Below are 144,179 nucleotides of genomic sequence, written 5' to 3' on the forward strand. Positions count from 1 at the left end.
CTAAAATGTAAATTATGAACCTGTTTAGAAAAGTAGTATCGTCTGTGTTTACATACATGAGAATTTCCGTAAAAAGCTAAGGCAGCTTTCCAGATAACTTAGACTTAAATACTTTTGTTTAAAATATTCATTGAAGTTACAGGAAAGGAGATTTTTAGCTCGAAATAACTAAACTGGTGTCTTAATCCTTTACCTCATTATGCATGTGCTGTTATCCCTTGTTTGCTCTGAGGTTTTTTAAAAACTCAGATTTGAATTTCAAGTTAATTTTATTTATGTGGTTGAGTCATTTCAATTAGCTTTCTTTTATCTTAAAGTTTAGAATATAAATCAGGAAAAAGATTTACTTTGTCAAGTATTTTACACACTAAACAAGAGTTTAGTTCTTATTAACATAATAAACATGGTTTATCATGTCTTTTCAACTAAATGCTTCATATATAACAGGAATAATTAATAATCAGGATGTTTAATAAACACTTCCCTAGTACTGTATGAGGTACTGCCACAAATTAAGCTTTTAAAATTTTCAAATCAGGGGAAAAAAATGCTTTGAACACTCTGTGGGTTCTAATACTCTGCAGCCTTGGAACACTGGAACCTATATCAGCCAGTGTCAAGGATGCATTTATCTAACACCTTTGCTTAAGCAGCTCCCAGGGTGCTCTCCTAGCTAGAAGCATGAAGTCTCGCTGGGATGACTCTTTATGTAACAATCCAAAGCGAAGAAAAAGGTAATGGAATGCATTTCTCCTGTGGGAGCACAGTCTATCTCGCACACTAATTAAACCCTACGGGATAAACAAGAAGCAGTGCACTCAACAGCTCAGCACTACCAGACACTGGCCCCCATATCAGAGAAGAGCCCCAGATTCTAGAATCACTCAGCTGATTTGTCTCTACATACACAATCAATCCTAAGACATGATCCAGATTTCCAAACTTGATTTTTGTGGATACTACTGACCATAATTATTGTTGAAACCACCCTGGAATATTCTCTCTCTACCTGGATACTATTCCACACACACGCCTGAATTGCATTTCTTTTGGCTTCCAACCCCTGGCTCTGGGGGCAGTACCCTAATTACTTCCTCTGGCTAATAACTGGGGTTTGCAGTTGATGATTCTAATGCTGGGACCTCCGCCTTTCTGAAGAGGTTCTGATTTGGTGCTTCTCCTTGCTCTCAATAGCCTCGGTTGTCTCTAGTTTAAAAGGAAAACAAAATGAAATATACATCTGATCCTCTACTATAAGACCTACCTCAGTCTTTGCCAGCTTCAAGAACTAAAAATGACCTCTAAAAGGTTTATTCAGTTTGATTGTAATTAAGCAAGAAAAGAAACACATTATTAGGCAAAGACAAGGAACCAAGTAAACATCTGCTAATGCTTTACTGGAGAAACTGATAATTCAACAAACATTTATTGAGCATCTTCTGTGTTTTCTGAACCATGCTAGGAATTAAGGAGCAGGAGGTAATATATAAAATTATGTGGGACAATCTCAGTAGTCAAGCAATTTGCGTATCTTTAGGGGGATAGGACTTCCACAGGTTAAGTCAGTTTGAAAAATACATGGTACAATACAATCAACATTCAAAACATAATAGAGAATAATGAAAGTAAGGGTCAAAGAAGGTTTGAGCACCAGGAAATCATTATAGGTCTAAATAGTTCATCTTAAGGAGGAATTGGGGTCCGGGTTGGGGCTTAGTAGAGAGAAGGTGATCAAGTCACTTCAAGTCATAGAGATGAATGTGAGATTGGCAGGTTCAAGTTCAGGACACTATTTTTAAAGCCACAGAAAATTTGTTTCAGGTTATCAAGTTGTTTAAGCCATGTATGGCCATTCGAATGTGACACTGATTGAAACTTGGGAGGAAGAAATCAGGCCAAAGGACTCAAACAGAAAGTCTATGCAAAGCAGTATCAAAGTTATAAGCGCATTGCTAGAGGGCATGGAAGTAATAAAGGTAAGAACTTTAAGAGAATTCTGAAAATGGAAACAAGACATTCTGAGCTGGGGAAAGGAGATTTCATAACGCATCCCAGTTGAATGGGAGGAAACCTGGATGGAATGACTTTTCGAGGTGCCATTGCACAAGGCACTGGATGGCCACTGTCACAGGTCACCAGGAAGAATGGATGAACAAGATAGCATCACACAAAGACTTTATGCTAGCTGGTAAAAGAAGGGGAGAAAGGAACTTGGATTGAAAATGCTGTTTTTACTGGGGAAGTGTTGAACCATATGCTTATGTAGAGTTATGTAGGGTTAGGGAAAAACTCAAACAAAATAAGATCAATGGGAATAATGAGAGGGAAAAAAAGGGGAAAATAATTAAAATGTCTGGTTCTGGGTTTATAAAAAATGTGCAATGTAATGAAGCATTTCTAAAATGGTGTGTTTTTCTGTGTTTTGTCTGATAGTGGGAATTCACTTTGTGATTATATTTGGTATATACAAGCATCTTTTGTAATTAGAAGGACATCCATTTAATGTAGACATTTTATCCCTGAAGATCTTTCAGAAGCAATCAGATGATCAACTTGCAAAACGGAAGACAGGATGATGGCTGGGATGAACTTTCAGAGTCCTTGATTTTATTCTCTGGAAAGCATTGGTCCTAATTTTGGACACATCTATTTTCTGAGGTTGAAGCAGATCACAATGAAGCCAAGGAATTCATTTCAGTCTTTTGGAGAATCAACAGCAGTCCTCACAGCCACATAAAATGTGTGATAATTACAGCAGGCGCTGAAATAGTTGTACTAGTTTGTATTTTTATATTATGCTCATGACAAAAGAATATCATCAGAAACAGAATCTCCTTATTAATTTCATAGGACTGACCTTTGCTCCCTTCTAATTTGCTAAGGGAAAGTAAAAAAGGTCATTTCGTTCAATTATCTAAAAAAATGACAAGTTAAAAGTAATCAAAATTCTAAGGAACATAAGCATATATAATTGTTTACTTAGCTTTGTGGACATAGTTTAGGATTAAATAAAGGCAAGTTTTTAATGTTCTATTTTTTTTTTCCTGGCCAGACAAATAGAACTAAAATTTTGTTTAAAAAACAAGATTTATTTTGGAAAATAAAGATAAACAGCCTTGCTCTCCCACCGTATAAATCTACAAGTTAGTCTTTGCTAATGTGCTCTATAACTTTCAAAATATTAGTATATCTGGTTGAACAAGGAACAGATAAGAAAAAACAAATCTCTTAGGGCAAATATCTACTTTCTCACATATCTTCAGAAAATGGAAAGCAGTTATCCCAAAGCATGGCATCTAGACAGGAGACGGAATCACGGTACTGTTCAAGTCACTTGTTGCTTCAGAACCTTTCCACCCCGGTCTTTGAGGAATGGGGTGGGGGTCATTTTTCACACGGGTAGTGATGTTCTGCCCTCTGTATTCTGGAATGTCACCGTCAGCATCTCCAGGGTCTCAGGAACCCCAGCCTCCTCAGAGCCCAGCAGGAAAGCTACTCTCACACTTTCAATGACTTAAAGAAGGAAATAGTAGTTTCTCCTCATTCGTGTCAAAACTCTGACTTAATGCATCAGAAAATTAAAGAGCAAATTTAATTAAGTGCTTCTTGTATGGTTTTAAGATATTAAGCAAAGGACAGTTGGGCCCTGACATTCCTAATCAGGTGTGTACACACACACACACACACACACACACATACAAGCACATGCACAAAAACACAAAACAAATAACATTACTTTGCACTCCTAAATAAAATTTAAGTCCAGATGTAGAGATACACATATCTGCTCAAATATTATTTATTTGAATTCTCTATAAATAAATTTCTGTTACTGGTCTTTATTCAGTGTAAATTGAAAATAGAATCATAGAATTTTATATTTGGAAGTAAAATTGGAAAGCACCCTAGAATTTTATAGATGACTAGATTAAGTCCCAGGAGACTGAATGTTGTCACATATTTGGAGACTAGCTGATGACAGAGAGAATGCAGAACTGTCTCCTGATTCACAGAGACTCCTCCCCTTTCACCATGATCTGGCCCAACCTTATGAGTATAAAGCTTAGATGTGTTTTATTTATTTATTTTTAATTTTTTGAAAATCAAGGGTGTTTATTTGTAATTCCGACATGCACAGACTTAATCAAAATTACATGCTGTCTAAGCTAGAGATTTTTTTTAACATCTTTATTAGAGTATAATTGCTTTACAATGTTGTGTTAGTTTCTGCTGTATAACAAAGTGAATCAGACGTATACATATATCCCCATATCCCCTCCCTCCTGCGTCTCCCTCCCACTCTCCCTATCCCACCCCTCTAGATGGTCACAAAGCACTGAGCTATCTCCCTGTGCTATGCGGCTGCTTCCCACTAGCTATCTATTTTACATTTGGTAGCGTATATATGTCCATGCCACTCTCTCACTTCATCCCAGCTTACCCTTCCCCCTCCCCGTGTCCTCAAGTCCATTCTCTATGTCTGCGTTTTTATTCCTGTCCTGCCCCTAGGTTCTTCAGAACCATTTTTTCTTTTTTTTTTTTAGATTCCATATATGTGTGTTAGCATATGGTATTTGTTTTTCTCTTTTTGACTTACTTCACTCTGTATGACAGCCCCTAGGTCCATCCACCTCACTACAAACAACTCAATTTCATTTCTTTTTATGGTTGAGTAATATTCCATTGTGTATAGGTGCCACATCTTCTTTATCCATTCATCTGTCGATGGACACTTAGGTTGCTTCCTTGTCCTGGCTATTGTAATAGTGCTGCAATGAACACTGTGGTACATGACTCTTTTTGAATTATGGTTTTCTCAGGGTATGTGCCCAGTAGTGGGATTGCTGGGTCGTATGGTAGTTCTGTTTAGTTTTTTAAGGAACCTCCATACTGTTCTCCATAGTGGCTGTATCAATTTACATTCCCACCAACAGTGCAAGAGGGTTCCCTTTTATCCACACCCTCTCCAGCATTTACTGTTTGTAGATTTTTTGATGATGGCCATTCTGACCAGTGTGAGGTGACACCTCATTGTGGTTTTGATTTGCATTTCTCTAATGATTAGTGATGTTGAGCATCCTTTCATGTGTTTGTTGGCAATCTGTATATTAGAAATGTTTTAAATAAAAACAAGCTATGTAATGAATACATTTATTTATGCACATGATGCATTTATTTTGTCAGTGTTACCTGTTCTGAGACAAATATATTTTATGGTATACTTGTGAATTACATATATCTCCTCTTTGGAAACCTCACTTTACTAAAAGCTTTTAAAAGTTTTCTGGAAGACAGAAAAATATGCTACCTTCAATAACAAGTTACCACTGATTTCCCAGTTTTCGTAGCTTAAGAGTTTGTTTTTCTACTCAAAATAATACAATCTGAGAAATAACTGGGTATAACCCCAATTGAGCAATGTATTTTTATAAGACCATTCAGTGTACAAAACTCTCTCTTGATCTTTCTGAGAACAAAAGTGCTTACTCTAATTTTTTTAAACCAGCATGTATATTCCTTGCAGACTTTTAGACATAAGACATAGAATACCATCAGAACTTAATAATACCTCTTTTCAGTGAGCTACACTACTCCATGTTATGGGTTAAATTATGTCTCCCCAAGAATATATGTCAGAGCCTTAGCCCTCAGAACCTCAGAATATGATTTTATTTGGAGAAAAGGCCTTTCCAGATGTAATACATTTAAAATGAGTCATCAGCTTGGCCTCCAGACCAGTTCAACTGATGTCCTCAAAAAAAGGGAAAATTTGGGCACAGAGATGGAGGGAGATGCCATGTGAAATTTGGGCACAGAGATGGAGGAGATGCCATGTGAAATTTGGGCACAGAGATGGAGGAGATGCCATGTGAAATTTGCAGCTCTGCTACCACAAGCCAGGGGACTGCCAAAAGCCTGGATCCAGCATAGACGCTGCCATAGGGTCCGGAGAAGTAGTCGTCCCAGCTGACACCTTGTTCTTGGACTTTTAGCTTCCAGAATTGTGAGACAATAACTTTTTATTGTTTAAGCCATTCAGTTTTGGTACATTGTTGCGGCAGCCCTAGGAAACTGACTCCTACTGACAGGTCCTTTGAATCATTTTTACTATTAACCTTGTTCCAAAAGTGTATAAGTAATTTTTAATGAGCTACTGAAAATAACTGGGTATAACCCCAGTTGAACAATGTATTTTAAGAGACCACTGAGTATACAAAACTATCTCTTGATCCTTTTGAGAACAAAGTTGCTTATTCTTATCTTTTATACCAGCATGTTTTTCCTTGCAGAGTTTCAGAAATAAGTAAATGAAAGAAGAAATGAGCTACTCATTAACTGTGAGTAGCTAATGTAATGGTCCCAGAAGAGAAAAAGTGTACTAGATTCATTAAATATTCTCTTTGCATACATTGTGATTTTAAAGTTAATGTTATGCTCTAAATTATAATCTAATATGGATGAAAATATTCTGTCAACATTTGAATTTACCATTATAAAAACAATATCATGAATGGAAAATAAGGAACAACTGAAACCTTTAACTCCCTTATTGGTTGCTTACATATTTTGTTGATGAATTAACACAATTTTGGCTAAACATTACCTACTCCATATTCAGACAGCTAAGATAGGTCTGATCTCTTTCTAGAAAAGAGGAAAGGAAGGATATATTCAAAGGATAAATTCGCATTTCTACATTTCAAATGCTGACTAAAAGAATTAATAAAAGCACTCAGATATCCTTGTTTTTAACTCTAGACAATAGACTCTATTCCTCATCAAATCTAGTGACTTTTTTCTACAAACTAGAAAAACACTTTCCAGTAAGAGGCAAATAACAGGTGTACAAAAATTAGAAAGCAATTTACTGAAATCTGAGCATCAAGAAAGACATGTTACTCGGATAACTGGGAAAATGGAAATTATATTCCAGGGGGCATCCTGGCTTCCGTATCAGGCAGGTGTGTTCAACAGGAAATGGCCCATGTGAGAGGGACAAATAGGGGAGACTCTGAGGCACGATACATAAGACATGAGGGCTGACAAAGGGCCAGGCGAAGGCACATGGTCCTAGGGATGGAGTCTTAGCAGAAGAGCAGTAACTATTGGGTCCTGAAATGGCATATCTTTTTGGGAAATGAGAGTAACTATTAACAAGAACCAAAACATTAGTCAGATGATAACAATGGGCCTCAAGTCCTGGGGAAACAGCTAAGGATAGAAAGAGGAGACCAAGGATAATGCAGCGAGAGCCACGGGCAGAAAAAAACAGCTTTAAAAGCAGCCTGAGGATGAAGAGTACACACCAGGGTCTGCATTCTGTTTGTTGCCTTATGTGTGGTTACAGGTCCTTGACAGAGCTAGGAAAAAAAGCATGGGAAGGGTGGTAAATGGCTGAACTCAAGTGGCCTGGCCAGCTGGTGTATTCTGAAATAATGGAACACATATTCCTTGCCTTGAATATAGTCTAGCAGTTAGAGGCCCATCTGAGTCAATACAAGAAGGAAAAGTATGGCAGTCAGAGCTCTTTGAAAATAAAAACAGGCTATTTTTTCATTCTACAGTTTAGGAACAAACTTTACTGATCAAATAGGAGATACACAACCCCTTACTGGGATGATAAAGGAATACACAAAAAATGTTTTTAGAGGCTGAATTCAGTAAATTCTGAAGTACTTTTTAATTGGGGATTCGGTGACATTAGATCTTGTGTTTATCCTTTGTACCTATGATTGTTCCTTGTATAAAGATAGTAACGTTTCGGGCTTCCCTGGTGGCGCAGTGGTTGAGAGTCCACCTGCCGAAGCAGGGGACACGGGTTCGTGCCCCGGTCCGGGAAGATCCCACATGTCGCGGAGCGGCTGGGCCCGTGAGCGATGGCCGCTGAGCCTGCGCGTCCGGAGCCTGTGCTCTGCAACAGGAGAGGCCACAACAGTAAGAGGCCCGCGTACCGCAAAAAAAAAAAAAAAAAGAAAGACATTCAATAAAAAGATTAAAGGGTGTAAAATGTATGAAATACTATAAAATATTTGAAAATGGACTACTGAATAAATTTTAAATACACAGTATTACTGTAACTACTTTTTAAGAAGAATAAATCAAAAACTTTATCAGATGAACATTATATCATTTTTATAGGATGCTCTCTACATTCATGATTTGGTCTTCAAAGTCTGATAAATTAGAGCATTATAGTAATCATTCAAATACTTTCTTATTTTTAACAGTATTAATAATCATGCCCGGACCAGGGCACGAACCCGTGTCCCCTGCATCGGCAGGCGGACTCTCAACCACTGCACCACCAGGGAAGCCCCATCTAGATTTTTTAACTTTCAAAGGCAGTAAGATTTTTAAATAGCATTAATTATTAACAGGAGTTCTATGGTAATACTTAAATAAATGAAATAATGCATGTCGACTTCTTAGCATGTGGCCTGTTGTGGAGGAAGCACTAAGTAAGTGTTAATCATTCATATTTGATGAAGTTTAATAAATGTTTCAACCACAAAAAATGTACTTATACTTAAAAGAATAATGAAGATTAGTTTTTTAAAGAAATAATTGAGTATGTTCCTTCAAACTCTACCTAAGAAAGGAGTATTCAAACACACAGTAAAACGTAATATTTCATACGTAAAGGGAATTATTTCCAGTGGTTGATTAAACTTAAATATGTATGCTAAGTTGAATTACACTCTTTAAAAACTAAGAATTATAAGAAAGTAGCATACACCTTGTACCTATAGTTTATACAATGTAACTTTTCACGATCAGAGGGTTGCAGCAGCTCAGTTCAGTTATTATTAACCTGAATTATTACATTGCAGAAAATACCAATGATGACGACAGTAATTATTTGTTGAACCATCTACTATCTGCCAATTAATGTATCAGGCACTCTACATAGATACGGTACCTAACTTGGCTCTCACCATAAGCTTTCTAGGCAGAATAACTGTCCCATTTAACAGAGAAGGGAACTGAGGTTCTGACAGGTGTATGACTTGCCCAGGTTCCCACATAGAGTCAATGACAGACTTAAGAGTAAATATAACTCTGCCTGACATCAAACACTTTTAAAACAACATGTTAATAGAGAGAACGGACTGATGGAATGGAGAACAACTACGATACTGATGTGTGAGTGCTGATCAGATTCATCATGGTACCCTGGTTATGCCATCCTTGTAGTCCACACCACAAAGCCAGTCAATGGATGTTCTTAAAGCTTTAGTAACAGTGACACCCAGCTCAACGCATTCTATCATAACGTCTTTACTTTCATAGTAATAGGCAAACCAATATATCCATCACAAGCTCCTATACTGTTAGGTCATTTCCTCAAGAATGTGGAACCAAGAGTGTACTAAAACAGGTCAAAAATCTAGAAAATTAATTTTAAAAAGGTGGAAAAAATAAACTATTTTTATGCCAGATTATACATAATTGAACTGAAAAGATAAGTGTTTGGCAAGACATTATCTCCTGAAAATTTTCACAGATGGTAGTCACCCTGGATGTCAAATAATCATAAGAAGTACCTAAATTTTAGAAAACAAACTTAATTCGCTCCCCTAAGAGGTCTGCATACACACACACAGAGAAACCGAACAACTTCATCTAAACTACCAAAAAGAATAAATTGGATTATTTGTGTTGAATATTTACTGATACAATTACTGAGTTGGATGGAATTTAAAAATTATCTTTAGTCCCTGTGGAGTCCACCAAGGAAGAAAGAACACTTGAGTAGAATATTAAGAAGTACTTATTCCCAGACCACACAGTGGACAAATATCTATAATTGGTTTGAAAATAAAATGCAATCTGAACTATAATTCTATTATGAACATTTTACATAATTTAAAATTTGATATCCTTTCCTTCATAGAAGAACAACTACCTAAGAAATTGTTTACTACTGTATAAAACTGCATCAATATAATGAAGCAATAAAAACACAGATCTCTGTTTAGAATTTTAAAATTAACTGGTGATTTTTCATCTGTTGTAAAAGAGTCTGTAATTGCCCAAGGATCATTTTTCTAAAAATAGCTACAATTAGCAAATTAATAAGACATGAAAGAAAGTAATGACCATTTAGTTCATATTAAAATTACCACATGAAATTTCCATTTAAGAACAGAGAGTTCAATGCATCTACAATCATATTGTTCAATGACCTAATTTTTCTTTTAAAGAAAAGGCTAATATATATTTTATTCCTTAAATTAATTTAATATAAAGACAACCATTTGCTGTTATACGGAGTCTATACGAGATGAATACTAGGAAAACATTTAATTACTTCATCTAAGGCCAGCACACAAAGAGTTAAAAAGCATGTGGTTAGATTATACAATGTGTGTGAAGCACAAGATAGATCATGACACATTCTGGGCACTCAAATAATTTAAGTTACAAACACCTAGGAACAGAAAGGAAATCACAGAATAAGGTATACAAGAGGCAAGGTAGATAGGATGAGGAAGGAAGCAACATGAGAATAAAAGTGATGGTGGGGAGATTTCTTTCTCAGTTGTTCTGAGGCTTTCTCTCCCACTGTATATAACTATATACAATTGTAAAGAAATATACAACTGGGGAAATACATTACACGAATGTTTCCAGGCAATGGACAATCAGGCAGCACAGATCCGTGATTTTTTTTTAAAAAGGGAAACAATGAGAAGATTCTTACAATTTTCTGGTTTTCGGCCTCGAGGCAACTTCTGGATTCTGGTATAAAGAATAACAAAACCAGGGCTTCCCTGGTGGCGCAGTGGTTGAGAGTCTGCCTGCCGATGCAGTGGACACGGGTTCGTGCCCCGGTCCAGCAAGATCCCACATGCCGCGGAGCGGCTGGGCCCATGAGCCACGGCCGCTGAGCCTGTGCGTCCGGAGCCTGTGCTCCGAGACGGGAGAGGCCACAGCAGTGAGAGGCCCATGTACTGCAAAAAAAAAAAAAAAGAAGAAGAACAAAACCAGAACCTGGTTGTTTATCTTAACTGAGGAGATACAGATTGAGATGGAGGCAAATGAAGATGGCTGAAATTTGTGAACCAAAGAACCAGAAAGCACCTCAGAGAAAGAGCTCCAGAAATCTGGAGCTAGATGATGAGAGCTAGAAATGGTATATTTATAAGTAATTATAAAAGATATTTCTTGTCTCATTAAAATTTTTTACTTAAAAATTGATTATTTAAAACATTGCATTGTGTTTATTATATACATATTATAAAATGTTTTTGGCAAACACCATACTTAATGTTAAATAAGCAAATAAACAAACCAAATGCTTTCTTCCCTGTGATCAGAAATAAGACCAGATGATTCATAATTCCTAGTCAATATTGTCTTTGTTTTTAGAAAATGGCTCTGATGCTGTTCTGAGTCCTGCTCCTTTTTTTTTTTTTTTTTTTTTTCCCCCCGGTACGCGGGCCTCTCACTGTTGTGGCCTCTCCCGTTGCGCAGCACAGGCTCCGGACGCGCAGGCTCAGCGGCCATGGCCCACGGGCCCAGTCGCTCCGCGGCATGTGGGATCTTCCCGGACCGGGGCACGAACCCGTGTCCTCTGCATCGGCAGGCGGACTCTCAACCACTGTGCTACCAGGGAAGCCCAGCAAAGGCATTTTTAATGTTCTTCCTTAAAAGACTTTATTCTTATCGTAAATACTCTGTCAGTGATGAAATGCTGCTCTATGACAACCTTGTATAATAATCTGCCACCTATTTTTGCATCCCCTTCAAGATCAAACTACCTGTTTACAGACACTAACGATTCACCTTAACACAAAAGATTCAGCCTAATCACAAATGACATGCCTCAGTGTCATCATCTTTTAACTACAATCCAACAACTCTATGGAATGTTTACTGAGTGTCCAGAATGGTATTAGGCACTGTGGGGTGTGCAAGAAAGCATGAGGATATAGCACTGCAGAGGAGTTCAGACTTATAAAACAGGATCTATTTAGCAATTAAGATAATACAGTACCACACATAAATCTGTGTGGATAATAACTGCAACATAATTTTCAGCATGAATGAATCAGTACGGTATAAGAGGTAATTTTTTTTTGGCTGAGAAAATGAGATTGGAGTGTGAATTGAAAATGTTGCGAAGAGAATGTTAGTAGATGGGAGTGAAGGAGATGGTAAGAGAAGACAATTTTGAGTATATGGGAATGCTGTGCTATACTTTATTCTACAAGAAAAAAATGACGCCAGATATATGCACCCCTAAGTTCACTGCAACATCACTTAAATAGTCAAGATATGGAAGCAATGTAAGTGTCCATCAATGCATGAATGGATAAAGATGTGGTGTGTGTGTGTGTGTGTCTATGTATATATTTTTATATATATAATGGAATTTTATATAAACCATATATATGTATAATGGAATTTTACTCAGCCATAAAAAGAATGATATCTTGCCATTTGTAACAACGTGGATGGACCTGTATGAGACTCTCATGGGAAGCTGAAAGGGAATAAATGATGGAATCCACGGTGGAGGATGTAAAATTCTCATATTTTGTAGTCAAGAGCCCCAAGTTAATGTCTAATGTTTCTGGAACAAGAAATAGAAGATTCTGTATGTATTTAACTGGAAATGTTTGCATTTCTAACATGAGGATTAGTGATGAAATAAAAGCATTTAATGATAAAAAGTAAAGTTACAAAGCTATCAATAGAAAATGAATCACAGTAATCTCATTTAAAATATTAGAGTGGGGTGGGTAGAAATGATGGGGGCAGGGGTCGAAAACCAGCTACATTTCCTCTGTCCTGGTGTGAGTCAAAGGCATTGGCAAGAATTAAACTATAAGTAATGGAGATCGACAAATGCAGGCACTGAGAAAAGTAAAAGCAAGGATGGTTTTCAGTGACTGCCTTGGAACAAGGGACTGGAGTGGAATATTGCTCCTTTAGAATGTGTGCTTGCTTTATGTCCATTAAAATTCCAATGTATTTAAGTGTGCTTCCTGAATATGGGTGTATTACACCTAAAAAGTATTCAAATTCAAAGATATTTTATTAAAAGTATATTTCTCAACATCTTATTTACTTTATTTTTACTTTTTTATTGGGGTATAGTTGATTTACAATGTTTTGTTAGTTACAGGTATACAGGAAAGTGATTCAGTTATACATATATAAATCTATCTATCTGTGTGTGTGTGTGTGTGTGTGTGTGTGTATATATATATATATATTCTTTTTCAGATTCCCCTCCTCCTCATTACAAAACATTGAGTACAGTTTTCCTGTGCTATACACTAGGTCCTTGTTGGTTATCTATTTTATATATAGTAGGGTGTATATGTTAATCTCAAACTCCTAATTTATCTCTCCCTGCCTTTCCCCTTCAGTAACCATAAGTTTGTTTTCTATGTCTGTAGGTCTATTGAAGTTCTGTACATAAGTTTATTTGTATCATACTTATATCAGACAAAATATACTTTAAAATAAAGATTGTTATAAGAGACAAAGAAGAACACTACATAATGATCAAGGGATCAATCCAAGAAGGAGATATAACAATTGTAAATATATACGCACCCAACATAGCAGCACCTTAATATATAAGGTAAATCTTATTTACTCAAAAAAAAAAAAACAACTGAAATATGTACAAGGAGGCGCAATGATTCCTGTGTGGCAAATATACTCTGGGCTCAAAAACATGCCTTTTAATCTCACCTTATTTTTGCACTTTTCCTAATGTTCCCTTGTTCATTTTTGCAACCAATTTTAACATATTAAAATGTGACTCACTATTCATCAGCTTCATAAAAAAAAAAGACTTTCAGAAAACATTCAAAATACCAAGTACAATAGAAAATCTTTCTGAAGCTAAAATGCTCAGAATGATTATACAGTGAAATAAGTTTTCACTGCCCAAATTATTAATTCTTTTGGTATGCAGATACTATTAATGTCATAAAAATATTTACCAATACAAAGAAAGAATAATAACAGTACACTTTAGTTGAGTCCTTATTACAACTTTTTTCTTGTGATGAGATAAAAGATCTACTCTCTTAGCAACTGTAGTTTGCAATACAGTATTATTAGCTGTAGTCACTATGCTGTACATTACATCCTGATGACATTTATTTTATTACTGGAAGTTTCCCCTTCACCCATTCTGCCCACCCCTCATCTCTGGCAAGCACCAATCTGTTCTCTGTATCTATGAGCTCGTTTTTTGTTTGTTTGTGTTTGTTTTTCTTTTTACATTTCATATATAAGTGAGATCATACAATATTTGTCTTTCTCTGTCTGACTTACTTCACTTAGCATAATGCCCACAAGGTACATCCACGTTGTTACAAATGGCAAGATTTCATTCTTTTTATGGCTGAGTAAAATTCCATTATACATATATATAGTTTATATAAAATTCCATTTCCATGTAAATAAATCACCAGGGCTGAAAAGAAAAAATACTGGCAGAAATATATTAAATGTTTTTAATAAGAGTACTAAAATCAGACACAGTGGATTCTCTGGTTCTAAGTAAACTTTATATAGATGAAAAAATTAATGGAATTAGATGAAATTAATAGGGTTTTATTACCGAAAAGAGTTGTTAAAAATGATACATGTTTTAGTTTGAATTAATGGTAATGAAGTTCTGGGACCTTAGTTATCTACCTCACCCATGGATAATCTCCCTTAATTACAGTTTCTGAACAATTTGACAGATACCATTAGCTTGTCAATGTTGTGTCTGTAATACAGTTTGAGAGGGGTTCGAGAGACTGAAGAAAGCTTCTGTGAATATCTGTGTTTTCTGGTGTTGCGAAAGCTGGACGGCAGCATGTAAATCACTGAAGTTAGAACACTTCCTCACATCACGTACAAAAATAAAACAAAATGGCTTAACGAGTTAAATATAAGACAAGTCACCATAAAACTCCTAGAAGAGAACACAGGCAAAACATTCTCTGACATAAATTGTACCAATATTTTCTTAGGTCAGTCTCCCAAGTCAATAGAAATAAAAGCAAAAATAAACAAATGGGACCTAATCAAACTTATAAGCTTTTGCACAGCAAAGGAAACCATAAACAAAATGAAAAGATAGCCTACAGACTGGGAGAAAATATTTGCAAATGATGTAACCAACAATTTCCAAAATATACAAACAGCTTCTACAATTCAATAACAAAAAAACAAACAACCCAATCAAAAAATGGGCAGAAGACCTCAGTAGGCATTTCTCCAAAGAAGGCATACAGATGGCCAATAGGCACATGAAAAGATGCTCATCATTGCTAATTATTAGAGAAATGCAAATCAAAGCAACAATGAGGTACCACCTCACACCAGTGAGAATGGCCATCATTAAACAGTCTACAAATAATAAATGCTGGAGAGGGTGTGGGGAAAAGGGAACCCTCCTACACTGCTGATGGGAATGTAAATTGGTGCTTTATGGAAAACAGTATGGAGCTTCTTCAAAAAACTAAAAATAGGGCTTCCCTGGTGGCGCAGTGGTTGAGAGTCCGCCTGCCGACGCAGGGGACACGGGTTTGTGCCCTGGTCCGGGAGGATCCCGCATGCCGCGGAGCGGCTGGGCCCGTGAGCCATGGCCGCTGAGCCTGCGCGTCAGGAGCCTGTGCTCTGCAACGGGAGAGGCCACAACAGTAAGAGGTCCGCGTATTGCAAAAAAAAAAACAAACTAAAAACTAAAAATAGATTTGCCATATGATTCAACAATCCTGCTCTTGGACATATACCCAAACAACTATAATTCAAAAAGATACATGCACCCCTATGTTCATAGCAGCACTATTTACAATGGCTAAGATATGGAAACAATATAAATGTCCAACCACAGAGGAATGGATAAAGAAAATGTGGTATATATGCACAATAAAATATTACTCAGCCATTAAAAAGAATGAAATAATGCCTTTTTGCAGCAACAGCGACTGACCTAGAGATTATCATACTAAGCTAAGTATGTCAGAAAGAGAAAGACAAATACCATATGATATCACTAATATGTGGAACCTAAAATATGGCACAAATGAACATATCTATGAAAGAGAAACAGACTCACAGACATAGAGAACAGACTGTGGTTGCCAAGAGGGTGTGGGGAGGGAAGGATTGGGAGTTTGGGATTAGCAGATGCAAACTATTATACACAGGATGGATAAACAAGGTCCTACTGTATAGCACAGGGAACTATATTCAATATCCAGTGACAAATCATAATGGAAAAGAATATGTATATGGAAAACTGAGTCACTTTGTTGTACAGCAGAAATTACACACAACACTGTAAATCAACTATACTTCAATAAAATTAAAAAACAAATCTGTTTTCTTCTGATTCAGACAGCTAACAAAAGTAACTGTGTGATTTAATTGGAATACAGGGCTTGACTACAATCATAGTTAATGTTAAGAGCTGTGAATATACTACAGAAATGAAAATGTAAAATGATGAGCAATACATGTCAATCACCTTCCAGCTACCCTTCTGGACCCCTTTCCCAGTCCAGCAGGTCTCCTCTCCAGCCTTCCACTGCTGGGCACCACCATATGCTCTCTGGATGTCTAAGTCTCTCTAACCCCTCATATTCATTCCTCACTCTTCCTTCCTGCTCTCCTAACTAGAAAGCTCCCACTTTCCTGTCCAAATTACTCTAAAACCTCATAAATCCTATCATTTTTAACAGACACTAGTTCCGGGCACTAAAGATGAGCCTCATTGATGAACCTATGAATTTCCACCAAAAAAAAATCTATACAAGTTGTGTGTTTTTATACATGATCTTCATACATCAGTCCATAATTTATGTAGAGCAAAAGAAGTGAATTTGTATAAAAAAGGATAATAATGTTTCATTAAAGAAGAACATAAACTTAACCTCCATAGCTTCCCTGATATTGTGATGCATTAAGAACCACAGTGTTTCCTATCTGAATGAAATCTGTCCCATAAAATTGTGAGTGACAAGTACAGACACATTATTAATGTATAATTGTATTATAGAAAAAGAACCTTAAGCATAAACACTTGTGGGAGAGGCAGGGGACTCTGCCATTTCTCCTTCCTTACTTTTCTTCCATGGTCAGTGCAGCACACGTTACATTCTTTCCTCTGTGAATGCATTCTGCAGTGTGTGACGCACAGGGCAAGAAGGCTAGCGGGAGCTAAAATGTAGTCTGTGTTTACTTACCACACTCTGCATTCTGGTACTGGGCTGGACAAAGAAGAGAGATGTCTTTTTATTAGTGCAAAGGACACCTTTCTTCACCAAGCTGGGACTGGCAGGGCTGTGCCTAACTAGAAAAAGTGTGTAGCATTAGGGTCCCAGCAGGAAAAAGATATGGTGTATTCATAGTTTAATTGAAGATAATTTATTGAAGGGAGTATTTACAGAAGTATGTGCAACATGCAGAAAATCTACAAGAGATAGGGACACACACAGGGGGCACAGACAATGGGAATTCATAACAATCCCTAACTATAAAAGGATGAGGTGAATGTCAGTAGATATTGGTAAAAGCAAAAGTGGTGGCAGACGGGCTGCCTGACAGAGGTTAGAACTACAAGTAGGACGATGTCAGAAGGGAGGGAGCTGGAATAATATAAATAGCCAGGCCCATTCTCCTGCCCACCTCCAATCTCTGGCAGGTGTGTCTCACTGCTGAGTCTACCTGCAAGCAGAGGGAAAGAGAGTTGGAATAATGTGGTACATCAAGGTCGGCCTCTCAGGGCACAGAGCAGAGCAAAGAAAGGCAGAGAGCGAGTCTGGAGAGCCAACCAGAATAACCAGCTGAAGATATATCTTTCCAACTCGTCTAATGCCCTAACCATGTTTCTAACTTCTGTAAACTCAATGCTTATCTGTCCTTCATGCATGTACTGGACACACCTTGTTGTAGACAATTCAATAATATGCCTGAGACACTTGCTCTTGGGAACTGTGAGTGATAAACTGTGTTTTCAATAGAATTTATCCCCTGATATGTTGGCCTTACTATACCTCTAGTTTTCTATTACTATAGTATATTTTTTAAACCTAGGTTGATGACCATCTTATTAAAATTTGTACAGGTGCTGGATAAGCTAGAAGTAGTCATGAAAAAAAAAGTGGTCCTTTTTTTCATGTTAGACTTTCTTGACGATTTAATAGTTTCTCTAGCTCTACTCTGAATTCAGGTAGGAGGAGAGACCAACAAAGTATAGAAAATTGCAGGGTAGAATGGTTGTCTTTGGCAAACTCCCATCTCTCTCTTTCCATCTTTCTTATACCCATTGGTCTCAACTTCATCCAGTAACTTCTTCCTGTGTCTAGAGGACTGTTTGCTAATTTATAAGTAGTACATTTATTAATCCCATGACATTGTTTGATGTTTAAAATGATTTGTTATGAGTTGAGATTATGAAATTTTGTATTACCAAATTCATTATCTCCCATTGTATGTTTTCAAGTGATAAATCAATAATTTATATAATTGACTATGAATAAATTAACATAAAATAAAACAATAAAATGTGATTACAGGAGATCTGTAACCTCAAGTAAGATAAAGTAAGATGAAGGAAAACTCATTAATTCAACACATACCTTCAAGTTTATAGTCAATATGGACTTCTAACATATGGAATTTGAGCAGATACATATACACTAGATTAGAGAATAAAATAAGCTATTCACCTCTACTCATTCATTTAGAGAAATGGAAATAGCTCTGTATATTTGCTTCACTTTTAAAATTCAAATACAGTTATGTCTGCTAATTTATCTTTTGTTTTTATTGGAGTAAAATTGCTTTACAATGTTGTGTTAGTTTCTGCTGTACAATGAAGTGAATCAGCTATACGTATACATGTATCCCCTCCCTCTTGGACCTCCCTCCCTCCTTCCCCATCCCACCCATCTAGGTCATCACAGAGCACCGAGCTGAGCTCCCTGTGCTATACAGCAGGTTCCACTCACTATCTGTTTTACACATGGTAGTGTATTTATGTCAAACCTAATCTCCCAATTCGTCCTACCCTCCCCATCCCCCGCCATGTCCACATGTCCATTCTCTCTGTCTCCATCTCTATTCCTGCCCTACAAATAGGTTCATCTGTACCATCTTTCTAGATTGCACATATACGTGTTAGTATATGATATTTGTTTTTCTCTTTCTGGCTCACTTCACTGTGTATGACAGACTCTAGGTCTATCCACATCTCTACAAATGACCCCATTTCATTCCTTTTTATGGAGAACAGTAGGCAGCTTCCTTAAAAAACTAAAAATAGAACTACCATATGACCCAGCAATCCCACTACTGGGCATATATGCAAATTTATCTTTTTAAGATGCTTTGAAAAGCAACAGCAGCCACCGGCTAGGTATATAACTTGACTCTGTGGAACTTCTGGCATCAAAGTAGCAACTTGTACTGATTGGTCACTTGATAACAGTGACCATTTTCTAAGCTAGGGATAATAGAATATAATAGGAAACTCTGAATTGCTTAAGCTAATATCAATCTGAATTATGCTGAAAGACTACCTCGCTAAAATCGTGTGCATATTTTATCAAATATAAACTCACTACTACCTTTCCTGACAGTGTACAATTTTATTAGCTCTCAGATACTAAATTTAATTTAAAATCTCATAGGTATATATAATGACAATGTTAAAAGAATCATAACATAATAAACCTATTACCACATATTATATTATGAAGCCAACCAGCTCCAGCTCTCAGATATCTGTCACACAAGCAGATAGAGAATTTCACGGCAGTACCTAAACATGCAAATCAAATATATCTTATATGGCAAGAAGAGAATCTGGCCATGGGTGCAGCTGTGAAACCTATCCTGGTCACCAGAACCTCCACGCCTTGTAGGTCTCTGTCAGATCCTCCCTCCTTTCCCCACCAGAGCTCTATAAGCTACATTTTGTGTTGTGACTCTTAGCCTTTCTATTGGAAATCATTGTCTTCTACATGCCTTATCTCTTCTTTGAGCCTGGAAGCCATCTGTGGATGGGATGTATGCCCACCTCCTCAAATGATCTGCCACAACTACTAGCATAGGGATGCCTTGGTTGATGTGTCCTTAGCAATTATTTGTGGAGTGGATGAAGACATTAATCACAGAGCCAAATTAGTACCTATCTTATAACAAAGCGCACTGTATTTTAGATTCGAATATTTAAATGTACTTTCTTTTCCATTCTACCAACAGCCTGGAGCTGTGGCTCTCACAGTGTGGTCCCAGCACCACCAGCAGCAGGACCTAGGAGTTTATTATAAATGCCAGCTCTGGTTGGGATATACTGAATCAGAAACTCTGAAGGTGGGACCCAGCAACCAATGTTTTCACAAACCTTCTGGGTTACTCTGATGTAGGCTAAGTTTCGAGAACTATTGGTCTAAAGATTCATGGCAGGCTTATAATCTTTCATTTGCTTTTCTTTGTACCTCCCATAGAACAGTAAGTAAGCTTTTTTGAGTTAAGTTTTTATTGGAGTCTAGTTGATTTACAATGTTGTGTTAGTTTCTGCTGTACAGCTAAGTGAATCAGCTATACATATACACATATCCATGCTCTTCTAGAGTCCATTCTCACATAGGTCATTACAGAGCACCAAATAGAGCCTTAGAATTAAGATGGGAATTGTGTAGGAAAAAAGATGGTCCCATGCCGGGTTTAAATGATCAATCTAGGCTTAGAAAAGGAAAGGCCCCTCCTCACTCCCATGATGCATCATGCCAGCGCTACCATCACTGGTCTCCAGTCGCCGACTCTGCTGCAAGGTGGCACAACCAACCATTCTCACTTTATTTCTCTTAATGAATATTTTCTGAAAGAGTGAAATATGTTCATCATTGTCTTCTACCTTTTGTCCTCAGGACTGTTCATCCTGGCCAGGATCCAAGAATGAGACCCCTCTGTCCCTCCAGACAGAATAAGAATTCAAGTACTACTTAAAATGATTGTTCTATGAGAGGAGAGGTTAGCCTCTGAGGGAATGGATGGCAGATCATGGAATCAGGCCTGGGAACGTGGCTCCTAGCCTTCCTCTTCTCTCCTTCTCAAATCACCCTATATCATCGTTTTTTATTTTATAACATATTTCCCTCCGCTAATCCTAAAATAACTCCCCCAGGGCTGTCTGGAAGTAGATGGGGGATGGAACTGAGGTTCTAATGCTCAGCAGATATAAGAAAAGGTGACCTGTCCAGTAATTCAGGAAAATGGAGATTAAAATAAGGACCGTCTAGGAGTTTGGGGGCTTACAGAACTGATGTGGCTCTGACTACACATATCTAAAATCACAGAAGTGGACATCAAAAGAAAAAGGAGTCAATATTACTGTATGATAACTGAAAACAAAAGTCAAAGCACTCCTAAAAATCTCAAAAAAAAAAACCCTAATTAACCAACTAAAACAAGAAGACAACAAAAAAAGGACCCTTTAAAGAATTTTAAACTTTCTATATGCATACAACTTTGATTAATTAAAAACTGATATCCTCTTGGCAAATTTTAGGGTTATGTTATTCAAGTTTAGTTTAGTTGTTTTTTTTTAATGCAGAAATAATTGTATTACACCGATGAAAGTACTGCAGCTTACTTTAAAAAATAGCAAAAAACCAAAACAAATAAACAAACAAAAAAAAAACCTAAAAACCTCCACCTCCTGATTTTCTTCTCTGTGATTCTTGTCTCAAATAAAAGCAACCCAAGGTAGGTTAACTACAGCAGAGTAAGGTACAGCTTCTTTTACCTTAGACGTGGAGCAAAGTACCTGAAACATGTCGAAAACAAGCAAGGGTATGGGTTTACCCTATTCGCAAGCTAACAAGCCAACCTGCCTCAGTTTCATGGATGCTGGCAGAAAACAAGGCAAAAGGCAGTTAATTACTCATAGCAATTGCACTAGCCAAAATATGATCGTTCTCTTGTACCGGTTCCCTGTGCCCCACTTATCACAGGCTGACACAACAAGAGGGAGGTGACACCTGCATATACAGTGGTTTGCACTACAGGAACGGGACCTCAGGCTTAATCCTAATGTTTTATAACATGCCTTTGCCCCAGAGGGACACATTATCTTTATTACACTGGACAGCCAACACATCTTCCTTCTTTCCCAGAAGAGACACTATTGCTATTTTCCAAGGCTGTTTGATCCACAAATATTCTTGAAAAGATCATCCAGAACAAAAGCTACTTGTGCCTCTGCTCACAAGATGTGCAGAAACACAAAAGACCCATGGGGAATTATCTTCTGACACATAACAGGTGCTCATTTCCAGTCTTCTATTAACTGATGAACATTTGCCCAATTATATTATCATATTATCATATTATCACAGACTAATTATTGGTATATTCTTAAATGGCCAATGTGAATATAATAATTTTCATCTTTCCTACTAAAATAACTCATTAAATGCTTAATGTATCTTTCCCCAGTACGAGAAATTATAGCTTATTGGCAGAAATCACCTCCTTGTCCTGTAATGAGTTTATAATTCAATGTAATAATATTAATAAAACTACAAATATATTGGACCTACTATACATGAATGAACATGAAGAACATTATTTTCAAGACACCACTGCATGTCTATGAATGAGAAGAAAGATGAGGATTAGTGAAAATAACTATAGAAATATGATCATCCAGGGCAGAGTGAAGGAGAACAGCCAGTTATTTCGATGAGAACTCACAGAAAAAGTTTTACGGATGAAGTACTTCCAGATCTGTTTACGAGAAGGGAATATTTTGGTGGAAAATAAGAAAATGCATACTAAACATAGATTAATATTTTTATAAGAAGGTTAGAATATGCTATATTAGACTTGAAACCTCAGGACAAAAATCACTGCCACAAACTTAATTAAATTAAATAAATGCATATTCCTCAAGGAAATTTAACTTTTCATAAATGTTATTAAATATAATGCATATATTTGAAATAAAAATATTGGCTTCAAGGCATATCCAAATATATATTTTTTAAAACACTCGTTTGATGATTCTAATCCCAGTGACATTCATATATATTCAGCCCCAGCCACAGGATGCCCATACAGCTGAGAATGACATTCAGCTGACAGACAGCAGGGAAACAGAGACCTCAGTCCTACAACCACCTGGCAATCATTATTTCTGTCTTGAATGAGTCTGGAAGCAGACTTCTCTCCAGAACCTCCAGATATGAGCCCAGGCCATCCATACCTTGATTTGAGTCTTGTGGGATCTGGAGCAGAGGACCCAGCTGAGTCCACAGGGACTTCTGACCTCCCAAACCATTAGATAGTAAAAGAATATTGTTTTAAGCCACTAAATCTGTGGTAAGTTGTTATGGCAGCAATAGAAAACAAATACAGTGACATTCTGTAAACATATCCCAACTTAATTTTGCAGGTTTTACCACTGCCCCCTGCCCCATATTTGACCACAGAGATATTCTAATTCTAATCTGTTCTCCACTTTTGTTTCCTGAACATACATATGTTCGTTAACCACTATTATTTTGTTTTTAAGTCTTCCAGAAAGACCTCTGTGGGCCATTTCTGCTGAATAAGATCATATCCATCCTTCAAGGCTTAGCCTAAATCCCAAGTAAAATGATTTTTATCTTTGAGTGTCTGGGCCTAAAGAAATTTCTAATTTGATAAACACCAATGCTCATATTATACAAATCCATTTGTGGGCAGATACTTAGTGCCTTGCACTTGTAACTGTATTTTCTCATTTATTCACCTCATTTCCCAGGTGAGATTCGTACCTCCTAAAGGTGAATGATATTATTTTACCCTCTAGTAGCAATCTTCCTTCCCAAGGCAGTGCCTATCACATCCAAAATTCTCTCAGAAGCCTATGGTAGTTAATATATTTTTGGTTCTTTCTACTGAAAAAAGCAAAATCAAAAGACAAAACAATACAAAATCTCAATAGATGTGCAATATAACATAAAGTTAATAAAAATTAAATTGTAAGAAAAATGGTCCATGACCTTTTGTTAGATGCCATATTCCCTGGTCACATGAAAAAATATATTATTACTCAGCTCCAATTTTATAAATAGAAACTTAAAAAATCAGCTTAAACACATCTAGACTTTTATTTCTGATTTACACTTTAAACCTACTAGGCAATTCCTTCGAATTCAGCACATAAAAACATAAATTTTGATGTTGAATATTGTTAGTCATTCCAGACTAACCCAGGAAGCATATCATGACAGTGCACAATGAAAATTCAAGAATCTAATATATAAAATAGTTTATTCTACACAGGGAAAACGTTAAAACTAATGAGACCAAATAAGTGATGGCTGAAAATGTTAGAGAGAATGTAAATTCAACAACAACAAAAACGTAATCAAATTACCTAAAACATAGTCCTTATATTAGCAATACCTTCCAGCTCCTTTTTGAGTGCTTCCACAAAAATGCAAGAGCTGAAAGGAAGACAAAGGTCAAAGGACCACCCTTTTGCTGCACATCTTCCTTCACTATGACCTGGTCAGACTGTTTGTCTTAGTGTGTGCTGGCTTTTTAAGGTTCTTTCAGAATCAAAGTACATAGCTGATTTGTACTTCTGAAAATTTCACTATGACTCTAGTTTTCTCTGGACATAGATATTATACTGCATCTATGGACCTTCAAAGTTCCTCTTCCTTTTTCACTTCAGTCTTCTGGTCTCATGCCTACCCAATCATGACATTGAAAGCATTTTCCTTAGAGGTTTTGCCTTTGACCTTTTAAAAATGTGCAGATCTCAATTTATCTAGTTTAGCAATTTCCTGAGAACTTTTGTCTTAGTTATTTTTCCCACTGCAATAGTCCAATCAATACAAAAAGCTATTGAAAATTCCTTCCAGAATTGATTTTCAGGGTTTTTCATCTTTTTTGCCTTAAATATGTTAAATCTTATCATCTTTTAGCTGACTTCATAAAAGATTCTACACAGCTTTACTTATTGTTTACCTACCTATGGGGGGAAAAAGCACAGAAAAAAATCAACTCTATGTAATTGCCTTACACAAAAATTTCTAATCTAATGAAAAAATATGCTAATTATTAAAAGAGAATATTTACTGAATATGAATTAACAGATGGTAAGAACCTAATGTTAGTTATTAGGTTAAAAACACTTTCTGGTTTATTCTTCTCAACAATCTTGGGGAACACATATTATAATCCATTTTTCACAAATGTTGATACCAGGGATCAGAGAGGTTAATTAACTTGACTAAATTTCCTCAGATATTAAGGATTAGAGCTGTTACTAAACCCATGACTTCTGACACAAAACATAAAGTCTTAACCACTGTGGTATACCACACTCATTTCTGTATGATACATTGAGAACATATTCTTGGCCACATCTGTTCATCCCTTTTTCTAAATGAAATTAACAGAAAATATCGCAAAATAATTACCTCACTTGTTTTTCCTTACAAACTGATGAATTAAAACATGGCAGTTTAGCTCCCGGAAAGGAAATTATACCATCTCATTCTTGTCATATATACTGCACACCTGCATACACACACATATGCATCTGAGAAGCCTAATAAAGTTATATCTTTATTGCCACTGTTTCATTGCATCTTTTAAGAGAGGCACATATTTATAGCATGATACAGTCTCTGATGCAAGTATCTATCTAGACCGCTTCCCTGAATTCTGCATGTACATTTTCAAATGCTACTTAATATTTCCACCTGGATACCTGTTAGGCACCTCAAATTGGATATGTTGAAAACTGAAACTCTGACTTTAGCTCCCCTCCAACTCTTGCTCCAACTGTGTTCCACATCTCCATTAACATCACTTCCATCCCCCCAGTAGCTCTGATCAAGGACTTGAGGATATCATTCAGTCTTCTCTCAGTCTTGTGAACTTTACCTTCAAAATACATCAAACATTCGCACTTTCACTGCTGCACTCTGATCTAAGACACCATGATCGCTCATCTCAATTACTGAAATTGTCACCTAACTTCTTTTTTTAAACACCTTTATTGGAGTATAATTGCTTTACAATGGTGTGTTAGTTTCTGCTTTATAACAAAGTGAACCTGTTATACATATACATATGTTCCCATCTCTTCCCTCTTGCATCTCCCTCCCTCCCACCCCTCTAGGTGGTCACAAACCACCGAGCTGATCTCCCTGTGCTATGCGGATGCTTCCCACTAGCTATGTTTTACATTTGGTAGTGTATATATGTCCATGCCACTCTCTCACTTTGTCCCAGCTTACCCTTCCCCCTCCCCATATCCTCAAGTCCATGCTCTAGTAGGTCTGTGTCTTTATTCCCGTCTTACCCCTAGGTTCTTCATGACATTTTTTTTTCTTAGATTCCATATATATGTGTTAGCATACGGTATTTGTTTTTCTCTTTCTGACTTACTTCACTCTGTATGACAGACTCTAGGTCCATCCACTTCACTACAAATAACTCAATTTCGTTTCTTTTTATGGCTGAGTAATATACCAAAATGTTCTCTGCAGCTCTATTTACAATAGCCCGGACATGGAAGCAATCTAAGTGTCCATCGACAGATGAATGGATAAAGAAGATGTGGCACATATATACAATGGAATATTACTCGCCTAACTTCTTGCTGCTCAAAACATGGTCCACGGACCAGCAGGCAGCATCAGCATCACCTGGAAGATGGCTGGACATGCAGGGTCACAGGCCCACTGGACAACTGAAGGAGACTCTGCATTTTAATGATACACCATGTGGTCAGAGGCAAATTAAAATTTGATAAGTACTATTCTAACTCACATCCCTGCTTCCTCCCTTGCCCTTCTATTTGTGTGGCAACCAGAGTAATTCTTTTAAAATCAGAGATTATATCACACTTTTGCTCCATGCTGGAGATAAATTTGCTACCATGTTTCCAAAGATCTTAATATACTCACTCCCTTTAATCCTTTAATTCCATTCCTCAGATTCTATCGTGTATATAATGATGCATCTCAGACGTATACATAAAAGTATATATACATTTATGTGTGGAAATGGACTAAATGTAGTTAATTGGATTATAATACATCTTTGTGATATCATAATGTGTAGCCACTGATAAGCATGTCTTTAAAAAAATTTTAATATCTTTATTGGAATATAATTGCTTTACAATGGTGTCCTAGTTTCTGCTTTATAACAAAGTAAATCAGCTATATGTATACACATATCCCCATATCGCCTCCCTCTTGCATCTCCCTCCCACCCTCCTTATCCCACACCTCTAGGTCACAAAGATAAGCATGTCTTTTATAAAATTTTTAGCCAACTTGAGTTGGCTAAATGTACCTGACATACTTTTAAGAAGGAACAGTAGTTTAGAACACAGTAGGTGTGATATGGTCCATATGTGTTTGTGTGTCTGTATTCATGTAGCAGGTGTTCATGTGTTCATGTAGCAGATAAACCAGAATGTTAACATTTTTCCTAGTGGGGAAAAATTTTAAGTTCTTATTCATGCTTTTCTATATAACCTAAATTTATATTCTTAATCTAATGGGTAACTTTTTGCATGTTGACATTGGGCCAGACCCTCTACCAAGTCTCACATTTTGATGAAATAGGTTATATTATCTTCTTCCTTACCAGAAGAGGTACCCACTACTTACAGAGGAGAGGTAACTTTCCCAAGAACATGCAACTAGTTAGCAGCGGAGCCAGCATTTATCTTAGGTCTATCTGATTCCACAGTTCAGATACTTAATTGCCATGTCATTCAGTAATGTTCAGGGAAAACAAGGCAATGCATTAGGGCTACCGAGGTCTTTAGAGATAATACAAGATTTATAGAGAATTAGCCTGATTCCTTCAAAACAATGGAGCATTTCTGAATACTTTAGAGGACACTTCTATTTTAACAATGTAGCCTTTTCAAAATGTAAGACTTTTCATTTGCATCCGTGGAAAGTGAATATGGCAACAATGAGATTTCAGATATTAAAATCCTCATCAAGATATATATATACACACATACGTGTATCTGTACATGTATATGCATATAAATATACATATATATGTGTATATATATATGACTCTGACCTACTGATAAATAGCTGAAGTCAAATGACAATGCTTGCTATTTTATTTCCACAAAAAAAAAAAATCCTGGTTACCCATGTTATAAGACAATTCTCTGAGATGTTTCTATACATCTATGACAGCTTTTTTTTTTGTTCTGTATTATCTCTTCAAGGACATTTTCAAAGCACACAGTCTTGGAAGCTGAAGACTGTGTCTCTCTCAAATCAGGATAATAAAGATAATGCCTTCCTCCTGGGCAAAGACTGGATAGGTTTGCTAGAAGCCCCTTATAAGATTAAAGGTTTCCCAAGTTCAGGGTTCCTTGGCTGTGACACAGACCTACTATGTGCACAGCACCCACCTGGGCTGCTTCTCGTCACTCCCAGGAAACAGAGAGAAGAAAACACGGATGCTACAGAAGCCCATTCTGCCTGCTGTGCTGCGAATAGCAGCCTTTGGTCTCTGACCCAGTGGCCTGTGTCTTCTGCCAGCATCTAGAAAGTGGCAGGATAACTTGTTATCTTGCAAGCGGGTAAATCTCATGCCAGTTCCTGACAGCAGGATGGGAAATCACAGTAGTCACCAATGGTGGTAAAAACTACTTAGTAGAATCGGACTAGAGGTACTTAAAATTATCCTAGAGCAGAACCATGAAAGGAATCAACTGTAGAACTCTCCTTCCCAACAGTGGTTTTCACACTCAGGTGGCCTCTTTGCTTTTGGCTCTTACAGCTTCTTCATCTTTTCCACTTTTGGAGTTCTTTCAAAAGAGAATGTAATTAAATCTTATTTGATAGTCAAAAATAATAGAATTATTAAATTCTCCAAAATATTTAGCAAATTATTGGGGGAGGAAGCATATTGATTTAGAAATAAATTTGGGATTTATAACATACAGTGTACAGTGAAAAACTTTTCTAAATTCGGTCTGAAGAAAGTCTATCTGAATTCATAAAAAAGGCAGGGTGTCCTTTGATGTTTCTTTCAAAGTTATCAATGACTATGTCTCATGGACTTAGATTAAACCATATGAAATTCTTGACTTTTGAGCATTTTTGACCTATAATATCATTTCAATGGGTCAATCCCATACATATGATTTGAGAAATGAAATTTAGGAGGGAATTCCCTGGCGGTCCAGTGGTTAGGACTCCATGCTTTCACTGCAGGGAGCCCAGGTTCAACCCCTGGTCAGGGAACTAAGATCCTGTAAGCTGCATGGTACAGCCAAAAAAAAAAGAAATGAAAATTAGGATTCTCGTTCAATGATGCCATGTTTGAATATAGTAAAAGCCCTGGTACAGTTAGTGACTGGCACACATCATGGTGACAGTGATGCCTGGCAGGGCAACATTTGCATGTGATTAAAAAGGTTCAAGCATAATCCATCTCCTGGTTTTCTAGTTTGTCTACAGTAAACCTCTGTTTGACTAGCAATACTTAAATCTCAGGTTTTAAGGCCCAGGACACTTTTCCTCTGAAAAAGATGGTTTTCCTAACTGTGCCTAGCCCTTGGGAAGCATTTAAGGTAGTGCTTAACTGTGTTTTCCACATGCTTCTTCCATTAATCTTCTGAAACAGCCCTGTTTCGGCCCATAAAGAAACAGTTTAAGTACCTTGCCATCCTTCTTTGTTTTACTTTATATTTCTTCTTCTTCTTTTACTAATGTTTTTTTGGGCTTCTACTCTTGAAGATGAAAATAATATTTAAGGGTATCTCACGCAACCTCATTTTCTAATGCAGGAATCGTCTCTTCAGCATCATAAGTCAACAGTCAGAATATCTTTGAAAAAGTGCAGCGATAAATAACTCACTGTGTCATGAAGGCGGCCACCTTGATTTGAGATGGCCCTAATCGTTAGAAAATTATTCTTTACAGCATCAGGTGATATGAAAGTTGCAAGTGACTTTGGATATTACTTATTTATTTGTTTTTGTTTTTGTTTTTGGGTTTTTTTGGCGGTACACGGGCTTCTCACTGTTGTGGCCTCTCCCGTTGCGGAGCACAGGCTCCAGACGCGCAGGCTCAGCGGCCATGGCTCACGGGCCCAGCCGCTATACGGCATGTGGGATCTTCCCGGACCGGGGCACGAACCCGTGTCCCCTGCATCGGCAGGCGGACTCTCAACCACTGCGCCACCAGGGAAGCCCTGGATATTATTTAATTCAAGCCTCTGTTAAATCTGTTGGGGCTTATGTGATTGGGGGGGGTATGAAAAAATAAACAAGTGAGCAAATGAAAAAGGTACAGTAAGTTAGTGAAAACTACAGTGAAGGCAAAAACCGCAGACCATGTGATGAGACACTGGGGAAAGGGAAGCCCCTTGGATTGTGGAGGGTCAAGGGTATCATCCCCCCTGAGCCTTTCTCTCCCAGAACGCAGGCACCAGGTACTAAATTAATATTTATTAGATGAACAAATAAGTAAACTGAAAAGGAGAGGAGTTATAAATAAATGTAGATTTATACTGAACTTTTAGTCCACTTAAACATTTTTTCGTTTTGGTTTAACACATGTTAAGTAGCATGGATTAGGGAAAAGAATACAGTCCCAGAGTAATGGTCCTCTGGGGACTATTGCTTTGAAACTGGATTGAATTTATAGTTACTCTATAGGAAAATGCACATATACATATGCATGCAACACTCTCCAGCCTCCGTATTTTATATCCCCATTATCAACTGTGCCAGACGGGGCTTGTAACAAGAAGAACCTGATTTCCTGAAGGCCTCTGAAGGTTAGATTTCAATGTTAGTTTTTTTGTGCAAGAAAACTTGTTCTTCTTTAGTCACATCTGTATTATTGATGCTGCTCATTTTCGTCACCAAGGAAAGGTGCAAACATCCACCTTGCAGAAGTAACCTTCAAAGAATTTGTAATGCATTCAATTGGCTACAGATACCTGCAGCAGAAACAAAAGGCCAACCATTGCCTGAAAAGCAGCCATCCAGTTTGGGATGTTACTGCAGGACATGCTCTTGGCGCCTGGGCCATATCCCCTGTGCCTGTCACCACTTCTGGGGCCACAGGGATATGGGTCCCTCTGCTTTCTCTCCCTCAACCAGCATCTCCCATCTCTCTGCTGAAGGGCTCCCCAGTCAACCCTGGCTGAGTGCCACTGGGAGAACAGAAAGTACTTATTTTCCTAGGGGGTATCCCCGAACTGGGGACTGCCCGGTGTGGGCAGACATTTCTTAGCTCTCCTGTGGTCCGGTTAGGACACCTCAACAGGTCTGGCCTATACTGACTCAGAAGCACTCCCAAGTATGTGAGACAAGTCTCCCTTGAGAACTTGTAGACTGTCACTTGGGTGCCTGTACTTCCCACCCCACTTCTCCAGGCTCCTACCACGCTTCTCTGGGAAGACTTCCTAGTGAACCACTTTCACAGGAACTCATGTCAGGGTCTGACACTGGAAAATTCTACCTATACGTATTAATGGTGTTACCAGTTTCCAACCTGTTCGTTTAGAGTAACTGACTGGGTAGAAGAACTCATAACTGGTGCTGACTTTGGGGGCTTGTAACCAGTGTAGGTGCACAGGGCTCCATGCTCAGACAGGGATCCCATGACGACATTTGGGGTTCGTACTCTGTGGTCACCATCTTGAAATTCTTAATAATTTTATCTTTGAGTCTATGTTTTGTTAGCAAGGTACGACGGGACACTGGAGCAGTAACAGGGTCCTCGGGCCTCTGCTTACCTGTGGTCCTGCAGCCTGCCCCCTCAACTCCCTGGGGCAGACAGGGTCTCAGCCCCTCCCTTGCTCTCCCACACTGACTCAGCAACTGCAGCCTCTGTGCCCCCATTGGGGCTTGAGTGTGGACTCTGGGAGGGCTGCATGGAGTTGTAGGGTGGGTTGCCAGCACGTGTGGAATTTGGTACTCACCTCAGGAGTATCCTTTTGCCAGGGGAGCATGACATTAAATAGCCAATAAAAACACAATGACATTTAAAGAGAGAGAGACTGCAGAAGAAAGCAAAAAGCTTTTTTTCCTGCTTTAGAACAAGGCACCCCAAATGTTCATATTGCAGTGGACACCACAAATTAGGTAGCTGGCCCTGATCATACTTTTTTCTTTGTAATAATTATAATAAAGACTGCAGTGCCTTGAAAAAAAGTATTACCTCATTAACAACACAAGAATATCCACTAATTAAGTCAAGCTAAGAAGAATTGCATCCAGCAAATTGCTCTGAATCAATGTCGTAGAAACTGCTAGTTGCTTAACCCAACTCCCATTTCATCCACTTGTTCTTAGTAACAGCAACCTAACTATTTTTATAGACACATAATTTTATATAATTCAGATTAGATTTTCCTGTCTCCCTCGTATCTGGATACGGTCATGTGACTAAGTTCTGGCCACTGACACCTAAACATATATATGTTGGGGGGACTTCCATGAAAGTTGCCTTATAGCTGAAGGAAAGTTTTCTGCCAATTTGTCTTCCATCCTTCTTAGAGGTTGAAACTCAGACATGAAACAACCATCTTGGCTAACGAGACAGCTGTGTGAATAGAAACAATGGGTGAGAATAATAAACTGGAAAGACAGAAGCCTAGATCCTTAATGGAAATGCCATATCTCTCTGGATTGGCTACATCTGTACTTCCTTTATGTAGGCAAACTTAACCTTAGCTGACAAAAAAGGCAATTATTTTCCCTTAAAATGTCTAAAATCTAATCAGTCTCTTGGAGACACAACCACTGAAAGCCCATGTTCATCCATGATAGTAAAAAGGAACTTCACATTTTATGCCATGTCTTGATTTAAAAAAAACACCTCTTGAAAATGTGGTTATTCAAACCCGTTTCTGACGAAACTGACAACTTTCAGGACAACGGGAAAGATGGATTTGGAGGGGTTGGCATAGTCTTTGATGCAAATATTCACGGATATAGAAACCAGTGAGTCACAATGATGCCTGTGGAACTTCTCTGTTCCCTAAAATTGTAAATTCAGATATGTTGCCAAAAACTGCAGGTGCTCCGTCTATTTAGAGTAACAAGATTTTCTTTCCAGTTGAAGTCTGGCTTGGCATAGACATTCTTCACCATCTGAAGACACTGACGTCCTTAACAGTTTGCAAAAGGGACCCATACAAAAGGAGTTCTTTGTAGATATTTTATGCTTATACATAAGAGCTGCTTGTACTAAGAACATTGCAGGGTTCCTTCCAGTTGTATATTGAAGGAAAGTAACTACCAATTCCTCCATCATCTGCTTCAAAATATTAAAGCAATATCAGGACTGGAGTAAATGATGTCTTGTTATAGAGGCATTGATTTGGCTTCCTTTCTCATAAACCACACTGGTATTTCCAGGGCATATGACTTCACTGAGAGCTTTTCAATTGCGTACACATTCTTCCTCTTAGCAACGTGACAGGCAGTTCTGTAGGATACTTCAAGACAAGGCTTTTGTGTTTAGGCAAATTCAAGTTTTGATAAAGTTCTCGCCTTTTCAAATTGATACTCCTCGTCAAAAATTCCACATGATTTATACATCTTCAGGATGGATTAAGAAAAACATGGTTCTTCGGCTTTCTCAGCATTATATGAATTTACTGGCAAAAAACCCTGGTCATGTAAGAGGCATTGCAGCTTTTGTGCACCATCAAGCTTAGCAATGAAAATGAAATTAAACATGTGAGCTCTGTTGTACTATTTTTATGTTTTCCAATCAAGATTAACCTGATGTAAATAAATGCAGAGGTCCACAATTATCATGGTGGGTACATTTTGGTAGCTCCTAACGAAGGAATCCACTCTGAATGGCACACTATGCGAAACTCACAAATCTGCATTATCTGATGATTTACAACTGTACACTTGTTTTCATGTAATAAAATTTGATAATAAAATTAGACTGTGATTTTTCATAAAGATGGGCAAAATTAAGTAAACAAAATATTTTTGCAACACACTCGACATGGGAGGTAGGTAAATAACCCCTTTGCTTGCATATCCAGTCTGCCACTTCTTATTGATATAAACATTGTCAAGCTGTTTATCCTCTTTGTGTCTCAGTTTTCTCATGTGTGGAATGAAAATTCTGTCAAAAAGTAAATTAGATAATTTAGTATATAAGTCAATTTGCAAAACCAAATAATTTTAGGTTTTTTTCTGGGTCACATTCTGCTTATAGTGTACTTTTTGTATAAACACAATAAAGGATTTTTAAATCAAGTATGGTCCTTTTTTTATTCCCCAAATATCCATATTTTGATACAAGATCCATAAGTATAATGTAAAATTAAAAGAATTTAACTAAGGACTTGCACTTTAATCTTACTATCTAAACAATGGTTTAGCATAAGCATATATTTTAAAATGTATTGTAGAATTCAATAGAGAGTGACCTCACTGGAGAACAATTTTCTGATACGATTTCAAGTTATATGAACAGAAAGCATAAGTTCAAATAAGGAAGATAATCATACACTATTCTAATTTTATCAGAGAATATTTTTTATTTTATTTGTAGTCCTGGAATGAGATGTGACAAAGCGTACAAAAATATTTTGTGACCAATGGGTATTAAGAATGATTGCACACAAATGCAGAACCATATCATTTAATAATGAAAAAAGAATGAGGATGTGTACCAGGACAAAGTGGGAACAATCACGAGAGCTTTCAAATATTTAAATGGCTTTCATTTAGAAAATACAGTCCAACATTCTTTATAGCCTCCAAGGGAGAGAACCAAAAAAACTAAGTAGAAGTCTCAAGGAGATAAATTTCCTTCAATAATCTTAAGAACTTTCTAAAAGTCTGTAATTTTCTAAAGATGAAATGGATGTTTAGAATGACTACTGGAGATGCTCCTCTCTGCACTTCTCCTAAACCATGTATTTTATCCTTTTCATCTATGCATCACATTCTGATTTGCCATACGTATAAACAGTCTCCTCCCCATTCTACCACTAACAAAAATGTTGAAGAGACAAGTTACCTGACGCTAAAGGGTGGTCCTCTAAGTTACATCAATTTATTAATCAATATTGTCTGACAATGGTTGTTGGATCACTTACAAATTCAACCAACTAACCTATCATTGTGCTCTCTTTCATCCATTTGTTTTGCTAAGTCATCGTAAGAGATTATTATACATCTTGATTATATATACAAGATATATATTATCTTTCTACATCTACAACAGCCCAACAAGTTATGAGTTGAACAACAGCAACAAAAGACCAAAAAAAGGCTAATTAATCACGTCATTCACATCAGAACCTTGTTGGTTCCCACGTACAATGTTGTTATTTCTACTTGCTCATAAACGATTTTTTTAAAATAATTTCTTTCATAAATTGTCATGCTTTTTGGGCACTTTGCTTCTGAATTCCAACTTTCCCCACTTTCACTACCTTGGTCTTTCATTAATTCTTTCATTCACTATGTTTTCCCAAATAGGAATAACTGGCTCATCTTCAAAACTTCAATCACTGCTTTAGGATGGAATTCATTTTTCCTACAATTTTAATTCACTTTGGAATGTTTCCATTGAAGTAGTCCAATGGGGAAAAAAAAGATCAGTAAATTTGTAGTCAAGTAGCTTGATTTTGCCATCTGTGACCATTATACCATCTAGCTCCTCATAATTAGCCTAGCCCCTTTTTATTTCTCTCAAATTCAACAAAAGTTAGAGCCTATTTCACCATGCTTAAATTTTTCTAGGCTTTATTCTGAACTCTTATAATCCAAATACCATTCTTAACATTTCATACTGTACTTTTGCCCTCTCTACATCAGTATAGTCAGAAAAACTGAGTTGTAGCAAATAATGCCTCAAAACATGTAGAATAGATATTTTGAAAGAATTTAGTATCATGGCATTTAATGCTAAATATATACTTAAGTGATATGTAAAGGCCTTCAGTATTAATGTACCCTATGTGGAGAAAAGGGAACCCTCCTACACTGTTGGTGGCAATGTAAATTGGTACAACCACTATAGAGAACAGTATGGAGGTTCCTTAAAAAACTAAAAACACAACTACCATATGACCCAGCAATCCCACTCCTGGGCATATATCCAAAGAAAACCGTAATTCGAGAGGACACATGCAATCCACGGTTCACAGCAGCTCTATTTACAAGAGCCAAGACACGGAAACAACCTAAATGCCCATCAACAGAGGAATGGATAAAGATGTGGTACCTATATACAATGGAATATTACTCAGCCATAAAAAGGAACAAAACTGTGCCATTTGCTGAGATGTGGATGGACCTAGAGACTGTCATACCGAGTGAAGTAAGTCAGAGAGAGAGTAACAAATACTGTATTTGTACATATAACAAATATCGCCTATATGTGGAATCTAGAAAAATGGTACACATGAACTTATTTGCAAAACAGAAATAGAGACACAGATGTAGAGCACAAACTTATGGATACCAAGTGGGGGGGAGGGGCAGGTGGGATGAACCAGGAGATTGCGATTGACACATATACACTACTATGTATAAAACACAAACTAATGAGACCCTGCTGTATAGCACAGGGAACTCTACTCAATACTCTTTGGTGATCTAAGTGGGAAAGAAATACAAAAAAGAGGGGATATATGTATACATATAGCTGATTCACTTTGATGTACAGCCAAAACTTACACAACACTGTAAAGCAACTATACTCCAATAAAAAAACAATTAATCTACCCTATGAAAGTTGTGGAGGTCACTTTCCACCAGAGGTTTGAGATGGTACTCATGAGTGTGAGAAGGTCCTTAAGTAGAATTTTACTAACGTGTATATGTATATAAGACTAAAAGGGAGTTCATTTAAAAGACTGATCAGTTGGAGATGTGGGAAAGGTTTCAATGTGTCTTCTTTGCAGAATACAACCGCATGTTCTGATTTCTCTGGGATGGCCCACGTCCATTCCAGTTGGCGCACCATAATATCTAGTTACTACTCCTTTAACTCTCAGTAGGATCCTAGTTAGATGACAAATTATACATTTATCCTGACTCTATAACAAGGTATTCTTCATTTGGAAGAACTTTTAAGAAGTGCAAAGAGAATTCTATTCCTGTATGTTAATAAGCAAATAAATACCTGTAATGTAGGCAGAGTCACAACATCCTGTTTATGCCAGACTACATGCCCCAATTCATTCTGCTAGGATATTCAGTTACATGATGTAAGAATCTATTTTGACCTTGATCTTTGAGCTACAAACAAAGCCAAACATCATTCTTCAAATTTAAAAAGTAATAATAAGTAAGCAGCATTTCATGACCCTTTCAGAGTAAACATCTGGGTTTTTATTGTATGTGGTAATTTAGTTTGATACTAACTATAAATAACTATTCTCAAAAGAATATACCAGTGTTTTCAAATTTAAAGGAAACAGAAAATAATCATAATTCTTCTCTATCAGTTGAGTTGTTTTGTTTTAGACTATATATAAAAGTTTTCACAAATAAAAACTATAAGTAAAAAATCTATATTTTCTCTATTATTCACTTAAAAACAAAAATTAATAGTGATTAAAAACATACTAGTTGGGGCAGACCTTCAAGAAGGCAGAGGAGTGAGACGTGGAGATCACCTTCCTCCCCACAAATAAATCAGAAATACATCTGCATGTGGAACAACTCCTACAGAACAACTACTGAATGCTGGCAGAAGACCTCAGACCTCCCAAAAGGCAAGAAACTCCCCACATACCTGGGTAGGGCAAAAGAAAAAAGAAAAAACAGAGACAAAATAATAGGGATGGGCCCTGCACCAGTGGGAGGGAGCCGTGAAGCAGTAAAGGTTTCCACACACTAGGAAGCCCCTTTGCGGGCAGAGACTGCGGGTGGCAGAGGGGGAAGCTTCGGAGACGCAGAGGAGAGCACAGCCACAGGAGTGCGGAGGGCAAAGCAGACAGATTCCCGCACAGAGGATCGGTGCCAACCGGCACTCACCAGCCAAAGAGGCTTGTCTGCTCACCCGCTGGGGCGGGCGGGGCTGGAGCTGAGGCTCGGGCTTCAGTCGGATCACACAGAGAGAACTGGGGTTGGCGGCGTGAACACACACTGAAGGGGGCTAGTGTGCCACAGCTAGTCGGGAGGGAGTCCGGGAAAAGGTCTGGAGCTGCCGAACAGATGAGACTTTTTCTTGCCTCTTTGTTTTCTGGTGCGCGAGGAGAGGGGATTAAGAGCGCTGCTTAAAGGAGCTCCAGAGACGGACGTGAGCCGCGGCTAAAAGTGCGGACCCCAGAGACGGGCATGAGACGCTAAGGCTGCTGCTGCCGCCACCAAGAAGCCTGTGTGCGAGCACAGGTCACTATCCACACCCCCCTTCTGGGGAGCCTGTGCAGCCCGCCACTGCCAGGGTCCCGGGATCCAGGGACAACTTCCCCGGGAGAACGCACAGTGCGCGTCAGGCTGGTGCAACGTCACAGCAGCCTCCACTGCCGCAGGCTCGCCCCGCATCCATACCCCTCCCTGCCCCCCGGCCTGAGTGAGCCAGAGCCCCCAAATCAGCGGCTCCTTTAACCCCGTCCTGTCTTAGCAAAGAACAGACGCCCTCAGGCGACCTACACGCAGAGGCAGGTCCAAATCCAAAGCTGAACCCCAGGAGCTGTGCGAACAAAGAAGAGAAAGGGAAATCTCTCCCAGCAGCCTCAGGAGCAGCGGATTAAACCTCCACAATCAACTTGATGTACCTGCATCTGTGGAATACCTGAATAGACAACGAATCATCCCAAATTGAGGAGGTGGACTCTAGGAGCACCGATATATATAAATTTTTCCGATTTCCCTTTTTGTGAGTGTGTATGTGTACACTTCTTTGCGTGATTTCTCTGTATACCTTTGCTTTTACCATTTGTCCTAGGGTTTTGTCTCTTCGTTTTGTTTTTTTTTTTTCTTTTTAGTATAGTTTTTAGCACTTGTTATCATTGGTGGATTTGTTTTTTAGGTTTGGTTGCTCTCTTCTTTCTTTTTTTGTTACTTGTAAGTTTTTTTAATAATTATTTTCTATTTTAACAACTATTTTATTTTATTTTATTCTTTCTTTCTTTCTTTTTTTCTCCCTTTTCTTCTGAGCCATGTGGATGACAGGGTCTTGGTGCTCCAGCCAGGTGTCAGGCCTGTGCCTCTGAGGTGGGAGAGCCAAGTTCAGGACATTGGTCCACCAGAGACTTCCTGGCTCCATGTAATATCAAATGGTGAAAGTTCTCCCAGAGAGCTCTGTCTCAACACTAAGACCCAGCTCCACTCAACAAACAGCAAGCTACAGTGCTGGCCACCCTATGCCAAACAACTAGCAAGAAAGGAACACAACCTCACCCATTGGCAGAGAGGCTCCCTAAAATCATAATAAGGTCACAGGCAACCTAAAACACACCACTGGATGTGGTCCTGCCCACCAGAAAGACAATATCCAGCCTCCACCACCAAGACACAGACACCAGCACCCTCCACCAGGAAACCTACACAACGCACTGGACCAACCTTACCCACTGGGAGCAGACACAAAAAACAATGGGAAACTCGAAACTGCAGGCTGCAAAAAACAGACCATAAACACAGTAAGTAGAGCAAAATGAGAAGACAGAGAAACACACAGCAGATGAAGGAGCAAGGAAACAAGCCACCAGACCAAACAAATGAAAGGAAATAGGCAGTCTACCTGAAAAATCATTCAGAGTAATGATAGTAAAGATGATCCAAAATCTTGGAAATAGAATGCAGAAAATACAAGAAACGTTTAACAGGGACATACAAGAACTAAAGAGCAGAGAAACAATTATGAACAACACAATACATGAAACTTAAAATTCTCTAGAAGGATTCAATAGCAGAGTAACTGATGCAGAAGAATGGATAAGTGACCTGGAGGATAAAATACTGGAAATAACTACTGCAGACCAGAATAAAGAAAAAATAATGAAAAGAATTGAGGACAGTCTCAGAGACCTCTGGGACAGCACTAAATGCAACAACATTCCAATTATAGGGGTCCCATAAGAAGAAGAAGAAAAAGAAAGGGACTGAGAAAATATTTGAAGTGATTATAGTTGAAAACTTCCCTAATATGGGAAAGGAAATAGTTAATAAAGTCCAGGAAGCACAGAGAGTCCCATACAGGATAAATCCAAGGAGAAATACACCAAGACACATATCAATCAAACTATCAAAAATAAAATACAAAGAAAAACTATTAAAAGCAGCAAGAGAAAAACAATAAATAACATACAAGGGAATCCCCATAAGATTAACAGCTGATCTTCCAGCAGAAACTCTGCAAGCCAAAAGGGAGTGGCAGGACATATTTAAAGTGATGAAAGGGGAAAACCTACAACAAAGATTACTCTACCCAGCAAGGATCTCATTCAGATTTGATGGAGAAATTAAAAACTTTACAGGCAAGCAAAAGCTAAGACATTCAGCACCACCAAATCAGCTACACAACAAATGCTAAAGGAACTTCTCTAGGCAGGAAACACAAGAGAAGGAAAAGACCTACAAAAACAAATGCCAAACAATTAAGAAAATGGTAAAAGGAACATACATATCAATAATTACCTTAAATGTAAATGGATTAAATGCTCCCACCAAAAGACACAGACTGGCTGAATGGATACAACAAGACCCGTACATATGCTGTCTACAAGAGATCCACTTCAGACCTACAGACACATACAGACTGAAAGTGAGGGGATGGAAAAAGATATTCCATGCAAATGGAAATCAAAAGAAAGCTGGAGTAGCAATTCTCATATCAGACAAAATAGACTTTAAAATAAACACTATTACAAAAGACAAAGAAGGACACTACATAATGATCAATGGATCAATCCAAGACGAAGATATAACAATTGTAAATATTTATGCACCCAACATAGGATCACCTCAATACATAAGGCAAATGCTATCAGCCATAAAAGGGGAAATCAACAGTAACACAATCATAGTACGGGACTTCAACAACCCACTTTAACCAATGGACAGATCATCCAAAATGAAAATAAATAAGGAAACACAAGCTTTAAATGATACATTAAACAAGATGGACTTAATTGATACTTATAGGACATGCCATCCGAAAACAACAGAATACACTTTCTTCTCAAGTGCTCATGGAACACTCTCCAGGATAGATCATACCTTGGGTCACAAATCAAGCCTTGGTAAATTTAAGAAAATTGAAATCGTATCAAGTATCTTTTCTGACCAAAACTCCATGAGACTATATATCAATTACAGTAAAAAAAAAAAAACTGTAAAAAATACAAATACATGGAGGCTAAGCAATACACTACTTAATAACAAAGAGATCACTGAAGAAATCAAAGAGGGATACAAAAAATACCTAGAAACAAATGACAATGAAAACATGACCACCCAAAACCTATGGGATGCAGCAAAAGCAGTTCTAAGAGGGAAGTTTATAGCAATACAATCCTACCTCAAGAAACAAGAAACATCTCAAATAAACAACCTAAAATTACACCTAAAGCAATTAGAGAAAGAAGAACAAAAAAACCCTGAAGTTAGCAGAGGGAAGAAATCATGAAGATCAGATCAGAAAAATATGAAAAAGAAATGAAGGAAACAATGGCAAAGATAAATAAAACTAAAAGCTGGTTCTTTGAGAAGATAAACAAAATTGATGAGCCAGACTCATCAAGAAAAAAAGGGAGAAGACTCAAATCGACAGAAATAGAAATGAAAAAGGAGAAGTAACAACTGACACTGCAGAAATACAAAGGATCATGAGAGATTACTACAAGCAACTATACGCCAATAAAATGGACAACCTGGAAGAAATGGACAAATTGTTAAAAAAGCACAACCTTCCGAAACTGAACCAGGAAGAAATAGAAAATATGAACAGACCAATCACAAGCACTGAAATTGAAACTGTGATTAAAAATCTTCCGAAAACAAAAGCCCAGGACCAGATGGCTTCACAGGCAAATTCTATCAAACATTTAGAGAAGAGCTAACACCTATCTTTCTCAAACTCTTCCAACATATAGCAGAGGGAGGAACACACCCCAACTCATTCTATGTGGCCACCATCACCCTGATACCAAAACCAGACAAGGATGTCACAAAGAAAGAAAACTACAGACCAATATCTCTGATGAACATAGATGCAAAAACCCTTATCAAAATAATAGCAAACAGAATTCAACAGCACATGAAAGGGATCATACACCATGATCAAGTGGGGTTTATCCCATGAGTGCAAGAATTCTTCAATATAGGCAAATCATTCAACGTGATACACCAAATTGACAAACTGAAGGATAAAAACCATATGATAACCTCAATAGATGCAGAAAAAGCTTTTGACAAATTCAACACCCATTTATGATAAAAACCCTCCAGCAAGTAGGCATAGAGGGAAGTTAACTCAACGTAATAAAGGCCATATATAACAAACCCACAGCCAACATCGTTCTCAATGGTGAAAAACTGAAACCATTTCCACTAAGATCAGGAACAAGACAAGGTTGCCCACTCTCACCACTATTATTCAACATAGCTTTGGAAGTTTTAGCCACAGCAATCAGAGAACAAAAAGAAATAAAAGTAACCCAAATCAGAAAAGAAGAAGTAAAGCTGTCACTGTTTGCAGATGACATGATACTATACATAGAGAATCTTAAAGACGCTACCAGAAAGCTAGTAAAGCTAATCAATGAATTTAGTAAAGTAGCAGGATACAAAACTAATGAACAGAAATCTCTTGCATTCGTATACACTAGTGGTGAAAAATCTGAAAGAGAAATTAAGGAAACACTCCCATTTACCACTGCAACAAAAAGGATAAAATACCTAGGAATAAATCTACCTAAGGAGACAAAAGATCTGTATGCAGAAAATTATAAGACACTGATGAAAGAAATTAAAGATGATACAAATAGATGGAGAGATATACCATGTTCTTGGATTGGAAGAATCAACATTGTGAAAATGACTCTACTACCCAACTCAATCTACAGATTCAATGCAATCCTTATCAAACTATGAATGGCATTTTTCACAGCAAGAGAACAAAAAATTTCACAATTTGTATGGAAACAAAAAAGACCCCGAATAGCTAAAGCAATCTTGAGAAAGAAAAATGGAGCTGGAGAAATCAGAGTCTTTGACTCCAGACTATACCACAAAGCTACAGTAATCAAGGCAGTATGGTACTGGCACAAAAACAGAAATATAGATCAATGGAACAGGATAGAAATCCCAGATGTAAACCCACGCATGTACGGTCACCTTATTTTTGATAAAGGAGGCAAGAATATACAATGGAGAAAAGGCAGCCTTTTCAATAAGTGGTGCTGGGAAAACTGCACAGCTACATGTGAAACAAATAAATTAGAACACTCCCTAACACCATACACAAAATTAAACTCAAAATGGATTAAAGACCTAAATTTAAGGCCCAACACTATAAAACTCTTAGAGGAAAACATAGGCAGAACACTCTATTACATAAATCACAGCAAGATCCTTTTTTGACCCACCTCCTAGAGAAATGGAAATAAAAACACAAATAAACAAATGGGACCTAATGAAACTTAAAAGCATTTGCACAGCAAAGGAAACCAGAAAAAAGACAAGCATCAGAATGGGAGAATATATTTGCAAATGAAGCAACAGGCAAAGTATTAATCTCCAAAATTTACAAGCAGCTCAATATCAAGAAAACAAACAGCCCAATCAAAAAATGGGCAGAAGGGCTTCCCTGGTGGTGCAGTGGTTGAGAGTCCGCTTGCCAATGCAGGGGATACGGGTTCGTGCCCCGGTCCGGGAAGATCCCACATGCCACTTAGCATCTAGGACCGTGAGCCATGGCTGCTGAGCCTGCGCGTCCAGAACCTGTTGCTCTGCAACGGGAGAGGCCACAACAGTTAGACGCCCGCATATCGCGAAAAAAAAAAAAATGGGCAGAAGACCTAAATAGAAATTTCTCCAAAGAAGATACATAGACAGGCGACAAACACATGAAAGAATGCTCAACATCACTAATCATTAGAGAAATGCAAATCAAAACTACAATAAGGTATCACGTCACACCAATCAGAATGGACATCATCAAAAAATCTACAAACAGTAAATGCTGGAGTGGGTGTGGAGAAAAGGGAACCCTCTTGCACTGTTGGTGGGAATGTAAATTGATACAGCCACTATGGAGAACAGTATGGAGGTTCCTTAAAAATGTAAAAATAGAACTACCATACGACTTAGCAATCCCACTACTGGGCATATACCCTGAGAAAGCCATAATTCAAAAAGAGTCATGTACCACAATGTTTATTGCAGCTCTATTTACAATAACCAGGACATGGAAGCAACCTAAGTGTCCATCAACAGATGAATGGATAAAGAAGATGTGGCACATACATATAGTGAAATATTACTCAGCCATAAAAAGAAACAAAATTGAGTTATTTGTAGTGAGGTGGATGGACCTAGAGTCAGTCATACAGAGTGAAGTAAGTCAGAAAGAGAAAAACAAATACCATATGCTAACACATATACTTGGAATCTAAAAAAAAAATGGTTCTGAAGAACCTAGGGGCAGGACATGAATAAAGACACAGACGTAGAGAATGGACTTAAGGACACAGGGAGGGGGAAGGGTAAGCTGGCACGAAGTGATAGAGTGGCATGGACATATATACACTACCAAATGTAAAATAGATCGCTAGTGGGAAGCAGCCGCAGAGCACACACAGGGCGATCAGCTAGGTGGTTTGTGACCACCTAGAGGGGTGGGATAGGGAGGGTGGGAGGGAGACACAAGAGGGAGGAGATATGGGGATACATGTATATGTACAGCTGATTCACTTTGTTACAAAGCAGAAACTAACACACCATTGTAAAGCAATTATACTCCAATAAAGACGTTAAGATAAAACCAGAAACATACTAGTTAAAAACACAGTAAGAAAAAACAATGTGTTTTTGTCCATCAAGGAATAAAACTATAGTTATTAATCTCACTTGTGTTTAATAAAAGATTGTATTTTATTTTATATGCTTTTAAAAATTAATATTAATAAAGCAAACATAGACAATGACATTTGCCCAAATTAATCCAACTTGTTATAACCAATGCTTAAACTTTTGTTTTGTTCCTTTGAGGTGCTTTGCTGCTTTGATTTCTTTCTATAAGACACCTCCTCAGGTTGTTACTGACAACCCACAGCCGGTGATGGTAAACTTTGCTTTTAAAATTCTCACCCTGCTGTGTGCTTCTGGCCCCTGCTGTAAGTACACACGATACGAAATGAAACTTTCCTCCTTCTTCTTACCAGCTAACTTACTCTGATCTGAAAGAGAAATATTTCATTGTATCTCTTAGGCATTTTTTAGTGCAGCAAGAAAGTGGAATGCATATCAAATAGATAATTCCAATGCTAATAATAGGAGCATGCATTTGTAGATTTTTTTTCAAAAGATACTGAAACCAGAGAGAGGAGTAACAAAAATGTTTTTTTGCTCTGCACTTTGAGCTGGTCAAAATCTAGAAATCTAGAAAAAAAAGTAATTTCTGACAAGCAAAAGCCTCGACTTCTTCCCTATTTGATGCTTCGTAAGAGATATGCAGTTAAAGTAACACAGAAACTGCTGAGGTTAGGTCATTTTTTTTTCCTATACCAAATATAAAAGCTTAATTATTTCCGAATGTTTTTTCATGTTTTCCTATCAGCAGAATTATTCACTCCGCAGTGCCTTCACTAAAAACAGATAAACTTTAATTGTTCTCATTATTCTCATTTCTTTGAAAGGAAATTGAAGCATTATCTCCTTTACAAAAAAGGGAGCACTAAAACCATGAAGTTAAGTAAGTTTCTCTAAAAAACACTTTATTAGTGCCCTAGATCCTTGGTTTCATAAGAAAATATTAATTGATAAAAATTATGTATTGAGTACCTATTAATGGAAGTTATTACATTAGGTGATAAAGAAGATACAAACAAGTATGAGAATTCTGCACATAACTGATCTGGTCAAATAGGATAGGAAAAAAGTTAGCATATGATATCAAATTGGTAATAGTGATATCAAGTACATATAATAAAAATTCATAGGAAAGAGTTTGTTGGTAACCAGCCTTAACACAGAAGATGAAAACGAGTGAGTTTTGAAGAATTCACATAGAAAGGGAGAAGGAATTCCAGAAAAAAAAAATAATGTAAATCGTGTCAGGAGCAAAGTTTCTGTGTAGTACAGTGTCTTGTGCAGACATTATGAGTAAGTTATGATGCATGCCTTGAGTTTATGCTTAGTACACAAATGTACACATTAGGACAGAATAAATATGAAAGTCTCTGAATATCAGTTAAATACACTCATATCATCATTGCTATACTGAATGTTGTATCTCCCCAAGATTCATATGTAGACACTTAATCCCCAGTGGGATGGTTTTAGGAAGTAAGGCCTTTGGGAGGTGATTAGGTCATGAGGCTGGTGCCCTTATGAATGGGATAGATGTCCTTACAAGAGAGACCCCAGAGCTCCATTACCCTTTCCACCATACGAGTACATAACGAAAAAAAAAAAAAGAAGTCTGTCTATGAACCAGGAGGAAGATTCTCACCAGACACTGAATCTGTCAGTGGCTTGATCTTGGACTTCCCAGTCTGCAGAACTCTGAGACATAAATTTCTGTTGTTTATAAGCCACCCAGTCTGTGGTATTCTGCTACATTTTTAGCCTGAACTAAGACAACCATGTAGAATATTAAATGCCATTGAGTTTGGGTTTTTTTTAACATCTTTATTGGAGTATAATTGCTTTACAGGGGTGTGTTATAGTTTCTGCTTTATAACAAAGTGAATCAGCTATACATAAACATATATCCCCATATCTCCTCCCTCTTGCATCTCCCTCCCACCCTCCCTATCCACTGAGTTTTGATAAAGGGTAATATAATGAACACACTATTTTAGAAAGTTAAACCTAAGTGAGTAAACAATAATAGCTAGTATTTGCTGAGACCTTGCTATGGATTAATTATTTTGCTAAAATCTTTCCATAAATAATTGCAAAAGCAATTTTTAAAAAATATATAAAATCACAATGCAAATTAAGCATTAGTTCTTAGATGACTTTTTCAATATTAAAAGACTGAATATACAGATGAGCAATGCCAGACCCTATATGGCAAGAGACTTCTGATCACACAGGAAGTCCTGGAAGCCAAGCCACAGGTTCTGCAACAATCAGGCCAAACAGCCAAACCTCTGCAGCTGCTGATCCAGAATAGTCAGGACTTAACCAACAATCCACAAGTGATTTTTCTTTTCCCCTGCTTCCAACTGAGGACCAACGAGAGAAAGCTAAATATGCTCCCAAACCAACCACATACACTGCTCAGCTGCTACTTAGGCTGCCTCCAATGTTCCCTTGCCAATAACCTCCCGTCAGAAACCTCCCCTTTCTCCGTAAAGCTTTCCCATGTGCCTGACTGCCTCAGCATCACTGCCATGTGCAGGTGATGATGACTTGATGCCCTGTGCAAACATCCTCCACTGGTTCTCACTGGAGTGGTCCTCATTCATTTCTAGAGTGTGCAACAGGTAAAGATTTCCAGGGGCAAATATAGAAATATGTATCACATCCCTGAAAATGGGTATAAATTTTAATCAATTTGTCTAATTCAGGGAATTCATCCTCAAGAAATGAATACAAAAAAGCAGAAAAATCTGTATGAATATTCCTTGCAGCATTATTTATAATATTGAAAAACGTAGAGCCCATCTGTCTAAAAATAGGTGTTTGGCTGAAAAAATTGTGATAAACAACAGAATAAAATAACATGTAGTCATTAAAAGTATGTAGTAGAGGAGTATTTATAGACGTGAGAAGCTTTCCTCAGTGTTGTTTTTTTTTTTTGCGGTACGCGGGCCTCTCACTGTTGTGGCCTCTCCCGTTGCGGAGCACAGGCTCCGGACGCACAGGCTCAGCGGCCATGGCTCACGGGCCCAGCCGCTCCGCGGCATGTGGGATCTTCCCGGACCGGGGCAAGAACCCGTGTCCCCTGCATCGGCAGGCGGACTCTCAACCACTGCGCCACCAGGGAAGCCCCCTCAGTGTGTTTTGAGGTGAAATGAAAACAAGTTATATACAGTATGGACAGCACTATCCTATTATTTTTTAAATCTACCTGCAGTGATTTCTCCTAGATGCTTTAGGCTAAGTACGGTTCATATTTTCTTCATTGTATAAATCTATATATTTGATGGTCATTATAAGAAAAAAATTAATATTTTATCTAATTATAAGAACAAAAAAATGCTACCCTGTTTGGTCCAACCAATTCACCATTTGTAATGGTAACATTATATGTGCTTTATTTTGATGACATCTGCCTCAAAATGTTAAAATAGATTAATAATTATAGAAAGGAAAAAAAAATAAATCAATGAAAACAGGCTCTGTTCTCTCAGGCTATTCTATTTGAATCAAATAAACCAAAGAAAACAGCAAAAATATTAGATAAATATAAAAACAATAAACTTCTTAATAGCACCACAGAACTGAAAAGATAGTAAGAAATTACTGAGGTAAGTTAAATTGTAAATTATATCCCTATTCTTCAACTCCAAGTGTATCCACCCCTTTGTCACACGGCAACCCTGGACCAATGCCACGCTGGCAAGCACGCTCTAAGCAGGAGCTTGAAAGGTGCTTATGGCTTTGGATTTTCTCACTTGTATTGGAACTGGGGCCATCATCAGTTAGATCTCTTGAACCATACCTTGCTTAATAAATAATAACCTGAAACCACCTTCACTGACCAAGCTTGCTTTAATTGTTCCTGTTAATTGCATACCTTCTAAGCTTCACGAAGACTCCTTAGCAGCTCCCTACAGACAACTCCTCTGAGCTATGGGGCACTATAGTAACAGTTACTTAAATACGTTTTTAGGAAGCTGGAGTCAGCTCTTGTTCAGTTCAGGTCCCTGCTGGTTAAGACTAGTTGGGATGGACACCAACCCTCCAGCTGTCAGAGGGTCCAAAACTCCACCCTCAGATCATCCTAATGCTGCCATTTTCTGAACATGCATAAAATAAAGAAGCATGTAACTCAGATATGCTGCACAGAACACCAATTACTTCACCTTTTTCTTACCTCCAATCACCTTCCCCACACCTCAGACCACCCTGTTTCTGTATCACGTAAATATCCTGGGCCTCTTACCTTCAGGGAGGTGCATCTGAGATGTTCTCCCAACCTCTCTTGGCTGCCTCGTGAATAAAGCTTTTCTCTGCTGCAAACCTTGGTGTCTCAGTGTTTGGCTTGCACACCAGGCAGAGCAACCTGGTTCAGTAGCAATACCTTCTGTGGTAGCCACGAGGGACACACCCAGGACCGTCCTGTACAGTCCCAGGCAGAGGATGAGAGCCATGAGTAACAGCATCAAATCACCCCAGTCCTGCCAGCTGACCCCACGCAACTGAACAAACCCCAGCAAGATCCTCGGAGCCGCCTAGCTGACCACCCCAGCTACGTGAGCAATATGTGCCTATTTTTATATATCACTGAAGTACTGTGATTGTTTGTTACACAGCATTATTACAGGAATAGAGAACAGATATCTAAGCCCAAGTCCAATACAGAACAGAGAGCCCAGAAATAAACCTACACACTTAAGGTCATTAATCTTTGACAAAGGAAGCAAGAAAATACAATGAAGAAAAGACAAAGACAGTCTTTTCAACAAGTGGTATTAGGAAAACTGGACAGCTACGTGTAAATGAATGAGACTAGAACACTCCTTCACACCATATTAAAAAAAAAAAAAAGCTCAAAATGGATTGAAGACCAAAAACTCCCAGAAGAAAACATAGGCAGAACACTCTTTGACATAAATCGTAGCAGTATTTTTTTGATCTGTATCCTAAGGCAAAAGAAACAAAAGCAAAAATACACAAATAGGACCTAATTAAACTTAGAAGTTTTTGCATAGCAAAGGAAACCAATGACAAAATGAAAGACAACCTACTGAATGGGAGAAAATGTTTGCAAATGATATGACCAGTAAAGGGTTAATATCCAAAATATAGAAACAGCTCATAAAACTCAATGTCAAAATAACAAACAAACAAAAAAACCTGATTAAAAAAATGGGCAGAAGACCTGAACATATATTTTTCAAAAGAGGATTACACATGGTCAACAGGCAAATAAATAAATACTCAGCGCTGCTAATTATCAGATAATTGTAAATCAAAACCACAATGAGATATCACCTCACACCTGTTAGAATGGCTACCATCGAAATGTCTACAAGTAATAAATGCTGGAGAGGATGTGGAGAAAGGGGAGCCCTCCTACACTGTTGATGGGAATGTAAATTGGTGCAGCCACTGTGGAAAACAGTATGGAGATTTCTCAAAAAACTGAAAATAGAACTACCATATGATCCAGCAATCCCATTCCTAGGTGTATATTTGAAGTAAATGAAAACACTAATTCAAAAAGATACACCATTGTTCATAGAAGCATTATATACAATACCCAAGATATAGAAGCAACCCTACTGTCCATTAACAGATGAATGGATAAAGAAAATGTGGTAAATATACAATGGAATATTAGCCATAAAAAGGAATAAAATTCTGCCATTTGCAACAGTGTGGATGGACCTAGAGGGTATTATGCTTAGTGAAATAAGACAGAAAAAGACAAATTATGTCATCACTTATATGTGGAATATAAAAAATAAAATAAAACTATGAATGTATACAAAGCAGAAACACACAGATATCGAGAACAAATTTAGTGGTTACCAGTGGAAAGAGGGAAGGGCGGGGAGGTGCAAGATAAGGGTATGAGATTAAGAGATACAAACTACTACGTATAAAATAAATAAACCACGAGGATGTATTGTATAGCGGAGGGAAATATAGCCATTATTTTGTAGTAACTTTAAATGGAGTATAATCTATAAAAATATATTGAATCACTATGTTGTACACCTGAAACTAATGTAATATCGTAAATCAACTATACTTCAATAAAAAATAAAATCTAAGTGACAGTTGGAACTCAGATGATTAATTGGACCCATAACTCCATTTTGTCCTGAGGGTATTTGCCAAATTGAATGAATTTATGCTTTTTTTGTATGTATATATTGCAATATGATTACCACAATGAGGACAGTTGACACATTCATAACCTCACATAGTTACTTTTTTTGTGTGTATTGTGAAAATTTAAAATCTACTCTCTTAACAACTTTCAAAATACAGTAATATTAACTATAGTCGTTGTGCTGTATATGCTTTTATTTTGCTGTATTTACAGGGATTGGGAGAGGCCAGCGTGTGCCCCAAGGTAGGCCATCTCCCTGTCGTAGTGACTGAGGTGTTTGAAAGAGGAAGATCAAATATCTTTTTGACAAAAGACACCTTTTGTCTTAGGACTCAAAGAATCCCAACAATTTTCCAAAAAAATAATAACAATAATAGCAATAATAGGCAGCTCACAAGAAAAAAAGAGTTAAGTACATTAGGAAATAAGAAACCATGGACAAAACCTATAAGAAACAAAGAGCAAGAAAGGACTTGGAAATACATTAGATATTAGAATTCAAAGAAAACTATGCTTACTGTGGTCCAAGAAATAAAAGACAATATTTAAATTAATACCAGTTAATAGCAAACTATGAGAAATAACCTAGTCTTTCTGCAAAAGAATTATACATGACTTTTAGAAACAAATACTATAGCTGAAGTTAAAAATTCAAGGACTAGCTTATGAGCACATTAGACATGACTACTTTACTTTCTTCGTTAAGAAATGTTTTTGGTATATTTCTGGGTCTAAAATTCTGTGTTAATACTCAGAAATCACATTTACAATCCCACCAACAGTATATCAGTCTGTTTTCCCAAAACCCTTGCCAATTTTATAGATAGTAATTTGTATCCCATTATTACTTTAGTTTGCATTTCTTTTATTTTAAAAATAAAGGTTTGAGCATTTTTTTAATCCACTTATGGCCTTTTTCATATCTTCCTCTGTAAGGTGCTTATTGATATTTTGTCTCTGTTCCTATTGAATTATGTACTTGCTTCTTATTCCACTGTAAAATATATTTTATATTACGACATTAACATTCTGTGTTTTACATATGGCAGCTATTTTCCCCTTGTTCATTCTTTGTCAAAAAATGGTTCTACTATTTCAGGAAGACCACTATTCTAAGAAACACAGGGGAAAAATCAGTGAACCAAAGAGAAGTTTGTATTTTCAGCCAAATTGAAAATGGAAATCAGATGATCACAATGATTATACTTCTTCACCATAAAGTAATCAACAATTGTAGTGACTGCCAAATCCAGTAATTTTATAGAAATTCTATTCTTTATACTGTTAATAAATATGTTTAATTTTTATTGTAATATATTTGTCTAGACAGCATGTCTTTTTATTATTAGTAGAGTTCTTTATGAAATGGATACCTAAGAAAATATTACCAGAACTGTGAATAAACCTGGGGCCTCATATAACTTCTAATTTAATAAAACAGTAAGAGTTTCCAACATAGAAATTCGATGAATCTTCTAGTTTAGAAGCTTTGGTAATTACTTATACTCATTTATAAAAGGATTAGTGTGTTTTTTCTTTTTGGTAAATTTTATCTACTTTTCTATGTCTATTCATCTACTTTGCAGTAGCCATAATTTGACCATTTTCAAAATAAAATAAAATTTTACAACGCAATTTACACATTTTACAACACAATACTAAAAGAAGTATTTACTCACATTTTAAGTTGCATATCTTTCCATAATATTAATATTACAAATGTATTATGGAAAGAGTGAATAATGTTATACACAATATATTAGTACCAGTGTGGTTGTCTATTACATTGGTAGTTCATGATGAGTCATTGCTTAGTATTTATGCCTTACTGAAATCAAATTCTCTTGATTTGGGGCTCTCCCTGTGGCTCGTTTTAATTAATAAAATACAGTTAAATTGACAATGTGCAATTCTCACCCTAAGCCTTAAGATGCCCTTATAGCTTCTGCTTTTGTGGTCTGGGGAGCTCAATGACACCAAGTGAGTACTTTGGCTATCTGGCTGAAGAGGCCATTCGGATATGACACATAAGAGAAGAAGAGGTCCTCAGACTATGTGGAGTAAGACAGATTCCTAGGCTTTCTGGCATCGGAGCTGAGCCCAGGCCTTAGCTAACACGCCAGCTGATTTTAATCACATGACTGACCACTGGCAGTATCAGCAGAAGCATCCAGCTGAACCCTGAGCAAGTCGCAAAATCATGAACACAGTAGTTAATTTATTTAAGCTAATAAGTTTTGGAGTGTGGTTGGTTATGCATGATAGATAAAATCTTTATCGTATTTCCGAATATCCAATTACATGCTTTTATTGTATTCTCATTATTTCAAAAATGAGGGAGGGGAAGGTTGAGGGAGAGAACGGAGCATAGATTTTCACAAGAAGAAATTCTTGAGTCATAAATTATATAAACCTTTCCACAGAATCTCTTCCTTCATTTATCTTTAGGGAATCACAAATTTCTACTAAGGCTTATTCTCCATTATCTTTCATTGACTTCAAAGACTCTTACTTAATAGTAATCTATTATATATTGTTCTGTTTTATTTTGATAACGGTGAAATAATGTACATTCTTGCAACACATTAGCAGAAGAGTCCGAAGTAAATGATATAAGTTCATTTGTTTAGATTCCACATATAAGCAATATATATTTGTCTTTTTCTGTCTTACTTCCCTTAGTACGATAATCTCTAGGTCCATCCATGCTGCTGCAAATGGCATTATTTCATTCTTTATAATGGCTGAGCAATATTCCATTATATATATGTACCACATTTTCTTTCTCCATTCACCTGTCCATGGACATTTAGGTTGCTTCCATGTCTTGGGTATTGTAAACAGTGCTGCAATGACCATTGGGGTGCATGTATCCTTTCAAACCATAGTTTTCTCCAGATATATACCCAAGAGTGAGATTGCTGGATCATATGGTAGCTCTATTTTTAGTTTTTTCAGGAACCTTCATACTGTTCTCCATAGTGGCTGTATCAATTTACATTCCCACCAACAGTGCAGGAGGGCTCCCTTTTCCCAACACTCTCTCCAGCATTTACTCTTTGTAGACTTTTTGATGATGGCCCTTATGACTGGTGTGAGGTGATATCTCATTATAGTTTTGATTTGCATTTCTCTAATAATTAGCGATGTTGAGCATCTTTTCATGTGCCTCTTGGCCATCGGCACGTCTTTTTTTGGAGAAATGTCTATTTAGGTCTTCTGCCCATTTTTTGATTGGGTTGTTTGTTTTTCAATATTGAGCTGCATGAGCTGTTTGCAAATTTTAGATATTAATCCCTTGTTAGTTGCATCATTTGCAAATATTTTATCCCATTCTGTGGTTTGTCTTTTCATTTTGTTTATGGTTCCCTTTGCTGTGCAATAGCTTTACAGTTTAATTACCTCCCATTTGTTTATTTTTGCTTTTATTTTCATTCTTCTAGGAGATGGATCAAAAGATATTGCTGTGATTTTTGTCACAGAGTGTTCTGCCTATGTTTTCCTCTAAGAGTTTTATAGTATCCGGTCATACATTTAGGTCTTTAATCCCTTTTGAGTTTATTTTTGTGTGTGGGGTTAGAGAATGCTTTAATTTCATTCTTTTACATGTAGCTGTCCAGTTTTCCCAGCACCACTTATTGAAAAGACTGCCTTTTTTCCATTGTACAGTCTTGCCTCCTTTATCGGAGATTAATTGACCATAGGTGCGTGGGTTTATTTCTGGGCTTTCTATCTGGTTTCATTGAACTATATTTCTGTTTTTGTGCCAATACCATACAGAAGCAGACTCACAGACATAGAAAACAAACTTATGGTTACCAAAGGGGAAAGGCGTGGGGGAGGGATAAATTGGGAGTTTGGGATTCACATATACACACAACTATTTTTTAAATAGATAACCAAGGACCTACTGTGTAGCACAGGCAGCTCTGCTCAATATTCTGTAATAATCTAAATGGGAAAAGAATTTGAAAAAAGAATAGATACATGTATATGTATAACTGAATCACTTTGCTGTACACCTGAAACTAATACAACACTGTAAATCAACTATAGTCCAATATAAAATAAAAATTTAGAAAGTAAAAGATATAAATATTTCAAAAGCATGAAAAACACAGAATTCCCTAATCTTCTGGAGATTTATAAATGAAATTTGCAGTTACTTTCAAAACCAAGGCAACTATAAAAGTTACTGAACAAAAGTCAAACCAGTTATTACTGGACAAAGGTCAAACCAGTTATATCTAATTTTGCACATCACGATTTAAGAAAGACACACTAGATAAATTCTTGAAATTGAGAGATATTATTTACATATTAAACTGTTGAAATCAGGAATGTTACTGATTCAGAAGAGCACACAAATATAATTATGCTAGCAGATTTTGTTCACTGATTTTATTTAAGTTTTTTATGGAAAATGATACTGTTTTAATATGTAAGCACTTTTTGGCATAACTTAGCAAAGAAAGATTTTTGTAAAATAATAAGAACTGTTCTGACATGTCCCTAAATAAAAAATAATACTTAAAACTTTTCCTTGCTCTTCTCAGAATCCTAGGATCTCCACGGGTGTACAGGGATTTAAACATATTCTGTGAGTTCTCCTCTACTCATCACTTAACAGCACAGCAATCTGTCTCTTCCTAGTTTTGTGACAAAAGGGAAAAAATGCCTTTCCTGTAGGCAAGGTTTCCTAGCTTGATTTGGAAGTCATGAAAACACACACACACACACACACACACACACACACACACACGAATGCAGAATCCAGATCTTGGGTCCTTCTCTTTCCTCATGAGCGCCTGGGAAATCTGGTAACTAGACCTTTACCTACGGACATGTTTAACCTTTGGTTTTTCCCATTATGGTTGCATTTTATCCACGGCTCTACTAAAGCCATACTAGAGTAACAGTCAACTTGACTAAAACAAGCGAATGAAGACATCATCTAATAAGGAAACTGTCTCATGCCTTCTGGCTGGTAAGTGTACACAGGCTTGCTCACTCTGTCCTGTGCATGTCATCCTGTCTACCTCATCAGCAGAGCAGAGCAAGTTATTCATGTATCAGTGTTTTCCAAGTTATGGCAATAGCCCCAGGAGACTACTTTCCCCAAAGCTTCCTCCTCCCCCTATATGCATATGCATATTCCCTGTAAATGTCAAATTCTCCAAAGAACACAAGTTTGCTTTTCTCCAGTGAAGCCTGGCTTCTCATTTCACCTCCAGCCTTCAAGAGTTTCTCTTTTTCACAAGGTATGAAATTATGTATTAACGAAGTAAATTTTCCTCAAGAACACCAGGAACAGATGCTATATTCCTTATTGCCATCAGTTTAAATATATTAATTTATAGACCCCATTACTTTTTAACAAAAAATCTGCAGAATAAGAAGTGAAGCAACAGATGAAAGACCTTTACAGTAATTCTTATCTGTGTCCTCCCCCCCCAATTTGGTCTTCAATATGTCTTTGAATTTGTTTACAATATAGAAGATGCCAATTTTACAGGGAATTTTCAAAGAAAAAGCAGAAAGGGATAGTAAAAATTTCACTTCGTTAAAAAGCTTCACACATTTCCTAGAAAGCAAACATGCAAACACTATCTATACTTTAACTTAGATAATTATTTTGAGGCCATTCTACAAAAAAAAAAATCAAGTAACTGGGCATCACATTATTACTTTCATTTGTTTAGAGTAATGGCAAAGAAATGTCTGTGCTAAAAATAGACCAATTCATAAATTGTATCTCATTTTCAAACCCATGAAGCAAGCAATGTGATCGTTTCTGAAATGAGCCAAATTCAGTGCCTTCATCCTGATTTGCAATCCATTTTAAGCAGAGGAGAAACAGGATTGTAATGAAGCACATCCTCACAGATCACTGCTACAAATCAGCACCAGCCGTGTGGAATACTTAAATTAGAATCCACATTAAAAACTCATGTTGCCATTATTCTACCCTGAATCTCAAGTCTCAGAGCCCTTCTTACATGTTGAGATTTCTTTTTTCCTATATTTCACTAGAAAAGATATGTAAATCGTGGCTTTGAAGGGAAGGTCTCCCATTTACTATACTTCCGGCCTTCCTTCCCCTCACTTGGAGCACGTGGCATTTTACCTATACTCTGAGGGGACAAATGAAGTCACCAATGTGATGCTCCACTGCCTCTGCTCAGAAAACTGAAGGAAAGGAGGAGCTCAGGTGGGTAAGAGATGAGAAAGAGTCAAATGAGGTCGGATGCAGCTGAAAGTTTTGTGGTTTTGGTTCCCTTCCTTCCTTCCTTCCTTCCTCCCTCCCTCCCTTCCTTCCTTCCTTCGTTTCTTTTTGCAATAATCTGGCTTTCTCTTGGACCGAGTGCCATAAAAAATTAAATCGATATGCCGACGATTCATGTTGGCACGTGCTAAAGGGGCATTTTAGGGGAGAGTGCTGGTGTGATGGCTCCATTCCCGGCTCATAAAGGGGCAAAATGGAATCAGTACCAAGGGCATGAGGGCAGCGACAACAGCCAGGCAAAGGAAATGCCCTGCTTTTATGCAGAAAACAGTATAGATGCAAGAGTCAAACAGATTATTCCAAAAAGAATACACTTTGTTTTTTACTGGAGTGAACTGCACAGCATTCCCCCAAGTCTAAGCTGCATCCGATGATCTGGTACAAAAAGGCACTTGGTTAGATCCCTAAGGAAACAAAACCAAAGTGAGCGAATGTTTCTGGTGGCCTTATTGAATTCTAGCACCACCTAATTCTGCTTCAGTCACATTTTTAAAAATCTGATTCCACATTTTCACAGAAGAATAGACCTAAAAGGACCCCTATGACTAATTTCCAACACTACGATATAAAACATAAAGGCACAAAAACAGAAAAAAATATAGAAATGATTTGTAGTACATTTAATTTCTATTTCCATTAGCCATACTTCTTTCAGATTATTTTAACCTAGGGATGTGATTTTTTTTTTAACACGTTTTAGCATCTATGGTGTATTCTCCATTACCCTCTCATAGCAAAATATCTCTGACTTAGCAAAGGGGCTGCTAAAGGGAGCATTTATCATTTACTAAGGACTATGTTAGACACTTGGGTATAAGCTTATCTCGTTGCACAATCACTGCATCATCAGGGAGCTGTGATTTATCCCATTTCACAGGTAAAGAAACTAAGGATCATAAAATAAGGATAAATTAGCTTCTGTCATACAGCCAGTAAGTGAAGTTGAAATTATGTTCTCTCTTATCTAATTTTCTAGGACAAAAAATTTGTTTTAGAGATGCTGAACTTGCATTAGTAACTGTAATTTGTTATAATTTATTTAAGGTATGAAATCATGGATTATTATTTATTATTTTTCCCAGCTATACCAACTCAGTTCTTGGCTATAAAGGTATACAATAAATATTTGGTGAATTAAATTGAATTGAATTTCCATACTTTAGATAAGGCACATTTTAGATACCTTATCTTTAAGATGAAGTATTTAAATAAGGAAGAGAGAAGAATTTCCATACTTTAGATAAGAAATACTTTCTTAATTTGGAGAATAACTTAATTATACAAATGCAATAGCTGTTGCAGAAGCTTATTAAAATAAGCAATTATTATTTGCTATTCTAAGCTAGTATTTTACATAAGTCATAAATTTGCCAGCTTCCAAGACTAAGTGTTTATAATTTGCTCTTCTAGTGTTTTATATGAATTATAGATTTGCAGACTTCCAAAATTCAAGTAAGAAATACTTCAAAGTGAGCACCACTTTATCACTGTTTTAATTGGGAGACGTGTTTGTATTTCACAGCTTTTTACTCTAAGATTCAGTTCTTTAGCTATATTGCTTGAACCATTATGAATGTCAAAGAAACAAACCTCAGTGATGATTTTATGAGAATATATAAAATGAAGCAATGCTTCTGCGACAGTAAAAAGGTTAATGATGATTTTTTTAACAAATGAATCAAATATTTATACTTTATATTTTATTGAAGGAATTCACTTATTAATAAGACCACAGAACCCACAGAAGATCTTTCTTTATGCTGTCACTGGCCACCTCCTATTGCTTAATTACATAATCTTAACCTAGGGACCATTTACTAAGTTTTCTCTCCATTTCTCCTTTTAATATACTTCTTTCATCTACAAAATCTAATTTGACATATCCAAAAATACGGGATTATTTTTCCAGCAATTGAAATGTTTTCCACGTAGTGGATCTATTATTTGAGGTAGAGAAAAATTTGTATGTCACAATTCTATTTATATAAGTCTTCATATCAATCTAAGATATACTTTGATTTCTAATTTATTTAAAATCCTTAATAGGCCAAAAATATTAGTTTTATGAGATTTTTTTGAGGCAATAAATTGCCAAGGTTTACTCCAAGTTAAATTTGCTGTTACATAAAGAGATTTTCAATGCTTTCAAAACCATGTGTTATAGGAGAATCTCTTGTTTATCTCACTACGTACAGGGCCATAATGGAGCTAAGATTAAAAATACAAAATTCTGAATATCCAGATCCAAGAGGATGATATTCTTCAACCCAATGGTACAAAGTCATAATAATAACAAGTCACATTATGCTCTCAACAGAGCACTTTACCTTTTAAACACATCCTATTGTCATTTCATTTGCCAAATTCTGATTGACATTAAGGAACAGACTAAAGAAAGAATATTGTAATTTAAGAGCTTTTGTGCATTAAAAATAATACATAGTTATCAAGAATAAGACTCTTGGGCACTTAAAAAGAAGTTATTACAACTTTCTCAAAGGCAAATGCCATTGATTTTTTTCTTCTTTATATCTGCAACAATTCTGTATTGCAATTCTTTTTTTCTTTTTAACATCTTTATTGGAGTATAATTGCTTTACATTGTTGTGTTAGTTTCTGCTGTATAACAAAGTGAATCAGCTATACATATTCATATATCCCCATATCCCCTCCCTCTTGTGTCTCCCTCCCACCCTTGTCTTGGTGCATGAAAATCATTTCTGTTATGAAGGATAATTATGATTATGCATTCCTCACCACTTTTCTGGGTAAGAATGAGATGAGAGGATAAAATGGGAACAAGGTAAATATTGAAGTGTGAAAAAAAATCTTGCCAAACATCCTTGTTCTAAGAGTTACAGAAAAAGTATTGTATGGGAATGAGTTATTGTATTTTTACAAGGAATTGATGACTTTGGTTAATAAATATAACTAAAAAGAAGGATAAAACAATTAAGAATAAATGATATGCCTTCTGGAAATACAATCTTCCAAAATAATGTTTGGCTGGTTCACTTTAAATCTTGGGATTTATAATATTTTTAAAGGCTGAACACCCCTAGCCCTAAAGGATGAAAATTTACTTTTCTTTTTCTAAATATGCTTCAGATTTACAAGTGTTGGTTAGGTTTGACACACCAAGGCACACTTTTATTTCCTGTAGCTAAGACCACTATATAATTTTCATGAATACTGGCTAAAAATATACATTTGCCATGGAGGTGTATCATGGACCTTATCAAACAATTATCACTTGAAAAACATGCTGTACTGTGATTCTTCTGAACTAAACTTTTGTTTCAAGACATGAAGCCATTTTTTAACGAATATATAGATGGCCAACAATAATCTTAGATTCTTAATGAATATAATACATTTCACATTTAGTCATGCAAAGTTCAACATGCTTTACCACTGTAAATACCAGTTATTAAGATTGATGTTCATTCAGTGTTAATTGCGTATTGCATATTATCTCACTGAACTCTTTTACCTACCCAGTCTACAGATTAAGAACCCAAGTGTTTGGATTAGCAACCACATAGCTAAAAAGAGGCAGAGTTGATATTCAAGTGCAGAAGAATTTATACTCTGTTTTTAATCAGTAAAGCACACAGCACTTTTTTTTTAAGGAACTGACAGATGTTAACTGAAAGTACTAATTAAAAATGTCAATTATCATCAAGGACTCAAAATAATCTCTGTTAATGATTTGCCATCATGGATGTGGACTGAAATCACCGATATAATTTTGGGAAGATGGATGGTGGCTTGAGAAGAGGCAGAAGTATCTGTGAAGTGAATGAAAGGAAATATTAAAACAATAATCACAAAAGGGAAGTTATTAAAATCATAATGGTATGAAAATTAACTTTAAAAACTTCTTTAGAAGGTTTTGTTTTAATGAAGCACCAATCACAATGTGTGGAGCAGAGTATTATATAATAAATAATTATTTAATGAACGAAAGCGAAAATTACTATGTCTTAGCAACCGCAGATGCCCAGTGAGACCAGTGCTGCCACACGACTGTGCCTCAGAAAAGAAGCACAGTTAACTCAGCCAGCTGGATTTGGATGTTTTGGAGACTTACTGACCTTTAATCTATTTTGCTAAAGATTTAAGAATGCTGGAAATGAATCAATAACTGCAAAAGTAGCACATTTCTGTGATTAAGTATTTTCCTCTTTCTCTACTACTGCTGGCTAGAACTATTCTCTACTATGTGCAAAAATATATTTCATAAATATTTCAGAGTGATGTTGTGTAAGTCAATTACCATAATCAGACTCTTAAAAAAGTTTGTAGTCTTCTTGTAAAGTAGCTATAATTGTTATGAGTGAGAACGTAAAGAGATAGCAATACAGCCAGGCATCAGGGTGATGGGGGGTTGGGAGGGTGGGAGAGAGACGCAAGAGGAGGGAGATATGGGAATATATGTATATGTATAGCTGATTCACTTTGTTATACAGCAAAAACTAACACACCACTGTAAAGCAATTATACTCCAATAAAGATGTTAAAAAAAAAAAAGAAAAGAAATACAGACAGGCAAACTGTATATGAAGAATCAGTGAGAAAAGTAAAATAGATCATTGAGTGAAGGGAGTTACGCAGACTCTCGTGATGCCCATCAATTAGGTCAGTTAGGTTGTACCCGTGGATTAAAGTCAGGGAAACACAAAGAATCAATTAAAATTATACAAGATGGACATTCTCTACTCATAATTTACTCCTAAGCCAATACTATCTTCGTCCCAAGTTTCCAGCTATGTGAACACCAGTCTTGGATAAAATAATTATTTGATCTAGCATAAATCCAAGGGATTTTAGACAAAATGACTCTGTAGTGTCATCAAGGAATAAATCCTCATTGCAGTCCACAACTAAGAGTTTTCTCAGACCCTCCAAACTAAGAGACACAAAACCCAGCTAGGATCTTGGAAAAATGGAAGCGTTTGTTTGACCCTCATCACTCCAGTAATTCCAGAGTTGTTATTACACTTGAAGGAGAGGATGCTGACCCTGGAATACAGAAGAAAGTTAGAGGTGTCGAATTGCGACATGACCTAAAAGGAGTCTTCTAACACATGAAGGGATTTAGAGACAGAGAAAAGCACTTCCCCTCCCTAGAACCATACATCAGGAATCAGAAGCAGGGATAATTAGATGTCAGAAAACATAACCAACTTGGTTAACAGTGCATTTGTGTGTTTCTCCCAATGTACTGAGTCTTTAAGATAGATACTTTCAGAATTTGTTACTTATAGACTGATAACAAATATGTAAGTATTACTCTACTTCAAAATAAGGGAATAGATTAATTGGCCTCTCCTTCAAAGGTTCCTATGAATAAAGCTTGATAATTCTATAGGTTGAAAAGTTAAAATATAATTAATTTCAGTGATTTAATATTTTCCTTATTAAGATTATTGTACATTTATAAATGTTTAAAATTAAAAAGTATTTATAATCTGGAGTTGTAAAGGTTCAGAGGGCATCTGTTTAAAGTCTGCAAATCTAAAAGACAACTTGATAAGATAATCATGAAAGTGGAAAGACAGGGTTTTTTGGAAAAAAGTATGTTTTACACAATAGAGATTCCTTTATTTTAAATTACATCTAAGAAGAGATATATGCTGATATGGAAACAGAATCAACTTATAAATGTATGGAAATTTCTTTTTCTAGAGTCAACATCAAAGACACAGTTTTAAGCTCCATGAAAACACACATCTGACCTAGAACGACCCTGACAGTGCTCCTAGGATTATATTCCTTACAGCCAATTAAATTCTCCTAACTATAAAAGCTATTGTCCAAGGCAATAGTGCCACTTTCTTGTAAAAAACGAATAACATTCAGTTCACAATGTTTTGTTTTCTTTCTCTTCTTGAGGAAGAACCAAATAAATATGAAAATATCACATTAATATTGTCCATGCAACTAAACATTAGATAACAAATTTCTGGGTATGCATCTTCAACAATCTTCAAGAATTTTAGCAATCAAACATAAATTAGATGTTATCTTCATACTTACATTCATGAAAGGTGGATACAGGCTAATTAGATAAAATTTCTGCTAAAATTTTTAAAAGATGTATTTCTGTGCAGAAATAATAAAACTGGTAATTCATATGGAAGCCGAACATTTACTGATAAGAAATATTCTAAAAGTCAACTGATAAAGAGCACAGCATGTTATCACACAACATGCTAAAGTGGAAACACAAGGAGGAAACAGTGTGAATAAAGCACAAAAATCACTAAAAATAATACAAATGAAATCAATGAAATATCATTTTTGTCTTGCAATTTGGTATGAAAATAATTTCAACAAAAATTCCAATACAGCTGAGAATTATTGAAACAAAGGCTCTCATGTGGTATTGATGTAAGCATAAATGGAGTCATACTTTGTGGAAGAAATTTTCTCACTATATAGCAAAGGCTCAGAAATGTTCATATTAAATGACTGAGTCATTCTACTTCTGTGAATTTATTCTAAAGAAATCTAAAATAGAGATTTCTACAAATGACTTTTGTCATTCTGTTTATAAGCATTAAATTTTGAAAATCCATGAAAGAGCATATCTAAGACATAGTAGGAATCCATTAAAATTGATGTTTGTAGAATTTTGGTTGAAAATATAATCTGTTATCTTTTGAATCGCTTTCTCCAGCTTCATATTAACATACTTATGAAAATATTAAAAAGGCAAAGACTCATAACACAGAAAATACATGATAACAACCAATACAGTGGCCAAATCGGGGTGAAATTAACTAACTCGAAGATTGAGAAAATGGGATAGAGAATGAATGGCCAATCATTACTAGGAACCAAAATATCAGGGCAGACACCAAGGTGGCAAAAAACTAATCAGAAAGTATATAAGGTTCACCATTTACCACTGCAACAAAAAGGATAAAATACCTCGGAATAAACCTACGTAAGGAGACTAAAAACCTGTATGCAGAAAACTATAGGACACTGATCAAAGAAATCAAACACGACGTAAACAGATGGAGAGATATACCATGTTCTTGGATTGGAAGAATCAACATTGTGAAAATGACTATACTACCCAAAGCAATCTATAGATTCAATGCAATCCCTATCAAACTACCAATGGCATTTTTCACAGAACTAGAACAAAAAATTTTACAACTTGTATGAAAACACAAAAGACCCCAAATAGCAAAGCAATCTTGAGAAAGAAAAATGGAGCTGGAGGAATCAGGCTCTCTGACTTCAGACTATACTACAAAGCTACAGTAATCAAGACATTATGGTACTGGCACAAAAACACAAATCTAGATCAATGGAATAGGATAGAAAGCCCAGAAATAAACCTATGCACATATGGTCACTTATCTTTGACAAAGGAGGCAAGAATATACAATGGAGAAAAGACAGCCTCTTCAGTAAGTGGTGCTGGGAAAACTGGACAGCTACATGTAAAAGAATGAAATTAGAACACTCCAGAACACCATACACAAAAATAAACTCAAAATGGATTAAAGACCTAAATGTAAGGCCAGGCACTATCAAACTCTTAGAGGAAAACAGGCAGAACAGTCTATGACATAAATCACAGCAAGATCCTTTTTGAGCCTCCTCCTAGAGAAATGGAAATAAAAACAAAAATAAACAAATGGGACCTAATGAAACTCAAAAGCTTTTGCACAGCAAAGGAAACCATAAACAAGATGGAAAGTCAACTCTCAGAATGGGAGAATATATTTGCAAATGAAGCAACTGACAAAGGATTAATCTCCAAAATATACAAACAGCTCAAGCAGCTCAATATCAAAAAAACAAACAACCCAATACAAAAATGGACATAAGACTTATATAGAAAAATCTCCAAAGAAGATATACAGATTGCCAACAAATACAGGAAAGGATGCTCAACATCACTAATCATCAGAGAAATGCAAATCAAAACTACAATGAGGTATCACCTCACACCGGTCAGAATGGCCATCATCAAAAAATCTAGAAACAATAAACACTGGAGAGGGTGTGGAGAAAAGGGAACCCTCTTGCACTGTTGGTGGGAATGTAAACTGATACAGCCAATATGGAGAACAGTAGGGAGGTTCCTTAAAAAACTAAAAATAGAACTACCATATGACCCAGCAATCCCACTCGTGGGCATATACCCTGAGAAAACCATGATTCAAAAAGAGTCATGTACCACAATGTTCATTGCAGCTCTATTTACAATAGCCAGGACATGGAAGCAACCTAAGTGTCCATCGACAGATGAATGGATAAAGAAGATATGGCACATATATACAAGGGAATATTACCCAGCCATAAAAAATGAAATTGAGTTATTTGTAGTGAGGTGGATGGACCCAGAGTCTGTCATACAGAGTGAAGTAAGTCAGAAAGAGAAAAACAAATACCATATGCTAACACATATAAATGGAATCTAAAAAAAAATGGTTCTGATGAACCTAGGGGCAGGAAAGGAATAAAGACGCAGATGTAGAGAATGGACTTGAGAACATGGGGAGGGAAAAGGGTAAGCTGGGACGAAGTGAGAGAGGAGCATCGACATATATACACTACTAAATGTACAATAGATAGCTAGTGGGAAGCAGCCGCACTGCACAGGGAGATCAGCTCGGTGCTTTGTGACCACCTAGAGGGGTGGGGTAGGGAGGGTAGGAGGGAGGGAGACGCAAGAGGGAGCGGATAATACAGCTGATTTACTTTGTTATGCAGCAGAAACTAATAAAACACTGTAAAGCAATTATACTCCAGTAAAGATGTAAAAAAGAAAGTGTATAAAGTTCAGAGAAAGCTGGTGGGGGAGGGAGTTGGCTGTCATTTGAACACAATGAGTAAAACATCAAAGCTAAGGGCAGAAGAAGATCCTGAAGAAAGGTGAAGACCATTCTCTCTGGAAACCCCACTTGATGGACTGGTCAAGACCCTGGCTGTGGTCCAAAGAAATCACCCCATTTCAGAACAACAGAGCAACCTTAAAAATGCCTGCAGAACACAGGAGTTGGGCTAGGCTCTGCACTCATGCTCCAACTCTAGGAGATAATGTAACTGGTATCCAAATGGAAAGAAATCAGGTCACTCCAAATAGTCTGGTAACAACTACCAGCATTTGATAGAATGGGACATTTGAACACATCTCTCTCAGGCATTGATAGATCCTGTCGATTAAAAATAAATAAATAAGAAATAAAAGATATAGATTATTTTACGGTATCTATTTGATTTAAAAATTATACATCAGGTACTGTATTCTATAACAGAAATATACATATTTTAAAATGTTGAAATATTTTCTAACACAAAAGCCTTCAAGCAGTCATTCAGAAAATTTCAATAAATTCCAAAAAAAACTTAAAATGTCATATTCTAAGAAAATAGTTTAACAAAAATATCTAATAATGAAGTTTAGATAGGCACTCAGAAAAGCACAATCACTTGAAAATTTAAAATACATAATACTCATGGTCTAAATAGTAAATGCAAACTATAAGGTAAGTACTACTTGCAATCATTGTCAATAATTATCAGTATAAAGTAATATGTGACAGAAGAGGGCCAGCAACTAGAGATTGAAAAATAAACAAGAGATGGACTGTCTACAAATATTTTACAGTCAAATTGGGCATGCTGTTTAAAAGACAATATAGTGTTACAGATATAGTGTGGATAGTATGTGACACACAAACATCATCTAACTAATTCTTGGAATTTCAGGGAAACCTGTAGGAGTAAATGATATCTAAGCAGAGTCATGAAGTGCTAACAAAGTGGGGTGTGTGTGTGTGTAGGATCTCAAAAATCAGGTGGAAAAGTTTTAAATGAACCAAAATGTGAATTTTTGTCATCTTTTTCCACTCACCCAAGAGTGAAATGGGTTAGAGTATAGCTATGTTGGCAGGGGTAGAAGCTATACCTAGCTTAACAACATGGTCTTTCCTCTTTGAGGCTTGTCTGGCTACCATGGCTGGGTGCCTAACTTGCCCGCAGCAAAGACCAGTAATAAGTCCTCAATTTTGCACCAGCAAGCCACTTGGCAGTAGGTTAATTACACCGAATCTCCTTCCATCGTGATACGGATAGGGAGTTGTACTCACTGGAATAGACACTTGTTCTGAATATGCATTTGTCTTCCCTGACCAAAATGACATCTGTGAACTTATCAGGTCTGAATACCATTGTGGATCCCATGCAACACTGGTTTGGACCAAAGAACAACAAAGGGTTTATGTCAGGGAATTCACTTTTCTCATGATGTACCCTGTTACTCAGTGGCCGCTCAGCTGACAGGACAGTAGAGTACACTGTTGAAGGCTCAGTTCAAGAAATTTGTGAAGCTGGAGGGCAGTTTAATAGGATGTATTATATAAAGTAAACAAGGTTAAATGCTCTAGCCTAGAGCTAGAATACTTGGGTCCAGAAATCAAGGATTCAGTGGAAGTGATTCCTCTATTAGACCTAATAACCTACTTGCAGAATTTTTACTTCTATTACTCAAAATTTTTGCCTTTGATGGTTCAGAGTTCTTGGTTCCTGAGGATGTAATGCTTTCCCCAAAGGATAAAATACTGTTTTAATTTAGTTGGACATTGAAACTGCCACCAGTTCACTACTGAATTCTTTTCCCGTTGAGCTAATTGGTAAAGAAGAAAGTAGCTTTACTGGTTAAGCTGACTGATCTCAATTAACAGAAGGAAATTGGTTTACTGATATATACTAGGACAGGAAGGATTATGTCTGGAGCCCAGGGGATTCTCTGGAGCTTCTCTTATCATTCCATATTCAATGGTGAGTGTTAATGGAAAACTGGAACAGTTCTATAAATTCTTGATCACAGAGCTTAAAACCTTCTGGAAATAAAGGCTTGGGTCACTTCTCTGGAGAAGAACCTTTACAAACTAGGGTTCTGGCTAATAACCGGGGAAGATGAAGTTCATGGTGAATAAGCAAGTTATAGAAATGGGAACATTAGCGGTAAATTTATATAGTTTCTTCCTTATTTATTTGAATATATTAATTTACTTTCCCCCCCTTTTTTCCTCTAATATTTTATACTTTAAAATGTTTTTTAAGTTAAAATAGATCCAATGGAGTATTACTAAACCACAAGAGGAATAACTATCCCCAGAGATAGACTTGAGGACTGATTAACATTGTTTCTTCCTTTTGGGGAAGAGGGTAAAAGCCTTTCATTTGTATGACAGTGGCTTTATCACATCAGGCAAAAACATGAAAGTGTTGTTATTGTTGCTTGGAAATTATATACGCATAGAAGGCTAAGAACAGACACCAAGAAACCTTTCATCCCTTTGCTCTCAACCTCCATTCCTACCTCCTGTGCTCTGTTATATTATAAGGCCTCTGTGACACAACAAAAGGCACTTCTAAGATTTTCTTGGTTAAGTTTCCAATAGGAGGCACATATTAAAGTTTAGAAGGCAGAAGAAAGAGAAATGTGACTCTCTTCACTTCAAGTTTCTGGAGGCATCTCCAGCAGGACAGCGCAGGAAAAGTTTCAGCACTGGAGGGGAGAACAGTGGCAGTGAGGGATCCAGGCAGCTGCTTTAGACTAGAATAAGCTCAGGGCATCTGGAATCCAGCAACAGAAGCCTTCTCAGCATGGCACCCTTAGTGTATGGGAAAGTGTTTGCGTCTCCAGCACAGAAAAGGGAAACCAGTTACTAAATCTTGAGTTGCTTTATCTTTTCTTCTTTTTGCCCCATACCTTTGTCTTATCTCTTTTGTTCCTCCAGTTCTTCCAACACTGTTATAAAAAATACAGTATTAATTTAATATTTCTCTGTTTGAAGCAACTACACTGGATTTTGTTATCTAACTGACATGTGCCCCAATTCACTCTTCTAGGGTTCAGTCCAAATGAGGGAGGGACATACCTGATTGATTGACACGGATACTTAAGATCTAGAGGTTACTTTCAAATCACCATTTTGGACTTCTTATGTCTGCTGTTCAGGACATGCATGTAAGAGGAAGGGTAGCCCAGAATGCCAAAAAGGGCAGAACTGTGGTGAGGCAAAGGAAAGAAAATAATCTGTATTTCTAAGCCTCTCTCATTTCTAAGCCACTCCCACATGGCAGACTGCTGGCATTAAAATCAGTGTACACACCTTTAGGTCAGCCATGTGGCAGGGGAGAATGATGCTGTGGCAGCATACAGGTATGGACCAACTGAACTAAGACTTCAATGGGGGAAAGAATAAAGGGTTACACAATGCAACCCAGTCCAACATGCAGCCAACTTGGCCCAAGAAGGAGTCACGGGCTCTAACCAAGTCCAGAGAGCACAGAGTAAGACTGGCGTCCAGTGATGCCAGTAATCACATTTTAGTCATCATGAATGTGACACCACAGGGTATATATGCCCTCCTTTTTTAAAACCAATTCTCAGCTGAAAGAGCAAGGGTGTGCAAATAAGAGACCATGTACAAGTAGTCCCAAAGACAGACAATTACCTAAAATGATTTTGATATAAAAGCCTGCCAAGGATTACACAAAACATAAAGCTACTGTAAGATTACAAATGCAGATATTAAAAGCAAACCTTATGCAAATTGAATTCAGAGCCATGACTAAGGGCTATTTACTGCTAGATTGAAAAAAAACACTATTAAGCTATTTAGAAACTTATCAATAAAATGTAACTTTGATTCAAAAGAAAAAAAGGATTATGACCATCTTGCTGCTAGAAGCCATTTAATAGTATTCAGAACACATTTCTGAGAAACATTCGGAGTTCAACAGAAATATAAGAATACATTTTACGTTATGAAGTATATCTCTATCATAACAACACCCCTCCCCCAAGAAATTTTAATACTAAACAACCAAAAGCAATCCTATTTAAGTCTGAATATAGTTAAAAGATACCCATAACATCACTAACGCTTTACAATGGTCTAAAAGCTTTAGTTGATGCAACAAAACACTAACCAGAAATAATACATTTAGGAGCTGGAAAGGAGAAAATAAGTTATGAGAGGTCTCATGGCATAGAAATTAAGAGCTCAGACTTCAAAGACAGATGACCTGTGTTATACTCCAGAGTCTTGTCCTCACTAGCTGCCACTCAAAGAACTTTGTGACCTTGAGATAATCACTTGACCTCTGTACTTCAGTTTACTCATCTGTAAAATACGGCTAGTAACAGCACATATCGAAAAGAGTTATTGTAAAGATAACTGAGTTAATATAGATGAAGTACTTTTGAAAATGTGGTAACTGTTTGCTATTACAAACAGTTCATATATATATGAACTCATTCATATATATATATGAATTCATATATATATGAATTTAAGCCTGGAAACAAACATTCAACTGATAATCTAATAAAGCTAATATATGTGATTGCAGAAAGTTGCCTAAAGATCTCATTAAACATATGGATATTATTAGCAATAGCTGGTTAAAAATATAATTTAAAAAGTACTCCTTTGTGATAGCATGAAAACTTAAAATATATAGCAATAAATAAGATATCTTCAGATCCTGCATTTCAAAAATTACATATCTTTACTAAGAAAAATAAATTGAAAAGTAAAGAGTTTTATAATGCTTTTAAATGGGTAGAATAAATATTATAAATATGTAAATTTTAAAATAAATTTAAATATAATACAACCCAAAATGCTTTCCCTATTTTCAAACTTGACATCGGTCAAATTTATGATTTCCAACTTTGATACGTATCACTTCTATAGTTTGAAAGGAAAATAAAATTACGATTAATATTGTTATTTGTCTCATACCTCATAGAAGGCAACGATATGGTGAAAAAACTTTACTTGGTTTTACTTCTGCTACCAGTGATCAAACCTTAGACACATCATAAAGCACTTTGTTCAGGTGTCTCATCTTTTAAAAAGAAATGACCATTAGATCGATTTAGAGTACATGTAAGTATGCTTTGAAAGTTAGAAGGGCTAGTGCAATAAATAAAGAAATCTTTGCCTTTTGAAAGACCATGTATTTTATAAAGTTTATTCCTCTTCTTTTATAAAAAAGAAAAGAAAAGAAAGTGCACCCCAGAGAAACCAAATGGATTTTCCCAGGTGACAAAGTTAGTGGCAAAACCCTGACAGGGACCTATATCAAGTACCTTTTGGACCACATACAACACATAATGAAATGCTCCAAACTTGAGGTATTTGGGGAGAATTCAACACCTCTGAAAACTGGTCAGAGACAAAGAAGACCAAAAGTGACTTGTCTGACATTACAGAATACATAAAAATTACTAGAGACCCACAAAGCACCCAAAAGGAAAAAAACATAGAGAATCAATGATATATTGGGAGAATTTATGTCCATATTACTTGGGAAATGAAAATAGTGTCATAGAAAATTTTAAAAAATAGGTTAACATTCAGAAGACATATCAAAGTAATTGCCACACTATTTTCAAATACCCTTTTAGTTAAATATTTATGATGTTTAATAAATTAAAATGCCCATGGCATTATATAAAGAAAATCTAACTGACATTTATTAAGGCCTGCTCTGTGCCATGAAAAGCACATGACAGCCATGAAAGGATGAAGACTGATCATCACCATTTTACAAACAGGTTCAACTGGGCTGATACTGAGGAAGTACTTGGTCCAAAACCCAAGTCTACTCAGTGAGAAAGGATCACAGTCAAGATCTAAATTTAAGTTCCTTCCAAAGCTTGAGCTTTTCATTGACCTCATGGTGTTAGAAGGGTTAATATAATCCACTGTAGTCTATGTACCAAAGTGGTAGAATAAGGTTGGTGCTCCTACCTGGTTTCCAATCCAAACCCTGTTGGGTGGTAATGGCATTACCTCAGCCAAGTTATTTAACTTCTCTACGTTTTTGTTTTTGTTTTTTTTTTTTGGTAATATGAAGGTAAATACCAACAATAATTATTCCCACCTTAAAGGAATTAAATGAATTGATAACAGAAACCATTTAGAACCCTGGCTGACACTCATCTTTTACTTTAGTGGCTAAAACATATACAACATTTATGTCCTTAAATAAAGGTAAAAAGCAACATTGAAATTATAAAACCAAGCTTACTGCACACCCGGAGATGGGAGAAAGCCGGCACTAGGCACAGCCCAGCAGTCACAAACGAAGGTTTAGACCAGAGGGCTGAGGAAAATTGCGGTGGTGGAGAGTTATCTAACTTCAGCCAGGAAGAATGACAGATTGGAAAGCTGGGTGAGAAAGAAGTGACAAAGGTCTGGATGAGTGTACCATCTGGGAGGAAAGGGTGTTCTAGTATTCCGAAGCCAGCTACATAGGTTACACCGTGTAAATTCTACTACTCCATCCACCAATGACAAAAAGGGAAATTAACTTTAAATGACTGCAAAAACAGCAGTCGGTCCAACATGAAACCTCAGTACTAGGATGAACATGCCATCAAGAATCAGTTCCTAAACATTAAAAAAATCAAACCAAGAAAGACACAGAAAGTCAAATTGTGAAAGAATTTACACCTGAGAGCACATCTGATGGAGTAACCAGAATTGTTTTAAAACCACTTAATTAAATATTGGGCTACTGATTTTCCTATAATTCCCAAAAGCAGATACAGGAATTATGCAAGTCCAAAATTCCTTATTCATCTATAAAATACTTTCATGAGGTGTAAAATTAAACATCAAATAATCTATTATCAGTATAAGAGAAAGACAACATAAAGTATAAAACCTTAAATTCTAGAACAAGCACCTTCTGTTTCTTCCATGTAACCTTAGGCAAATCATTTTCCCTCACTTTGTTGGAGCTTATTTATCCATAAAATAAAGAGAATAAACATTTCCCTCTCAGCACTATAGTGTCAAGATTATCAAATGAAATAATGTATATTAAAGTGCTTTTTAGATGTTATCATACAATTAGAATAGATTATAATTATTAATTCCTAATTGCGAAGAGTATCTGTTACTGTAAACGAGTCACCAAACTTGCTACCTCTGAGAATATTCTAAAAATAAGGTGATAATAGAAACTCAGCAAAAATTTTTAATGTATTATTAAAAATCGTGCCTCTATTCATCTGTTGATGGGCATTTGGGTTGTTTCCATACCTTAGCTATTGCGAGTAATGTTGCAATAAACATGAGTGTGCATATACCTAGTCAACATCTTGTTTTCATTTCCTTTGGGTATATACCTAGAAGTAAAATTACTGGATCATGTGGTAGATCTATTTTTAATTTTTTGAGGAACTCCCATATTGCTTCCCATAGTGTTTGGACTAATGTCCATTCCCACCCACAGTGTATAAGGACTCCCTTTTTACCACAACCTCATCAGCACTTGTCTCTTGTCTTCTTGTTGACAGACATCCCAACAGGTGTGAGGTGATAACTAGTGGTTTTTATTTGCATCTCTCTGATGATTAGTGATGTTGAGTATCTTTTTATGTGCCTGCTGGCCACTTTCAATGTCTTTTTTGGAAAAATATCTACACAGTTGACCTGTGAACAATGCAGGGGTTAGGGCCATCTACCACCACGCAGGTGAAAATCCACATGTAACTTTATCGTTGGCCCTCCATTTCCACCGTTCTGCATCCACGGATTCAACCAACTGAGGATCGTATAGTGCTGTAATTTATTGAAAATAATGTGTGTATAAGTGGACCTGCACAGTTCAAACCTACGATCTTCAAGAATCGACTGTTTTCATTTCTTCTGCCCATTTTTAATCACATTGTTTGTTTCTTTGTTATGAAGTTGTATTAGTTATTTATATATTTTGTACATGAACCCCTTATCCAATATATAGATTGCAAAAAATGGTATATGTACACAACAGAATAGTATTCATCCATGAGAAAGGAGGATATCTTGCCATTTGTGACAATATGAATGGACCTTGAACACATTATGCTAAGTGAGATAAGTCAGACAGAGAAAGACAAGTACTGTATGACACCACTTCTAAGTGTAGTCTAAAACTAAGTTAAAACTGTAAAAAAGCACAGAGTAAAATGGTGGCTACCAGGAGATGGGGGCTGAAGGGGTAAGACTGATGGTGTTTAAGGATACAAACTTGTAATGAGTAGTAAATAAGCCATGGAGATCTAATGTACAGTATAATGAATACAGATAACAATACTGTACTATAATGATGTAACATGATAAATATTACTTCAATGACAATCATAGTACAATATATAAATGTATCAGGTAACACACTGTACACCTTAAACTTGCAAAGTGTAACATGCTAAATTTATCAAATACAGAAAAGAAACGAAATTGTACCTCTAGATTTCTTAAGAGTATGCAAAAACAAAGTTGAACACAAAGTTTAAAAAGGCCAAAGTTAAAGAAAACAGAATTTTTTAAAAAAAGAATGAGACAGAAATTTGACATTCTATACTAATATTGAATATTATTTCACTTTGTATACTTACAGCAGTATCTATTTAATAAGTTGTGCAATTACTCTGCAGTTTTATTGCATGCAAAGAGAAAAATTTTCCTTATAAAATATAATACAGATTGAAAGAAATTCATTTGAAAATATTTAATAACTGTCATACTCAGGAGTCTAAATGGCGCTATTTTACTACGTCTAAACTGTGAACAAAAAATCATTGAAGCCTTCATAGCAAGAAGAAAAATCCCGGGACCCTACTAACAATTTAGTGTGGCCAGTTCTTGTGGAATGTTGATTTTACTTTTCACAGAGACATACCGAGATGCTGTTCATTATGATTAAGACTTTATAACTATAAACAAGTAAAAAAATTAGTGTGAGGTTCATTATACTACAGACATCATTTAGCATGTGATACCCACAGCCGGGCATCTAGACCTCAAAAATGTTTCTTTGAACTTAAAAAATAAGTACAGGTAAAGATCACTCACCAAGAGAGTTTGTGACTCCAAAGGAGGGATACTATCCTAGGATTTACAGATCTTATCTATGAGAGGTCAATGAATAGAACAGATCTGTGCATGTGTATTGGGGAAAAAAGTCATATTTTCACTGAATTCTAAGTGAAAATTTATCATTTGCTTGGATTATGATGTTAGTCAATGAAGCACAATAGGAATAGCAGTATTTATGAACTTTTCTTCATACAAAGTATATTTTCATATATTTTATTACAATTACGTAAAGTATGATTTAAACTCATCACAGCTTCAGAATTACTCTTATTATTAAACATTTGCCTAGACCTTATTTACCGTATTATGATGCCTGTGTTTGACTACACCACAAATTTGATTTCTCATGTTTTGATGACTGTATTCTAATAAAATTCTCTGTGTAATCCTCTGCATTTGATTATATGCATTTAAAATATTAAAATCATTATTTTGAAAGGGGATGCATAAACTTCATCAGACTTCCAAATGGACCCATGGCACTGTGGTGGCTCTGTATTGTGTCAGCTGGGCTAGGACAAACAACATTGCTCAGAACCCCCTACCCTGTATGATTCCAGTTAGTGTGGGCCATGGAGACAATTTTGTGAGATTTGTGGGTACAAGTGAAGCAGCAGCCATGTTGTTTTTTATCTGGAAGGGCAGGGCAGAGTCATCAGGTGCCTCTGTAGATCACGCACAGTGCATCTTATCTATTCATCCTCCTTCAGCCTCTCCTGCATCACATGTGTGTTTAGCTCTGTAACGATCATGGCCCCAGTTTCTCCTGAATGACATCTGTATCACCAAGGTTGAAAGCAGTGAAAAGTAAGAACTGACATGACTTCCAATCCATTTCCCTTGGTTTCAGCAAATGCTTGTGAGTTACAGCATACTCTTTCCCACATTACATCCACCTTCTCTTCCCAGCTGCCTGTCCTGTGGATTTAACCTCTAGACACATGCAAAGACAGCGGCCCTATTGACATCTTTTAACCAGCTCCTATAATTATGTAAATCCGTATAAAAAGTTCTTATAACAAATATATACTTTTTTCTAATTTTTCAACTTTTCTGATAGAATACTAACTGATACAGCACAAAAATTATGTTAAGAAACCCTGTTTTAAAACAATTTTTTTGAATTATCACAAGACACTGATAAGTATAAGGCCATTAAATTAGCTAACATTTATTCTAACTTTAAAAGTAAGTACTGGCTGACATTTTCTGGTTGAGAATGTATGTAAGTTAACTTCACAGTAAAACAATTTAATCACAATTTAGTCACATATTTAATCACATACCACGTATCTAATGGTTTCAGGTCAGGATATGTCAGAAGACAACCCTGAAATGGAGAGCAGAAGAAGAAAAAAAAACCCAGAAAATAGTCCCAGAAAGTGTTTGTTTCAAAGGGTGAGAATGAATTACTGAAGGGCAGTTCTAAAGTGCCACGACTCAATTCAAGGGGATAATTTAATTCTGCTTCTAGTTGAGTTCATAACACACTTCAGTCTTATCCCATGGCATAATATTGAATCTTATACATCAGTCTTACTCTATAGTTGTTTTTTAAGAAATTTATGTGATTTTTTTGTGCCACAACACAAGTGACAGAATAACATCACCGATATATAGGAACATATTCCCAGCCATTTTAGAATGGAGAGCTTTACATTCCCTCTTCAATCATAGAAGACAGACATACTCAGAACAAGATCTGAATGTGATGCAAAAACTCTTTTGACTGTTTTTGTGCAATGGTTGAAGCTGAATACCTACATTCCTAACTCTTGTCTGTGAACATGAGGAGTAATGCATTTAGACACATGACCATTTTGCCTTTAGACTAATAACACTGAGGAACTACTCAAACTAACCCTTGGAAAAGTACAGAAAACTCTACATCATTTGCAGCCGATTTTTCCCCTTTGGGCTCCAAATGATATAGTTTTCTGTACCATTGCAAAGCAGAAAAGACAACCTTTTGCAGATGTAGCATTTGAAATATGACCAATGTTAGGTTTGGGTGGGGAACCCTCAAAACACAATTAAATGCCTGTGTTTGTCACCATCAACAATGCTTCGATCCAGTCTTCTCAAAATACAACAGAAAATCTGAAACCAGGATTCTAAGCAGCATTAAAAAAAAGGTCTTACTTGTACACATTCTTTAATCCACAGAAGACTCAGAGAGTTGGCAAAGGTAGAGGAACAGTCTGGAAAAGTCTATTTCAGCAGATTGATATTTATGTACTATTCTGCTCCCATGTAAATTTGCAAGGAGCTCATTTTCATTTACTTAATAATAGAAAGTTGGAATGTAGACCATTAACATTAAAGAGATTTGAGGCTACGTGCAACAATACTAAATGTCTGTCGGTCTGTGTATAAAAACTTTTTTTCAATTTCTGTAATTTCATATATTTGTCAAAACATCTTCCATGTTCATAATGACTTCACCGAAACAAATTCAGTTTGAGATAAACTCTATTTCTTGGGAAAGTCCCTCTCATTTTCTCAGAGAAGTATTATATAAGCTACTGTAACAGGGCCAATTATCTGAAGCATATTAAGAAGCAATGATGCATAAAATCTTTTTCAATATCAAGTTCAAAGCAGGACAAAAGGTGAATTCATTAATGTGAATGTTAAGACAAATGAAATAGAAAGTCACAGTGGTTAATTATGCCGAGGAAACAAATTAGAGTTTGTCACACTTAAAGAAAGTCTTTTTTAAATAACTAAATTATTCAAAAGGCGAGTTCTGTCAATATTGTTTCTGAGGCTATAATGTCAGGAATGTGTGTGTGTCTATGTATGTATGAATTTTTAAAAAACAATAAAAATGGAGACACTAATGATTTTTGTTATATTTTTTTTTAATTTTTAAAAAATAATAATTTAAATATACTTGATTTATAATGTTGTGTTAGTTTCAGGTGTGCAACAAAGTGATTCAGTTATATATGTATTCTTTTTTTTACATTCTCTTCCATTATAGGTTATTACAAGATATTGAATATAGTTCCCTGTGCTATACAGAAGGTCCTTGTTGGTTATCTATTTTATATATAGTAGTGTGTACCACAGATGCCCAATGATGCAATTGATGGTAATTATGAACAAAGAAGAAGAGATGTGTCTCTCTGCTAATAAGCAAGGACCACTGGTACAGCTGAGGAGAAAAAATAACATATAAAATTTTGTTTTTAGAACTGATGCTTACTGTGTTGATCTCTATTCTATACATGAGTATCTAACCGAAAAGAAACTGACTTTTCCTTTTAGTGACTTCTAATTTTTAAACTTACTTGCTTGTACTTACATTACACAGTACTTTTTTTCCCCCATTTAGAGGCATTAAGAGCTTTACTCCAAATAATAAAAGAGCTATAACTTCCTAGTACAGAACACAGATAAGGAAAGAAAGAGTGGGTGAAGAGCACACACTTCCATCACTCTACTTGGACACGGTGTTTCCCTAACAGATTCATCACAATGGAATTTCAATCAGATTAAACTCCTTAAGAGAGCAAACTTAGGTTTTACTATGTTGATAATATTTAGTGTATCTTTAAGATCTTCTGCCGTATCTTTAAGACAGACATACAGCACTTTTAGATATCCTTTTAGCACTCTTAAGCATTTAGAGTTCCTTCCTGATAAAATTTTCATCCTGCACATGGGTACCTCAACTTCTGGTGATAAATAGAATGGCCAGCAATATATGCTACCAAAGAATATGTGTAGCTAAGTGAATGAATTGATAACCTTTAACTTTCACAATGAAATGTCTTTATTTTCAACATGGCTGATATCTATAACACAGAGGTGTTTTTTCATTCAGGAATGAAACATTCCCGCGCTTCAGATCCTCAGTAGAACTTCACTTATGAGTTCTCTGCCATAAAACTCCTACCTTAAACCTGCTGGAGACAGTTGATGTTCAAGAATTGTCTAAGGAATAAGCTGTCAACTACTTACTCCTCCACAATTCTTCAGGCTTCTTCCCTGTGTATGGAGATAATCAGAAAGCTACCATAATCATTTTGTTTCTTTGTGTAATTGCATTTAAGTTTTGTTCAAGGTGACTACCAAAGCTCATACAAGAAACAACCAACTGTATGCGGAAGACCTTTCACATATTTTAAAAAGCTGCTGTTGAGAATGCGTGCCATTATGTGGTTCAATCGTATAAGCATCCTTATAACATATGGGGGAGAAAAATGATTCTCTTGATGAACTGTTATCCTTTCTTTTAGAGAAGGTTAGACTAACAAACTTAAAGCTTTATACTGAAATGCCATAGCTTTCTCCAACATATTTATTTGTTTTGTTTGGACATAAACAATCTCTAGTCCAATTCTGTGCTAAGCTCATGCCCTTCATCATATACCAGTGGTTTCTGGCTCACAGTTTTTATTTTTCTTGCCAATCATCAAATAACTTTTAGATTAGAAAATATTTAACAACATTAAAAATACATTATGATATACATTAAAAACAAAATTGTGAAAACAGATGAAGAACAGATTATGAGAAATTAGTTTGTCTTGCTGAAATCACTGTTATCAATTCTAGTCTCTCACAACTGGTTGCAAAGGCCCCAAAAGAATCCACATGGGCACATCTCCCTGTGCTTCATAATCCTCTTGAAAAGTCACTGATAAATATTTTTATTCTAAATTATTTTTCACTGACACTTTGGGAAATATTAAGTTGTTTTTCCTTCTTTTATGTCAACTTCCCTCAGTAGGTAGCTATACCATCTGTACTACTCTCTTTTGTATACACTATGTATATTTTTACAAATGTTCCTTGAATCAGGGCAAGCATAGTTCTGTCTTCCTCAGAGAATGTCTAAGTTGTTTCTGGCCACATCATAAATAGTTGCCTATTAATGGATGAGAAAAACCAACACATGAAATGACTAGGCCTCTACCTCATAGTTACCTCTTTCTGACCAAGCGTCTCTGTCTTTTAGGAAAGTAAGAAGAATCTCTGTCAATAGAACAAAAAAATCAAATCCATTTTATTTCTACAAAGTGTCCAAACTTATAAAACAAACTGTTCAATGTCTATAACAAAGCAAATAATTACTCCTGAGTGTCAACTCGGGACTTTATGTGAGTAAAAGTTACTCCAAAATGAATGAACACATCTTTCACCATTTCAATAATTCCTGTTTATTCACTTAAAAATTCACTTTTAGGTAAACTAGAGGTGCAGTGACAGTATAAATTATAAATGAATACAAATAACCCATTTGTTTTACTATCAAAAATGCCAATAACATTAAAAGCGAAAAGAATAGGTTTGAGATAAGAATATGAGTAGAGATAAGTCACTCTTGGAAAGTAAGCTGAGGATGTTTCAAAATCGGAAGATTTCACCACTTACATCAACCTTACCAACTGCCCTCTTCACCCCAACCTCTTAATTTTCATATTTCCATTCATCGCACATTTTTTCCACTTATTCAGAGTTAGAAGTATGACATAGTCTTTGATTTTTCTTACCCCCGTGTCAGTTATTCAGGAATTGATAGGAGAGGATTTCACTGAAATGTCTCTGGTGACTGACCCTCCCACTGAATAAAGTATAGGCTGCCCAGAATGGAGTTAAGACCTTTCCTCGTTTAGACCAATCTTACTTCTTAGCTTTGCTGCTCACTACTCACTTTATAAAATTCACTTTCCAACACCTTTAAAGATAGAATCTATCACCATATCCTAAGTAAATTCTTAAGCCAAGTCTCTTTTTACTTTGTCCGATCTGTGATGTGAGTCCCTTAGTTTTTCCTATGTTTCATTTCTCAAATTTAATTACATTGACTCTGAATAACTGCAGCACTTCATTCATTCATTCATTGTTCTTTTCTCCATCTCTTTAAATATGTATGCGGCATACAAGGGTACACTTAATATGTTGCAGGGTGTCAGAGAACTATAATACAGTCTCTGAGTTTTTTACTGACTTTAATCCTACATTTAATTTTTATATAATTGATTTTTTCTCCACAATGAAACTGCAGCAATTAGGAAGCATTGGTCTTTTGCAATTTTCCTTTGTTCTCCACAGTTCTTAGCACAAATATTCATTTGATTGAATTAAATAATTCAATCATTTGATTGAATTAAAATATCTCACAAAACATAGTGCTGATTCCATCACTACTGAGTTTCTTGGAAAAGAAAGTCTATAAAATAACTAGCATTATAAGCCAGAAGATAGAGTGATTTCTAAGCTAGAATCATTCATGATCTAAAATACCAGAAAAATAGCCTCTATTGATAGATATTACCTTGTGAAATGTAATCCTCTCTTAAGGGAATAGCAATATTGGACAGCAAAAAGACAGCTATGAGTTTGGGGTTTTTTTTTTTTGCTGTACGCGGGCCTCTCACTGTTGTGGCCTCTCCCATTGTGGAGCACAGGCTCCAGACATGCAGGCTCAGCGGCCGTGGCTCACGGGCCCAGCCGCTCCGCAGCATGTGGGATCTTCCCGGACCAGAGCACGAACCCGTGTCCCCTGCATCGGCAGGCGGACTCTCAACCACTGCGCCACCAGGGAAGCCCCCTATTTTTTTTTTTTAATGTGCTCCTTAAAATTTTGTTTAGATGACTTCCAGTCAGATGACATGAGTAGAGCTCCCAGGGAGGTTCTCATTCCAAAGGCAGAGGGTCCACTTTGATCATCCTTCACACCCTTAGAGAAAAGTGTACTAATTCTCCATTAGCAACTAGACAGTATTCAACTGGGACCACAGCGGAGCAGGAGCTGTTTTGCTAAAGCAGTTAGCTTCCTCCTTTGTACGGTCTCAGAAAAGCAAAGTCAATGTTGACTGAAGCTAATGACTTATTACAGAATGTAAAGCAGCAACCAACGTATGATCATATAATCCTAGCTTTGGAAAATTTCATGTTGAAATAATTAGCATTTTTTCTCTCAGATAGTCTCTGCAAGATAGGATCTGTGTTGCTTGAAAAGTCTTTCAAAATAAGGGATTTTCAAACGTGTATCTATAGCTATTCTAGCACTTAAAAATTCTCTCAGCATGGAAATCTGCACTATTAATAGTCCAGGTATTTGAATTTTTTAAAAAATCAGTACAAAATAAAGAATGGGTCACATTTTTGTAAGATTTCTTAATATACACTGAAGAATAGTATTCAGTTATTTCAGTATGTTTTCTTTTTCAAATGGAATTATTCTACTTCCTTAATTTTTTTTTATTGGAGTATACTTCTAGTACTGAGAATATTTAATCAAAATTTTTATTTCTCCCCTGTACCTTCTTGGTACATTCCAGATTCTTCATTAGATGAATAAACTACAAGTGCTCAGAGAAATCAAGAAGAGTGTGATCCAGCCAAGAATACATTTGTGCCTGGTTCTTAAAAAATCTTTCTTATTAATCTAAGTTCTAATAATACGTCCGAGTTCCCAACTTGGATTTCTTAGAGCTGTAGGGATTGATGTAGTAATAGGGAAACAGGAAACTTCTGTGAAATCCTAATAGAAGATGTATGTTCACCACTGATCAGATGGCACAAGTCATATTCAACACTAAATTTCTTTGCCATTTTCATGCATAAGGCTTGATACATAGTAAATATTCAACAAATGTTTCTTACTAATATAAAATTGTATAAAGTCATTTAAATGCTGTTGCTATTCAATGGTAAAACTTAGAATTTATAAGGAAGATACATATATAGAGAAATTCTTAACAAAAATAGAAAATTGAACATTTTTATTAAATGCAGTGTTTTAGGGAGAGAATTCCCTGGTTTCCATTTAGAAAAATAATAATGTAAATGGATAGGGCTTGAAAAAAGTGGAATTGCTATGTCTTAGTTTAAATTTAAGATAAAGATTTTTTGTTAATCTTCTATATAATCCTTATTTTTTGTCTTCTATATAATCCTCTATATAATCTTATATTTTTTAATCTTCTAAATAAATCCTTATTTATTTATGAGATATGTTAATATTTATCTTTACAAAATTTCCAATTTTGTGAGTGATTCTTCACCAATTTCAAGATCTGACTGATTTATGCCTTCCAAAATACTATATACATTTCTAAAATCTATTCTAACTTTTGAGTGTGTTTTTCAAGTTACCATACTCCATATTAATCCAGCTTGTTCAAAAATACTGGAGCAACAAAATACCCCTGCTGAATGCACTTGGAATAGCCACTGCGCTGCTGATTACAGATCTCCACGTACATCGCTTCATCCAGATGACCCTCCCCCATCCACTTACTATGGGGGGACATAGCACAATTTTTTTCTCTTGTTTATTGGGAATAGTTTACTTGAATAAAAAGCACACACAAAAAAAAAAACACAGAAAAGAAAAAGTTGCAAATGTCAAATTACATGAGGTGTATTACATCCTCAATCTCCTGAGTCAGTCATAGAAAAGTAACTAGAGGCAAGGGGGCTATTCTGTATCAATATCAGAAGAGAGCTTGTAAAAGAGGGAGAAATTATTTTGCTTTCTACTGTGTTTTAGAAACTGAAATAGCAAAACTCTCAACTTTGAGGTAATCAGAAGGGTTGTAAATTCGAAGTTTCAGGAAACATTCACTTTAATGTCACTCATGACTCTCCACACAGTAGCTTTTCTTTGCCTCACATCATGTAAAATTCATGAGTGTTAGACAGATTTTAGTACATCCAAACAATGCGGTACACATCTCATCATAATGAATAATCTAGGAATGTAAAAATCTAAGTTTTAGTAACAAAAAGAAAATCAATATGTTTCCTAAAGAGGCTCAGTATTCAGTTACCTTCATCAGGACCCAAGAGGCAGCTGTTACAGATCAAATTGAAATATTCGTTCAGTGAAATACAGGACATTATAATTACCAATATATTCACCCAGGCCAAATCAGTATTACTGAGAGCACTGCCCATTTAAATTAGCTAAAAAACTTATAAAGTTCCTCTCACAGGTCATTAAAATATTGGATAATACATACAATGAAACAGAGTTGATCTAACAAAGAAATGTTTTTCACTATCCATTGATATTGAATAAAATTTAGGTAAAAGAAATCTTGAAAAAATAAAATTGTCTTCTATTAAATCAAATTTGACACTAATTCCAAATTAAAAAAAAAACTGGTTCTCTGCAGCAGAAAATCATCTTTACTAACATAAAAATAGATAAACTTACGAAATACAGCAGTGTCTTGTTTAATCCCAGCAGAACATCTGAGGACATTGTCTCAGAACTCCTCGTGGGTACATTTCCTGAAAAAGAAAATTGAAATAAATAAACTTAAAGGCTGAACTTAAAAAAAAAAATTAACTTTAAGGAAACTAATTCTGTGTAATGGAAAGATCCCACAAATGTTGTACAAATTGTGGGTCTATCTAAATAGTCTTTATAATGTAATAGGGAGGGTTCCCAGTGTCATTTGCGTCAACATTCAGATCATGTGGAAGAATTTATATCAATATCCATACAGTTTCAAAATGTGTAAATACTTTTAGTATATTAAGAAGAGAAAGGTACTAACTATCCAAGTGGGGAGATCGTTAGTAAAGCGGCTGGAATGGCCAACCCGAGCACCAGGAGAGGAAAAATGAGTACAATTGTAGCTTGAGGCCGGGGGAAGACGGCGCAAGAGTAAGACGCGGAGATAACCTTCCTCCCCACAAATACATGAGAAATACATCTACACGTGGAACAACTCCTACAGAACACCTACTGAACGCTGGCAGAAGACCTCGGACCTCCCAAAAGGCAAGAAACTCCCCACGTACCTGGGTAGGGCAAAAGAAAAAACAGAGACAAAAGGATAGGGAGCCGTAAAGGAAAAGGTTTCACACACTAGGAGCCCCTTCGTGGGCGGAGGCTGCGGGCGGCGGAGGAGGAAAGCTTCGAAGCCGCGGGGAAGTGCACAGCCAGAGGGGTGCGAAAGGCAAAGCGGAGAGATTCCTGCACAGAGTATCGGTGCCGACAGGCACTCACCAGCCCGAGAGGCTTCTCTGCTCACCCGCCGGGGCGGGCGGGGCTGGGAGCTGAGATTTGGGCTTCGGAGGTCGGATCCCAGGAAGAGGACTCGCGGCGTGAACACACCCTGCAGGGGTTTAGTGCGCCACGGCTAGCCGGGAGGGAGTCCGGGGAAAAGTCTGGACCTGCCGAAGAGGCAAGAGACTTTTTCTTCCCTCTTTGTTACCTGGTGCGCGAGGAGAGGGGATTCAGAGCGCTGCTTAAAGGAGCTCCAGAGACGGGCGCGAGCCAAGGCTAAAAGCGCGGACACCAGAGACGGGCATGAGGCGCTAAGGCTGCTGCTGCCGCCACCAAAAAGCCTGTGTGCGAGCACAGGTCACTCTCCACACCCCCCTTCCTGGGAGCCTGTGCAGCCCGCCACGGCCACGGTCTCGATATCCAGGGGAAACTTCCCCAGGAGAACGCACGACGCACCCCAGGCTGCTGCAACGTCACGCCGGCCGGCGCCACACGCTGGTGCAACGTCACGCCGGCCGGCGCCACACGCTCGTGCAACGTCACGCCGGCCTCTGCCGCCGCAGGCCCGCCCCTCACGCCGTGCCCCTCCCTCCCCCCCCACCCCCGGCCTGAGTGAGCCAGAGCCACCAAATCAGTGGCTCCTTTAACCCCGTCCTGTCTGAGCGAAGAACAGACGCCCTCCGGCGACCTACACGCAGAGGCGGGGCCAAATCCAAAACTGAGCCCCGGGAGCTGTGCAAACAAAGAAGAGAAAGGGAAATCTCTCCCAGCAGCCTCAGGAGCAGCGGATTAAAGCTCCATAATCAACCTGATGTACCCTGCATCTGTGGAATACATGAATAGACAACGAATCAACCCAAACTGAGGAGGTGAACTTTGAGAGCAAGATTTATTATTTTTTCCCCTTTTCCTCTTTTTGTGTGTATGCTTCTCTGTGAGATTTTGTCTGTATAGCTTTGCTTTCATAATTTGTCCTAGGGTACTATACGTCCGTTTTTTTGATTTTTTTTTTTAAATTTTGTTTCTTAATAATTATTTTTTATTTTAATAACTATCTTATTTTATCTTTATTTTATTTTCTTTTATCCTCTTTCTTTCTTTCTACTTTTTCTCCCTTTTATTCTGAGCCATGTGGATGAAAGGCTCTTGGTGCTCCAGGCAGGTATCAGGGCTGTGCCTCTGAGGTGGGAGAGCCAACTTCAGGACACTGGTCCACAAGAGACCTCCCAGCTCCACGTAAAATCAAATGGCGAAAATCTCCCAGAGATCTCCATCTCAACACCAACACCCAGCTTCACTCAACGACCAGCAAGCTACAGTGCTGGACACCATATGCCAAACAATCAGCAAGACAGGAACACAACCCCACCCATTAGCAGAGAGGCTGCCTAAAATCATAATAAGTCCACAGACACCCCAAAACACACCACCAGACGTAGACCTGCCCACCAGAAAGACAAGATCCAGCCTCAACCACCATAACAGAGGCACTACTCCCCTCCACCAGGAAGCCTACACAACCCACTGAACCAACCTTAGCCACTGGGAACAGTAAACAAAAACAACGGGAACTACGAACCTGCAGCCTGCAAAAAGGAGAACCCAAACACAGCAAGATAAGCAAAATGAGAAGACAGAAAAACACACAGCGATGAAGGAACAAGATAAAAACCCACCAGACCTAACAAATGAAGAGGAAATAGGCAGTCTACCTGAAAAAGAATTCAGAATGATAGTAAAGATGATCCAAAATCATGGAAATAGAATAGAGAAAATGCAAGAAACATTTAACAAGGACCTAGAAGAACCAAACATGAAACAAGCAATGATGAACAACAGAGTAAATGAAATTAAAAATACTCTAGAAGGGAACAATAGCAGAATAACTGAGGCAGAAGAATGGATAAGTGACCTAGAAGATAAAATAGTGGAAATAACTACTGCAGGGCAGAATAAAGAAAAAAGATTGAAAAGAATTGAGGACAGTCTCAGAGACCTCTGGGACAACATTAAATGCACCAACATTCGAATTATAGGGGTTCCAAAAGAAGAGAAAAAGAAAGGGACTGAGAAAATATTTGAAGAGATTATAGTTGAAAACTTCCCTAATATGGGAAAGGAAATAGTTAATCAAGTCCATGAAGCACAGAGAGTCCCATACAGGATACATCCAAAGAGAAACATGCCAAGAAACATATTAAACTGTCAAAAATTAAATACAAAGAAAACATATTAAAAGCAGGAAGGGAAAAACAACAAATAACACACAAGGGAATCCCCATAAGGTTAACACCTGATCTTTCAGCAGAACCTCTGCAAGTCAGAAGGGACTGGCAGGACTTATTTAAAGTGATGAAGGAGAAAAACCTACAACCAAGATTACTCTACCCAGCAAGGATCTCATTCAGATTTGATGGAGAAATTAAAACCTTTACAGAAAAGCAAAAGCTGAGAGAGTTCAACACCACCAAACCAGCTTTACAACAAATGCTAAAGGATCTTCTCTAGGCAAGAAACACAAAAGAAGGAAAACACCTACAATAACAAACCCAAAACAATTAAGAAAATGGGAATAGGAACATACATATCGATAATTACCTTAAATGTAAATGGATTAAGTGCTCCCACCAAAAGACACAGACTGGCTGAATGGATACAAAAACAATACCCATATATATGCTGTGTACAAGAGACCCACATCAGACCTAGAGACACATACAGACTGAAAGTAAGGGATGGAAAAAGATATTCCATGCAAATGGAAATCAAAAGAAAGCTGGAGTAGCAATTCTCATATCAGACAAAATAGACTTTAAAATAAACATTATTACAAAAGACAAAGAAGGACACTACATAATGATCAAGGGATCGATCCAAGAAGAAGATATAACAATTGTAAATATTTATGCATCCAACATACGAGCACCTCAATACACAAGGCAAATACTAACAGCCATAAAAGGGGAAATCGACAGCAACACAATCATAGTAGGGGACTTTAACAACCCACTTTCACCAATGGACAGATCATCCAAAATGAAAATAAATAAGGAAACACAAGCTTTAAATGATACATTAAACAAGATGGACTTAATTGATATTTATAGGACATTCCATCCAAAAACAACAGAATACACTTTCTTACCAAGTGCTCATGGAACATTCTCCAGGATAGATCATATCTTGGGTCACAAATGAAACCTTGGTAAATTTAAGAAAATTGAAATCGTATCATGTATCTTTTCCGACAACAACAATATGAGACTAGATATCAGCTACAAGAAAAAATCTGTAAAAATATAAATACATGGAGGCTAAACAATACACTACATAATAACCAAGAGATCACTGAAGAAATCAAAGAGGAAATCAAAAAATACCTAGAAACAAATGACAATGAAAACATGACGACCCAAAACCTATGGGATGCAGCAAAAGCAGTTCTAAGAGGGAAGTTTACAGCAATACAAGCCTACCTCAAGAAATAGGAAACATCTCGAATATACAACCTAACCTTGCCCCTAAAGCAACTACAGAAATAAGAACAAAAAAACCTCAAAGTTAGCAGAAGGAAAGAAATCATAAAGATCAGATCAGAAATAAATGAAAAAGAAATGAAGGAAACGATAGCAAATATCAATAAAACTAAAAGCTGGTTCTTTGAGAAGATAAACAAAATTGATAAACCATGAGCCAGACTCACCAAGAAAAAAAGGGAGAAGACTCACATCAATACAATTAGAAATGAAAAAGAAGAAGTAACAACTTGACACTGCAGAAATACAAAAGATCATGAGAGATTACTACAAGCAACTATATGCCAATAAAATGGACAACCTGGAAGAAATCGACAAATTCTTAGAAATGCACAAGCTGCCAAGTAATAGAAAATATGAACAGACCAATCACAAGCACTGAAATTGAAATTGTGATTAAAAATCTTCCAACAAACAAAAGCCCAGGACTAGGTGGCTTCACAGGCGAATTCTATCAAACATTTAGAGAAAAGCTAACACCTATCCTTCTCAAAGTCTTCCAAAATATAGCAGAGGGCGGAACACTCCCAAACTCATTCTACGAGGCCACCATCACCCTGATACCAAAACCAGATAGGGATGTCACAAAGAAAGAAAACTACAGGCCAATATCACTGATGAACATAGATGCAAAAATCCTCAACAAAATACTAGCAAACAGATTCCAAAGCACATTAAGAGTATCATACACCATGATCACGTGGGGTTTATTTCAGGAATGCAAGGATTCTTTAATATACACAAATCAATCAATGTGATACACCATATTAACAAATTGAAGGAGAAAAGCCATATGGTCATCTCAATAGATGGAGAGAAAGCTTTCGACAAAATTCAACACCCATTTATGATAAAAACCCTTCAGAAAGTAGGCATAGAGGGAACTTTCCTCAACATAATAAAGTCCATATATGACAAACCCACAGCCAACATCATCTTCAGTGGTGAAAAACTGAAAGCATTTCCACTAAGATCAGGAACAAGACAAGCTTGCCCACTCACCACTCTTATTCAACATACTTTTGGAAGTTTTAGGCACAGCAATCAGAGAAGAAAAGGAAATAAAAGGAATCCAAATCGGAAAAGAAGAAGTAACGCTGTCACTGTTTGCAGATGACATGATACTATACCTACAGAATCCTAAAGATGCTACCAGAAAACTACTAGAGCTAACCAATTAATTTGGTAAAGTAGCAGGATACAAAATGAATGCACAGAAATCTCTGGCTTTCCTATACACTAATGATGAAAAATCTGAAAGTGAAATCAAGAAAACACTCCCATTTACCATTCCAACAAAAAGAATAAAATATCTAGGAATAAACCTACCTAAGGAGACAAAAGACCTGTATGCAGAAAATTATAAGACACTGATGAAAGAAGTTAAAGATGACACAAATAGATGGAGAGATATACCATGTTCTTGGATTGGAAGAATCAATATTGTGAAAATGACTCTACAACCCAAAGCAATCTACAGATTCAGTGCAATCCCTATCAAACTACCAATGGCATATTTCACAGAACCAGAACAAAAAGTTTCACAGTTTGTATGGAAACACAAAAGACCCCAAATAGCCAAAGCAATCTTGAGAACAAAAAACGGAGCCAGAGGAATCAGGTTCCCTGACTTCAGACTATACTACAAAGCTACCGTAATCAAGACAGTATGGTACTGGCACAAAAACAGAAATATAGATCAATGGAACAGGATAGAAAGCCCAGAGATAAACCCATGCACATATGGTCACCTTATCTTTGATAAAGGAGGCAGGAATGTACAATGGAGAAAGGACAGCCGCTTCAATAAGTGGTGCTGGGAAAACTGGACAGGTACATGTAAAATTATGAGATTACAACACTCCCTAACACCACACACAAAAATAAGCTCAAAATGGATTAAAGACCTAAATGTAAGGCCAGAAACTATCAAACTCTTAGAGGAAAACATAGGCAGAACACTCTATGACATAAATCACAGCAAGATCCTTTTTGACCCACCTCCTACAGAAATGGAAATAAAAACAAAAATAAACAAATGGGACCTAATGAAACTTCAAAGCTTTTGCACAGCAAAGGAAACCATAAACAAGACCAAAAGACAACCCTCAGAATGGGAGAAAATATTTGCAAATGAAGAAACTGACAAAGGATTAACCTCCAAAATTTACAAGCAGCTCATGCAGCTCAATAACAAAAAAACATACAACCCAATCCAAATATGGGCAGAAGACCTAAATAGACATTTCTCCAAAGAAGATATACAGACTGCCAACAAACACATGAAAGAATGCTCAACATCATTAATCATTAGAGAAATGCAAATCAAAACTACAATGAGATATCATCTCACACCAGTCAGAATGGCCATCATCAAAAAATCTAGAAACCTAAATGCTGGAGAGGGTGTGGAGAAAAGGGAACCCTCTTGCACTGCTGGTGGGAATGTGAATTGGTACAGCCACTATGGAGAACAGTATGGAGGTTCCTTAAAAAACTACAAATAGAACAAACATATGACCCAGCAATCCCACTACTGGGCATATACACTGAGAAAACCATAATTCAAAAAGGGTCATGTACCAAAATGTTCATTGCAGCTCTATTTACAATAGCCAGGAGATGGAAACAACCTAAGTGTCCATCATCGGATGAATGGATAAAGAAGATGTGGCACATATATACAATGGAATATTACTCAGCCATAAAAAGAAGCGAAATTGAGTTATCTGTAGTGAGGTGGATGGACCTAGAGTCTGTCATACAGAGTGAAGTAAGTCAGAAAGAGAAAGACAAATACCGTATGCTAACACATATATATGGAATCTAAAAAAAAAAATGTCATGAAGAATCTAGGGGTAAGACAGGAATAAAGACACAGACCTACTAGAGAATGGACTTGAGGATATGGGGAGGGGGAAGGGTAAGCTGTGACAAAGAGAGAGAGTGGCATGGACATATATACACTACCAAACGTAAAATAGATAGCTAGTGGGAAGCATCCGCATAGCACAGGGAGATCAGCTCGGTGCTTTTTGACCAGCTAGAGGGGTGGGATAGGGAGGGTGGCAGGGAGGGAGACGCAAGAGGGAAGAGATATGGGAACATATGTATATGTATAACTGATTCACTTTGTTATAAAGCAGAAACTAACATACCATTGTAAAGCAATTATACTCCAATAAAGATGTAAAAAAAAAAAAAGTCAACTGAAGTTTTATTTTCTAATAAAATAGTTCATAATGATCTCTTCTAGTGTAAGACATAAAAAGGCTGTTTATGCCATTTATGTGCTGCTGAACAGCCAAGACACTCAGCAAAAGCCCCAAAGACAGATGACAAACTAAAAAAAAAAAAAAATCAGACTATAATATCTGGCTCCAGTTTAATACAGTTGCTTTATAAAGATAGTTGGAATTGATAGAATGTTTTTTATATATATATAAATTTATTTATTTATTTTTGGCTGCCTTGGGTCTTCGCTGCTGTGCCTGGGCTTCCTCTAGCTGCTGTGAGCTGGGGCTACTCTTCATTGTGGTGCGCAGGCTTCTCATTGCAGTGGCTTCTCGTTGTGGAGCATAGGCTGCCATAGTTGTGGCATGCAGGCTCAGTAGTTGTGGCACACAGGCTTACTTGCTCTGTGGCATGTGGGATCTTCCTGGACCAGGGCTCGAACCTGTGTTCCCTGCACTGGCAGGTGGATTCTTAACTGCTGCACCACCAGGGAAGTCCTTGATCGAATGTTTTAAACATAATGAAGATGAATGAAAAAATGAAGCACTTGAAGGACAAGCAAGAGACACTGTGTGAAGCTAAACAAGTTTCATTTTGGGATCTTTATATATTCAAACAGCACATCAAGGGGGAATAGTCACCAGGGACTTCCCTGGTGGTACAGTGGTTAAGAATCTGCCTGCCAATGCAGGGGACATGGGTTCGATCCCTGGTCTGGGACGGACCCACATGCCGCAGAGCAACTAAGCCCGTGCGCCACAACTACTGAGCCTGCGCTATAGAGCCCGCGAGCTCCACAAGAGAAGCCACCACAATGAGAAGCACGTGCACCGCAACGAAGAGTAGCTCCTGCTTGCCCCAACTAGGGAAAGCCTGCAAGCAGCAACGAAGACCCAACGCAGCCAAAAATAAATTTAAAAAATAATTAAATCTATAAAAAATTATTTTAAAAAAGGAAATATTCACCAGCCACGTGATTCACAGTCTCTTGTATCCCCAGATATAACACAGCAGCAACAATTTCTTATTTGTTTTAGGGTCCACTCCAGTAGAAGGCAGAGCTGACTACAATATACGTTCCCCCAAAAGATGTATCTAAGAATGTTTTTAGCAGTATTATTGGGAATAGACAAAATTTGGAAACAACTCGTGTACTCAGTAATAGGATAAACAAAGTGTGATATATTCATGAAAAAATATTGAATTGCTTATGTTTGGTTGAAGGGGCTAAGAATGCCAATTGTCCATACAGTGAGCTGGCATCAACCTCTTAAGACCTCACTATATTGTTTTTTTAAATAAAGAAAGATCACAAGATGGTATTTTAACAAACTGGAGTAATAGAGACAATTATTGGTCATTTTTCAAGGAATGCATAGAGCAACACTGTAGCTGCAGGTAAAATATGACATTTTCATATCAGAGTTGTATCTATTTACAGAATTACTGTGGAGAGGTGTTAGGAGAGGTTGTGTAATAGTTATCTAAAATAAGCCTGCCTATGGAATAAGTTGATTTACGAAAGTCGACTTCTTCCACCTGGAAACACATTGTAACCATGACTATGTACAACAAATAGAATGTCAGATAAATTAGAGAAATAACAATAACAAGAACAAAACTGTTTCCATAGAGACCTTTGAGAATTTCCTTCAACTTTTAAATATTTTCAACGCAATTCCAAAACTAGGTCATTGTTATTATACCTTCTTTCACTATTTTTTTAATAAATTGTGCATTTTTAACTACCCCTAAATAAAAATAGTGTTAGCATTCAAACATCCATCAACAATTGAGAATGACATCTTTATGAATTAAGTATCCATCTTTGGCTCAAAATAGTGCAACTACTGTTATCAGTTTTAATTCTGGCTAACTTCAGTTATGCTCAAATTAAATTGAATAACTTTAAAATTTTCCATGTTTCAAAGGATCATTTTTACAGATCATATAATTTAAATGGAATTTAGATATCAAAATCCGAGTTCCAAATACAAAGTACCGTGAAATATCAATGGATCAATTAGCATAATGAAAGCAAACAGAAACCCCAGCAAATTGTGCAAAAATTATGTTGTCATTAATTGCTTGAGTGAGATTAGTATTACACATTCTACTGCCTCATCATTGTAGGTTCTCCAGCTGTTTTTCCATAGGTAAAATAGGTACCTGTCCAACATTTACTTCTTCTTGTGTCATATGGCAAGAGACACAATAAAGGAGAGAAAGGAGGAAGGAAGGGAGGGAAGAAGAAAGGGAAATAGGGAGGAAGGGAGAAAAAGAAGAGCAAAGCTCACATAAAGAGAGATGTATCTGGAGAAAAGAGAGACTTTGAGACTAAACTGTGGTCACCACAGGTGTTCATATATATTTGGGCATTTTGTGAGGTGGGTGTGAAAAATATCTTTAATGGTGACTGAGGAGAATCCTGAGACAGAACTAAGTGAATAGAAAATTGAATAGATAAGTTTATCCTTGAAATAAATTACCCAGGTGGAAGTGGGGAGATGTCAAGATTTAATCAACAGATGCTACATAATGATTATACATGAGATTTATCTTCCAAACCACTCCCTGTGACTGTTGAAGATGTTTTTGGAGGGAGGAAGAATGTAAGTTAAAGGTGAAACTATTGTTTCACTAAAAACGTGGGATAGCATTTGTTCCTCAGATTGAGCCCAGCACATCTAAGGGTGCCTCACTCATTGCAAACATTTTTACTTGTATATTTTTATTATAAATATCTAATCCAAAATAGGTGATTTGCATGTTTATTATGACAAACGTCCAGTGAATGGGATAAATTGCTCTGCTATTATAGAAGGATCAATATACATCACTTTACTTGGAATGACAAATGAGGAACAAGTTTGCTAAACTAAAGATTTGATAAACAAAAAATAGTGTTGATTGAAAAACATCTATGATAATCTGTGCTTCTAAACAAGTGGCTGGGTTTCAAACTGCTACAACCATCAACCTTTCTATCATTCTATTTTAATTCGATCTGCTTGATCTATCTACCTATGTATCTAATCTATCTACGGTTGTATGTATGCACGTATATATGTATATATATTCACACAATTAAAAAATCTCTCATTGGTGTTAGTGCAATGGCTATACTTAATACAATTTTATGGTAGTTCGCACCATCTGGTTTTTGCTTACTGAAACATAAAGATATTGCTGAGCCCCCAATTAAATCTAGAAGGTGCTTTAAATATCATACAAATCATTACATAAGTGTTATTAATTAATCATTAATAATCCAAAAGTAAATACTAACATAGGTTTAAATTAAAATTACTGTATAATGATCCACTCATTATAGCTATTTTTTTTTTTTTTTTTTTTTTTACGGTATGCGGGCCTCTCACTGTTGTGGCCTCTCCCGTTGCGGAGCACAGGCTCCGGACGCGCAGGCTCAGCGGCCACCGCTCACGGGCCCAGCTGCTCCGCGGCATGTGGGATCCCCCGGACCGGGGCACGAACCCGTGTCCCCTGCATCGGCAGGTGGACTCTCAACCACTGCGCCACCAGGGAAGCCCTATAGCTATTTTCTTAGTGTAAACAGTTGGTCAGTACCACTATTAAATGCTGTGTTAAAAGTTGCTGTTTATTTCCAATACAGGTTATATATTAAAGCATATCAAATTATTTTATTATTTTCCCTAAATATTAGAAACACAAAAAAAATTTATGATAAACTTATTAGAATACAATCATTGTAATAAACGTATTTTATTATAATAGAAATCATTGAGACAAGTAAACAAAAAGTGGAAAACCTTACACAAAAAAATAAAAAGGAAATTATTTGGAACATCAAAAATATTTTTGAAGAATGAGGATTCAATGATCAAAAAGAAAACAGGAGCGAGAACCTCAGAGCTATTAATTTTAGCAGAATGTAGCATAAGTCATCATTGATGGAGCAGGATATGATATTATCGCCCATCTCTTAGTCTGCAATGACTAGTGACTTTCAACAAAAACAAGCAGAGAAAAAAAATCCTAAAAAAACCATCAAATCAAATGTGTTCCCTTAAAATCCCAGAATGTAGACATATTTTAAAATATTCATCATGAGCTACTCTTGCTGAAAAATCATCCATTTCATAAATGAAAGTTTGACTATACAAAAGATAGCTCAGGTTTTGGGATATTTGTTACACTCTGATTTTTTCAAATGAAAAAAAAATGACTATATTCTGGTTCCTTTATGCAAAGCAACTTGCAGTTAGTCTGAATTTCTGCAGATATAAAATCTCTGAATCAGTTGAGAATGAACAAAATCAATTATAGGCAGTGAGTAAACATGAACAAAGTGAGCTGGATAGCTATCACAGTGTTAGGTACTTAAAATTAAAATCTAATTTGTAAAAATCAATAACTATTTTTGTTGCAGAACAGACCCTAAATGAAAATAAGAAAGGATAAGTTCTTGATCATATAATATACATAAATTTGGTTTTGGCAAGGCAACTGTGTACAGAATATCATCCAAAGAAATTTTATGAGAGTTATAATGGAAATTTTCAGCATTTGGCAAAGATCATAGTAAAACTTGTTAATATTATGAAAGAATGTTTATTCAGACTAAGAACACTAGCATCAATTAGTATGACACATCATTTAAGGAATGATACACCAAACTGAATAATTAGATTTATTGCAAAAGTAATGAATCATTCATTTGGAAGGAAATGCTAAATGTTACTCAAATTATTTTACATGCAGCTCATACTATAAGCATTGTATAACAAAATATAATTATTGAGAATTTGATCATTTGAAATTTTGACTTTTTATGTAAACATTTTTGAGATATTTTTTTCTAGGAGGTACAACAACAGGTACATTTTTTGTAGATTCTTGAATTCCAAATATAGGGGGAAATCTGATGGCTAAGCAGACGCCATAGCTGCCACAAAATACACAGAAAACATAATAGATTTCAGCAAAATTTTGATTTCAGGAGAAAATACTCAAAGAAAAACTGAGGAATTCTAAATTCTTTTGCTGTCTAGTCTGTAAGCATGAATACTTAATAACACAGCACAAATTTCTTCGGACATACCTGATTTTGTCTTATAAGGTTGAAGATCTTAACAACTTTCCTTGGCTTCAATTAAATTTTAAATGATATTGAATATTTGTCAATCATAAACATTAAAACATTACAAATATTCCATGGGAAAGTTAAATCGATGCCTACACACCACGAAAAACTCAAAGTTTATCATGCACTGTTTCAAATAAATCTCTTGATGACAAGGCTAGATGATGGTGCACCTTCCAAAATATCTGCTTTTAAATTTATTTCTTAATTCTGCATGCTGTATTAAGTAAAATTAACATTTTAGAGCAGGAGTCTGAAAACTTTTTGTGAAGAGCCAGAGGGTAAGAGCCTGTAGGCTTTGCAGACTGCATACTGTCACAATACTGTTGTGTTGCGCATTCTGTGTCTGTATTTGCAATCCTTTAAAAACATTTTAAAAATTCTAGCACATGGGTCATACAAAAGCAGGCCATAGTTTACCAGTTTATGTTTTAGAGTTTTTCTAATGAAGTAGTCACTAGCCACATGTAAATTTAAATTTAAGGAATAAAAATTCTCAAGTTCTCAATAATTCCAAGTCTCGATAGCCACATGTGGCTGGTGGCAACTGTAATGAACACTGCAGAGAGAAAGCATGCCAAGAAAGTTCTATTGCACAGTATTGTTTTAGAGAAAAAAAAAATGCAAAAAGTCGGTGTGTGCATTTGTGTGTGTGTGTGTATCCCTTGAAAGCATTAGGAAAAACCAAGGTAATAAGGGCTGAATCTCTTGACATTGATACTAATCTATGCCATTTAGAAAATGCCAGAATTAAAAAGATGGCTTAATTTGACCATGAATTCCGTTAGTCCATCTTTATCCAAAGTTATAATCCATACCAACATGCCAAATCAATGTCTCTTTTAAATAACAGAATAATTCATACTTCCAGAGAATATTTTACAATACTAAAAAATAATAACTTTCTCATTATTTTAGGTCAATGCTTTTCCCATTTTAATGGGCATACATATCATCTAGGGACCTTTATAAAATGCAAATCCTGATCAAGTAGGTCTAATCAAGAGATGATTAGGAAAATTCTGATTAAAAAAAAAAAAAACAGTGATGAGCATTGTATACAGTATTTATTTGTGAACCTAGCCAAAAAGATAGGTTGGGACATTTGTGGAAGAATTTAGTAAGGAAGGGTTATGAATTTAGATACAGTACAAATAACAGTAGAAATAATTACAGTAGAAATAATTAAACTAAAAAATGAGAAGAGAAGGAGAAGGAAGATACTAGTCTAATTCCCGTGTAGGAAGAGGTAAATAATGGATATTATTTAATGCTAATCCTGACAAGCCAAATAGTGGAAAGATAAGTGAGGGGAAAGTAGTGATAGCATGGTAACAAGTCTTAGAACAAATATAATCACTAGAAAAAGATGCAAATCCCATGAAATATAAAAAAATTAAAAATATATAAATAAATGTAAAGATGCTTAATTCACTTTTGTATTTTTTTCTAAAAAACTAAATACAATTCTATTTTGTATACAAGAGCCACAGCTAAACAAAATTGTTCAGAAAAGCAAAATATTACAAGGATGTGCAAAGGTGCTCCACCCAATGCAAATCAAATAAAATGCCAGCCAAATGCCATTAGTTTTTAATTCTGATGTAAGAAAGTAAAATGTAGATACCAAAACACTAAAACAGGCAACAAAGAACATTTTGTAATGCTAAAGACCAAAAATAAAAATGAATTTATAAGTTATAAATATCTGAATGCAGTAACACTAGAACCACCTTCAAAATAAACAAAACAAGTAGATTCAGGAAGAAATTAATAGGAAAACACTAATAATACAAGACTTTCAGACCAAGACCCAAGTGGGAAACATATTTTTAAAATATAAATGTATACAATTTATATATTAATAAGGGTTTTATTAATATGGGTTAACTACTAAAGATTTTTTGCATATCCCCCCCAAAAAAGGCACATCTTCTTCATACTAATAAGAAATGACCATATACTAGGTCCTTAAAAACCTTAGCAACTCTTATAGCAGAAATAAGACAATCAATATTTTCTAGTCACAATGAGATAAAACTAAAAATTAATACCAAAAATTATTAAAGTCTCTGTCACCTCAAATTTTTAAAAAATTTATGCAATTTTATTTAGAAGGGATAATTTACACCAAAATTGAAATATTTCAAAATATAATGATAATGAAAATTAGGATATCAGAATCTATGGGATATAATAAAAGCATTAATCAAAGGAAAGTCATATCTTTAAATTCATAGGTCAGTATATATGAAAAGTAAAAATAAGTGCATCAAATATTAAAATGCAAAATTTGGGGGAAAAATTAAGCCAAAAGAAAGCAAAAGGAAGAACATATAAAGATAATGCAAAAATTGAAATTAAAAAAAAATTTCAAGGAGTAATAATCTTTTGAGAAAAAATTAATAAAAACAACAAAACCATGAACTAAGCTAATGAACAGAAAACAGAATCATAATGACACCACCTGAGAAGTAATAAGGAGGAATAACTTTTGAAACTGATAATGTTCAAAAATCTTGACTCTTTTCACAAGTTTATGTGAATAAATTTGAAATTCTAGCTGAAATGGATAATTTCATAAACAAACATATTTTAAAAAATGTAACAAAGCACAGAAAAATGCTTATGTGGAGCTATTTCTACAGAAAAAATAAAGTTATAAAACAAATACTACACACAAAAGAACCAGGCTCAGATATTTTCACAAATGAAATCAATCAAATCTGAAAAGACCTAATAAAGCCAAGACTATTTAAATTGTTTCTGAGAATACACAAAGAAATATTTTAAAGTTATTTTTATGAAGTGAATATAAGAGGTACCAAAGGTTGATAAAATTGCACTGCATAAGAAACTACAGATCAATCTATATATGCCCATTCATGAAAAATCATAAGTAAAATATTAGCAAATAGAATCCAACTGCACATTAAAAAAACTTAATGCATCATTATAGAGTGGGATTTACTCCAGGAATGCAAGGTAGTTTAATACTAAGAAATTCATTAACAGCATTCATCATATAAATAGATTTATGGAGAAAAACTTTACGGTCATCTTAAGTGCTGAATATGTTTTTGTCATTCAACATCCACTCTTAATAAGAAAATTATGGATAGGAATTGATAAATACATACTTAACATCATAAAGTAAATACATCTCACCCAAAAGTCACTGTAACTCCTACTCTACATTGTAACCTCAGAATGACAGCCAAGCTCATGAGACACAATAGGCTTTAACCAAGACCAATTTCTAGTTCATAAATCATGTTGATTGCTAAAAGATCCAAACTTTCAGTTATAAGATGAATAAGATCTGAGGATGGTGACTAGTTGATAACACTGTATTGTAGAATTGAAAGTTGTTTAAATGTTCACACACACACACAAAGCAAACATGTGAGGTAACAGGTGTTAATTAACTTGAAGGGGAAATTCTTTCACAATGTATATGTATATCAAATCATCATGCTGTACAATTTAACTATTTTACAATGTTATTTGTCAATTATACCTCAGTAAAGTTGGGAGAAAGGGTGTATAAACAGGCAACACAGCATGCATGTCAAGAGTCTTGTAAATCCCAGTCACCACTCATTTCTAGGAGGCACATGTTTCTGAGAAATGCGGCTTGGCAGGTAAGGATGTGAACCATCTCAGCTCAGGGAAGCCAGTGGATTGGTAGCCCTCAGTTTTTATCCTCTCTTCTCATTCTCTTGCACTGTTTGCTTCACATCATGAATTACATATTTACAAAAAGACAATTCCAACTACCTGGTACAGAGTACTCAGCTCAGTAAAGAGAAATTCACATTTATGTTGAATCTGGTATACTGCTATATATTCCCTGAGTTAATGTTACAAAGAGTTTGAATAAGCTTGCTTTTCAGTCAGTAGGGTCAAAGGATTCATTTTGGTTCTGTTCCCAACCCATTCATTCCAGGCAAAATCTTAATAGAGAATTATCAAGCTTTCTCACTAAAGTTAGGAGCAGGACAGTGGTGCTCACTACTATTTGATTTAGTAGCCAAAGTAATCAGATAGGAGAAAAGAACTAGAGACATAACATTGAAAAGAAAGAAGTGGACTATGCCTATTTGTGGGGGAATGGTTTGCATGCAAAACCCATGTGCTGAAAGAATGCTACAACCCATGTTAAAACCACACATTTAGTAAGATAGAAAAATGTAAAATGGACATTGAAAGTCAATGGTCTTGCTGCATATTTCCAGATATAATGCAAGGAAATATCTCAGTTACAATAAAACAACAACAATGACAAAAAGATCAAATGGTTAGGAATAAATTTATCAAGGAAAAAGCAATCTATATGAAAAAGACTTTAAATTACTTATGAAAGATGCAAAGTAAACATAAAACAATAATTTTTATCCAAGTTAATATATGCATTTTTAATTATCCCCACAAAATGATGAGAGGTTTATCTTTTCTTCTTTCGTGTTTTTTTCTTTTTTGTTTTTCCTTCTAAAGCTGGACAAGTTGACTCTCAAATACAAGTGGAAAAATCAACAGTGGAGAATAGCCAGAAAACATTTCAAAAGAAATGAGAGTCCTTAGCCCTAGTGAAAGTAAGATGTGTCATAAGGCCTCTATAACTAAAACAGTATTGTGCTGGCCATAAATACACCCAGAGAAGACATTCGAGAATCAGATTCATCAATATAACTCTGGGAGAAAATGGACTTTTAAATAAAAATGTGTAGCCATCTGGAAAAAGCTGGATCTATACCACTACAGAGCAGAATTACTTTAAGTAGATCAGACATCCAACTCAAAAGCAAAAACAAACAAAGAAAAAAACATGCACCAGAAGAAAACATGCATTAATTCCTTGTAACTTTGAGGTCAAATTTTCCAAAAATGACATAAAATCCAGAAGCAATTAAAGAAAACACAGATATATTCACCTATGTTTTAAAATACATATACATTCACTTACGTTTTTAAAATAATAAAATGAACCATACACAAATTCGAAAGATAAATTATAAGCTCTTAAGACAAATAGCTATGAGTACTGACCACATTCTTTCTAACTATGTAGAAAAGTATTTAAAACCCCCAAATGCCTTAGAAATGCTCAAAAAGTATAAACAGAGGAGTCACAAGAAAAAGATATAAAAATGACCTTTAAACACATGAAATCATGTACTCATAATAAAAAAAATACAGTTTAAAAATACCCAAAGATACTATCCCTCATTTCTCAGGTTAGCAAAAAAAAAAAAAAAATTTATTGAGAACACACCTCAGCAAAGCTGTAAGGAAGCAACGTGTGCGTACACACACACACACAAACACTGCTGATGAGAACTCAGCACGACGGCATCTCTGCAAAATCCTACAGAAGTGTTCATGGATTTACACATCAACCGAGTGATCCCACTCTAAACTGAAGATACTCCTTTGCCAACATGAAAGAACAGTCACCATCTCTGCTCCATTTCCTCTCATGGACGTCCCCTCTACGGGCTCCAAAACCCGGCATGGAACTGCCCCTTGACGTGGTCCCCAACACCCACACCTCACACTCCATCACGGTCCGCTTTACCCTTCCTGAACTCCAAGCCCTGTTCTGTCCTCTCACAGCTCAACCTGCCCCTGGAACAGATGCCCTCCTTGTTTGGTCCCATCTAATGGCTGTTGAACTAGATTTCTAGAAAGAGAAGGGAAATGAAGGGAAAGCAGGGGACAATAAAGAATGTAGATCTTGATTTTTAAATACTTCTCTCAACTGAAAGGCAGTAGGGCTCCTAGGAGAAACGGTTGACACAGAGAAACTGAAAGTGTTATTGTAGCAAAATATTAGCCCATCTGGAAATGTAGATTTTTTGTGATTTTCTCTTTCTGTTCTACAACAGAATAGTAGTGATTAAGATGAAGGAGGAAGAAGTTCCTGTCACAACAGATGTAATTTGTCATTTGGAAACTCAATCTCACAGTGATAAACCTAATTTATTTTAAAACTTCATAAAATGTTTTAGAGTGGCTTGGTAGTACTCTTTAAGAAAACATATAGCTTGAAAAACTGATTAAGGAAACCAATTAATATAATTTACTAGTATGAATCTGTACTTTCCTACTCTGATTGTTTGCAGTTAAGCGAAAATAGAAAAGTATTTGAGACTCTCCTAATTTGGAAGCTGGAATGAATTATCTGAGAATAAATTATCCAGAAGGCTGTCATAGTCTCTCAGAATGGTCATTGAAAAGTTCGGTGATAAGCACCTCCAACTTCTTATATGAACTTTTCTCTATATTAGCTAATTATATAATTGTATTATGTACTCACAATATGATTTTACTCACTATATGATTTTTATTATATACAGAAATATTGGCTCAGTGTAGATTTTTCCCAGTTTCTTCCATATCAGTTGGCACAATCAAATGTTGGTGTTTTTAATGAATTATTGTTCTAAGTAAATTTCTAGTTTAAAAAGTTTTCTAAAATCATCACATTTATTTTAGAAACTAAATCCTTCGCTACTGAATTTTGATCAAGTATATTTACAATTTACAATCTAGAGTGTTGTAAAAGCATATGAAATAAATTAGCATAATGTTTTGGTTAAGACTCATTAGAATGCAAATGTCACACATTACTTTTATAAACATAATCATTCTAACTTTAAGCACCAATGATAACATCTGAAAGGAAAAAGGGAATAAAAATTTAAAAAAAATAAACATATCTTTTTAAGCACATATGAATTTTAGTTTCTTCATAGCGGTTTGTCACAACAGCATGCTAAAGCATTTTTCAAAATAATTATGATTTGAAAAGTTATTAAAATATGGATGTGTATTCAAAGGTACAAAAGCAATTTTAAATTCAAATACAGAGTGCTTTGGTTTCATAAGACTACGTAGAAAGCAGTTTACTGCTCCTTTCTCATGATTTCAAATGCCAACAATGATTTCATTTAGAATTTCACTCATTTCATTATTTTGAATAAAGTGCTTAAAGCTACAATATCATTGTTATGTTTTAATTGTGTACAGCTTACACTTATTAAATGTTGAAGAGGAGAGTGTAATAATAAACCCTGCATAGTGCTTTGTTGTTAACGAAAAGCTTTTGCTTCTTTGTTTGTTTGCGGTACGCGGGTCTCTCACTGCTGTGGCCTCTCCCGCTGCGGAGCACAGGCTCCGGACGCGCAGACTCAGCGGCCATAGCTGACCGGCCCAGCCGCTCTGTGGCATGTGGGATCTTCCCGGACCGGGGCACGAACCCGTGTTCCCTGCATCGGCAGGCGGACTCTCAACCGCTGCGCCACCAGGGAAGCCCACGAAGAGTTTTTATAAGAATCTCCCATTGTCTTCACAACACCCTGCGAAGTTACACCCATTTTCTAAACTGGAAAATTGAGGTTTAGAGAGAGTAAATAACCTCTAAATAATTAAAGCTGTAAGTGACCCCCTGGGAAGATCCTAAATTGACTGCTTTGGGCTCACAGTCCCTCCCAGGACCCATAAACCTCTCAGCAATAATTAACAAGTTAATGATATAGTTATGTATTATAAGTAAATGGACTCGAATTTTTCTCTTCCCCCTAAAATTCTAAATGTATAAGCTTTTCTTCCAAGTAACTTTCTAGGACAGAGACTTTTTCACATTGATAAAAATGATTATCTCTTTGTCTACAGACAGTAGAGTAGTGATGTTGTGAAATGATGGGATTCATTCTCTTCTTTGGAATTGAAACATGATTCACAAACCATATGAAAATCAAGTACCTTCTTATCCATATAAAGGAACATATATGCAATCATGGAAATTGTGGAAGGGGTCCTCACCAATCAAGCCCCTTCTAAATTAATGAAAAATGCTGTCCTTGAAGTGCTAAGGTGGTTTCCCTGGGAGAGACTAGCTCACTTGGGAGTCAGGGAGCTAAAATGCCATTGGGGGTTGCCATGGGATACAGTTTTATAAGGACATTTGCAGAGCAGATGGAAGGAAGCTAAATAAAGTACATGCAGGTATGAAAAGTTTTCTATTTAATTTGCCATTAAACAATGGAAGAGCTTGAATATTTGTCTACAGGAAAAATTTTCTCCTGTCAGAGCAAATTACATTTGATGTTTAGAAATGTGATCCCATAATTGTAAACCTAATTTGTCGTAAAACTTGAAAGAGCAGTTTTTATGATGGTGGCATAATGCTCATTAAGGAAAAAGATAGTTTCTAAGCTCTGGTTGAGAAAAACAAATTAATATTACATTAGTAATATGAATTTATACTTGCCTCTTTTGTAAGGTAACGGGTAAACAGATTAGGAAACTATTTGTGACTGTACTTTTATAGTCTGACGCTGGAAATTCTAAGAATTATCAGAGGGAAGGATAGCAAACCTTTTAAAATTCTACTGATGATGGCCCTGTTTGCAAACTAGTTTCCTGCATCCGCTACTCTGAGTAGCTCATAATATTTCACTCCTTTAAATAGCACATTTTAATTAGCACAGTTCTTGAGTGGCCTTCAGTGAATTAAATAGCTTTACATAAAAATGTAACTTTTCACGTGAAGTTTCTATACTGAATACACATAAGACACGTCATATAAATTCCTATTAAGAAAAGCAAATGCTTTTCTCCGGAATGCATTGAACGACTATTCCTTGCCAGAAAAATTACAAGAGGACATTTACTTCCAAATCTTACATATTAACACTAATTTTTAAATCACCCCTTGAAATGTACTAAATTCTAATAGTAAGAAATCCTACACATAACAGCCAATAGAACAAAATAAAACAAAATAAACGAAAACCGGTAGCTGTCTGTGTGCTTGGCAGAAAAAATGATTCATACATCAAGAGAGAAATTGTTGTAGGGCAGAAATAGAGAGGAAGAAGGTAACCTTCCCACCTGTCCTCCCTCCCTCCCTCCTTGCTAGGCTCTGGAATGGAGTGTAGAGACTTTATTAGATTCAGGTTAACATTATTAGCAAGAATACTAATAATTTTCTTCATGATGCATCATATCAGAAAGTGAAAAATCATCGCACTGTCTATATCCCACTATTACTGATAGTCAACTGTAAATGTACTGATTTGGCTCAGATGATGACGGCCAGTTCTGTAGTCAATGTACATTTTCTCTTTGCAGTCTGAGCCGGATTTGCCAACATTTTAAAATCCTGCTCCCCAACGACCATCTATATGATGGTTTTAGCACTGAATGAATACCCTTCCCTGAATCAGGTATGAATGTTGAATTTCTAATTCGATCATTCCATAGACTTTTATATCTAGCACATCTTTCACAGAAGAAGTTATTTTGCCCCCTTCTCATTTACGTATGTATGTACATACATAGGTACACATGTAGGTATTTATTATGATTAGGGTTCGTGGGTATTTTATACCGTATATTATAATCAATTGTAGACATTATCATTTTCTGATGCTCAAATATCTCATAATTTATCCAGTAGGAACATCTTCAAACTGGGTCATCGTTCCTCTTAACGTGATCCCATTAGTCTTTGAGCTCCCTTGCTTTCCCGTAGAATACAATGTCCGAGGCACTACTTGTACTATAGTTGCCCCAGATCTGAAATTAACTTCCTATCAAGGAAGAATAATAAATGTGCCTGATTCCTGCACCTGGGAGCAGACCCAGGGAAACTGTAGCTTGGTCACTTTAGGGTATCCTTCTAAGGAGAGCTCATCAGGATACATGCATTCTGGGTGCTATGCAACAGATAGTGGAATTTTACCTAAAGAAAGATGATATGTTTTTGACCTACATAAATTCTAACGCCCAAAGACTAATCAGTTATTGATAACTTTACCAAAAATAAATTACATAGGGTGTTGGTAAGGGCTAGTAGAAGTACAGCCTAAAAGAAAACTAAAATTCTTGTACTTTGGTATGTACTAAAGGAGCATCTGGGTCATCCCAACAGTGGGTATAACCCATCCACCTGTTATTGCTGGTGGTCCTCTCATTAACCTGGATAAGCGACTGCACTTTGCCAAAAAAACAAAGAGTAGGTTACGTCTGAAGAGAATCTGATTCACAGAGGCCACTTACGATGGTCTCACTTTCTAAACGGGTACTGCATTAGACAAAGACTATTTTTTTTCACCTATGTGTCATTTCCTAAAGATATTAAAGGTTCCTCAAGGGTGTTTTATAACCCTAGCATAGTATATTATAAACAGTAGATATTCAATTAAAGTTTTGTTTTCAAAGTCATTCTTATTCAATAATCAGTTATGAACTTCGCCATTTTGGGGCCACGACTTTTTTTTATCTTTCTAAAACCATTTTGGTTTGGTATCACAAAGAAATTTCATGAATGGATCAAGGGAAGCAATTTCCCCTTTTACTTTCAACTTGCTTTCCAAACACATTACTACAATAAGGTGCACAGTGACCTTCTTCTGCCAGAACAAGTGACTGCTTACCAGCGTTGCTACAGTCTCAAGAGGGCATATTAAAACTCAGATAAATTTCATTATGCTTAAAGGCACTCTCATTTAAATGTCTGTTGTCTGCTGAAAGCAGTACCTGCTTTAAAATTCAGACATCTCTGGGAAAGAGAATTAGTAGTAAGATTTATATTAAGGTCTTGTTGGGTCCCAGAGGAGTGTATGAAAGGAAATAATGGTCTAAATAACCTGTTCATATCTAAAGGGAACTAAAAACTTTATTTTGAGATTTAAACCATATGACAAAATTTACTTTAGTCAAAAATATTGCTATTTTAATTCTCTCTATTCAATTCAAATTTCACAGTTCTCATGATTTACCTAAGTATTATGGTAATTTTTACCATTGATGTCTACTTTCTATTAATTCTATACCTTTTCCAGCTTTAAAGTTGTCAGGACTTCTGTTGTTGTCTTCTTAACAGACAACTTTTTTACTTAGTAGACTGAAAATCCAGAATATGTCAAAAGGAGAAGCATTCTGAATAAAATAATTATGTTAATATATTTCTATGATATCATGATAATAGAACATGACAGACAAAACTTAATGATAAAGTACGTGGTAATATCTTTCATGCAGCATCAGCAGAGTGATGATGTTTTCAATAGCAGCAGGGAAAATTCAGCTACCAACGTCCTTTCACCATATCAATGAGTTGTAAGTTTCAGATTGCTCAGCCAGATGCTACGGATTAGGTTCGTCAAGCCAATATCTAATATTAATAGCTCTTTTTGTCCAGAATGTATCAAAATATGTATTCCTGGTAAAATATGTCACAATAGAAAAGAAACATTCAGTATCTTATTTTTGAGAATGACGCGGAACAGAGTACGTGGTTAATGATGAAAAGGTAAATTCCAGTTTGACATCTAATCATTTGTACTATTTCCATAACTTTGGGGGAATAGTTCCCCTTGCTGTGATCAAACCAAAATCTTTAGGCTACAAATAAAACCAACAAAATAAACATACAAATGACAAGAAGTTAGTCAGAAGAACTGATAGCAGTGGAATTCCTGAAGGGTGGTTTTGAGGAAATGGTTGTGAAGTGAACCCAACATAAAGGACTTGAAAGCACGCTCGTCCCTAGCGGTAATTTCTGAAATTCACAGCCGTTTCTTTGCTCTTTGGTCACCAGGCTGCTCCAGGGGCTTCTCACTGCAGTGAGGACAGAGCCAGGGCCGACATCTCAGGGTCAAGTCCCTACAGCGACCGCAGCAGCTGTGAACTCGGGGATAGGATATGTGTATGTTTCTTAGAGAGCTTCCTGGACCAAGCAAGACATTTTATTATTTTAAGTTCCTTTTCTTCTAGTTTATTAGTTTAGTTTTTTACTGATCTCTCACAGGATATAGTTGTTCTTTTCTTTATGTAAGTGTAACCTTTACTTTCTTTTAATCCTAGAAACTAGCAATGCCGCTATATAAGCCGAGCCTGTGTCAAGGGGCTACTGAAGTTCGGCAGCTCGCACGCCGCAAAACTAAGATATCTGAATTGAACTCACTAAACAAATAACAAGTTGCTGACAGAGAAGCCTAGGCTAGATGTTGTATATTTTTAGTATATTTAATTCTTCCCCTGGGGCTTGACTTAAGATATTATTCTTTCCGACTGCCAAGGCAATGTCAGTAGTAACAGCTAAGCTTTCTTGAGTAAGAAACATGCGCGTCTGATACTGTTCTAAAAGCTTTTTATGAAATATTTTCAAATATCCTTACAACACACTAAGAAGGTACCATTAGCATCCTCATTTCATGGATGAGAAAACTCGTGGTGCAGGGTGCAAAGTAACCTGCTCACATCTGCATCTGACATTCTTACACACATGAGAACCACCACCCTCATACCTCTATGTCAGCGATCATGAGCATTAAAGGTAGCAGCCCAGTAGCCTTGAGATTCTACTACTATTTGCTCTAAAGCAGCAGTCTTACATAATGCAAGACTCTTAAGAAACAGTTACGAACTCATGGTTACCGGGGTGTTGGGGGGAGGGATAGTTAGGGAGCTTGGGATTGACATGTATACACTGCTATATATAAAATAGATAACCAACAAGGACCTACTGTACAGCACAGGGAACGCTGCTCAGTATTATGTAACAACCTAAAGGGGAAAAGTATTTGAAAAAGAATAGATACATGTATATGTCTAACTGAATCACTTTGCTGTACACCTGAAACTAACACAACATTGATAATCAACTATGCTCCAATATAAAATAAAAAGTTAAAAAAAAGAAACAGTTACACAAAAAGACATCTATTTACCAAAAATGGAGGCATGTTTACTGAAAGGAGGATACAGCAGTGTGAGGAGAGTCCCAGAGATAAAAATCACTTTGTCTCTGTCCTCATGGAGTTTACAGTGTAATATAAAGACGGAAGTACCCAAAGGATTAAAAAGCCAGGGACACAAGAGAGGGTCAAAGGGCTGTGTGGAAGGTCTGTGGGAGAAGAGATTATTTATGGTGAAGAGATCAGGAGAGTCTATATACTTATTAACAACAGTATAATTTTGTTAATAAACAACAACAAAAACAAAATATGCTTGTTAGTTAAAATTTTTAAAAGAATATAGAAAAAAAAATATAGAGACCCACAGACATAGAAAATAAACTGATGGTGACCAAAGGGGAAAAGGGGGAAGGATAAATTAGGAGGTTGGGATTAACAGATATACACTACTATATATAAAATAGATAACCTACAAGGACCTACTGTATAGCACAGGGAACTATACTCAGTATCTTGTAATAACTTATATGGAAAAGAATCTGAAAAAGAATATATATATATACACACATATATGTGTGTGTGTATATATAACATATATAACTGAATCAATTTGCTATACACCTGAAACTAATACAACACTGCAAATCAAATATATTTCAATTAAAAAATATAAATTTTTACAGGATATTTAATTTTTTTGTTGTTGTTTGATTGGTTGTATGCTAACCTTGAAGGGCATAACCTATGAAGGAACTATCATTTTAAAATTACAACTAGTTTGGGCTGCAACTTTGGTTGTGCCTGTGGAATGAGTCTCTTCTTTAGTTCTGAAAAACTAACTTGAGAAGGCTCTTTATTATCTAAATATAAAGAGAGTCATCTCCCATTGTGTCTGGAGAAGGTCATTAACATGAATGCATCTTTGGGAGGTTTTCCTTAATCTTGTATTAATTTGACTACTGCTTGTTCAGTGTGTATGCACGTGATTATTTAGAAGTTATTCCCTAAATAACCTAGGCTGGAGCCCCTGAGACTTCAGCCGAGATCTTTAGAAAGACATTTGTTGAAGGAAAGACATTAAAAAGAAAAGTGTCTGGGCTCCAGTGAGCCCAACCTGCACTATAAAACCATGGCCCATGTATGATGCTCCTTGCCAAATGCCATTCTGGGAAACGTACTGATGTGATTGTCCACAGCACTACTGTGATTCTCACAAGAGGGATAAAGTGTCAGTGAACCAAAGAAGAGTTAGATGCTGCAACCAGAAGTAGGAGTGAAGAGAAAGGCCTGACCCTGGAGGCTGGGTCGCTCCTGAGACTCAGGGTCCAGGCTCTGAGTACAGTTGTGTTTGTAGGACAAGCAGCCATCGTGGGCTTGGGACGGGCCAGGACATAGACATAGATGGAAGATGAGTGTTCTCTGTGGAAACCAACTCTACACCTACATGACGATTAAAACTCAAAGAACACTATACACAAGTATGTGTATTGAATGCCTATTGTGAATGCTCAAAAATAATGTATAATATATATCATGAACTATATTTACTTTTAGGAAATAAGGAAATGTTCAGTTAGATTTAGATTCACTAGAATTTCTGGACAAAAGATGACAATACCTCACTTCATCTTTTTTCCCCTGCCCCCAATAACAAGGTTTGTTAATTATCCTATTTTATCAGGTATAATCTATGTCATGACTCTAAGGGCCAGTTAACAAATCACGGTCTCCATCTCTGGATTAAACCTTTTATCTTTTGGACTAATAGTATCAACATTTCTCCATCCATATCGCCATAAAATGTACCCTTGGAGTTAAGGATATAGATATTTATTACCTGAACTCTAGCTGCTAAGAGTGACTCAGGCTACACCTATAGCACTACACCCTCATCCATAAGGATATCTCTAACTAATCATAACATCCTGCCTCAACAAACCTGAACATGACCTTCTAAATTTTGTCAAGACACTGCCCTAACACTGTCCTGTCAGGAAGTCTCTAACGGTTCATGAGGGCTAGCAGAAGAACTGAAACCTATGTGCTACCCTAAGTGTTGAGGGGTTTTTTAGTAACAGGCCCCTATAACCTGACGCTATTCTTCTCAATGGGAAGTTTCTGAAATGGGCTTCATGAAGTTGTTCACTTGGTGAGTGAATCTTTAAGAGAAAATGGAGGAAAACATCACCAGCTACTCCCTGTGATGGAAGCAGCAGGAAACATTGGCTTCCTGACCTTTCCTTCGGCAAACGAACCCCACCACAAGCATTCTCTAAGGGTGAGGGCTTCTAGAATCTTTCCCTGTCCAATATTATTTTAAGATCTGAAATTTGTCTCTGCAACAGCTATTGACTCCTTCTTGATGGGATCAATCAGTGTTAATTTTTATCTGCTTCGTTTAGAAAACAGTTGCAGCAAGTTTCTTTTAGCTCTTTTGTGGTAACTCCTTATAAAGGAAAGCCTTATACAGAAACTTCTGTAGAGAACTTCTCCCATCCTCTCCATTAGGATAACAAGTCTGTATCTTAACAAGACAAAATCATACTATCTTTTGTCCCACCTTCAGGCAGTGAACTTTTCACACTAAGGTTAGTTATTTTAGTAATAATTTTAAAAAACATGCCTACTAGTTGCAACACGGAGTTCATCATTCCAACTGGTAATGTGCAAGATTTAGGTAAGATGGCTACTTGGTAAAAATACAAATTCTTCACATTATCCTTCCAAACAGTACAGAAATAACAGTTTCAGTGACCTTTAGACATAATGCTGGTTGTCCCATGTAATTACTCAAATGAACACAAACTAAATTTAAAAAGTCATTCTAGAGTTTAGCTAAATATAGGTAAGAATAACCAACAGAATATTCAAATATGGTAACAATTTGATAAAATTACAATCATATTTAAATTTTTTATAATCAAATTGAACTAAGATATTAGTCATGTTCTGAGAATAAGTACTCAGTTCTTTTAATTTCTTATAACAAAAATATCTTGAGCCCAGGTAAAGAAGACACATATGCATTTAACTGAGGCAATCTATTTAACAGAGGACCAGTAGGGGATGCTGACATGGTGTCAGTTCACTGGATTTTGCTCAATTCTCGAATATAACTCTAAAACGAGTCAGTGTGAAAATAACACTACTTGACTAATGAGAGCAGATAATTCAGACTCTTCAGAAAAACACAATAATCCATAGATCCTAGCTAAGTAACCTATCACTGCTAATGATGGACAGCCATCTTCTCCCCAGCTAATCACCACCCCATTCTACCATGTCTTTACCCCTCTCCTACTTTCACTGTTCAAAACTTAGCTTTCCCAATAGGTTTTCAGTCTGTAAAATCCTTGGGCGAGCAGGGTTGCTTCTACACTGCTTCCACTTAAGCCACTGCCTGAAGCTAGGACTCCTATAGCATTCCATGAAGGTCCTCAAATAGAAGAAAACTTGTCATTTTAACAAAAATGCAATTAACCAAGCCAACGACTGTTAAGTACATTGTAAGGCCTTTAGAAGACTCTGGCTAACTGACAACTGTGCATTGTGAATAATACTTTTTTAAAAGAAAAGATTAATTCCTATATGTGATTTTAGAGATTCAAGCAAATGTTGCCTTTTCTTCCTTCTGTCCATCCGTAACAATTAACATGGGCAAAGACACTAATGTAATTGTTATATATATATATATATATATATATATATATATATATGATATCCTAACATGATATTTAATTTCCTACAGGCAAGGATCAGGCATATGTGTTTAATGTAGCCTGAGGACTCTAGACTTCCCTGAAACCTTCACATTTGAAAAGTGAATTGTTATTAAATCTAACAGATGACATCTTGGTGAATATCAGAACATGGATTACAGAGAGTCGAGTAGAAGACAGTTTCATGGCATGACAACTCGGGATGGGCCAGGCCTGAAAAAGTTGATCACTACATATCAGCTTCCCTGAGAAATGGCTGCTTTTCAGAATTTTTCTCCTTTTTAACTAAGAGATTTCGATGATATTTTCTCTTCATTTTCCAAAGCTCGTTCCTTAGCAACAGCTTCAAGGACTCTTTCAGTAAAAACAACTATTTTTAGATTTGAGTCAGTAGTAAAAATTCATGTTTTTGGTCAGGAATACCATGAATTCACATAGTTTTGGACATAATTAAGTCAGATAAATCAGAAGCTTCCCCAGTGTAGTAGGTGTTGGATGAGTGATGTAAAGACATTCAGACAGCTTGTCTGAGGTATGGATTATGTTATAGATTTCTGGATATTTAATAAATTCACCTCAAGTGTTCAAACTTTTGACATTCAAACATCATTAATCATGGCTTTTACTGTAGTTACGTGTCTCACTTGGGCCTGCCTCACATGAATAATAATCTAATTTCCTGATTTATTGATGGAAATCTCTCTGTTATTCAATAGGATAAATATTTGTGCCTAGAATTTTTCTACTTAGATGCTATATTATTGCCTCATAAAACAATATGATGGAACAGTTACTGACAAAAACAGTAAAAAATAAGCAACTGTTGGTTTTGCCTGCACACAATTATAAAGTGAAATTCCACTGCAAGTTAATTACAGACATTAATTCTTATTTAGAATCTACCACAGAGGGTCAAATATATGAGTCACTATTAAATCTCACTTGGACAGATAATAACGATTTCAAAAGACTTGTTATTAATTTTATTTTCTAAAAACGTTGGAAGTGCCTGAAGTGTTGTGTTCTTTGCAAATGTAAAGCACTAGCTCAAATGTTCCCTAAATGCAGGGACTGTACCAAAAAACAATGTATATAAAGTCCTATCTGAGACTTGTGTGTCTGCAAATAGGTAATTACCTGTAACAATGAATGGGATTGCTTTCTTCACAAGAGAATAGGTATTTCTTCTAAACAGCAGAAAGTCGAATTGGAAAAAAACAAGTGCAGCTGTGACATTTCTGACCTCATCTCATTCCAGCAGCCGTGAGATTGGTCCTCTTGGAAGAATAAACTGACTAGAAATAAACAAAGGCTTAGATGTTCTTCTTTCCTAGATCTAGGCCATTTCAACCACACATGAAAGTAGAATTGTCCCTTTTCTAGAGATATGCTCATTTTTAGAAAAGCCCAAATCTTTATAAATAAAATATATAATGTGGTAGGCAGAATAATTGTCTCCCAAAGGTGTACGTTTCCTAATGCCTAGAATCTACGAAAATGTTAATTACATGGCAAAGGCGACTTAAGGTCTCAGGTGGAGTTATTTACGGCTATTAATCAGCTAACCTTCTCTAGATCATCTGAGTGGATCCCATGTAATCACAAGGGTCCATAAGTGGGAAGGGGGAGGCAAAAATGTCAGTGTCAGTGATAAGATGATGTGAGAAATACTTGGTCGGCTACGGCTGGATTTGAAGATGGACAGGGGCCAGGAACCAAGGAATGTGGGTACTTTTAGAAGCTGGAAAAAAAGCAAGGATTCCCCTGGATGCTCCAGAAGGAACACACTGTTGACATTTGGTTTTAGCTCAGTGAGACCCATTTTGTACCTCTGACATCCAAAACTGTAAGATAATAAATGTGAGTTATTTTAAGCCAGTAAGTTTGTGACAATTTGTTTCACCAGCAACAGAAAACTAAGACAAGGAGGAACAGGAGAGTTAAGAGAGTTCTGAAGAGAAACACATCACAGAAACCCCTCCATTTGGATTTTGAAAGATTGGCTACAAGTCCATTTGCTTGTAAGTTCAAATGCACAGTATGAAAACGGCCACCCACGCCCTCTGTCGATGGTGACAAAGCTGACAGCCTTGGTTCCTGGGCAAAGCTTTATTCTTACCTATGATGTGCTGTAACTGAAAGGCAGAACACAATTAACTTTCTACAGTGTGAAGAACAGCCCTTTCCTGAAGTAAGATTTCCTATTGGGCACTTGCCCCAGATGGAGGAAATTGTGCTCAGAATTGAGTGTCATTGAGAATCAAAGGTCTCTCAAGTCCATTTCTGAACTCTGCTGTGCTCCCGGATTTGAATGAGAACTCCTCAGCTGTGTCACCTTCCCCAAGGTCATCCAAGTAGCAGGAGCAGGGTCCCCTTCTCCACTGGAGCTGCTACCAGCAAGCCAGGCACTGGCCTAAATGTTTTCTACATTACTTCATTTTGTGCTTTTATCTAAAATAGGAGAAGACTAAAGTGCTTTTTTCTCACATACCCCAAGTTTTATTTGCTAACACCCTTAATCTCTTTTTTTTTTTTTTTTTTGCGGTACGCGGGCCTCTCACTGCTGTGGCCTCTCCCGTTGCGGAGCACAGGCTCCGGACGCGCAGGCTCAGCGGCCATGGCTCACGGGCCCAGCCGCTCCGTGGCATGTGGGATCTTCCCGGACCAGGGCACGAACCCACGACCCCTGCATCGGCAGGCGGACTCTCAACCACTGCGCCACCAGGGAAGCCCACACCCTTAATCTCTTAACCACTAATCCCATGAAATATTTACTTAGCTTGTTATAAATGTTATAATGTTATAAATGTTGTAAATGTCCTGACCTTCCCATTCTTTAGGTGTTTTTGACTCTCACCCTTCACAACCCTACTGTGAATAGCTGGTTGAGTGGACGTTAGCACATATGACTTTAACCGTATCCATCCATTCATGCATTTGCCAAGCACTGTTCTGAGTCCTGTGGTTGCCTGTGGTTGCAATGATGACTAAGGATGGCAAATTCGTTCTCTAATGGAGTTTTATCTTCTAGTGGGAATGTGAGAAAGACAGAAACAAAACAACAAACAGGCACTTTCATTTAGACATACACACCAAATTATAAGTTCAGGTGCTGATGAGTAAAATAAAACAATGGGAACCAGACTGACACAGAGATTATTTTAGGAGATTATTTTAGCCAAGATGGTATCAAAATTATTTCTAAATTTTTTAAAAACTATTTCATTTTGTCACATGCCTTTAAAAAATACTTTTCTCCCCCATCCTTCCAGAGAATTTGAGAGAGTATAGGCAAAAATAATGATTAGATTACACACACACACACACACACACACACACACACACACACACACAGAAATACACAAATATGCACTAACCCTCAATGACCGAAGCAGTAGTTCAAACCATCTTAGAGTTATAAAATGAATCTGTTATTGTAACATACCTATTCTCTGCTTATCTACTTTGAAACCACCCACATCCTTTTAAAGTAAAAGAAAACTTTCTAAAGCAGTTTGTGCAAGGAATAACTCTACCTCAAGTACCTCACCAGGGAGTGTCAGGGATAAATAACCTTTGAGAAAAAATCAAATATATAAATATGACATGTTAAATTAAAAGTCTGAAAATGTTGAGAAATAGCCAAACACTATTATTTATATTTACAATATCACCTGTTTATCTCTATATCACCATATAGATATAATACTCCTTTTAAAAAAGAAAGAAATTATACTCCAATAAAAACATTTAAAAAATAAATGAATAAGTAAATAAATAAACAAGAAGCAAAAAAAAAAAAGAAAGCATGCCACATATGAAGGAAAGTATCTCTCACATTTGAGGAAAAATGGCTTGACTTTTCACAGATCACCACTTAGGAATAAATTTGATTTTTATGCAAGGGGCTCTCCACGGACAAAACATGCTGACTTTCAGAATATACATAATACAAATCACCAAAATTATAAAGAAAAATCCATCACAGATTATTTTTTTTTTCTTCTTTTTTTTTTTTTTTTTTTTTTGCGGTACACGGGCCTCTCACTTTTGTGGCCTCTCCCATTGCGGAGTACAGGCTCCGGATAAGCAGGCTCAGCGGCCATGGCTCACGGGCCCAGCTGCTCTGCAGCATGTGGGATCTTCCCAGACCGGGGCACGAACCCATGTCCCCTGCATCAGCAGGCGGACTCTCAACCACTGCGCCACCAGGGAAGCCCCATCACAGATTATTTTAAACAGTCTCCTATTCTTGTGTATTTAAAATATAATTTGATATTTAAAATCTTAATTCAGATTTTTAAAATACATATACTGTTAAAAAATCAAATAAAACATGTCTGATACATACAATATAAAAAATACATTAACATATTCATGTATTTTTTGAAGTTCTAACTTTACCTTAAGTGAGATGACACTTTCAGAAATTGCTCTGTAAACTATAAAAAGCCAGAGAAGTATGATTTCTCTATTTATCAGTTCTATATTATTTTGTGTCACTCAAGAGCTAATATAAATGCGAGCAGGATACATTTCATACATTGTGACTTATACGTGTGAAATGTTTTGTAAATGAATACTCTTTAAAAAACAGTATAATAACTTACATGTACTTTTGCATGTTTCATAGAGTAAATTCCAGCAATAACAAACTTCAAGAATAGCTGTTTAAACATGACAAATGTTTTGTCATTAGGCCATTTTAAAGACAAAGAATACATTTCTTATCATTTGGTAAAATCTGCTAATGGATGCTTTGAAAATCACAGGTGTAGAATTACATCTTTTATAAATGGAATGAAATCTAAAACTTATTTAACTTCTAGTCCTCATTTTCCAGATGCAGAAATAGCACTAGAACAAAAAATTTCACAATTTTTATGGAAACACGTAAGACCCCGAATAGCCAAAGCAATCTTGAGAAAGAAAAACGGAGCTGGAGGAATCAGGCTCCTTGACTTTAGACTATACTACAAAGCTACAGTAATCAAGACAGTATGGTACTGGCACAAAAACAGAAATATAGATCAATGGAACAGGATAGAAAGCCCAGAGATACACCCACGCACATATGGTCACCTTCTTTTTCAAAAAGGAGGCAAGAATATACAATGGAGAAAAGGCAGCCTCTTCAATAAGCGGTTCTGGGACAACTGGACAGCTACATGTAAAAGAATAAAATTAGACCACTCCCTAACAGCATACACAAAAATAAACTCAAAATGGATTAAAGACCTAAATGTAAGGTCAGATACTGTAAAACTCTTAGAGGGGGGGCTTCCCTTGTGGCTCAGTGGTTGAGAGTCCGTCTGCCAATATACGGGACATGGGTTCGTGCCCCAGTCAGGGAAGATCCCACATGTTGCAGAGCGGCCATGGCCTGTGAACCTGTGCGTCCGGAGCCTGTGCTCTGCAACGGGAGAGGCCACAACAGTGAGAGGCCCACGTACCGCAAAAAAAAAAAAAAAGAACTCTTAGAGGAAAACATAGGCAGAACACTCTATGACATAAATCACAGCAAGATCCTTCTTGACCCACTTCCTAGAGAAATGGAAATAAAAACAGAAATAAATAAATGGGACTTATTGAAACGTAAAAGCTTTGGCACAGAAAAGGAAACCATAAACAAGATGAAAAGAAAACCCTCAGAATAAGAGAAAATATTTGCAAATGAAGCAACTTACAAAGGATTTATCTCCAAAATTTACAAGCAGCTCATGCAGCTCAGTATCAAAAAAACAAACAACCCAATCCAAAAATGGACATAAGACTTATATAGAAAAATCTCCAAAGAAGATATACAGATAGGCAACAAACACATGAAAGAATGCTCCACATCACTAATCAGTAGAGAAATGCAAATCAAAACTACAATGAGGCATCACCTCACACCAGTCGGAATGTCCATCATCAAAAAATCTAGAAACAATAAACACTGGAGAGGGTGTGGAGAAAAGGGAACCCTCTTGCACTGTTGGTGGGAATTTAAAATGATACAGCCACTATGGAGAACAGTGTGGATGTTCCTTAAAAAACTAAAAATAGAACTACCATATGACCCAGCAATCCCACTACTGGGCATATACTCTGAGGAAACAATAATTCAAGAAGAGGGCTTCCCTGGTGGCGCAGTGGTTGAGAGTCTGCCTGCCGATGCAGGGGACACTGGTTCGTGCCCCGGTCCGAGAGGATCCCACATGCCGTGGAGCGGCTGGGCCCGTGAGCCATGGCCGCTGAGGCTGCGCGTCCAGAGCCTGTGCTCCGCAACGGGAGAGTCCACAACAGTGAGAGGCCCGCGTACCGTAAACAAAAAAAAAAGAAGAGTCATGTACCACAATATTCATTGTAGCTTTATTTACAATAGCCAAGACATGGGCACAACCTAAGTGTCCATCGACAGATGAATGGATAAAGAAGATGTGGCACATATATACAATGGAATATTACTCAGCCATAAAATGAAATGAAATTTAGTTATTTGTAGTGAGGTGGATGGACCTAGAGTCTGTCATACAGAGTGAAGTCAGAAAGAGAAAAACAAATACCGTATGCTAACATATATATTCCATATATATGGAATCTAAAAAAAAAAAAGAAAAAAAGTTATGAAGAACCTAGAGGTCAGGACAGGAATAAAGACACAGGTGCAGAGAATGGACTTGAGGACACGGGGAGGGGGAATGGGAATCTGGGATGAAGTGAGAGAGCAGCATGAACATATACACACTACCAAATATAAAACAGATTGCTAGTGCGAAGCAACCGCATAGCACAGGGAGATCAGCTCGGTGCTTTGTGACCACCTAGAGGGATGGGGTAGGGAGGGTGGGAAGAAGACGCAAGAGGGAGGAGATGTGGGGATATATGTATATGTATAGCTGATTCACTTTGTTATACAGCAGAAACTAACACATCATTGTAAAGCAACTATACTCCAATAAAGATGTTTAAAAAAAAATAAGTATAGGAATGACTGAAACATGCTTTTGAAGAATCACCCAAAAAACAGCATTAGTGAACAATAGTTTTTACACAGAACTGTATTCATTATCCTGTAATAAAACATAATGGAAAAGAATATGAAAAAGAATACATGTATATATTCTTTTTCATATTCAGTTATATATATAACTGAATACTTTTCACATACTTTATATATATAACTGAATCCCTTCGCTGTACACCAGAAACTAACATAACATTATAAATCAACTATACTTGAATAAGAAATAAATTTAGAAAACAATAGTTTTAAAATTGACATTAAGATAATTATTTTAACAACTTTGAAAGACAACTTCTGGGCATAACATTATTCAGGATAAAGCAGAATATTTTCCTTAAGAAATTGAAGGCTTCATAGTTTGTGAAAATAATGCAGACTACTCTGTATTGGAAACTAGAACTCTGTGCATCTGATTTATTCCACTGCACATTGTATTAGCTTTCTAGGTTTGAAGATAACAAGACACCACAAACTGGGTGGCTTAGAAGAACAGAGACTTAGAGTTTCAGTGCTCTAGATGCCAAAAATCAAGGTGTTGGCAGGCCCACGGTCCCTCTGAGGCCTATAGGAGAACCCTTCCTTGCCCCCTCCCAGCTCCTGGTCTGTCTGTAATCTTTGGCATTCCGTGGCTTCCAGCTACATACCTCCAGTCTCTGCCTTGCCTTCTCATGATGTTTTCTGTGGGTGTTTATGTCTTCACGTAGCCATCTTTTTACAAGGACACAAGTCATATCAGACCAGGAGCCCATCCAACTCTAGGACGATCTCAACTTAATTACATTTGTAACAACACAATTTCCAAATAAGGTCACATTCTGAGTTACTGTGGGTTAGAATTACAACATATCTTTCTTGGGGGGAACACAATTCAACTCATCACAAACATTTAAAACATGCAGCTTCACAGCTAATTCTTTAATGTTTCCCAATGCTTTCTTGGACGAGTCTTCAGAAGCATCTTTCAGTCATTACCACGCTCAGTAGTTCTTCTACATTCACTTGGCTAAATTCATCAACAGCATATAGGGAAGTATGTGTATGTGCTACCAGACTCAGGTTCGGCTGTTTGCTGCTCAAAAGCCAATGTACAGGAGACAAGTGTTGGTAGGAAAGGAGAGGTTGCTTTTTTCAGGAAGCCAGCAACCTGGGGAGAAGGCAGACTCATGTCTAAAAGCCAGTTCCCCTGCTGCTAATCAGGGGGGAAAGGTTTTTAAAGGGGAGTTTCAGGGGAGTATAGATGGAGGGAGGGGGCTACATGCAGAAACAGCACAGTCAGCTCTGACAGTCATCTTGAAATTAGTCACGTGGCGGTCTCATCAGCATCATCTTGATTGTTCTAAGCACAGTTAATCTTCAGTTTCAGGGTTGCTTTGTTGCCATTTCTTTGAGGCCAGTTCTTAGAATTCTGTAAGATGGAGCAGCGTATGTCATGGCTACAGCCTGGTCATCACGTAATTAACTTCTTTCAGTTGGTGGGGAGTTTCAGCATCTACAACACAGCTCACAGGATATGGTTCAGAATATTATGATAGCCCTTGAGGAGGAACCAAAGGTACTTGACTTTGTTTAATGACTAAACTATTATTATCTTGTTTTGCTTGATTATTTTCCTTTATTTTCTGTATCTCCTCATTTCTCTGATTAATTCTGTTCTTTAGCTAAAGTTTTTCTACAAACAAGAGACAGGCAGCAGAGCTGGGGGTTTGTGTCCCAGAAAGGGCCCACTGGGTCCTGCTCCATACATATGCACTTGGTGCTATACTTAAAACACAGCAGAAATGACAAGTTCTTGTTCTTAAAAATTATGTTTAATCAGTGTCACACTTAGAAATAAGTCAATGTTTTCATTGGCTAAAATAGACTCTGTTTCTACTATATTTCAATATCTAATCAGATGAGCGCTGCACTTTTTTGTGGTCATGACAAGTACAATTTTGATGAGGACAAATTCACTTAAAAATGATAATGCCTATGTATTTTGTACTTGCAATCTTATAAGGAAATTTAAACCAAATACATGGAATATAGAAAATGAAAGAAGTCTCTAATTGCAAAATTATCCTATCTCAGTGTCCCACAGCAGCCTCTCCCCAGCCAAACTGGCCCATTTGTTTCCATACCTGCTGTTCCTATTCCTCCATCTGTTCCCCACTATCCTCCACCAGGAATCCTGTCACATTGACTATACCACTGGCCCAGCCTCACATGCCTTGGACACCAAGCTACTTTTATTAGTGTTTTCTTTGGAAAGTATGCCAGTTACATAGGTAAAGAAGGCTAAAGACATACGCTTATTTTTTTATGTCTTTTAATATATTTATTGACTATTTGTGCTTCTTGTGATAACTGCCTCCATATATCCTTTGTAAGCTCTTCCTTCACTTGTTTAGCTTCTTTGATTTGTATGTACTTCTGAAGTATTCTGGTTAATAATCTTTTTTTAAAATTTTTATTGGAGTATAGTTGCTTTACAGTGTTGTGTTAGTTTCTCCTGTAAAGCAAAGTGCTTTATACGTATACATACATCCCCTCTTTTTTGGATTTCCTTCCCATTTAGGTCACCACAGAGCAGTGAGTAGAGTTCCCTGTGCTATACAGTAGATTCTCATTAGTTATCTATTAGTTATCTATTTTATATATAGTAGTGAATATATGTTAATCCCAATCTCCCAATTCATCCCAACTCCGCTTTCCCCCCTTGGTGTCCATACATTTGTTCTCTGTGTCTCTATTTCTGCTTTGCAAATAGGTTCATCTGTACCATTTTTCTAGATTCCACATATATGTGTTAATATGTGATATTTCTTTTTCTCTTTCTGACTTACTTTACTCTGTATGATAGTCTCTAGGTCCACGCATGTCTCGGCAAATGGCACAATTTCGTTCCTTTTTATGGCTGAGTAATATTCCATTGTGTATATGTACCACATCTTCTTTATCCATTCCTTTATTAATGGACATTTGGGTTGCGTCCATGTCTTGGCTATTGTAAATAGTGCTACAATGAATATTGGGGTGCATGTGTCTTTTTGAACTATGGTTTTCTCAGGGTATATGCCCAGTAGTGGGATTGCTGGGTCATACGGTAGCTCTATGTTTAGTTTTTAAGGAACCTCCATACTGTTCTCCATAGTGGCTGTATCAATTTACATTCCCACCAATAGTGCAAGAGGGTTCCCTTTTCTCCACACCCTCTCCAGCACTTGTTGTTTGTAGATTTTCTGATGATGCCCATTCTATCAAGTATCAGGTGATAGATACCTCATTGTAGCTTTGAGTTGCATTTCTCTACTGATTAGTGACGTTGAGCATCTTTTCATGTGCCTCTTGGCCATCTGTGTGCCTTCTAAGACATACACTGATTTAGATCACCATTCATTTCTCATACCCAGAAGTGTAAAATTAATTAAATCAGTAAATACTTTGTACTGTGTGCTTTTTAATAATGCTCATGTTAGGCTTACACCGTATAAACTTACTTAAACATGACATGCTTATATAGGACACCGAATAAGATTCACCACGATGCTTTTAAACCTTACTGTAATGTAAGATCTAAGAGGATGGTGACCTTGGCTATCGAACTTACGATGGAATGACTTGCCAGGTCTGAAATACATCACCTGGCTCAGAGCCAATGTTCAGTACATATTTGCTGAATGAGTACATAAATGAATGAATTACCTCTTTGCTATTTTCAGTGCCTAATATAGGTCTTTATCATATCTTGCCTGGTCTGTTACATAATTTTCTAATGGTATAGCAGGGACTGGCTAAGTGTTCACAAAACCACTCCCATTTTCTCCTGAGGATATGGCCGGCCATCCTTTTCCAGAACGCCTTGCAGTTATAGATGTGGACTTGTTACACTGTTGGGTCAGTAGAATTTGCATAGAAGGGGAAAATATCACCTGGTCTGTGACATACACTGCCTGGTTAGGGCTACAGTTAGGGCGAGGTTTAGGGTTAGACAAAAATCTTCCACCTTCCTTCTCTTCTCTTCTGGTCAGATCCAGAGCAGTCATAAGACCCTAGAGGATGAAGAGTTTTTGGGTGAAAGAAACCTAAGACCCGAATTGACTGCATGGAGTGGAGACTAACCGCCGCACAGTTGCCAACCTACTCTGGACTGTGACGTGAGAACTAATCTCCCAGTGCATTAGCAGATGAGATTTTTGATTGTTAGTTAGAGTAGTTAACATATAACTAGTACCAAAATTGGTGCCTTCAAGAAGGGTTTTGTTTTTGTAAAACAAAAAACCTAACATTGGACTTCACTGTCAATTGTCAAGAGAAGATAAACTGGAAGCTGAAAAACATGGTGACCCACGTTATGTGATGGCAAAATATCTGTTCAAGCTGTCACCTGAGACTACTTGGAAGGAAAAACATGTGCCACTGAAGCTGGAGCTTTGAAGGCATTGGTTGGCAAGAATTCTAGTTTTGTGCGTTTGACTTCTGTTGACTCTCTTTGGCAAGATATTAAAAAAATGAATGAGCTCATCGATGAACTGGCCAATGTACAGGTTGAAACCAAAACAGTGGACAGGCTGGGAAAAAAAACCAAACTTGGAGCACTTAAGATTGGAAAATCAATTTGCTCCTATATTCCAAGCTATTTGAAAATAAATGAAACTCAGGGTTACCGGGGGTAAAGTGGAGGGTAGGGAGGGATAAACTGGGAGATTGGGATTGACATATATACACGACTATATATAAAATAGATAACTAATAAGAACCTACTGTATAGCACATGGAACTCTTCTCAATACTCTCTAATGACCTATATGGGAAAATAATCTAAAATGGAGGGGTTATATGAATATGTATAACTGATTCACTTTGCTGTACACCTGAAACTAACACAGCAACTATAATAAAACTGTAAATCAACTATACCCCAATAAAAAGTTTATAATATACAAATAAAGTTTTTAAAATTTAAGTAAATAAATAAAAAGGGTCTGGAAGTCATAGACTATAAGTAGCAGAGATTCTACCTCTGTTTCTGGCTCTGAGGACGCAAACTATCACGAATGCTACAGCCTCAAGAAAATGAATTTTGCCCACAACCTTAGAGAGCTTTGAGGCAGAGCTTTCCTTCGTCAAGCCTCTAGAGTGGCTGACACCTTGATTTAAGCTTTTGAGATCCTTAGGAAAAAACCCAGCTGAGCCATGCCTGGACTTCTGTCTTACAGAAAGTGTGAGACAAAAAGGAATGCTGTTTTCAACTACCGAATTTTTGACAGCGTGCTACCCAGCAATAGAAAACGAATACATACTCCTTCCAAGGATAAACACTCCTTGTTCCGTCACATCGCTCCCTAAAACACAGAATATTACTTCTGGGCCTTTTCCTTAATGGTCAGGTTCAAATGCCCTTCCCTTTACCTACCTGGCCAAATCCTGTCATCCCTAAAGGATCAGCTTAGATGCCATTCTTGCCTCCATTCCCTGCACCCCCTGCCCTGCCCTACCCACCACACATGGAATTAATCCTTTCTTTTCTATCGCCCTTGTTTCGGTACTTTCATTGCACACATTATTGTTAGCTGTTTATGAGTTTATGCACTAATCTGTGAATTCTTTCAGAGAAAGACATATCTTATTGATCTGCAAATTCTTACCACCTGGTACAGGGCCTGACCCTTAGCAAGTGTTAAGTAAGTATTTGTCCTCTGTGATTTCCAGATTCTTCTAATTTTCCATTGGTTTTGCTCAAACTCTAATGAGCTCTTGTCTGTTTCTTTTCTCAATTTGGCCAGTATTTTCTTTTCCTTTATTTGCTTCTACTCTTTGTCAGAGATTATCCCAGTAATATTTCCTTTTCATTGTGGCTCTTATTTTTAAAGACAACTGTTTTGACACCATCCGGTTTCATAAACATAGATGTTTATAAGTTTGAAGTCTGAAAAAATGTATCGCTTAAGCAGCCAACTTACGTAATGATTACAGACACTCTTCACAAGCCTGAGTCTCAATAATAATCACAGTAGTCAGAAATGTTACACGTATATTTCTAGAAATATTTATGCTGCTTTACGCCAAGTATCATGTGCTTCAGATTTCAGTACATCACTGGGGTTGAGAACTCAGGCTCTGCCTTCAGACAGACTTAGAGTCCATTTCCCTAATTCTTGCGTGACAATGGCCAAATTACTTAATCTCTCCAAGTCTCAGATAATAAAGTCATTAACCTCATAAGGCCACTATAAGGGTCAAATACCACACACGTGGTTGAAGCTAAAAAAAAGTGTTACCATGAAACTATTGGGAATTATAGATTAGGTGCAATGGTGCATTTATTGTATCCCTGTTAAATAAATTGCATAGCCACAGATGGCTTTCTCTATAATAAAACTATTTAAGATAAATATATATAAATTTAATTTTTTTCTTTGAATAAAATAAATGTTTGTCACTTTTTAAAATAGACAATATGGATAGACACGAATAAGGAATAAATAAAAAGGAATAAATTCATTAGGACTTTGTTCCTATACTTTATTCTGAATGGTGACTTTTTAAAGCATGTTGGAAATGATGAGTAAAGTAGTTGATAAAGACTTCCCTCACCTCAGGCAAACAAGAGGACTTTCTTAGGTTGCAAATCATTATGAAATATTCTCAGTATAAGCTTTGCTTTAGCCCAGGTGATATTTGTAAAGGTGTGCAGAAAAGTTTGTAAAATTGGTGTGAAAGAGCTATAAATGAAATAGTTATGATACATTTCTAGGGGAGATTATTAGACATGGAAAAATGTTAGCGAACAGGAAATACAGTGTACTAGAGAGAGAAGTGAACTTGGACTCAGAGAGGAACTAAACCGTGTCTCTGCCATTGAGCGCTGCCTGACCCCAGCAGATCCTGTCTCTGATCTGGACCTTTTCTCCATCTGTACCCTGAGCACAGAGAGCGTAATCACTGTGGCTAAACATGCAACTGTCAGTGTTTTGGCTGTAAAATGCTTCTGCAAAACATGACTTCTCCTTCAAGACATCCTTCCTACTGAGCCAGGACCTAACCCTAGCATCCCTCGTAATATTGTACTCAAGAGAGCCGTTACCATTATGTTTATTATTATTGTTAAGTGGTATAAAATATAAATCTAATCAGCCATCCAAATTACAGATAAATTCTGAAGACTTTCTTACTTTTTAAACTCCATATTTCATAGGAATATATTAAAATTTCACTATCATAATCTGATTTTATATTTATGATGTGAATATTAAAATTAGAAAATGTTTTGTACTTGAAGAACTTTAAAATATCCATTATCAGAAAAACTTGTTGCTTAGGAAGATAACATAAAAAAAAAAAAACTTTGGGGCTTCCCTGGTGGCGCAGTGGTTAAGAATCCTCCTGCCGGGCTTCCCTGGTGGCGCAGTGGTTGGGGGTCCGCCTGCCGATGCAGGGGGCGCGGGTTCGTGCCCCGGTCCGGGGGGATCCCACGTGCCGCGGAGCGGCTGGGCCCGTGGGCCATGGCCGCTGAGCCTGCGCTCCGCAACGGGAGAAGCCGCAGCGGTGAGAGGCCCGCGTACCGCAAAATAAATAAATGAATAAAAATAAAATGTTATTAAAAAAAAAAAAAAGAATCCTCCTGCCAATGCAGGGGACATGGGTTCGAGCCCTGGTCCGGGAAGATCCCACATGCCGCGGAGTAACTAAGTCCGTGCGCCACAACTACTGAGCCTGTGCTCTAGAGCCTGCAAGCCACAACTACTGAGCCCACGTGCCACAACTACTGAAGCTCGCCTGCCTAGAGCCCATGCTCCACGACAAGAGAAGCCACTGCAATGAGAAGCCCGTGCACTGCAACGAAGAGTAGCCCCCCGCTCACTGCAACTAGAGAAAGCCCGCGCGCAGCAACGAAGACCCAACACAGCCAAAAATAAATAAATAAATAAATTTATATATAAAAAAAAAACTTTGGATGAGATATGATTTTTTACATGCTGCTTTTAAAATAAGGGAAACAGCATGATCCAAACTGAACATATGAATTCAACCACTGAAGGCTAGTGCTCTTTCCTTCTTTTCTCATTACAAAACCCCAACTGACAGGTACACTTTCATCACAATTCAGCTTAAGGCTTAACTTCCCCATGAAACTTTTAAAGAATAACCCACGTAAAGAACTGTAAAGATCAGAGAGCATGTAACAAGATAACAGAGGACAGACCACGCAATTAAAAGACACAGAATCTCAGATTCCATATAAGTAAAACCAACTCTATGCTCCTTACAAATGACACAAAATGACAAAAGGATAAGAATAAAATAATGGCTCCTGTTTTCAGCGTTTTTGCTAACAAGATATGCTAAGCAACCATTCAACTGAAAAAAAGTATGAATGTTGGATAAAACCTAGGGAAGCATATTTTTAAATCTCACCATAAGATTTAAACTAATAATAATAAAAGAATAATGATGATAGTAATATTGCCCAGGCCAAACCTCAGTGAAAGTGGGAACTAAAATGAAGCACTGATGATAGCTTTCATCTTGAAGGTAACTGTTAGACTTCATAAACTTGAGTTGATGTTTTCATGGCCTTCTATAGCTTAAAGGTTAAGAGACAAAGCCTGGAGTCTCTCTCAGTAGAGGATCTAAAAGAAAAACTTCACTCTAAAGATCTAGGACACCAATGGCTATAAACATAGTGTAAAAATGAATTATATACACCTGTCTTATTGCTAATAACTAGCAGTAATCATGAACCATCCCTCATATGACCTAAATTCCAATAATAAATTTTAATTTATTGTGATCCTTGATAATGTAGTTCACTGAGGGACCTGGCAGAAGAAAAACCAATCTTTTAGAGGAAACTGTCTTTATACCAGGACTCAGAAAATGTCCATAAATTAAATTCCAAGAAATATGAATTCACACTCAAAAAAGCACAAAACACTAAAAGAAACAAAGCATGAAAGAGGCAATGAAAACACTGTCAACAGAATCAGACTCATGATGACTTCGAGTACAGGAGCCATCCGGCAGCATAAAAAAGAAATACGTTTTGTAGGTTCAAAGATGTAAACCGGGAAGATAAAATATAAATGAAAACCACAGACTATATAAATCAATTACCAAACAGATTTGATAAAGAACCCAATAGAACTTCTAGAATTTCAAAGTATAATCATTTAGTCCAAAAATCAGTAGAACTAAAGAAGTAAGATTTGAACTGGAAGGAATGACTCAGAATGTAACACAGATAGAGAGACACCAGTTATGACAGGCAGGTTAAGTGGCCCAGAGACTGAGAGAGTCATGCACATTGGTGTGAGTCAGAGTCTGAATTGGGAACAGTACTGTCCAACTGGGCAGTTTAGGGAGAGGTTAAGAATGGCCATGTATAAATTTGGGGCCATAGTTTAAGGAAACTGCATGATGCATTTTAGTATCCCCAAGTTAGTACCTGTGGGGGGCACTACCTCCTTAGGACCAGTGAGGAAAGGTAAGGGAGCGGTGATGGAACCAGAGAGGACAGCCATAGGGAAAGGGCTGCCTCACAGGAGCATGGCTTTCAGTAAATGGCCCATCAGCCTGGCTGAGCAGCCATGGTAGTTAAGTGGCCAAATTCACTTTCCTCCCTCTCTCTAATCCACTGCCTGTGCCTTACCTTCTTTGAACATCACTGGAAACCAGAGGGCAAAGGAGGTCATTACTGCAGTTCATACAAGTCAGCCTCTTAGAGATGAGTCGATAAGAGGTCAAAAAAGATATCCAGGGGCTTCCCTGGTGGCGCAGTGGTTGAGAGTCCACCTGCCGATGCAGGGGACATGGGTTCGTGCCCCGGTCCAGGAAGATCCCACATGCCGCGGAGCGGCTGGGCCCGTGAGCCATGGCCGCTGGGCCTGCGCGTCCGGAGCCTGTGCTCCGCAACGGGAGAGGCCACAGCAGTGAGAGGCCCGCGAACCGCAAAAAAAAAAAAAAAGATATCCAGAATAATATATACCTGAGTTTTCAGGCAAAATGTAGAGACAATGCCTAAGAATTTTCTAAACTGAATGAAAGACCTAATTATCAGATACAAGAGCTCAGAAAATTCAAAGCAGGAAAAATAAAAAGAAAACATCATTAAGCAAAATTACAAGGGAAGAGCAGAACACACACAAAAAAGACTCTGATTTAAGCAGCTAACTTCTCCAGAGCAACACTGGTAGCCAGAAAACAGTGGAATACTATTTTCTATGCACTACAATAAAATAAATGTCAACCTAGAATTCTATACTCAATGAAAATATCATTCACGAATGAAGATAAATTAAGAAAATTTTAGAAAAATACTGACAGATTTTGTCATAGACCAAATTCATCAAAATTGCAAAGAATGGTTTTTTGTTTGTTTTGCGGTATGCGGGCCTCTCACTGTTGTGGCCTCTCCCGTTGTGGAGCACAGGCTCCGGACGCGCAGGCTCAGCGGCCACGGCTCACGGGCCCAGCCGCTCTGTGGCATGTGGGATCTTCCCAGACCGGGGCACGAACCCGTGTCCCCTGCATGGCAGGCAGACTCTCAACCACTGCGCCACCAGGGAAGCCCACAAAGAATGGTTTTTTTTGTTTTGGTTTGGTTTTTTTTGGCGTTACGTGGGCCTCTCACTGCTGTGACCTCTCCCATTGTGGAGCACAGGCTCCAGACGCGCAGGCTCAGCAGCCATGGCTCACGGGCCCAGCCACTCCGCGGCATGTGGGATCCTCCCAGACCGGGGCACGAACCCACGTCCCCTGCATCGGCAGGCGGACTCTCAACCACTGCGCCACCAGGGAAGCCCACAAAGAATGGTTTTGAAGCAAAAATAAAGTTACCCCACACAGAAGATCCTAGATACAGGAAGAAATGAAAACCAAACAAACTGATGGCTATGTGGTAATATTTGAAAATAAAAACGGATTTATAAAATTATAATAATATTGAGGTAATCAGAAACCAAGATAAAACTAAAATACAAAACCAAAATAGCATGCAAGTAAGGCACAAGGTAATTGGAGATAAAGTGATTGAAATTTCCCTGCAGTGTTTGGAAGGAAGGTTATGATCCTGATTGATGTTTAACTTTAAAGTGTATAAATTAAAGGTTTAGAGCAAGTGCTAAAAGAATAGTTCTATTATGTATCACTTTCAGATTAGTAGAGGGAAACAGAGAGAAGAAACAGTCCAAGAGAAGTCAAGAAGGAGAGAAAATATAAAAGACAGGACAAACTGAAGTTTCAAAATTCATAGAGCAAAAACTTACATTATGGGAAGGAAAAACAGACAAATCAAGACTCATCTGAAGATTTCAATACCTTCTTTCAATAGATGATAGAGCAAGTAATCAGAAAATTAGTGAGTACACAGAACACTTAAACAGTATTATGAACCAACTTGACCCAGTTGACATTTATAGCACACTTCACCAAATAAAAACAAAATATACATTTTTTTCAAGATAATATGGAACATTTACCAAGATAGATCACATCTGGGTGACAAAATAAGTCTCAAATAAAAGATTTGCCATAATACAAAGTATGCTCTCAGACTATAAGGAAATTAAATTAAAAATCAATAGAACAAAGATATCGATAAAATTCATAAGCATTTGGAAACGAAACAAAGTAATGTTGGTACATTCTAAATAACCCATGGGGCAAAGGAGAAATCAAAAGGAAAATCAGAACATATACTGATCTGAAAGTAAATGAAACAAAAACATATCAAAATTTGGGAGAATGCTGCTAAAGCAGTTATTAGAGGAAATTTACGGGACTAAATGCCTATATTAAAAAAGGTCTAGGGCTTCCCTGGTGGCGCAGTGGTTGAGAGTCCACCTGCCGATGCAGGGGACGTGGGTTCGTGACCCGGTCCGGGAAGATCCCACATGCCGCAGAGCGGCTGGGCCCGTGAGCCATGGCCGCTGAGCCTGCGCGTCCGGAGCCTGTGCTCCGCAATGGGAGAGGCCACAACAGTGAGACGCCTGCGTCTCGCAAAAAAAAAAAAAAAAAAAAAAAAAAAAAAGATCTAAAAAAAAACCATGGCTCTGAAGAACCTAGGGGCAGGACAGGAATAAAGACGCAGACATAGAGAATGGACTTGAGGACACGGGGAAGGGGAAGGATAAGCTGGGATGAAGTGAGAGAGTGGCATGGACATATATACACTACCAAACGTAAAACAGATAGCTAGTGGGAAGCAGCCGCATAGCACAGGGAGATCAGCTCGGTGCTTTGTGACCACCTAGAGGGGTGGGATAGGGAGGGTGGGAGGGAGGCTCAAGAGGGAGGAGTTATGGGGGGGATATATGTATACATATAGCTGATTCACTTTGTTATACAGTAGATAATAACACACCCTTGTAAAGCAATTATACTCCAATAAAGATGTTAAAAAAAAAGGGAAAAATAAGATCTCAACTCAAAGACCTGAGTTCTTTCTTAAGAAATGAGGAAATGAATTGCAAATTAAACCCAAAGAAAGCAGAAGAGAGGAAATAATAAATATTAAAGGAAAAATGATGAAATAGAAAATAAGTGAAAAAATTTAAAATCCATGAACTAAAAGCTGGCACTTTGAAAATATTAATAATATAGGTAAAACCTCTACGTGGATTGATCAGGAAAAATAGAGTGAAGATACAAATTACCAATATCAGGAGTGATAAAAATGACATAATTCAGATACTGCATATGATAAAAAGATAATAGGAGAATTTTACGCACAATATGAAATATGCTGAGATTATGAATAAATAAACATTCAGAGCCAGTGAGTAGAGGAACGCCTGATAAACTCTGTCCACATTCAGAGATGATATGAAAAGGTTATGTATACGAAGAAGTACCCAACGTTCACACCAATTTAGTGACTGAAATGCGTTGTACACTAAATCATATACACAAATAGTTTGTGGCTTCAAGTGTGTAGCACTGTGGTCTTGTAAGAGAATAATGGTTCAATAACTCTTTAATTTGGTGGTAGAGAAACCTCTGTGGATTGACAGGATAATCAAGCCTTTGAATGAATATGAACATGGGTTTGCATCATGGCTCCACTAGTTTCTAACTGATCCAGAAGAAGTCATTAGTCTCATTTACAGATAACTCTATCATATGGTGCTTTTGTAAAGATAAAATGCAGTAGTACATGTAAGGATGAGTAGCATTGTTCTGTGAATAAAATTTATTTCTCTTACTCTAATAAGAAAATAGCAATGGGGGAAGTAAGACCCTCCCCAATTTCCTTCCTCCCTCCCTGACTCATAATTAGAAGAAAGCATCCATTGATAGAACAAGAATCATACCATCATAAGAGAAAGAAGCCTGGCTGTGGCCAGGACTGGAGTCACCAATATCAGTAAAATGTAGAAAGAACAGGAAACAACCAAGAGAAGGGGATCCGATGACTTGAAATGCAAAGAGCACATGTTGGAAGACTCAAGGATTCTGTGAATAGGGAGACAGAATCTTTGAGCAGTGGTTCTGGCAATCCTTCTGATAAAGGCTCTGGGCCAGAGACAATTGTTGATTTACAATATCGTGTTAGTTTCAGGGGTACAGCACAGCAATTCAGTTATATACACATACACGCACACACACACATACACACACACACACACACACACACACACACACACACACATATATACTTTTTCAGATCCTTTTCCCTTATAGGTTATGACAAAATATTGAGTATAGTTCCGTGTGCTGTATAGTATAGTTCCTTGTCAGTTATCTTTTTTATATATAGCAGTGCGTATATGTTAATCCCAACCTCTTAATTTACCCCCCCTTTTTATATATCTATTGTTATGGCCCAAAAGTCATATACTGAAGCCCCAACACCCATTGTGAGTGCATTTGGAGACAGGGTCTTTGTGAGCTGATTAAGGTTAAAGGAGATCATAAGCGTGGAGCCCTGATCTGATAGGGTTAGCATCCTTATAAGAAGAGACATGGGAGAGCTGTCTGTCTCCATCTCTCTCTCTGTGACCCAGTGTCCCATCCCCTCCACCTCCTGCCATGGGAGGATATGGGAGAAAAGGACAGTCTGCAAGCCAAGAGGAGGGCTCTCACCAGAAAGCCATCGTGCTGGGACCCTGATCTTAGACACCCACCCCCAAAACTATGAGAAAATACATTTCTATTGTTTAAGCCACTCGGTCAATGGTATTTTGTAATGGCAGCAGACCTAAGACACCGCTAGCTTTTATTTTCACTACATTATGCAGATTGTGCCTGGTGAATGAGGATTACGTATTAAAGAACCTTTTGTAGAACAAAAACACAAAGTGTGCATGAGCTGAAAGGTCCTGCATTTTGGATCAACACTGGGGTAGACACGGAGGGGATGTGCGGTGACTTGAGTTCTGTTTTTCCTGGTGACCCCAAACCCTATGTCTTGCTTCTTTCTTTGACACCATCAGCTGAGCTGGAGTGCCCCTCCTTCTCAATTCCCTCTCTCTCCTGTCTTTACTACTCCAGGGCATCACGTGGCTGCCATGTCACCAGTCTGATCGCAGACCCTGGTGAACAAAGCAGCACAGGAGTGAAACACCATCCAGTTGCTCCTTCCCTTTCCTGTTTGCTTGACTCACATAGCAGAGTACAGAGTCTGAATACACACAGCAAATAATGCAGCAATTCATGTGCAAAGAATTTTTAAAAGTTAATTCATGCAAGGAACAGAGCCTGATATGCTCAACTCTTAACAAGACCCACTCTCACCGGAATCTGGGATAAGAATTTCAAAGAATTTTATGCCTATCAAAAATCAACCTGGGGATAGAATTCCATCAGCCTAATCAGGATCCCTGCCTTTGAAGTGCTCCTTTGTCTTTTATGCCTTTTCCTCTGGTGCCCTTATTTCATGCACAAGATGATACATACATAGGCATGTTGGGTGAGCTTGTTCAGTCTAAGAAAACTCCATCAAAGTCCAAATGAAGTGTGAAGCTAGTTAAAGGCTTTTCATTATTTCCTCACTTATATCATCAAGTTATCCAAAAAAATCATATATCAAAATGCTGAGTGTTTTCAAAAGACATGTATTACAAAGAAAATACTAGTCTCTACACCTGTCCTTAATTTTAAAATGTATTCTGTTGGGATAATGACAATTTATAAACCCCCAAAAAGAAATGTAATTTTTTTAAATGTATGTAATGTCAAATAGGTATAAAAGCAAAGAGTTTTCAGCATATATAAAAGAGGGTATTTACTGAAACAACAGAAATTGGACAAGACCATGAGAACCCAGGGCTGTTGGACATTGGTTGCATTTCTGTCCCACGGGTACCTGGCGTCAGTTGCCCAGTTTTCCCCATTTACCATCTTTACCTATGAGAATGACTCACTCACTTAGTAACCTATGCATCATTTTCAGGCAGACAGCACAGCCAAGTAATTTGAAACCACTTGGAGAATTAAAAATCTATCATCTCACAAATACACATTTACCCTTCATTTAGCAAGGGCACCTCACATGCCATTTCCTGGCCAGTTTTTCTTACCCTTACTGCTCCCTGTGTTTTCAGCACTGCTTAATTGGACTCAGGAGTATTTTGAAAGCCAGAACTCTTAGCTATCTTCCCAGAAAGCCAGGTGTCCAGGAAAACCAAACAAAAGGAAAAAGAAAAATGAAAAGATAGCACTTTAGGTCCTCTAAGTATGAGCCAGCTCTTATCATGAAAATTTAAATTTTCGTATTTTGATGGAAACAGTAAACACATTTTGAAGAAAATGTCAGTGTGCCACTCTAAGAACATAGAAAGTTAAACTACTTTGTTTTGGCCATAAAAAGCCTTAGCATATGTTGCAAAGCTATAGTTCAGGAAGCTTAACAGGAATTAGCTGCCTTTAATGAAAATACATTTAGAGTTGTTATAAATGTCAGCAGCACCTATTAAATGGGTGACGGAGTTTACAACTTTTTTTTTAGACTGATGCTTCCAGGCTCACCAGGGACATTATTCATGTCATAAATAATATTTCAACGAATGTTTATTGTATTTGGGTCAGGGATAGCGTTATCTTCCATAATCACTGCTGCCGTGAAGATTAAATGAGATAATGTAACCAGATAACGGACATGACCATGCCTAGCATGTGTTTAATGAATATTGGTTTATCTACAGTTCCTGCCCTCAGAGAGCATACAGTCTGTTAGGGTTGCCCAGTCAATCACTGACCACAGTGAACTTATGACTGATGGGAGAAGCAGGCCCAGTGGTGCTTCAGGAGCACAGCAGGGCAGAGGCGTTTAAACATGATGAACAAGAGATTACACTTAAAATTAATTTTGAAGGATACATAAAATTTAGGTAAATGCCAGGAAGAAATTTATTCAAAACTGGTGGAGCAAATCCCTGTGGAGGTGAGAGTAAATGTGATCCAGACACAGAAGAGAAGCCATTAGGATGTGCCGACTGGCATGAAAAATTCATTCACACTCACAAGCTACCGATGTTCACGAGTAACTGTGATGGCTCCGTGTGCTTTAATAAAGACATCAAAAAACTCTGATGAAATTCACCTAGAATTATATCACTCATTATGGCTGGCTACCAGTATATGCCCCCAACTGGAAAAAACAAATGTGTATCCTTTGATGCAACCAGTGTTTTAAAATGTTTATTCTTTGATTCAATAAATGTTAAAATGAATTGAGTGGTAAGTGTAACTAGCCTACCAGGAAAAAAAGTCTTATTATGTATTTGCACTTCACAGTACTTTTGCCCTTTTAGTAAACATTAATTGTTTCACCATTTATTTGAAGATTTCCTTTCCATTGGGAACAATGAAAAATTTACAAATTCCAATCATCTTAAATGGTGAAAAGAGAGAGTGATTATTTATGATCTTGGGTGTTTCCATTACTGTAATTTACTCTTGACTTAGAAAAATGATTATATAATCAAGCAACATTAAGATCCACAATAGAGTAATAATATAATTAATATATATGTGTGTTTATGTCTACCTACCTGCCTTTAAAGTGTACTGCCCAGTGACCACAAATTATCACCATGCTTATAATGTGTCATATTAAGTGAATTAAGTGATTAGGCGATTCTAGGAATGATTATTTATCAAATAATAGTTAAAAACAAAAAAATGTGTCAAAGTTATACTATTACACCATTAAAAGGAAAAAGTAAGGGTACATTATTTTTTCCCAAAACTTATTAAGGAAAGCAAATTACTGGAATCCAAAGCCTAACAGAAATTTAAGTACATTTTTGTAAAGAATAATAAGTTAGAAAACAAAACTCATTATCGAGTTCCTCAGTATACTGAGTCTTCCTGTCACTTATAAGCCTCACGATATTGGGAATGAGTGCTGAGAAAATAAAAATGCATTAGACTGGGCTTCCCTGGTGGCGCAGTGGTTGAGAGTCCGCCTGCCAATGCAGGGGACACGGGTTCGTGCCCTGGTCCGGGAAGATCCCACGTGCCGCGGAGCGGCTGGGCCCGTGAGCCATGGCCGCTGAGCCTGCGCGTCCGGAGCCTGTGCTCCGCAGCCGGAGAGGCCACAGCGGTGAGAGGCCCGCGTACCGCAAAAAAAAAAAAAAAAAAAAATGCATTCGACTCTTTAAACTTCGCTCTTCTGGAGATTTCCCAACCAATATGCAAATCTGAGTTTAAGAAGACAATGCTGTTACAGCAAACCCAGTGTTTCTCTAGTTTTTCAATGGCTCTGTAAGAACGACATTCTGTTTTGGCTGGGGAATATTCCACTCTATTCAGCAGAGTGTACCATTGCCTCCACCCATAAGGCCTGGTCCATGGTCTCCACATCACAGCCATGGGGTAGAATTAAGATGCCAAACGTGAGCCCTGTGTTCCAACGTGGAACCTTTATACTAATCGCTTCCTTCCCCCACACTCAGATGCTCAGTTCTGGTCTAACTCATGATCATCCATCACCCCCCATTCTCTCTTGTCTGTTGGAGCAGGAATTACAATTTACCATATGCGTGGCCTTATTCTTCTCCCTAGTGACTAGAAGGGAGAGTACAAGTAAATTAGTTCCTCAAAACCTATAAGGAAATCGAATTATTGTTTACCAGTCTGTAATCACTTTACGGGCAGCAAACACAATACATCATTTCTAGTAATCACTTAAAAGTTTGTTAAGTTAGAATGAATATTAGAAAGCAATATTTTCTGAGCATCAGAGACCTAAGTTAATTTTTTTTCTCTCATAAGAGATTACTATAAAACATTCAAGCCTTGCCCACTGCTTCTCAGAATATTGTAAGCTCATTGAGTTTACTAAGTTAATTCTTTATCAATGTCTTCCCATATACAGACTAGGCAATGACAAATTATTTTTAGAATAATAATAATATATCTCCAGTAGCACACACAAACCAATATTTGAGTTAAAAGTCAATTTGCCGCCTCCAAGTCTGTAATTTATATCCAGAAACAATATTAGATCATAGAAGAAAGAGCTTTGCAAGTTACACATTGTAAAAAAAGTTATATTTTCCCTCCCTCTTCATCACATACTCAGGATGCACAATACACTATCTCCATTCCCATGCAAGAATAGCTTTTTGAAAGAAAATTAAGGGACAAAATTAAGGTGTTTTATATATATATATATATATTCTTTAAAAATAGATACACTAATATTTAACAGTAAATAGTTGTATAGCTGTGCCAACTACCCAATCTTAAAGTTCTACTATTGTTGTGTTTTTGATAGATTACTATATAAAAAGCAATTTTTTAAAATACCGCTATAATAGTTATTTCACAGAATTCTTAAAATTGAAATCTAATGGAGTGACAACTGACAAAGTACAATGTTCAAGTTATGAGGAAAAAAGAAACCAGCTATTTATTTCCAAATATTTAGGTTTCGCATCTTCCATTTAGACTTCTTGGAGTAATTTTTATAAAGTTCCAGAACAAATAAATCTTTTAACCTGAAGAGTAATTTTTTCTTGATGCCTATTCTAAGGAAATCTAATGTCAAATATGATTGAGTTTAAATGAGAACAAATAAAATTAACAATTCGCCATAACACTGGCTACCCAATTTTACTTGGCCCAAAATGCACCTTATTATGACTGGTTCTTCTAGTCATTACTTTCCAACAAAAGCTGCATGAGGTTGACTATTTGTACTGAATGTCATCAATATAGATTACTTTCACAACAGCAGATCAGACACACTGTTAGGTTAAAGTAACAATGATACATGCAATCTCCATCCTTTCTCATTCTTAAAACATGTTTCCCAAGTTTATAACAGGTCATTCCACGTCTAGGGAAAATTTCTTGCGGGATTTTACTTTTTATTTTTGAGTTTTTTATTTTTTTTATTGAAGTGTAGTTGATTTAAAATGTTGTGTTAGTTTCAGGTGCAGAGCAAAGGGGTTCAGTTATACATATACATGTATCTATTCTTTTTCAGATTCTTTTCCATTATAGGTTATTACAAGATATTGCATATAGTTCCCTGTGCTATACAGTAGGTCTTTGTTGGTTATCTATTTTACATATAGCTGTGAGTATATGTTAATTCCAACCTCCTACTTCATCCCTCCCCCCCCCTTTGGTAACCATAAGTTTGTTTTCTATGTCTGTGAGTCTGTTTCTGTTTTGTAAATGAGTTCATTTGTATCATTTTTTAGATGCCACAGATAAGCAATATCATAAGCGATTACTCTGCAGAAATTATGTAACATGACAGTGTCCACCAATCTTCTAAAATTGTTAGAAAAAGCTGATCAGTATTACTTTTTGCATTAAAATAAGAAAGTTCAAAGATGGTAAGTATTTTTCACTATGGCTCAGCACATGCTGAGCTCCGAAGGTGCAATCTTGGGTCTCACAATGTGTGACAGACCAGTAGCAAGAGATGCAGAGGAACGATAAAGGAAGAGAGCTGAAAAGATGGCATCAGCGCCTGCATCGCACTGATTCCCTTCTCCGGAGCCTCTCAGCGGCTGGGAGGCCAATTATACCAGTAAGAGTATTACAGAAGTAAAGAAGCAAATTGAAGTGAAGAAAAATGCAGAGCTAAAAAGTGAGTGTTTCTAGGAATACTGCTTCCTTCCTAACTTCCCTCCTCCCTTTCTCTCTGGAATGACTGATTCAGCACTATACACTGGGTAAGGCATTAGAAATACAGCTGTGATGTTGTTCAGCCGACAGAAAGACTTGAGAAAGATCGCAGCCACGGGTATGAAGTAAGCAGTGGTGAGACATTCGAAAAGCTGGCAGAGCAAACTCAACCTTATTGTTGGATCTGTTGAGATCACTTCTCCAAGCGGTCACTCTCAAGGTGGTAGAGATGTCAGTGAAGAGTTTCCATGAAGCTTATGAGGCCTGAAGTTTTTCCCCACAGCTTAAAGGTCAAACTGAAAGTATCTTACTCTAAACCAGTTCTTTAAAAATAGATACACTAATATTTAACAGTTAGTAAATAGTTGCATAGCTGTGCCAACTACCCACACAAGCTTCTTAGAAAATACTGACCAAGAAAACTAATCTGACAAATAATTAAGGAGCAAGAAAGAGTCAGCCCTGTTTAAAGGCATTAATAGCTAACTAATTGTTTCTAATTTGGAAGAGAGTTTCTCTTTATAAAAATTGGCTATAATTGAATCTGACATATGTGTGAGTACTTTGGTATACATATATATTGCAGAGGATATAACAGAATTAAGGCATGTTTCTTATCCCCATGCAGCTAAGAATTTAATTAAATGGACAGCATAAATAGTCACATAAATAATATACACTAAAGTTAGACAGCCTTTTCTAATGTTTACCTTTGTACAGTACTTAAGTGTCAAGTGTACTGCAATGAAGCTAATGGGAATTAGGAGCTTTGTCGTGTTCCATCCTCATTCACCAGCATCTGGAATAGGACCTGCGTGCACATAGAAGCTGCTCATAAATCCTGATAAAATGACTAAACGTATGAATCATTTCATATGCATTATTTCACGCAAGTAACTTCCCTATGGTCAAAAGAGAGATTGTTTTACAGGCAATCAAATCAAGACAGAGATGTAAAGTTATTTGCTGAAATCACACCATTAGGAAGGGGCAGAACTGAATACAAAACCCAAGGTTTCTGACCTCCAGTACCGTGTAACTGCCATGCACCAAGAATTGCATGGATTGTAACCACCAAAGGAGATGAATGTGGAAAGAAGCAAATGTCCCGTGTTTCAGACTCAATACAGACACATTTTCTAGTGTTAAGGTTGAACTAAGAACAGGTTCTTCTCCCTCTAATAAGGTGGATCTTTTAATGAAGAACGCACACTCACCAAATGTGCGTTAAATGAAAGCAAGTTTTAATGTTGACACCTAGGAAGTACTGTATTTCTTAAAGTGGAAAATGGATGATCCCAAACCTAGGGGAAATTAAGGGCTGCAATTTTCACAATTTCAGATAGAATACCATGCTGAGATGCATGCAGATTTGTGTGTATGTTTGTGTATGAGAGAGAGAGACGGAGAGAAGAGAGAGAGTGGGAGAGAGAGCCTGGCCATAAGTGTAGTCTTGGCGCCCTCAGACCACAAATAAGCATTGCACCCACACTGACTGGTCAGGGAGGGACAGTAATTCCATCACCAGAGTCCTTCAGTTGTAACACTCTGCCCTAGAGAGATGTCACAGAACACTTTTTCTTGTGGATATAAAACAGGGCACTGATGTGCAGTGACAGTTTCACAAATAACCCCTCAGTTTTCTGAAAATACATCCTTGAACCCAATTACACTCATAATTCAAATATAATACCTGCCTCTACACGCAAATACTCCTCTACAATAAAGCTGCATCATATCTTGCTTGTAACTCTTGTGGAGGGTCTTTCTTAGCAAAGGGATAAAGTCTTTACACAAAGTAACTTTAGCTTGGAGATGCCTAGACCCGGCTGATGCAGCCAGAGTAGATAGGAAAGCTTCTGGAAAAGAGATAACACTAACAGAGAGGCTGAAATGCAGGACAGATGGAGGGAGGAGGGCCAGGAACAAAGTTATGGGTCCAGGAGAGATCTGGGTTTTCTAAAGGAAGATGGGTAAGCCAACCCTGGTGGCAGGAAAGGGTTCAAGATGGAGATAGTGGGAGTGAGGTTCCCTCACCCACTTTAATTTAACAATTGGAACTAATGGGATGACAGAGAAACAACTGTAATTATTTAAGAACTTCCCATCAGACTTAAAGAGCTCAAGCAGTAATTGATGTACGCTCCCAGAATAAATTACAGATTGCCGATGATGCTATTCTGTATATAAAAATCTATACATCACTACAATTTTTAATCCTATACCATATTTGAGGAGTTGGTGTCTTCTCTTTTACAATGAAGATTTATGTCAGATAATGATAAAATTTTGACTTATTTCAAAAACAGTGATCTATTTAACTATAGAAGTTAAAAGAAAGAAATGTAACTCAAGGAGAAAAAATAAAAGTGCGGTAAGAAGAATATAATCAGGGCTTCCCTGGTGGCGCAGTGGTTGAGAGTCCGCCTGCCGATGCAGGGGACACGGGTTTGTGCCCCGGTCGGGGAAGATCCCACATGCCGCGGAGCGGCTGGGACCGTGAGCCATGGCCGCTGAGCCTGCGCGTCCGGAGCCTGTGCTCTGCAACGGGAGAGGCCACAGCAGTGAGAGATCCGCGTACCGCAAAAAAAAAAAAAGAATATAATCATTCTGTAGGCCTAGAGAAAATGAGAATTACAAAGATATGGAGCACTGTTTCTCCTGTGAATTGAAGAATTTTGCCTCATACTTGTTTGCTGGCTTTTTTTAAAAGGCAATGTTATCTACAGAACAAATTCCAGGTCTCAGTTTTCAGAGGAGAAAAGCACACAGCACCAGCCATCCCTGGGATGGTGGTGTGTTCAGGAAGAGACCTGTTCGTCTCCCAGCACCGCCCCAAGAGTCTTCTGGGTCCTTAAGTGGTTTCTCAGCCACTGAATTTACCAGGTAGGTAAACCCAGGAAGCAGAAGCAGCAGGTGATAGATAAGGAGGAAGCCATGGCTTCTTCTTTCTAGAGTTCAATAAAAATAGTTTTTAAGAAAATCACTTAGCATAGGGTCCTGCATATAGTAAACTCTCGTTATATCTACCTAAAATTATTAAGAATTAACAAGCACCACTTGCCAACAGCCTTGTAATGTAATTTCTTTACTCATCAATTTCTCATAGCCATGTCTTCATGGCAAAATCTGTAATACTTGAAAAAATGAAGGGAAAAAGTAGCAGGTCATATGAATTCTAAGATAATACATGAGTATAATAATATTGAATAGCTTTAAAGTCCACAAAGTGGCACAGAAACCATTGAAAAATGCAATTTTCCTAATTCATGTTAGGAAGTAACATAAAAGTCAACTATAAAAATTAATTGCCTGGAATTAAAACATACACACACAGACACACACAGACACACACAGACACACACAGACACACACACACACACACTGTAAAGGGCACTTTAATGAGGAAACTTTGCACAT

This window comes from Lagenorhynchus albirostris, chromosome 4 (assembly GCF_949774975.1).
Source record: "Lagenorhynchus albirostris chromosome 4, mLagAlb1.1, whole genome shotgun sequence".
Lineage (NCBI taxonomy): Eukaryota > Metazoa > Chordata > Mammalia > Artiodactyla > Delphinidae > Lagenorhynchus > Lagenorhynchus albirostris.